General features: G+C 42.6%; 2 protein-coding genes across 3 annotated transcripts; both read left to right on the top strand.

Annotated features, from left to right (window-relative positions):
* Positions 1-51,839: 51,839 nt before the first annotated feature.
* LOC142158809 (regulator of G-protein signaling 9-binding protein B-like) lies at positions 51,840-71,135 on the top strand. Its single transcript, XM_075213097.1, has 3 exons — positions 51,840-52,173; positions 53,501-53,810; positions 69,908-71,135. The coding sequence occupies exons 1-3, from the start codon at positions 52,078-52,080 to the stop codon at positions 70,249-70,251; spliced, it is 750 nt and encodes a 249-aa protein (XP_075069198.1). The 5' UTR covers positions 51,840-52,077; the 3' UTR covers positions 70,252-71,135.
* Positions 71,136-77,707: 6,572 nt separating this feature from the next.
* On the top strand, positions 77,708-100,103 carry MCUR1 (mitochondrial calcium uniporter regulator 1). Of its 2 annotated transcripts, XM_075213096.1 has the most exons (10): positions 78,198-78,274; positions 80,642-80,758; positions 82,297-82,422; positions 83,060-83,163; positions 88,068-88,169; positions 88,801-88,842; positions 89,698-89,769; positions 91,565-91,618; positions 98,861-98,975; positions 99,782-100,103. In XM_075213096.1, exons 3-10 carry the CDS (start codon positions 82,383-82,385, stop codon positions 99,835-99,837), a joined length of 585 nt encoding a protein of 194 aa, XP_075069197.1. In that variant the 5' UTR covers positions 78,198-78,274; positions 80,642-80,758; positions 82,297-82,382; the 3' UTR covers positions 99,838-100,103. The 2 variants fall into 2 exon arrangements, with proteins under 2 accessions (XP_075069196.1, XP_075069197.1); XM_075213095.1 differs by lacking the exons at positions 78,198-78,274; positions 82,297-82,422 and adding an exon at positions 77,708-78,095.
* The last annotated feature ends 44,076 nt before the right edge of the window (positions 100,104-144,179 follow it).

Raw genomic sequence — 144,179 nt, 5'->3', positions numbered from 1 at the left:
AGTTGCTCATATTGTCCTACTTACTATGTATTAGTCAAAGTGTACCCATCACTCGTACACAGAGAAGGCAGCCATTATGTGGGTGAACCAATAATCATACCACCCAACTGTCCTGATTTTAGTGGGACAGTCCTGATTTAGGGTTCTGTCCCGCCCAGGGACATGTTTGTCCCATGGGTGGGAATGTTGGATGAAGGGTGCTATGTAAAGGGGAGTCTAGCACTTTACAGGCCTCTGGTGGCATAGTCGACTTTGTACTAATCCCGCCTCCTTTTGTGCTTGCCCCGCCTACAGTTGATATGGTCCCGCCCACATGAGGCCACTTTCAGAAATTTTTCCAGGGCCACTTTAAGTTCCCAATCCGCCCCTGCTTCTGTCCCATTCACAGAAGAAACAGCAGAATTTAGGGTACACAAGTTCTAAACCAAGCACTAAAGGAATGACCTTCAAATCCCCACAGATATTCCAGTTATATTTTTTTATACTGGATTTTTTTCTAACAGTAAATCCATATTTTCATAAGTCTCTTTCATATCAGCAGCATGCGCTACAGTTATTGATAGGAGTTTATTGCCGTTATGCAAAAGCACAGCCTTCAACTAGAGATGTTCATTAACCCCTGTGTTTTGGTTTTGGATCTGTATTAAGTTCATGTTTTGGTTTTAGTTTTGGCAAAATCGCCCTCACGTGTTTTGGTTTGGTTTTGGTTCTGTATTTTTTAGAAAAATTGCTAAAATATGCTAAAATCACATAATGTTGCTCTTTTTTTTGTTCCTACATTATTATTTACCTTAATAACACTAATTTCCAGTCATTTCCAGTCAATTTTGACCACCTCACAGGTCAAAATATTATTTCATACACTTTCGGACAAAGATTGCAGAAAGCTGGCTGGATGCTAAGCGACAGAGCAACGATACAAACATGCGGCAGTTCATAGCACATCTAGGAAACATTGCCACACAGCACTGGCTGGATAAAAAGAAAAGTGGTGCAAGATGAAATACTTCTTGGGCCCTCACACCTACCCTTATTTAAGGTATTGAAAAGGACATGTACAGTTTAACAAACCAAGCATTTCAGCGACAAGGAGTGCCACTTTTGTGGCTGAAGTGCTTGGCTTGTTTGGGCCCTCACAAAACAAGCAACCAATAGCTTAGCTGCCTTAAGCACAACAGTGCTGTCAATGAACTCTACATTATTAAACCATGTCTGCATCTTTAATCTTCTTCTCCTCCTGGGGATACTCCCTCATCCCTGAAGAACTGCCAAACTTATGTTGACACAGGAATGGATATTACAACTGGAGTGACATTAGATCTTCTTTAGACAGACTGCTAGACATGGAATATGTGGGAAGCATGGAATCCTTCATGTTTTAATACGCTGCATTGAACAGAGATTTAAACCAATACATAGATGCAGTTGAGGTAACCATACTTAAGTTAAAACGTGACCAACCGGGTGAGATCTCGGATTTAAGAGGTCCTGTACACAAGAGATACACTGTGCTTCAGAAGTCTAATACAGAGGAGGCCCTGACGCAGAACTATGAATATGTCCAGTATAAAGAACAGCAAAGAGACCTGAGAAAAAAAAATGGGTGTGTCACTGGCCCCTGCAGATGAAGCTTCTGAAGATGAATACAAGGAGATCAAAGTCACCCAGAGCACTGTGAATTTCACTTGTCCTATAACACAGTTGGAGATGGTGAACCCAGTGAGAAACAAAGTATGTGGTCACACATACGAGAGAGAAGCAATTGAAAGGATGACTGAAAACAAACTTCAGAAGCATAATTCTGCCAGGTGTCCAAAAATCGGCTGTGATCACTCTGACATGAGTATATCGGATCTTGTTCCAGACAATGCACTAAAAAGAGCCATTGACATTCACATCAAAACTGAGCTTCGAATCGGCCCCAATCCCAAAAAAATTAAAATATAACTAGGTACCTTTGACGTAAAGTGCAAATAACAAACACTTTGTGCAATACAGATGATACAGCAGCAAAGTGGAAGGTTTGAGTAATACATGTGCACATCTATTTAGACATCCATGCTTACATTACTTCTGCAAGCAACTTTGTTCTTTGTTAATAAAACTGTTGTCTTATACCATTAAAGAAAAATAATAATAATCCTCCACCATTCTTTGGATGTTGATAGTAGGATCAGGTGGAGTTACGGCAGCGGTGTCACGAATTTTGATCAAGTATTTTAGAGTAGACCAGACCAAATGTCAAAATGTTGTGCTGAGTCATCTGCATTATCAATGGGTGTCTTGGAAAAGCTAAGTTTTGCAAAGCACACAACAGTTTACAGCACATCTAGGTAACATTGGCACACAGCGGTTGCTGAAATGAAAAGTGGTGCAAGATCGAAATGTCCTTGGGCCCTCCAACCCACCCTTATAATGGATCTTAAAAAGGAGATCCACATTTTAACAAACCATGCACTTCAGCGACAAGGAGTACAACTTTTTTGGCTGAAGTGCCTGGTTTGTTTAGGCCCACACAAAACAAGCTAACAATGGCCTTAAGACACCTAAGCTAACAGTCTTGTTAATAAACTCTACAGTGGCAAGACGTTGTCATCATCCTCAGCCTCATTCTCACACTCATCAGTGTGTACATCATCCTCACATAATATTAATTCATTCCCGCTGAAATCCACCATTACAGAAGTCTATGTACTTTGATGGAATTGCCGGTAAAGGCCTTCCTTATGGCATTTGTAGTTAATTTTGATGAACATCATCTTTTTCATATTTTTAAGAAATAGCCCTCACCCCGATCACTTACAAGGCTCCCGGCTATGCTAAAACCACTTTGGGGTATATTTACTATACTGCGGGTTTGAAAAAGTGGTGATGTTGCCTATAGCAACCAATCAGATTCTATATGTCATTTTGTAGAATGTACTAAATAAATGATAACTAGAATCTGATTGGTTGCTATAGGCAACATCTCCACTTTTTCAAACCCGCAGTTTAGTAAATATACCCCTTTGAGTACACACTGGAGGATGGACAGGTAATGCAAAGTGAGTTTGTACATGGGTCTCCAAATTGCATTTTTTTCCTCGCAGTATGTAAAGGGACTGTCTGAAATGTCTATTTCAATGCTGTCATTAAAATAATCCTCCACCATCCTTTGAATGTTAATAGTAGGATCAGGTGGAGTTACGGCAGAGGTGTCACGGATTTTGGTCAGTTCTTTTAGACCAGACCAGATGTCAAAATGTTGTGCTGATTCATCTGCATCATCCCTGGGTCTCTTGGAAAAGCTAAGCTTTTTCCTAGTATCAGTTGCCTGAGAAACTGAAGGAGGACACACTGTCCTGTCACGTACCACTTGAGCTGTCAACTTGCTCACCAGGAACTTCTTGCATCTCTTCAGATCTAGATCAGTTGGAAGCAAAGAGAAGACATACCTCTTAAACATAGGATCAAGCAAAATCGACGAAATGTAGTGATTTGAGTTCAAGATTTTGATAACTCTTGGATCCTGAAGAAACAAATAAAGTACTTGATCTACAAGTCCAACATACTTAGCGTAATTGCTTTGTTTCATCTCCTCCTTCAGTTTCTCAAGCTGCTGTTCCAAAAGTCTAATTAAGGGCATCACTTGGCTCGAGCTAGCAGTGTCTGAACTCACTTCACAGGTGACTACTTTGATTGGTTTCAGCACCTTGCACAATATGGAAGCATTCTCCAGTACGCTGGACTAAAATAAATTCCCCCTCCTTTACCATGTCATGGCTTGTGGAGTAAGCGTGGATGGCTTTTTGCTGCTCCTCCATCCTCAGAAGCATATAAAGGGTGGAATTCAACCTTGTCACCACCTCTTGCTTCAGTTAGTGGCAGGACAAATTAAATTGTTCTTGTAGCTGCTGCAATCTCCTACATGCTGCTGCAGAATGCCGGAAATGTCCCGAAATTTTACGGGCAACAGACAGCATCTCCTGCACGTCCCTGTCATTCTTCAAAAAGCTATGCAAAACCAAGTTGATTGTGTGAGCAAAACAGGGAATGTGATAGAATTCACCCAGCTGTAATGCTCTCACAATAATGGTGGTGTTATCAGAAATGGCATATCTTGAGGAGAGTCCAAGTGGGATAAGCCATGTAGCAATGACATCCCTTAGTTTTTGTAACAGATTGTCAGCTGTATGCCTCTTAGTGAAGCCGGTGATACACAGAGTAGCCTGCCTCGTATAAATCTGATGTAGTTGCTACATGCTGCTGCAGTTACTGCTTGTGAAGGGAAATCACCAACCCAGTGGGCTGTCACAGTCATAAAATCTTTAGTTTGCCCAGTTCCGCTTGTCCACATATCTGTGGTTAAGTGTACAGTGGGTAGAATGGTATTTTGTGTCCAATAATTAAATTTTTATGAACCTTCTGGTAGAGGTGAGGAATAGCTTTTCTAGTATAATGGTGTTGTGATGGAATTCAATAACGGGGACACAAGACCTGAATTAACTGTCTAAAACCAGCTGCATAAATAGTGAATATTGGACGCAGATCTAATACTAGTAAAGTTGCCATGGCGTCTGTGATTCGATTTGCGTCTGAATGACAGCTTTCATACTTGCTTCCTCTTGCAAAGGATTGTTTAACAGTCAATTGTTGTAAACTACTATGTCACTCACCGGACGGTTAGTGCCTCTGGTTTGGGACATGGGTATCTCTCTCTCTTGCCGGCATCTGTTCTGCGCTGCGGCCGTCCGCCATCTTGACCAAGGATTGCGCATGTGCAGAAACCACGGACTGTTAAAACCTTGCTCATAGTCTCATTGGTCAATCAATCACCTCTCACTACTTAAGACACCTGTTACTCTATTACTATTGCCTGTTCTTGGTTCTCATTCCCTTGTGACTCCGAGGTGTTTCCGGTTTCTACTCGTGCTCTCTGTTTGCTGTGGAACATACCTGCGCCTGGACAAGCCTTCTCTCCATATCGTGGTACAACTTGCCAGCCGCAGACCACTCCACGCTACCTTGTTACATACCTGCGCCTGGAAAAGCCTTCTCTCCATATCGTGGTACAACTTGTTAGCCCCAGACCACTCCACGCTACCTTGTTACATACCTGCACCTGGACAAGCCTTCTCTCCATATCGTGGTACAACTTGCCAGCCGCAGACCACTCCACGCTACCTTGTTACATACCTGCACCTGGACAAGCCTTCTCTCCATATCGTGGTACAACTTGCTAGTCGCAGACCACTCTACGCTACCTGGTAACATACCTGCACCTGGACAAGTCATCTCTCCATATCAGTGGTACAACTTGCTAGTAGCAGACCACTCTACGCTACCTGGTAACATACCTGCACCTGGACAAGTCGTCTCTCCATATCAGTGGTACAACTTGCTAGTCGCAGACCACTCTACGCTACCTGGTAGCATACCTGCACCTGGACAAGTTGTCTCTCCATATCAGTGGCACAACTTGCTAGCCACAGACCACTTCACGCTACCTTGTAACATACCTGCACCCGGACAAGTCTTCTCTCCACATCAGTGGTGAGACTTACCGGTCACAGACCGCTCCACACTATCTAGTATTATACCAGCATCTGCACAAGTCTTTACATTTACCAGCGGGAACATATGTCAGGAGCAGCTTACCCTATTATTTTGCATGGTACCTGTTATTAGGACTAAAACCTATAGTGCCTCTGAAGTATAGCTGCGAGTCGCTGACTCTCCTGCTGCATTATTGATTGGTCCTTCCATAGACTTTATCCAGTTGTCATATATTGGTCTGCTGTATGCTACCTGTGTGCTAATGCACTTTGGAATTTTCTCCTCCTTTTATTACTGCTCTTCAGTCTACCGTGTTACCATTGTTTCCATTGTTCAGAGACTCTGCATTTATATCATTGACATTCTCTTTCCTATTCAGTTGTACTGTTCCGTATATTCAAAACACTTCCCAGAGGGCCGCGACCTGCACAGTGGCAGCCGCTAAAACCATACTCCCTTGTGGGAGTTCTTGGAGAAGACCAGCCACTGTGCTAGACTCCGTGCCTCTGGTAAAGTGAAATTCCACCTGGTGAATTCTGGGTAAAACTCCTAGTGCCAGTGACATACTAGTAGTCTTCTTCTTGGTTTGCTTCTGGATGATTCAACCCCAGCAGCAGCAGCAGTATGAGCACTGTAGGGAAATGAGGTATTAATATCACCTCAACCTGTCTGTACCTCTATTCTCACAAATTGGGGACTATATAAACATATAATTTTTCTAGCCCTCTGGTTCCTCATATTTGTCAGTCATATTTAAGCTTGTATATATTCTATTTTGAAAGTAGTTAAAATGTCTGCCGGCAAGGTTTGTTATCTTGCAGACTAGTCCATTGTTCCAGCCTTGGAAAAAGGATTATTGTCCACAAGCCGTGTATGAATGTACATCAAACCAGAGGGTCTCTTGTCTTTGTTTAGCTGTGCACTCTATGTTTAATTACAGAGGACTGCATTGTGCATTTAAATGTAAATGTGTCTGGATTGTGATCTCTCCTGTTTAAACAAACTCTGCTGTATAGCCACAGAACAATACCTGTCCCTACTTAAATCAGGAGTGACTCATCTGCTATCCCCTTGTCTGCATGTTTACCTGTAAAAAGGTAAACACAGAAAAGGACCGATCAGGCATGTCCTTAAACTCCTAAGGAGGTAAATTTTTCCTTTTAAAACCAGCTCTAGAGAACTGCAAATTGGCATTCACTACCAAGTGATAGCTGAAGTCAGGCTGGCCTTGAGCTATAGATTTCTGCCTCTGACAGGAAAAGGATAACTGGTCCCTGGAGTACTGCCGTTGCCCTGATCTACCTCTATAGGTCTTGGTGAGCTGTGTGTCCATCAAAAGCGGAGTGACAGTGACTCAAGGCCGCTACCATTGCTAGTAGCCTTAAAGGAGAGAGGGGGAGAAGCTTGGATTGATAGACAGCAGTCCCTGAAAGTGACAAGGATACTGATGAGGTGTTTTCATTATACCCTGTATGTTGTCTGTGCCAGACTGTAGTGTTATTTGTTGCAAGTTATTATTTAAATATGTTTATTGCTGTTTTGTGCTACCATTTTGTTAAACCTACTTGTATTATTTTGGATATTTGCCTGGGTGATTTTGAAACTTCTGTAGGTATTGGGTAAGCCAGCTGGGCAGCGCAGAAGGTTACGTTAAACCCGGTATCCTCACATTTGGCAGCAAGCAGTGGGATCACTCAGTCCCGGTTAGGCAAGCCGGGTAGAACTGCAGGGGATCACACACGAGGTGTGGTCCAGGGCAGGGCCATCTTATCAACATTTTGGGCCCCCGGGCAAAGCAGTGCACCAGGGCCCCTATATATACATATATATATATATATACACATATATATATGGGGGCCCGTCGGAGGCAGCAGAAAAAAAAAAAACCTGAAGAAAAAGAAGAAAATACTTATCTTGCGGTCAGCTGGCGATCCGGCTCCCTCCATGGTCTCCTCCTCCGTCGCGCTCCGCAATGGATGTCGGGCGGGCTTGGTGACGTTACGCCGACATGCACTGCAAAGCGAATCACAGATGCCATGGCACAGTGAACGTAGTTTAATATCTGATACTAATATTTCTGCACTGCAGGAACAGTGAACGTAGTTTAATATCTGATACTAATATTTCTGCACTGCAGGAACAGTGAACGTAGTTTAATATCTGATACTAATATTTCTGCACTACAGGAACAGTGAATGTAGTTTAATATCTGATACTAATATTTCTGCACTGCAGGAACAGTGAACGTAGTTTAATCTCTGTTACTAATATTTCTGGACTGCCTAGTGAAGTGGAATCTCGACGGGATTTGGTACCGGGGACACAATACCTCCATCAACCGTCTAAATCCCACTCCACTGATGGCGGACACCGGACGCACGTCTAACACCAACATAGCTGTTACGGCCGCAGTTATCCGCTTTGAGATAGGATGACTACTGTCGTACTTCGTGCTCATGGCAAACGACTGTTGGACGGTCAACTGTTTGGTGAAAGACGTAGCGTTCTTAAGACTTCCCCTCTGGGAAGATGACCGACTATCAGCAGCAACAGCAGCAGCGGCAGTAGTAGACGTACCGCTGCAGGATTTCCCGGAAGAATCCCGGATTGAAGAGGACTCAGTCATGCCGGTGACATGGCCTGCAGGACTATCTCTGATGGAGATCGTGGAGGAAGTTGACGAGGAGGGTATTGGTGGTGTGTAAACAACAGGACCAAGGGATTTAGGTGTCCCTGGACTGCTGACGGTCCTAGCCACAGGTCCTGAACTAAACACTGAATTATGAAGGTTCTTCAGGTGACGTATAAGGGAGGATGTCCCTAGGTGGCCAAGATCCTTACCCCTGCTTATTTGAGCTTTACATAAGGTACATATGGCCATACATTTGTTGTCCGGATTGGGATAAAAATAACTCCAGACCGAAGAGGTGGATTTTTTGGTCTTCTGCCCAGGCATGATGATGGGCTTTTTCATCCCATAGACAACAACTGTTTCCCCCTCTGGTGCCTCATTTAAGATAACCACATCAGCATCCTCCTCGTCAAGTTACTCCTCAGCACCAGCTACATCAATATCCTCCTCCTGGTGTACAACATTCACACCTTCATTAGCCAAATCTGTAACTGGACTGTGGGTGATCCTTCCAGCATATGTAGAGGCCATGCTGCAAATGGTGGAAGGAGCCACCTCTTCCCGTACAGTGATGGGAAGGTCAGGCTTCGCAACCACCAACACCCTTGGTCTCGCCTTGGGGATTTGTGATGCCATCTCTTTAGAAGGCAGAGTTGTTTGCTGTGTTGTTGATGACAGCTTTAGTCTCTTACATTTTTTAGAGGGGGGGAGGAGGAGGGCTTAGATCCTTGGGTGAAGCTGAACCACTAGTCATGAACACGGGCCAGGGCCTAAGCCGTTCCTTGCCACTCCGTGTCATAAATGGCATGTTGGCAAGTTTACGTTTCTCCTCAGATGATTTTAATTTTCTTTATTTGCTAATTTTAGTGAACTTTGGCTTTTTGGATTTTACATACCTTCTACTAGGAGATTGGGCATCGCCCTTGGCAGACGACGTTGATGGCATTTCATTGTCTATGTCAGTGGTTCCCAAACTTTTGCAGTTCGCGGCACCCTTAGAGTCTCCAAATTTTTTCAAGACGCCCCTCCAAAATAATTATTGAGCAGTCCTGTTTTAGAAGTAGTTGGGTCAAAAAATTGTAATAAGTATTTAGGTCAGGACAGAAATACTTATTTAGTTGTATGCAAAAATGCCCCCTCTGCATCCAGACACTCTGCCCTCAGGCACTCTGTCCCCTCTGCATCCAGACACACTGCCTCCTCTGCATCCAGACACACTGCCCCCTCTGCATCCAGACACACTGCCCTCTCTCACACTGCCCCCTCTGCCCTCTGTCACGCTGTCCCCCTCCTCTGCCCTCTCTCACGATGTCCCCCCTCCTCTGCCCTCTCTCATGATGTCCCCCCTCCTCTGCCCTCTCTCACGATGTCCCCCCTCCTCTGCCCTCTCTCACGCTGTCCCCCTCCTCTGCCCCTGTTACACTCCTATGCCCCCTGTTACACTCCTCTGCCCCGTTGTGCCCCAGCTGTCACCCTTCTCTGCCCCGTTACTCTCCTATGCCCCCTGTTACTCTCCTCTGCCCCGTTGTGCCCCAGCTGTCACCCTCCTTTGCCCCCTGTTACACTCCTCTGCCCCCTGTTACACTCCTCTTCCCCGTTGTGCCCCAGCTGTCACCCTCCTCTGCCCCCTGTTACTCTCCTCTGCCCCCTGTTACTCTCCTCTGCCCCTGTGACACTCCTCTGCCCCTGTGACACTCCTCTGCCCTGTTGTGCCCCAGCTGTCACCCTCTCTGCCCCTGTTACACTCCTCTGCCCTGTTCTGCCCCAGATGTCACCCTCTCTGCCCCTGTTACACTCCTCTGCCCCGTTGTGCCCCAGCTGTCACCCTCTCTGCCCTGCTGTCACCCTCTCTTCCCTGCTGTCACCCTCTCTGCCCCAGCTGTCACCCTCTCTTCCCCGCTGTCATCCTCTCTGCCCCAGCTGTCACCCTCTCTGCCCCAGCTGTCACCCTCTCTGCCCCAGCTGTCACCCTCTCTTCCCCACTGTCACCCTCTCTGCCCCAGCTGTCACGCTCTCTGCCCCAGCTGTCACCCTCTCTTCCCCGCTGTCACGCTCTCTCCCCCAGCTGTCACCCTCTCTTCCCCGCTGTCACCCTCACTGCCCCAGCTGTCACCCTCTCTTCCCCGCTGTCACGCTCTCTGCCCCAGCTGTCACGCTCTTTGCCCCAGCTGTCACGCTCTCTGCCCCAGCTGTCACCCTCTCTTCCCCGCTGTCATGCTCTCTGCCCCAGCTGTCACCCTCTCTTCCCCGCTGTCATGCTCCCTCTCACTCCTCTGCCGCGCGCCAGCCATAGAAAAATAAGAAAGAGCACAGAAACTTACCAATCCGTCGGGCGCTGGGACCCAGCAGCCTCCTCTCTCCCGCAGCAGCTTGTTACTGACGTCGATATTCAGTGACAGCTGCGGGAGAGAGGAGTCTTCTGGGTCCCGGCGCCCGGCAGATTGGTAAGTTTCTGTGCTTTTTCTTTTTTTCAATGCTTGGCCCACGGCACCCCAGTGACAGCGCCGCGGCACCCCTGGGAGCCGCGGCGCACAGTTTGGGAACCGCCAGTCTATGTCATGACTAGTGTCACTCACCAGACTGTGAGTGCTTCTTCCCGTATGTTTAGGAACCGTGGCCGTCCACCATCCTGAGGGTCTGCGCATGTGCAGCCCTTTCAAACCTTCAGTACATGTTCCTTTTAGTTAATTGGCTGATCAGGCAACACTCCCTATTTAAAGCACCTGCTGTCTATACCTCGTGGCCTGATCTTGGAGTCTCATTCCCCATGAGCCTCTGAAAAGGTGTTCCTGTGTTTCCTCGTGTATTCAGCCCAGCTGATTCCTGTGGTTCCCAGACCACTTCAACTCCCCTGTGGTTTCCAGACCACTTCAACTCTCCTGTGGTTTCCAGACCACTTCAACTCTCCTGTGTTTCATCGAGACTGCACCAGCTGATTCCTATCCGCTGCCTCCGTGCACTACAGTTATCAGCTCACTTCAACTCTCCCGTGTTTCATCGTGACTGCTCTAGCTGATTCCTATCCGCTGCCTCCGTGCACTACAGTTATCAGCCCACTTCAACTCTCCCGTGTTTCATCGTGACTACTCCAGCTGATTCCTATTCGCTGCCTCCGTGCACTACATTTAACAGCTCACTTCAACTCTCCCGTGTTTCATCGAGACTGCACCAGCTGATTCCTATCCGCTATCTCCATGCTCAACAGTTCCAGCTTACCTCAACTCTCTCGTGTTTCATCGTGACTGCACCTGCTGATTTCTTTCCGCTACCTCCGTGTATCTGCAGTGTCCTGCTTATCGCTACCCTCCAGTACTCCTCGTGTCTGCAGCCAGCTGATCCGCTCTCCGTGCTTCTACAGTGTTCCTGCCTGTGTCAACTCGCCTGTCTGCATTGGATCAACGCTCCGCTGCTGTCTTCTCTGCCATACCACTTCTACTCTTCAGTGATCTCCAGGTGACCAGTCCTATATACTACTGCTTCCTGAGTATTGTTTCCATCGTTGCTGGTCTACCTACCTGTGCGCTGCACCTACTTGGATACCGCTTCCATTTTCCTGGGACTTCGCATCCTGCCGGCCTCCTGCCGCTCAGGTATCCCTGCACTCCTTTCTGACAGCCTGCTCTTCTGAACCACGGTATGCATACTTATCATTGACTGTGCTCGTGTATTGCATACCTTGCTGGACTGAGTTGTTCTTCTCTGGAGTTGCCTATCCACTGAGACTTTTGCCATCATTTGACTGTGTTACCTTGTAGTCTGGATAGTTCCTGTGACTTTGTATATTTGTGCAGTGCTGCTCAGTTATTAATAGGGATGAGCGCACTCGGATTTCTGAAATCCGAGCCCACCCGAACGTTGCGGATCCGAGTCGGATCCGAGACAGATCCGGGTATTGGCGCCAAATTCAAAAGTGAAACTGAGGCTCTGACTCATAATCCCGTTGTCGGATCTCGCGATACTCGGATCCTATAAATTCCCCGCTAGTCGCCGCCATCTTCACTCGGGCATTGATCAGGGTAGAGGGAGGGTGTGTTAGGTGGTCCTCTGTGCTGTTTAGTTCTGTGCTGTTTAGTTCTGTGCTGTTTAGTGCTGTGCTGTTTAGTGCTGTGCTGTTTAGTGCTGTGCTGTGCTGTGCTGTTTAGTGCTGTGCTGTGCTGTGCTGTGCTGTGCTGTGTTCTGCAGTATCAGTCCAGTGGTGCTGTGTGCTGTGCTCTGTCCTTCTGAGGTCAGTGGTGCTGCTGGGTCCTGTGCTGTGTCCTGTTCAGTCCAGTGGTGCTGTGTCCTGTGCTCTGTGCTTCTAAGGGCATAGTTATTTCCCCAATATTCCCCTGTGTTTAAAAAAATAAAAAAAAGTTTTTTTAAAAAATACCAAAAACTACTTTAATATTTTTTAATTACCACAAAATTTTCACAACCAATCCTGCAGTATAAGCCCATTGGTACTGCAATATTACCAAGTTCACACATTCAGCAGTAAAAGTCCAGTGGTACTGCAATATTACAAAGTTTACACATTCTGCAGTATCAGTCCAGTGGTGCTGTGTCCTGTGCTCTGTCCTGCTGAGTTCCGTAGTGCTGCTGGGTCCTGTGCCGTGTCCTGTTCAGTCCAGTGGTGCTGTGTCCTGTGCTCTGTGCTTCTAAGGGCATAGTTATTTCCCCATTATTCCCAAGTTTTTAAAAAATAAAAAAAAAGTAAAAAAAAAAAAAAAATTAAAAAAAAAAAAAATATATAATAATTATAACCAAATTTGCAAAACCAATCCAGCATTATAAGTCCATTGGTACTGCAATATTACCAAGTTCACACATTCTGCAGTATCAGTCCAGTGGTGCTGTGTCCTGTGCTCTGTCCTGCTGAGTTCCGTAGTGCTGCTGGGTCCTGTGCCGTGTCCTGTTCAGTCCAGTGGTGCTGTGTCCTGTGCTCTGTGCTTCTAAGGGCATAGTTATTTCCCCACTATTCCCAAGTTTTTTAAAAATAAGAAAAAAGTAAAAAAAAATAAAAAATTTAAAAAAAAAAATAAAAAATAATAATTATAACCAAATTTGCAAAACCAATCCAGCATTATAAGTCCATTGGTACTGCAATATTACCAAGTTCACACATTCTGCAGTATCAGTCCAGTGGTGCTGTGTCCTGTGCTCTGTCCTGCTGAGTTCCGTAGTGCTGCTGGGTCCTGTGCCGTGTCCTGTTCAGTCCAGTGGTGCTGTGTCCTGTGCTCTGTGCTTCTAAGGGCATAGTTATTTCCCCACTATTCCCAAGTTTTTTAAAAATAAGAAAAAAGTAAAAAAAAATAAAAAATTTAAAAAAAAAATAAAAAATAATAATTATAACCAAATTTGCAAAACCAATCCAGCAGTATAAGTCCATTGGTACTGCAATATTACCAAGTTCACACATTCTGCAGTATCTTGTGCTACATATAATGGAGACCAAAAATTTGGAGGATAAAGTAGGGAAAGATCAAGACCCACTTCCTCCTAATGCTGAAGCTGCTGCCACTAGTCATGACATAGACGATGAAATGCCATCAACGTCGTCTTCCAAGCCCGATGCCCAATCTCGTAGTACCGGGCATGTAAAATCCAAAAAGCCCAAGTTAAGAAAAAGTAGCAAAAAGAGAAACTTAAAATCATCTGAGGAGAAACGTAAAGTTGCCAATATGCCATTTACGACACGGAGTGGCAAGGAACGGCTTAGGCCCTGGCCCGTGTTCATGACTAGTGGTTCAGCTTCACCCACGGATCTTAGCCCTCCTCCTCCTCCCCCCCCCTACAAAAAATTGAAGAGAGTTATGCTGTCAGCAACAAAACAGCAAACAACTCTGCCTTCTAAAGAAAAATTATCACAAATCCACAAGGCGAGTCCAAGGATGTTGGTGGTTGTCAAGCCTGACCTTCCCATCACTGTACGGGAAGAGGTGGCTCGGGAGGAGGCTATTGATGATGTAGCTGGCGCTGTGGAGGAACTTGATGATGAGGATGGTGATGTGGTTATTGTAAATGAGGCACCAGGGGGGGAAACAGCTGATGTCCATGGGATGAAAAAGCCCATCGTCATGCCTGGTCAGAAGACCAAAAAATGCACCTCTTCGGTCTGGAGTTATTTTTATCCAAATCCAGACAACCAATGTATGGCCATATGTAGCTTATGTAAAGCTCAAATAAGCAGGGGTAAGGATCTTGCCCACCTAGGAACATCCTCCCTTATACGTCACCTGAATAACCTTCATAGTTCAGTGGTTAGTTTAGGAACTGGGGCTAGGACCCTCATCGGTGCAGGGACACCTAAATCCCGTGGTCCAGTTGGATACACACCAGCAACACCCTCCTCGTCAACTTCCTCCACAATCTCCATCAGATTCAGTCCTGCAGCCCAAGTCAGCAGCCAGACTGAGTCCTCCTCAATACGGGATTCATCCGAGGAATCCTGCAGCGGTACGCCTACTACTGCCACTGCTGCTGTTGCTGCTGTTAGTCGGTCATCTTCCCAGAGGGGAAGTCGTAAGACCGCTAAGTCTTTCACCAAACAATTGACCGTCCAACAGTCGTTTGCCATGACCACCAAATACGATAGTAGTCACCCTATTGCAAAGCGTATAACTGCGGCTGTAACTGCAATGTTGGTGTTAGACGTGCGCCCGGTGTCCGCCATCAGTGGAGTGGGATTTAGAGGGTTGATGGAGGTATTGTGTCCCCGGTACCAAATCCCCTCGAGATTCCACTTCACTAGGCAGGCGATACCAAAAATGTACAGAGAAGTACGATCAAGTGTCCTCAGTGCTCTTAAAAATGCGGTTGTACCCACTGTCCACTTAACCACGGACATGTGGACAAGTGGTTCTGGGCAAACGAAGGACTATATGACTGTGACAGCCCACTGGGTAGATGCATCCCCTTCCGCAGCAACAGCAACAGCTGCATCAGTAGCAGCATCTACAAAATGGCTGCTCATGCAAAGGCAGGCAACATTGTGCATTACAGGCTTTAATAAGAGGCACAACGCTGACAACATATTAGAGAAAATGAGGGAAATTATCTCCCAGTGGCTTACCCCACTTAGACTCTCATGGGGATTTGTGGTGTCAGACAATGCCAGTAACATTGTGCGGGCATTAAATATGGGCAATTTCCAGCACGTCCCATGTTTTGCCCACACCATTAATTTGGTGGTGCAGCATTACCTCAAGAGTGACAGGGGTGTGCAGGAGATGCTTGCGGTGGCCCGCAAAATTGCTGGACACTTTCGGCATTCAGCCAGTGCCTACCGCAGACTAGAGGCACATCAAAAAAGCTTGAACCTGCCCTGCCATCACCTCAAACAAGAGGTTGTGACGCGCTGGAACTCCACCCTCTATATGCTGCAGAGGATGGAGGAGCAGCAAAAGGCCATTCAGGCCTACACAGCCACCTACGACATAGGCAAAGGAGTGGGGATGCGCCTGAGTCAAGCGCAGTGGAGACTGATTTCCGTGTTGTGCAAGGTTCTGCAGCCATTTGAACTTGCCACACGAGAAGTCAGTTCCGACACTGCCAGCTTGAGTCAGGTCATTCCCCTGATCAGGCTTTTGCAGAAGCAGCTGGAGAAAGTGAGGGAGGAGCTGGTACACCATTGCGATTCCACCAAGCATGTAGCTCTTGTGGATGAAGCCCTTCGTACGCTTTGCCAGGATCCGAGGGTGGTCACTCTTTTAAAGTCAGAGGAATACATTCTGGCCACCGTGCTCGATCCTCGGTTTAAAGCGTATGTTGTGTCTCTGTTTCCGGCGGACACAAGTCTACAGCGGTGCAAAGACCTGCTGGTCAGGAGATTGTCCTCTGAAGAGGACCGTGACATGCCAACAGCTCCACCCTCATTTTCTTCCACATCTATGGCTGCGAGGAAAAAGCTCAGTTTTCCCAAAAGAGGCACTGGCGGGGATGCTGATAACATCTGGTCCGGACTGAAGGACCTGCCAACCATTGCAGACATGTCTACTCTCGCTGCATTGGATGCTGTGACAATAGAAAAAATTGTGGATGATTACTTTGCTGACACCATCCAAGTAGACATGTCAGACAGTCCATATTGTTACTGGCAGGAAAAAAAGGCAGTTTGGAAGCACCTGTACAAACTGGCTCTATTTTACCTGAGTTGTCCCCCCTCCAGTGTGTACTCGGAAAGAGTTTTTAGTGCAGCGGGGAACCTGGTCAGTGAGCGGCGAAGGAGGTTGCTTCCTCACAACGTTGAAAAAATGATGTTTATAAAAATGAATAATCAATTCCTCAATGAAGTACAGCACTGCCCTCCAGATACTACAGAGGGACCTGTGGTTGTGGAGTCCAGCGGGGACGAATTGATAATGTGTGATGAGGAGGAAGTAGACACTGTAGGGGGAGAGGAATCAGAGGTTGAGGATGAGGACGACATCTTGCCTCAGTAGAGCCTGTTTAGTCTGTACAGGGAGAGATGAATAGCTTTTTTGGTGTGGGGGCCCAAACAAACCAATCATTTCAGTCAAAGTTGTTTGGTAGGCCCTGTCGCTGAAATGATTGGTTTGTTAAAGTGTGCATGTCCTATTTCAACAACATACCTCTCAACTGCAGCTCATCCCTCCTCTGCGGGGATAATGTCTCCTGTGCTCTGACACGTCACTCTGTGTACTCTCAGCCTCAGGATCTGACACTACAGCTACCATGCCTCTTGTAGCAGCCCTCACTCCAGGGCCTCTTCCATGTGCAGTGTCCCCCTCTCTCTTGGGTTCACTATAGTGGCATGGAGTTCTCCCCCTCATCCAGGGCACACATTCCTTGCCCTGGCTCAGTCACCACGCTCAGACTTCCAGGCAATGCTGGGGGAGCCTGGGAGCTTCCACCCCAGGTCCCCAGCTACAACTCTCCTCTCCTGTGTCTTCTCTCTCTTTCTGACACTTTAAAGATCGTGCCTTTAAATGAAAAAGTCAGTCTTCATTGCACGACTATGTGCAAGTGCAACAGGGACATTTTTTTGGGTTTACAAAGTCAAACAATAACACTTCGACCCTGTCTGTCTGGGGTCTCTCAATGACGAATTGTCTGTAGCATGTTTGGAGGAGGTATTGTGGCCCCGGTACCAAATTGTGTACCGGGGCCACCACACTACGCAGTCAAGATACTTGTTTGGTGGAATTCAGACCAGTTGAGGGTTTTATTATTATATTGTGTGGACCACTCTATCTATACCACACTACAACTCTATACCACTCTATTTCCTACTTTAATTCTATTTAATTCTATTTCCTACTTTAATTCTATTACTAATTAATTACCATAAAGAGGAACAAAATAAACCAATTTTACCAAAAGTATAATATGACTTAGACTTACAAACACTACACTTTAAAGATCGTGCCTTTAAATGAAAAAGTCAGTCTTCATTGCACGACTATGTGCAACAGGGACATTTTTTTGGGTTTACAAAGTCAAACAATAACACTTCGACCCTGTCTGTCTGGGGTCTCTCAATGACGAATTGTCTGTAGCATGTTTGGAGGAGGTATTGTGGCCCCGGTATCAAATTGGGTACCGGGGCCACCCCACTATGCAGTCCAGATACTTGTTTGGTGGAATTCCGACACGTGGAGGGTTTTTTAATTATATTGTGGCCTCGGTACCAAATTGTGTACCGGGGCCACCACACTACGCAGTCAAGATAGATAGATGCGTATTGCGTATCATAGATAAAGTACATTCAGTGGTGTGGGGCAAATTGAAAAATATTCCAAATGCACTGACATTATCAAAAACAAGAGGTTGTCACACGCTAAAACTCCAACATGTATATGATGGAGAGGATGGAGGAGCAGCCGTATGTGTAGTGTAATGCAGATCTGTTGAAGGTTTTTTATATATTTTATTGTGGTGCCCAGTGCCCACTCCTCTACGCAGTCCAGGTACATTTATTGGTGCGAATCATAAAAGTTCAGGGTTTTTAAGATATTGTGGTGACCCACTCCTCTACGCAGTCCAGGTACAATTATTGGTGCGAATCATAAAAGTTCAGGGTTTTTAAGATATTGTGGTGACCCACTCCTCTACGCAGTCCAGGTACAATTATTGGTGCGAATCATAAAAGTTCAGGGTTTTTAAGATATTGTGGTGACCCACTCCTCTACGCAGTCCAGGTACAATTATTGGTGCGAATCATAAAAGTTCAGGGTTTTTAAGATATTGTGGTGACCCACTCCTCTACGCAGTCCAGGTACAATTATTGGTGCGAATCATAAAAGTTCAGGGTTTTTAAGATATTGTGGTGACCCACTCCTCTACGCAGTCCAGGTACAATTATTGGTGCGAATCATAAAAGTTCAGGGTTTTTAAGATATTGTGGTGACCCACTCCTCTACGCAGTCCAGGTACAATTATTGGTGCGAATCATAAAAGTTCAGGGTTTTTAATATATTGTGGTGACCCACTCCTCTACGCAGTCCAGGTACAATTATTGGTGCGAATCATAAAAGTTCAGGGTTTTTAATATATATTGTGGTGACCCACTCCTCTACGCAGTCCAGAAAGATACCTTCTTGCAACGTTTTGGACTAATAACTATATTGTGAGGTGTTCAGAATACACTGTAAATTAGTGGAAATGCTTGTTATTGAATGTTATTGAGGTTAATAATAGCCTAGGAGTGAAAATAAGCCCAAAAACTTGATTTTTAAACTTTTTATGTTTTTTTCAAAAAAAATCCGAATCCAATACCTTAAATCCGAACCGAGACCTTTCGTCAAGTGTTTTGCGAGACAAATCCGAACCTCAAAAATAACGAAAATCCGGATCCAAAACACAAAACACGAGACCTCAAAAGTCGCCGGTGCACATCCCTAGTTATTAATACTTTGTGCATATCATCGTGGGATCAAGTTCAGTGTGCCCGTGTATACTCTGCATTACATTTATCTCCCCGTGCTCCTCCTCACATATATATTTCAGTGGTACAACTTGCTAGTGGCAGACCACTGATTCCTGTTCCCTGTGTCACCTGTTTCCAGTATCCTTCCACATAGCAGTGGTACAACTTGCTAACGCAGACCACTAACTTCCTGGATTCCGTTCCCTCACCTAGACAGCGGTACAACTTGCTAACGCAGACCGCTGACTTTCATCACCTCCTCCTTACTTCTGGACATTCCTTCTCACTATAGCAGTGGTACAACTTGCTATCCGCAGACCACTGACTACCCTCACGTTTCCTTTGTCCATTCAGTTCCTCGTGTACTATTACCTATATATTACCAGTGCTGCTAGTCATAGACTTTCCACGAGCATTCTCTACCATCTGCTGTCTCCTGTTCCGTGATCACCCCGCTACCAGAGTACCATATTACCACCTATATTGCTCTGGTAAGTCCATCACCTGGTGATCCCTGGGTAAAGACTCCTAGTACCCGTGACAGTAAGATCAGGCCATGACAGACCCAGATTCGGAACCTACAGCTAAAGAGATGCTGCAGCATCTGGTTACCCGTGTGGAGCAACAGGATGCTCGCCAACAGCTGTTACTACAATGTTACCAGGCGTTAGCCTCCCAAGGAACATCTGGACAGAATATCACAGCTAATGTTGAAGCTCCTGTGCTTTCCTCCGTTTCCCCAGTGCCATCCCAGGTGTCTACGGCTTCCACGCTTCACCTGCCTACTCCGTCAAAGTATGATGGAGACCCCAAAACTTGTAGGGGTTTTCTCAACCAATGCTCAGTTCATTTTGAGCTCCAACCTCAAAATTTCTCTACTCATCGTTCCAGAGTGGCCTATCTTATTTCATTGTTTTCTGGACAAGCTCTGGCATGGGCTTCCCCTCTGTGGGAGAGGAACGATCCAGTATTACAGGATAGTGCCAAATTTATTTCTATGTTCCGAAGTGTATTCGATGAACCAGGTCGTGTAATCTCCGCTGCTTCCAGCATTCTCCGTTTACGTCAGGGTTCTTGTACAGTAGGCCAGTACGTCATTCAATTTAGGATATTAGCCTCTGAACTTCAGTGGAACACTGAAGCGTTAATTGCCGCCTTCTAGCAGGGGCTCTCCGATAAAATTAAAGATGCACTGACTACCCAAGAGCTACCTACGTCATTAGAAGATTTGATTTCCCTCTGCCATCGTGTAGACATGAGGTTTCGTGAAAGGGAATCTGAAAAAACAACTTCAGTTAAAGCACCTCTTCGCTCAACCCCTCAACTTCGTCCAGCTTTATCTCCTGTGATCCCCATGGAGATAGGACGTTCCAAATTAACTTCTGAGGAGAGGAACCGAAGAGTAAAGAATAGACTTTGTATCTATTGTGCTGATTCCACACATTTGCTCAATTCATGCCCTAAGAAATCGGGAAATGCCAGGCCCTAACTAGTTCTGGAGAGGTGAAGTTAGGGTCCCTGGAGTCCTCTCCATGTTCTACGAAATTAAAAGTCTGCGCTTTTGATGTTACGATTTCTTTTGCTACCAAGTCCTTTGAGTCCCAAGCACTTATTGATTCTGGAGCAGCGGGAAATTTCATTTCTAAATCCCTAGTGAATCAATGGTCCCTACCAGTGATTACTCTGAAGACACCGATTACTGTGACTGCTATCGACGGATCACGTCTTATCAATGGTCTCATCACCCAGAGTACGTCTCCAGTAACGCTTCAGATTGGTGTTTTACACCAAGAAGAAATTTCGTTTTTAATTCTTCCTGTTACTACAAGTCCGATTGTTTTAGGCCTTCCATGGCTTCAATGTCATTCTCCCCAGATTGACTGGCACACTCCTCAAGTTACGTCTTGGGGAGCTGAATGTCATCATCGTTGTCTCTCCCAAGTCATTCCTCTTAAAATACAGCAATCTTCCATTTCACCTTCCTCACCGGGACTTCCTCCTCAGTATGCTTCATTTGCCGATGTATTTGATAAAACTCAGTTTGAACGTCTTCCTCCTCATCGTTCATGGGATTGTCCGATCGATCTTCTACCTGGCAAGACTCCTCCTAGGGGTCGTGTGTATCCACTTTCTTTACCTGAAACTCAAGCTACCTCTGAATACATCCAAGAGAATCTCCAGCGAGGATTCATTCGACCTTCCACTTCTCCCGCTGGAGCCGGGTTCTTCTTTGTAAAAAAGAAGGATGGATCACTACGCCCCTGCATAGATTTTCGTGGACTTAACGCCATTACTATTAAAAATCGGTATCCCATTCCTCTGATTACTGAGTTATTTGATCGCATTAAGGGAGCTTGGATCTTTACCAAGTTGGATCTTCGTGGTGCCTATAATTTAATTAGAATCCGGTCCGGTGACGAATGGAAGACAGCTTTCAACACCAGAGATGGGCATTATGAATATTTAGTAATGCCTTTCGGGTTATGTAATGCCCCCGCTGTTTTCCAGGGCTTCATTAATGAGATCTTTCGGGACTTGTTACATGTATGTGTCGTTGTCTACCTGGACGACATATTGATCTTTTCACAGGACCTGCCGTCTCATCACCAACATGTGGCAGAAGTTCTTTCCAGACTCCGGAGAAATTCATTATTCTGCAAACTAGAAAAATGTTCATTCGAGTTGCCCCAGATTCCATTTTTGGGTTATATTGTCTCCGGAGTTGGTCTGCAAATGGATCCAGAAAAGGTGAATGCTGTGTTACATTGGCCTCAGCCAACTACTCTTCGTGCCATTCAGCGTTTTTTAGGTTTTGCCAATTACTATAGACGCTTCATTCAAGATTTCTCTTCAATTGCATCTCCTATCGTGGCCCTGACTCGTAAAGGGGCCAATACTAAGCAATGGTCATCTGAGGCTCTCCAAGCCTTTCAATTTCTTAAAGAGTCCTTCTCCTCTGCTCCCATTCTTCGACAGCCTGATGTGACGCTTCCCTTCTTCCTAGAAGTAGATGCCTCTAATGTTGGCTTAGGAGCCATTCTCTCCCAAAGATCGGAGCAACAAAAATTCCATCCTTGTGCCTTTTACTCTCGGGGTCTCCTGCCTGCGGAGAAGAATTACACCATCGGGGACAAGGAGTTGCTGGCTATTAAAGTAGCATTAGAGGAGTGGAGATACTTGTTGGAGGGAGCTCGTCATCCTGTGACAATTTTCACGGATCATAAGAACTTGTCATATCTACAGTCTGCCCAATGCTTGAATCCTCGTCAAGCAAGATGGTCTCTTTTCTTTTCTCGTTTTGAATTAATCATAACCTTCAAACCAGCTGCAAAGAACAAGAAAGCTGACGCTCTATCCCGAGCCTTTGTGACATCCTCTGACGTTGAAGAGGTTTCCAACCACTCTATACTAGACCCCAAATGTATTTCGCTGGCTGCTTCTTCCACTAAAGTGCTACCATTTGGGAAGACCCTCGTGCCTCCTACTCTTAGGAGAAAAATCCTTTCGTGGTTCCACTCTTCTCGTTTTTCTGGACACTCTGGTGAACGCAAGACTTTTGAGATTCTCTCTCGAAGTTACTGGTGGCCTTCTATGAGGAGAGATGTCAAAGAGTTTGTAGCCGCTTGTGAATTGTGTTCTCAGTTTAAGACCTCCCGCAGAACTCCAGCGGGTTTGCTTCAACCACTACCCATTCCGTCCAAGCCCTGCACCCATATTAGTATGGACTTTGTTACTGATCTTCCTCCTAGTAAAAACTGTAATACTATTTGGGTAGTGGTGGACAGATTTTCGAAGATGGCTCATTTCGTCCCTTTGTCTGGTTTGCCTTCCTCTTCTACTCTGGCTGAGCATTTCGTCAAAGAAATCTTTCGTATTCATGGATGTCCGTCTGAGATTGTGTCAGATAGGAGGAGTACAATTCGTTTCCAGATTCTGGCAGGCCCTTTGTAAGACCTTGGGCATACGATTAGCACTCTCATCTTCCTACCATCCTCAATCAAACGGACAAACTGAAAGGGTCAATCAAGATCTTGAGACCTTTATAAGGATGTTCTCATCAGCCAATCAAGACAACTGGGTAGAATTGCTTCCTTGGGCTGAATTCGCTCATAACAACATGTACCATGAGTCATCTTCCAAAACTCCATTCTTTGTGGTTTACGGTCACCATCCGTCTTTTCCGGAATTTCCTGCCCTCCCTCCCACCCAAGTTCCTGCTGTAGAGACTGTTTGTTAGACCTTAAAAAATATTTGGTCCCAGGACAAAACCTGTTTAAAGAAGATATCTGCCAAATATAAGTCTTTTGCAGATAAAAAGAGGCGGGCTATTCCACCATTGAAAATTGGAGATCGTGTCTGGTTATCCACCAAAAATATTCGTTTGAAGGTCCCATCTATGAAATTCGCTCCTCGTTTTATTGGTCCGTATAGGATCATTCAAGTGATAAATCCAGTTTGTTTCAAACTTCTACTTCCTAAGAATCTTCGTATTTCCAACGCCTTCCATGTGTCCTTGCTCAAACCTCTCATCATCAACCGTTTCTCGGTCCCTCCTTCAGCACCTCAGCCAGTTCAAGTTCATCAGGAGGAAGACTTTGAGATTACTCATATATTGGACGCAAAAATTTCGCGAGGAGTTCTTCGTTTCCTCGTTCATTGGAAGGGCTTTGGTCCTGAGGAGCGTTCATGGATCAAAGCTGAAGATCTCAACGCTCCAGCTCTTCTTAAGAAGTTTTATTCCAAATTTCTGGACAAGCCCGGTTCCAGGTGTTCTGTGCCCACCTTTAAAAGGGGGGGTACTGTCACTCACCAGACTGTGAGTGCTTCTTCCCGTATGTTTAGGAACCGTGGCCGTCCACCATCCTGAGGGTCTGCGCATGTGCAACCCTTTCAAACCTTCAGTACATGTTCCTTTTAGTTAATTGGCTGAACAGGCAACACTCCCTATTTAAAGCACCTGCTGTCTATACCTCGTGGCCTGATCTTGGAGTCTCATTCCCCATGAGCCTCTGAAGGTGTTCCTGTGTTTCCTCGTGTATTCAGCCCAGCTGATTCCTGTGGTTCCCAGACCACTTCAACTCCCCTGTGGTTTCCAGACCACTTCAATTCTCCTGTGGTTTCCAGACCACTTCAGCTCTCCTGTGTTTCATCGAGACTGCACCAGCTGATTCCTATCCGCTGCCTCCGTGCACTACAGTTATCAGCTCACTTCAACTCTCCCGTGTTTCATCGTGACTGCTCTAGCTGATTCCTATCCGCTGCCTCCGTGCACTACAGTTATCAGCCCACTTCAACTCTCCCGTGTTTCATCGTGACTACTCCAGCTGATTCCTATTCGCTGCCTCCGTGCACTACAGTTACCAGCTTACTTCAACTCTCCCGTGTTTCATCGAGACTGCACCAGCTGATTCCTATCCGCTGTCTCCATGCTCAACAGTTCCAGCTTACCTCAACTCTCTCGTGTTTCATCGTGACTGCACCTGCTGATTTCTTTCCGCTACCTCCGTGTATCTGCAGTGTCCTGCTTATCGCTACCCTCCAGTACTCCTCGTGTCTGCAGCCAGCTGATCCGCTCTCCGTGCTTCTACAGTGTTCCTGCCTGTGTCAACTCGCCTGTCTGCATTGGATCAACGCTCCGCTGCTGTCTTCTCTGCCATACCACTTCTACTCTTCAGTGATCTCCAGGTGACCAGTCCTATATACTACTGCTTCCTGAGTATTGTTTCCATCGTTGCTGGTCTACCTACCTGTGCGCTGCACCTACTTGGATACCGCTTCCATTTCCCTGGAACTTCGCATCCTGCCGGCCTCCTGCCGCTCAGGTATCCCTGCACTCCTTTCTGACAGCCTGCTCTTCTGAACCACGGTATGCATACTTATCATTGACTGTGCTCGTGTATTGCATACCTTGCTGGACTGAGTTGTTCTTCTCTGGAGTTGCCTATCCACTGAGACTATTGCCATCATTTGACTGTGTTACCTTGTAGTCTGGATAGTTCCTGTGACTTTGTATATTTGTGCAGTGCTGCTCAGTTATTAATACTTTGTGCATATCACCGTGGGATCAAGTTCAGTGTGCCCGTGTATACTCTGCATTACATTTATCTCCCCGTGCTCCTCCTCACATATATATTTCAGTGGTACAACTTGCTAGTGGCAGACCACTGATTCCTGTTCCCTGTGTCACCTGTTTCCAGTATCCTTCCACATAGCAGTGGTACAACTTGCTAACGCAGACCACTGACTTCCTGGATTCCGTTCCCTCACCTAGACAGCGGTACAACTTGCTAACGCAGACCGCTGACTTTCATCACCTCCTCCTTACTTCTGGACATTCCTCCTCACTATAGCAGTGGTACAACTTGCTATCCGCAGACCACTGACTACCCTCACGTTTCCTTTGTCCATTCAGTTCCTCGTGTACTATTACCTATATATTACCAGTGCTGCTAGTCATAGACTTTCCACGAACATTCTATACCATCTGCTGTCTCCTGTTCCGTGATCACCCCGCTACCAGAGTACCATATTACCACCTATATTGCTCTGGTAAGTCCATCACCTGGTGATCCCTGGGTAAAGACTCCTAGTGCCCGTGACAACTAGTGGCAGCAGCTTCAGCATTAGGAGGAAGTGGTTCTTCATCTTTCCCTACTTTATCCTCCAAATTTTGGTACTCCATTATATGCAGCACAAGAGAGCGTACCCCTAAACCACACACACTCGGCAAAGCCTTTACAAATTATCTGCGGCACAGGAGAGTACCACTGGACTGGAGTTATACAGCAGTACCTATTTTTTGGTACAGCAGCAACAGTGAACGTAGTTTGACTTTGAAATAGCAGTACCTATTTTTTGGTACAGCAGCAACAGTGAACGTAGTTTGACTTTGAAATAGCAGTACCTATTTTTTGGTACAGCAGCAACAGTGAACGTAGTTTGACTTTGAAATAGCAGTACCTATTTTTTGGTAGAGCAGCAACAGTGAATGTAGTTTATATAAACTATATAACGTATTTTTATATATTGCAGTACTAATATTTCTTGACTGCAGGAACAGTGAACCTATTCATATATTGCAGTAGAAATTTTTAGAGACTTTTTTTATAATTTTTTTATTTTATTTTTTTAATATTTTTGTATACGTTTTTTTTTTTTTTTAAATCCAGTATTTTTATTGAAATTTTTTAAGATATAAACATACTAAACAACAAAAAGAAAAGAAAAACAATCGCATACATATCGGAATTAAATGACGGAATTTACAAGATTACATTAAAGCATAATAATAATAAATGTGCTATATTCATTCAGGATCATACATCGTAAATGCTTATACATAAGTATGTTACACATGCAGGGTTTATTACATGGACTAAGATACTTATTATAAGAACTGTGGTAGCCATACATTTAAGTAGATAGAGCATCTGTACTAGATGACATAGGATAGAATGGGGACTCTAACCATCTGTACCATATATTCTCAAATTCCTTCAGAGCTTGTCTGCTAGTATAAACAAATCTCTCGTGCCTTATGGTGGTATTGACCAGTGCCTTCCAATTTTTAACCGTGGGACTCGTCGAGGCCAACCACAGCCTCCTTATACAGACCTTAGCCAACATCAATAACTGTGAAATGTACATTTTTGTCAGTTTATTAACTTTCCCCTTCAATCGGAGCCCAAAGAGACAAGTGGCCGGTGAACTAAGAGACACTTCAATTCCAGTTACCTGAATACATCTCCTGATCCTTCGCCAGAAGATTTGTATACATGAACACTCCCATAGAAGGTGCCAAAAGTTAGCATTGATCGAATTGCATTTCGGACAGTTAGGGGTAGCATCCGGGCGAAATTTTGCTAATCTAATAGGGGTAAAGTAGGCCCTGTGTAAGATAAACACCTGTATTTGTTGAAATTTTAATGATGAAGTATAACCTTTAGTACTGTCTGTAACCATTTCCCACTCCTTGTCTGATAAAGGGCCAATATCTATTTCCCACTGATTCCTCAAACCATCCAAATCATCTGCAGTGGATTCATACAGAAGACATGAATACATTCGAGAGATCAGACCTCTATAACCCAAGGCCTGTAATTGTTTCCTCAGTGGATCCACCCCAAACACCAAAGTCTCCCCTTTAAATTGTGTGTTTAGGGCGTGTCGTAACTGAAGGTAAGAATAAAACATTGTTCTGGGTACAGAGAATTCCCCAACCAACTGTTCGAAGGATTTAAGTACATTTGTATCATAAAGCTGACCTACCGACACCACACCCAACCGAGACCACTCCCTGGCCCTCTTCACTGTATTCAACTTCTCAAATTTCTTTGCCCCCCAGATAGGAGTATATGGATCAATGTCAGTTTGTTTCATTATTTTATTACAGATTGTCCAAATCTTAACTGCCTGAATCAGGAGCGGAGGAGCCCGCATACCAAGCCGCCTCGCCAGCAGTGACTGTAAGGGAGTGTGATTAGAATTAAATTGGTGTACCAACACCCAATGTAGCTTATGGTAATCGGGGTCCGAAACCCATGCCTTAAGGTGGACCAATTGAGAGGCAAAATAATATAATTTCAAGTTAGGAAGTGCAAATCCACAGAAGATCTGGATCTATACAGCGAGCTGAGCTTGACCTTAGCCCTTCCCCCTCTCCAAACCAATGAAATCAAATAGCTATCAATGCATCGGAAAATGGAGGGTGGAATATATACAGGTGACTGCTGGAGTATATATAAAAACTTTGGCTGCACCATCATCTTAATTAAATTTATACTACCGGAGACAGAAAGTGGGAGCTTCTTCCATACATGAGTTTTTTCTTTAATGTATTTGATCTGGGGCCGCAAATTAAGTTCTACATATTCAGCGGGGGTATTAGAGATCCATATTCCCAAGTATTTGAATTTCGATGCCCATTTTAACTGTAAGCCTTCTGGCATTGTCACGGGACACTCCCATCCCAGAGGGAACACGCTAGATTTATCCCAATTAATTTTTAGGCCGGAAAAAAAACCAAATCCATCAACCACCCACAGCAAATGTTTTAGGGAAGTGTCGTGATCTGAAAGGAACAACAGCATATCATCTGCATATAATGCCACCTTATCCTCTCTGTGCTCTGATCTAAGTCCCACAATTTCTCTATCATGCCGGATCTTACAGGCTAGCGGCTCTATTGCTAATTCAAACAGGGCTGGAGACAACGGGCATCTCTGTCTAGTACCCCGCTCTAATTGAAATTGTTGAGAAAGATGCCCATTGACACAGACCCGCGCCACTGGATGTGAATACAAAAGTTTAACCCATTTTATAAATTCCGGGCCCACTCCAAATCGGGACAATACCTCCCACAGGTATGGCCACTCCACCGAGTCAAACGCCTTGGCTGCGTCCAAAGACACCACAACTTCGCTCTCAGAAGAGGGTGACCGCACCTGCAGGAGAGTATACAGCCTTCTAAGATTGATAGACGTGGACTTGCCCGGCATAAATCCCATCTAATCCGGATGAATTAATTCCAGCACCACTCTACTTAACCTCAAAGCCAGTAATTTTGCTAGAATCTTAACATCATTTGACAAAAGTGAAATCGGGCGGTAGGACTCAGGGTACAACAAATCACCACCACTATTGCCTCTGCCATTGAAGGGGAAAGAGCGCCAATCTCACCCAGTTCGCTGAATGTATCCAAAAACCTAGACACAAAAAAGGGCCGGTGTTTTTTATATAATTCAATTGGGATTCCATCTACTCCAGGGGCTTTACCATTAGAGAATGACATAATAGCTATATCAATCTCTTCAAGAGTAAAGGGTGAGTCCAAAAACTCCCTACTATCATCGGAGAGGACAGGAAGGGAGATACCATTCAAATACTGCTGTAACGTATCCATGTCATATCTGACCTGTGACTTATATGTATTTGTGTAATATTTATGAAATACCTCAACAATATCAGGCATCAGATACTTCTTAACCCCACTGTCATCACAGATAACCGGTACTGCTGCATCTGCCCTCTCCGCCCTTGTCAGATAAGCCAGGAAGCTACCATTTCTATCGTCCTCTACATATCGTACATGCTTAGAAAACAGAAATTTACGTTTGGATTTCTCAAATACATACTCTACCCACTCTCTCTGGGCCAACTGCCATGTTCCCCTTGCAACCTCACTTTTGTCCGCAATGTATTGTGCTTCTAAGGATTTACACTTTTTCTCTAATATCTGTTCTTTTTGTCTGGACGACTTTTTAATTTCAGCTATGCCAGCAATTAATGTCCCCCTTAGGAAAGCCTTAAAAGCATCCCAAACTATAGGTGGCCTTGCTGTTACCAGATTATCTAAAAAGAAGCCTTCCCAGTGTGTCACCAAGGTCGCTCCTGTACCCATCAAGGAAAGCCAGAAGGGATTTAATTTCCAAAAGCACTGGCCTCTATCAATTGCAAAATCAATAGATAGGCAGAGGGGCGAGTGGTCAGAGATCCCCCTAGCCCTATATTCCACGCTCCTCACCAGCGGTACCAGAGAGTGTGACAGCAGAGCCAGATCAATTCTTGAAAATGCATTATGTGATGTAGAAAAGCAGGAGAATTGGACCTCCTCTGGGTGCCTCAAACGCCATACATCTACTAACCTCATTTCCTCAACCAGAGCAGAAAAAGCCAACTTAGAGTTGCCAACTACAGCATTTTTCTCTCGCCATCTGTCCACCTCTCCATTTATCACATTATTAAAATCCCCTATACAAATGGCTGGAACATCTGGGAACAATGCCATGAATTCTCCACATTTCCTTAACACCTCACCATTATACGGTGGGGGTATATATACAGCTAACAGAATCACTGGAACCCAATTAATGACAGCCTTCATCAGTACAAACCTTCCCCCTGCATCCACTTGAATTTTTTCCAAGGAGAAGCAGAGACGTTTATGTACCAATATAGAGACCCCTCGAGAATTAGTCGTGTACGTAGAGTGGTATGCCCTACCTACCCATGCTTTTTTAAGGGCGAGTATTCCATCACCGTGTAAGTGAGTCTCCAATAGACAAACAATATCAGGATCATTTTTTCTAATTTGTCTTAGTACAAGAGAACATTTCACAGCATTATTTAGGCCCCGCACATTCCAGGAGAGAATTTTCAGCTCCTTATCAGATGTACCGGAATACATATAATAGTAGTCCCTCTTATCTCACTACCCCACATCCCTACAGAGCATACATTGACATACTTATAAGCATACTTGCCAACTTTTTCTTGTTGGCTTCAGGGAGATCCCGGGGGAGAGGGGCATGAGAGGGCGGGGCTTGACGAATCACATAATTTTGGCCAATTACAGCAGGGGGCGGGGCTAAAATGATGCAATATTTGCGTCATTAAGTCCCGCCCCCGCCACTTATCTATTGCGGGGCGAGAACCGGGAGGTCTCCCAGAAATGCGTGAGTCTCCCAGACATTCCGGGAAAGTAGGCAACTATGCGTTAAAGAAAAGCAGCTAATGAATCTCTACAGACTGAAGTGTCTTTTACATTTCTGTCTCCTTTACTGAAGTCATGTTGTCTTACCTGTCAGATTTTGATTAAATCTTGGTCTCCATGAAAATGGCCACCTCCAAAGGCATCAATAAATGGACATAGGACACAATTTATGAACTGTGTCATCATGCCACAGATGGCGAAGACAACCACGTCTTGTACTGGCTCAGCATCAGGGAGAATGCCAGACTCTTCAGGGAGTGAGGGAGATCACCCCTATTTCAGGGAGTCTCCCTGACATTCAGGGAGAGTTGGCAAGTATGCTTATAAGCACATATAATCCTTGTCTATATATTTGCGATAACATTAAAACTACCCACAACTTAAATAACTTTAATACTAAACCCATACCCCCACCCTGTGTACTCCACCCAACTTAAGTATACCTTAAACCCTAACTAAAATTACCTTAAGATATTCAGCAGGCCAGCACACTACCAAAAAAGGTCACCCGCCAACCCGCAATATACCAGAAGATAGAGGAAGGAAGAGGAAAGAAAAAGGAAGGAAGGAAAAGGGGCGAATTGAGACAAGAGAGGAAAAGAACGGCCTTAAAGCCATGGGCTCTCAAGCCCATTACATATTTTTTTTTTTTTTACAGTGGACCTTTCAATATTAGTTTGAAAATCACAGACCCCACCTGAGCGAAATACATTTTTTTTTATTATTTTTTTTGTACCACAGAAGAGAAATTACATTATGTATAGCAAATACCATGCATAATATCAATGACAAATCAGCAATGTCCAAAGGACTAGCAGGAGAGACATAAAAAAGTACTCATCCAGCATCAGCGTCCAGCAGCAGCTAGGCGGTCCAACCAAATTGCAGCCTCTCGGGGAGTATCAAAAAAGAATGTACGGCCCTCCGAAACCACTCTCAACCGGGCAGGGAAAATCATGGCATATGGGATCTGTAAATCTCTCAATCTTCTCTTCACCGGAATGAATTCAGCCCTGTTCTTTTGTACATCCAGAGCGAAATCAGGATACATTGCTACTCGCTGACCATTGTATTCCACTGAACCTTTCTGCCTAGCCAAGTGTAGAAAAGGTATCTCGGTCACGATAGTGCAACAATTTGGCTATGAAGGTGCGTGGGGGGGCTCCAGGAGGGTGTGCTTGAGTTGGAATACGGTGGGCCCGCTACACTGCGAATTGGGCTGTAAATGAATCTGTACCAAACAGTTGGATTAACCACTTTTCCAAGAAGGATTCTGGGGAGACACCTTCTGCTTTCTCGGGCAATCCAACCAACCGAATGTTGCTGCGACGCAAACGCCCCTCCATATCCGTAAGCTTTTGTTTAAACAGAGAGGCTTGCGACTCCAGAATCTCCAACCGGCCCGCAACTGGTGCAGAAGTGTCCTCCAATATAGACACACGTGTCTCCACTTCACCCACTCTCTCCATGATTTTTTGCACGTCTTGCCAGAGAAGAGAGAGGTCCACCTGCACCTCTCCTATTTTATCCGTAACACGCTTTTCAGATGCCCCAATGGCCTGCAGGACCTGCTGTAATGTAACTTCAGGGTCCGCCAGTGGAGCCGACAAAGGGGGGGTAACGGGATGTGATGCATCTCCTGAACCAGAGGCTGTAGTGGAGGAGCGAGCAAAGCGGTCCAATTTTCCCGCTGCGGTGGACTGGTTATGTTTGCCCATAATTTCACAGGAAAGATGGGATGATATTTATCCTATAATTTTATATGCAACCCTGTAACCTGTATAGCGTTAATTACATATAGGTGTACAGCTCAGTGTCACTCACCGGACCGTGAGTGCCTCTTCCCGGACATTTAGGAACCGTGGCCGTCCTCCATCCTGAGGGTCTGCGCATGCGCAGCCCTTTTCTACCCTTCAGTGTATGTCCCTTTAACTTAATTGGCAGATCAGGCAACACTCCCTATATTAAGCACCTGTGGTCACCACCACGTTGCCTGATCTTGGAGTCTCATTCCCCATGAGTCTCTGAAGGTGTTTCCTCGTTTATTCTGCGCTGCTGATTCCTGTGGTTTCCAAACCACTTCTACCTCTGTGGTTTCCATACCACTTCTACTACTGTGGTTCCCATACCACTTCTACCATCAAGTTCATCATCAAGACTGTGAGCTGATTTCTATCCGCTGCCTCCGTGCACTACAGTCTTCTATACCACTTCAACTCTATCTCATATCATTGTGACTGTGAGCTGATTCCTATCCGCTGCCTCCGTGCACTTCAGCCACTCTCCACATCTACTCACCTGTTCATCATCAAGACTGTAAGCTGATTCCTATCCGCTGCCTCCGTGCACTACAGACTCCAGCTTGCAACTCGTCTGTGTTTCAACATCGTGACTGTTAGCTGATTCCTATCCGCTGCCTCCGTGCACTATAGACTCCAGCTTGCAACTCGTCTGTGTTTCAACATCGTGACTGTTAGCTGATTCCTACCCGCTGCCTCCGTGCACTACAGACTCCAGCTTGCAACTCGTCTGTGTTTCAACATCGTGACGGTGAGCTGATTCCTATCCGCTACCTCTGTGCGCTGCAGTCTTCATCTCATCTCTCCCGTGTTTCCTCGAGACTGCTGCTATTATTGCCATTTGCTACTCCCGTGATCAACAGCTCCTGGTCTACTCTGCTCACCCGTGTTCCATCGCTATTTGCACCTGCTGGTTGCTACTGGTTACCGCCGTGTGTCCGCAGAGTCCTGCTCCTGCTGCCAGCGCTAATCGTCCATCTGTTGCTGATCCGCTCTCCACACCTTCCTGTGTCCCACTGGTCTCTACCCGCCTGTCAGCATTGGATTCGTGTCTCATCTGCTATCCTGCTGCTAGATCATCACCCTTCTCCTGGGTCCGCCAAGAGTCCAGTTCCGTGTTCTACCGATTCCTGTGGATTCGTGTCCCTGTTGGTTTACTTACCTGTGCGCTGCACCTACTAGACCTCTGCTTCATCCATCCAGGGACTTCTCATCCTTCCGGCCTCCTGCCGCTCAGGTATCGCTGCACTCCTGTCTGACTGCCTGCTTCTGAACCACGGTATGCATACTTCTCATTGACTGTGCTGGTGTATTGCATATCTTGCTGGACTGTGTTGGTTCTCCTCTGGAGTCTGCTATCCGCTGAGTCTGTTGCCATCATTGACTGTACTATCTTGTTCCGGATTACTTCAAGAGACTTTCCATATTTGCAGTGCTGTTCAGTCATTCATATATCTATATTGTGCATATTACTGTGGATCGTGTTAAGGTGCCGTGTTTACCCTGTGTTGCAGTCTCTCCCCGTGCACCTCCTCACATATATATTCAGTGGTACAACTTGCTAGTAGCAGACCACTGATCCCTGTTTCCAGTTTCACCTGTTCCAGTATCCTCTCACATAGCAGTGGTACAACTTGCTATCGCAGACCACTGACTCCCCGGATACCTCCACTTGGATTCCATTCCTTCACTCAGACAGCGGTACAACTTGCTATCCGCAGACCGCTGACTCTCATCACCTCCTCGTTTCTGTTGGACATTCCTCCTCACTATAGCAGTGGTACAACTTGCTACCGCAGACCACTGACTACCTTCACGTGTCCTTGTCCATACAGTGCCTCGTGTACTACTACCTCCATATTGCCAGTGCTGCTAGTCATAGACTTTCCTGAGCATCTCATCATCTGCTATTTACTGTTCCGTGATCACCCTGCTACCAGAGTACCCTATTACCACCTACGTTGCTCTGGTAAGCCTACCACCTGGTGATCCCTGGGTAAAGACTCCTAGTGCCCGTGACACTCAGATTGTATTGCTAGCAGTGCATTGCAGCCAGTTATCTTCACAGAGAAAGGTATATCTCCTCCAACAACACTGATAATGATAATCAAATAAGTCCAGAGCCCAATTCAGTTACTCCTTACTTGTACAAGGATATAAATGTACCTGTATCAGATGGATATCACAGGCTGTGTTCACCTAGGCCAGTATGTGGTATTACAGAGGCGCTATGTCCCAGCAGTCATCAACTGCCACAAACTGCCACAGACTGCCTGTAGTATTCCTCTACCCAGATGCTCAACTCTTTGTCTCCCAGTCTCGGGTAAAATGGCAAGAGCACTATCAAAACAGGTACACTATGTACAGCAACTATTCGGATGCACAGTTTTTGGTCCAAAAGTTTCTTTATTCCACTATAACGGAGATCAACAGGATATCTGGGACGGAGAGCTCGTAACTGTGCTTGCTACTCCATGCTCGTCAAGGCCACGCCATGGTATACGTTTTTTTTTACTTTTTTTTAATTATTTTTGTATAAATTTTTTATAAATTTTTTTTTATTTTTTTATAACTTTTTAATAATTTTGAAATAACAATGCCCTTAGCAGGACAGAGCACAGGACAAAGCACCACTGGACTCAGCAGGACAGAGCACTGGACAAAGCACCACTAAACTGATCAGCAGGACAGAGCACAGGATCTCAAAGGAAACCACTGAAAAGCAGGACAGGAGCTCCCTAATTACAACCTCCCTCATGAGTGATCACAGCCAGAATGAAGATGGTGGCCGCGAGCGGTGAATTTATGACATCCGAGTCTCGCGAGATCCGACGCGAGACTTGGATGTCATAGCCTCGTTTTGGATTTATTTTGCGGGCGGAAATACCCAAACAGTGCTTGGATCCCGTCGGATCCGCACTGTTCGGGTGGGCTCGGATTAGCGAAATCCGAGCCCGCTCATCACTAATATATATATATATATATATATGTATATTTCATCATTTATCATGCTAATATCATGGTGATGTTATTAGTAGAGAGACCAACAAATAAACATTCATGTTATGCAGCATAGATGAGCCCCCAGTTTATATTGTGCCATAAAGTTGTGCCTCAAGTTTATATTATGCCTCATACTCACTCTCTGGAGACTCAGCACGGACATTCACGCATCATTTGTTCCACAAGGAAACCATGGAGCTGATTCATTAAAACAGCTGAAGATTATCAAAATGTAACTGTTGCATTTCAGCAATATTTGGTTGCTTTAATAAGGCAGCTGCAGAGCTCTGGAGTGCCAGAAACAAGTGGCCCAAATAGCACGTCTGGCACACATGCCGGGGATTGCCTACCCCTGCTTTAGCAGATGACATAGAGGGATTACTATCATCATGACTGATGCCAGCAGCTGCTTGATGCTCCTGGTCTTCTGTGGACTGATGTGAATCCATATCGATGGCACAGAGCAAAGTGACTGTAGACTTTTAAGAACACTGCCAGCCCTATTATTTCAGCACTGAACACTGCCACCTCTCCTGTTTCTGGGTGAGCTATGGCACAGTAGAATGTGACTGGAGACTTTCAAGAACACTGCCAGCCCTATTATTTTTATTTAAGCAGTAAACACTACCACCTCTCTTGTTTCTGGGTGAGCTAAGGCACAGTAAAATGTGACTGGAGACTTTTAAGAAGACTGCTAGCCCTCCTCTTTCTTTTTCATTAATCATCCCCAACTGCACTAGAGACTGCCAAGAACCCTGCTACTCCTTCTGTGTCTCTCTGTGAAATGGCGCCAGATCTCCATGGAGGGCGGTACTTATAGAATCCAAAAATTGTGAGATTCAATGACGCAACAATGACGTTTTGTCTCGTTTTCAGTTCTAAGGGCGCGTGATAGTACGCCTTCTGTGAAGTTCAGGTGGGCTCGGTTTAGCCCAAGCATCTCTACTTCAAACTAACTTTTGATGAGTCTATCAACAATTGCCACTCATCTGGCTATCGCTGATGTCCGAGAGCCTCCATATATTGTTTGCATGCCCCTGTGCATCGCTCTCTACGGCAAAGGCCTGGTTGCTATAGGTGAAAACGTCTCTCATGTCTTGTTCTAAGACTTCATCTAGATTTTCAGTGTAAGCTGTTACACATACTTGTGTTTATTACATAGTGAGGACCCATGTCTCGATAGTGCGTCATAGTAACACCCCTTTCCTATTACCTTCTCAATACCATAGATTGTAAGCTTGCGAGCTGGGCCTTCTCACCTCTTTGTCTGTTTTACCCAGTTTGTCTACTAGTTTACTATGTTTGTCCCCAATTGTAAAGCGCTACAGAATATGTTGGCGCTATATAAATAAATTATGATGATGATGATGATGATGAATATGAAAATCAAATAATGTGTAGAGGCTGTTGGTTACCAAAGTTATCACTTGAGATAATCAGTTATCACTTGACATAGTCAGCAACTGTGTATTGATTCAAATATTTTTAATTCTCATTACGGTTGTTATCCAATTCTTTACTTAGAGTTTCACAGCTAACCAGTTTGCCAGCCTTTCAGTGAAGATGGTTTGCCATGATGCATGTGACACAATCATGCTTTCCAGGCACCCTGAAGTCTGGATAAATTAAATACATTTTATCAGGTGAGTCTCCACAATTTTGATCTCCTCCCTATCCCAGTTCTTTCACTTCTTTACAACCTCAAAGAAAGCATAATTGTCCATTACAGATGAATCTGACAAACAAAGATAAAACAAAGTACTTTGAGTAATAAATTATTGTGCTACACCAACCTTTGACAACCTTGGTTGTGCTTTTGTCCTGCATTGCCGGATTCTTACATTGTCCCTCTTGTTTAAGAAATGTGTCAACAGAATGCATCATTGTCTTTCTGGTCTTGGGGGTCGCTCATCCTCTGACTCGTCACCCTGCAGCTGAACTGGTTCTGAAGAAATAAATAGATAGAAGATAGATAGATAGATAGATAGATAGATAGATAGATAGATAGATAGATATCAACCCACATCATCTAATAATCTGTAATTCATTAAACATCAAGTGTAATTAAAAGCAAATATTTTATTTCAGTGCCAAAAATTTTATAAAGACAATTACTATTAGGTTCGGTGGTAGTCATGTAATCAGCACTTTAAATGCGACACAGTTTACAACTACAAAAAAATACTTATTACCATAACAGTGACAAGTTAAAAATATCTACTTACCATATAACTGACAGGCACTATTTCTGGCAGGTGTAATTACCTCCACATATAAAATGAGACCTTCACAAACATCTACACTAACAAATCACATTACTTGTAATGGCCAGGCTGAAAACGGCATAGGGGGGTAGGTGGTGGCTAATTAATGGGTGTAATTTTGTTTGTGGGGTGAAGGTGGGTCAATTTAATAGTGGGGACTATTAATTTAAGATGGGGTGGTTTGGGGACTACTGAATGTGGGGGTGAGTTTGGGGAGAATGAGGTCTCTTTATTAAATGTGACTATGAATTATTTAATGGCAGTGATGGTTACGGGAAATAGGTATATTTCTAAAATGTAAATACTATTAATTTATTGCTGGGGCTGTTTGTAGGGAGGGAAATAGGTTTATTTATTAAATGTGAATACTATTATTTTAATGTTGGGGCTGGATCAAGGCCTAATTATTAATCGTGGGTGGTATTGATTTAACGCCGGGGCTGGCTGTAATTTTCTAAATGTACCCATTTTTTTTCAAAATAGGGCCCCCAACATTCCAGGATCCAGACAAGCCTAAAGAAACCTGCAGCCACAGGTGGTGAAAGCGAGAAGAACATATAGGAGAGAGCAGGAGAGTCTGTGAAATGTTGTGATTCTAGTGGGCCAATCCCAATTTTTGGTGACCGTTCAATGGTGTACACAACAATGCAGGTTTCTTTTCTCTAGGAGGGTGGCCTGGGCACGCCCAATGATGCATAGCCACGCCCCCAATTGTATGAACATAAGAATTAGATTTTTCTTTACATTCTCAACTATAAGGGGGGCCCCATGAAGTTGTTGTACCGGGGCCCTGAATCCCTCATGACAGCCCTTCTTGCTGCCAGCACTGACCTTTAGGCCAGTTTTGTGACGCTCCCTGCTCGCTACTAATCCACGACCTTTGGTCTGACTTTGAGAAAGTATTGGTAGTTACTGTAAAGGGAGTATCTTCATTTTGAACACAGGTCACACATGTAATATCAAAAATGTTAATACAGGTAACACAAGTCAATAGGCACAACAGGTAATGCTGGTAAGATATATTGCAGAACTCAAAATCAGACAGGCAGGGGTAATGCCTGGTAAAGTCTGGCACTAGTCTGATGGAAAGGGCAGACCTCAGTAGCATGTAGTGAGCAACCAGAATGTATTTGGCAGAATCAAGTTCAATACAAAGGCACACTGGGTAAAACAGGAACTAAAGACTAAGTGTCACGGCTAATGATATTTTATGGATCCCCTTGGCCACTACTTGGATGTTATTAGCAGTGGATGGTGGAGGTTGAACAAAACACAGAAGATGATAGTAGCGTTGCAATATAGTATATTGGTAGATGGTATAACAGCAACAGTGAAAGGTATGTACAACTCTGCAAGCTGAGTACTTGACAGTTCACAAAATACAATGAAACCAATAGCAACGGCATGAAGATTGAATGCACACAACTTGAATAACGGAACTGGCTACTAGCTTGGCAATATATTCTTAATAACAGTCCAGCAACTAATAATCAGCAGAGTAATAATAATAGCTGTGCCAAACATAGAATCACAGATGACAAGGTAACTTGATTGTAGTTCAGTAAAGAATACAGGCAGCCGAGCAGAGAGGTAGTTGAGCCAATCAATAAGAGTGCAGATGTAATAGGCAACTCACGAGACAGTTCAGTGTGCAAATGTAGAAGTCCAATACACAGGTAACAGCCATAGGAGATTCAGTAAGCAGTGTGGAACTACAAGTACCAGGTATGGTGGTGGTAGATGTAGAAGTCCAGCACACAGGTAACAGCAGTAGGAGATTCAGCCTAGACCAAGGTAGACTAAGTAACATGAAGATCAGGCAATGAGCCCATAACCTTGGGAGGTTTATATAGTGCTCCAGGACCAATGAGGTTTAGGGAGTGGTCCAGATCACAGTAGCTAGGAACACCTGTGAAAGTAATGTCTCTGAAAGAGAAGCAAGCAGAATCATGGTTCTTAAAGGGAAAGTCACAGAGCCGGGACCTGACTATAGGCGCGGCGTGTGACAGTACCCCCCCTATTAAAAGTGGCCACTGGACACTTAGCGATGACCTCAAAGCTTTATACGGTCCGATGAATCAAGGGGCGAACCTCCTAGAAGGGACTTAACGATGAATGTTCCGAGTGGACAACCAAACTCTGTCACTCACTTTAAGAGCAGGTACGGCTCTACGTCTCCTGTCAGCCGCTGACTTATATCGAATAGAAGTCTTCTTAAGCTGAGATATAACTGGATTCCAAGTATCTGAAAATTTCTGAACAAGTTCTGCAGCAGGAGAAGATGGAATAACCATCGTCATCTGTAGGCACTTAGGATCCAAATTGGAACGATTAGTAGGAGATTGTTGAGGAAGAAATACGGCCTCAGAGCAGACAGCACGGTGAGGAGCCGCAGAGCAGAAAGCACTGTGAGGAGCCGCAGAGCAGACAGCACTGTGAGGAGCCGCAGAGCAGACAGCACCAAGTGGTAACTCGGGCTGAACCGCATAGAGGGGCAACTCAGGCTGAACCGCATGGACTGGCAACTCGGGCTGAACCGCATGGACTGGCAACTCGGGCTGAACCGCCTGGGACAGAGCCCTCTCTGGAGCAGACTAGAGGGACAGGGCCCTCTCTGGGGCAGACTGGAGGGACAGGGACCTCTCTGGAGCAGATGATTGATATTGAGACGGTAATGCAGAAGGTTCCAAAGGTGCAGGGAGTCTAGGAGACTGGAGTGGTTTCCCCTTGGTCAGACATCCAGAATGGCAATGAGGACCCCAGGACAGAATCTCAGAAGTCTTACAATCCAGTTGTGGAGAATGTAATTGAAGCCATGAAAGGCCCAGGACAACTGGAAAAGCAGTATGAGGCAAAATCAGAATAGAAATACTTTCAGAATTTAAAGCACCAACATGAAGACGAAGAGGCTCGGTCCGGGCATGAACCACCCTTTGAGAAAGCTGGGATCCATCGATGGTTGTGATGACAACAGGATTCTCCAAAGGAACAGATGGAATTAACCATTCATTAACTAAAGTCTGTGAAATAAAGTTCTCAGCCGCACCAGAATCCACCAAAGCTTGAGTAGCATGACTTTTGGATTTGTACATCAAGGAAACAGAAAGGCTACAAGCCACAGGAGAAAAGGTTTCCCTAGGCTCCAATCTGACTCTCCCAAAGCAGATCGGGGTTTGACCTTTTCCCGGTCTTTTACCACAGGAATCTAGAAAGTGACCAGAGTCACCACAATAAATGCATAACTTGTCCCGACGTCTTCTGTCACGTTCCTCTGGGGTCAATCGAGATCTCCCAATTTGCATAGACTCATCAGGAATTGAAGAAAGTGACACAGAGTGCGGAACTGGCCTATAGATTGGGCGACGAGCTATTTCTTCCTCTATAGCTCTCTCTCTGAAACATAAATCCACTTTGTTACACATTGAGATGACCGCATCCAAATTCGTAGGAAGTTCATAAGAGGCTAAAGCATTTTTAACACGGTCAGATAACCCCTGCCAAAACGCGGCCACCAGTGCTTCATCGTTCCAAGATAATTCAGAGGATAATATGCGAAATTCAATGACATAGTGAGCCACTGACAGATTCCCTTGTCGCAAACGGAGTATAGCCATGGATACAGAGGAGAGTCGACCAGGTTCATCGAAGATGCGACGGAACATCAAAAGAAAAGATGCATAATCAGAGAGAAGTGGATCATTCCTTTCCCAGAGTGGGGATGTCCAGGCTAAGGCTTTGCCATTCAGTAGAGAAACCACATATGCCACTTTAGACCTATCAGTGGGAAAATTTTGTGATTGAAGCTCAAACTGGATTGAGCACTGATTGAGAAAACCACAACACATTTTAGGGTCCCCATCAAATTTGGCCGGAGTAGGTAACCTGAATGTAGAGGAAGTCACAAGGGGGGCCTGAAGTTCCAAAACTTGCTTAGGAGGGGAGGCTGGCATCTGTGGTTGATTTGTTGGCAACGCATCCAGACGACCAGTGAGTGCGTGAAGACATCGTAGCACCAGAGCCAGTTTGTCCTCCAATTTATCAGCTCAAAGAATTGAAAGCTGTAGCATATCCCTCGCAGATGGCTCCACCGGGGGATCAGACATTGTGGCCTGATCTTACTGTCACAGCTAAGGATGTTTTATGGATCCCTTTGGCCACTACTTGGATGTTATTAGCAGTGGATGGTGGAGGTTGAACAAAACACAGAAGATGATAGTAGCGTTGCAATATAGTATATTGGTAGATGGTATAACAGCAACAGTGAAAGATATGTACAACACAGCAAGCTGAGTACACGACAGTTCACAAAATACAATGAAATCACGAAAGAAGTTCAATTGGTAACCAATAGCAACGGCATGAAGATTGAATGCACACAACTTGAATAACGGAACTGGCTACTAGCTTGGCAATATATTCTTAATAACAGACCAGCAACTAATAATCAGCAGAGTAATAATAATAGTAGCTGTGCCAAACATAGAATCACAGATGACAAGGTAACTTGATTGTAGTTCAGTAAAGAATACAAGCAGCCGAGCAGAGAGGTAGTTGAGCCAATCAATAAGAGTGCAGATGTAATAGGCAACTCACGAGACAGTTCAGTGTGCAAATGTAGAAGTCCAATACACAGGTAACAGCCGTAGGAGATTCAGTAAGCAGTGTGGAACTACAAGTACCAGGTATGGTGGTGGTAGATGTAGAAGTCCAGCACACAGGTAACAGCAGTAGGAGATTCAGCCTAGACCAAGGTAGACTAAGTAACATGAAGATCAGGCAATGAGCCCATAACCTTGGGAGGTTCATATAGTGCTCCAGGACCAATGAGGTTTAGGGAGTGGTCCAGATCACAGTAGCTAGGAACACCTGTGAAAGTAATGTCTCTGAAAGAGAAGCAAGCAGAATCATGGTTCTTAAAGGGAAAGTCACAGAGCCGGGACCTGACTATAGGACAGGCGTGTGACACTAAGGTAATGCTGCTATCCGAGTATAACAGAGGGATTGCAGATACAAGGAGACTGGATTACCTGGTTTAGTCACTGGAGCAGGAGATACTGGAGTGAAGTGCAAATTCAGGTTACCAGTGTTATGCACATTTTGTCACTATCCAATAACGATTGTCGAATCTCAATTTGTGTTTCCAACGCACAAATATTTATTCTATAATTAGTAGAATAATTCAAGCGAAATAATAATAAGTATAGCCGTTACTTATCGCAGGCGCCCTGGATCCAGTGAACAGTCATTCAGGTCTGAAGTCTGTGGTCAAAGTAGACTGCTCACTAGATGAAGAGCTCCTGCTTATATGCAGTCAAAAATACAATGCAGATGATGTGGCTTGCTTCTATTGGTCCAGGTTTCAGGAGGGTCCAGGGTGTTGCAGATCATAGGCTAGTTCAAACCAAAATATCCAAAGGTGGGGGTCATCTCTCCAGGGGATGTGCTCCGACTTTCCCGCCAAGAATCCAGTCTCAACTAGTCTATTTGCATTTTATAGTCAGCATTACCTTAAACATTTATTCCCTAACATCGCTAACTAGAGTATGCAATGTGCGATCTCTTCGGCAAAGGAACCGGACAACTGCTAATGAATAGGGGATTAAAATGATACTAGACATGACACATTTCCTTTAACCTGAACCATATGTTTAACTAACATGCATATAACTTATAATATTAAACATGAATACTACTATATTTTGACATAAATAACTATGTGTTGCAACTACAATTAATGTGTACTATTTACACATGTGTGCGTTTGTGCGAATGTGTGTAAAAGTGTAAAAACTGTTGTTGCCACATGTTGCGGCTGGGTACGCCCTTCCACGCCGTAGCATGCTCTACGCATCTTTTCAAACAAAGACAACCAAGTTTGCTCGATATTAATTGAAATGACTTTATCCAATTTGCTGACTTCGACAGCAGATGAAGCAGGAAGCTTGAAGCACTGGGTGATCCACAGGAGAATCAGTCAAGAGGAAGGTCAAGCAAGCCTGGGATAGTAGCCAGAAGATTCAGAAACAATACCAGGGAGTAGACAGGAGCAAAGTCAAACAAAACCAGGGTCTAGGTGATAGGAAAAGGCACAATTCAAATGAGTACTAACAGGGATATAGGCAGCAAACAATTGATGAACAGCAAGGAGTAATGTTTGGGGTGGGTATATAATGCAGTGGAACTGGGGCAGAAGATGATCAGGGAAGAAGTTAACACCTGCAGACAAGGTGGAAATGTTCAATGGCAAAACAGCAGCACCTCTGGTAGTATAGAGGTAATGCAGGTCAGATACAAAGTAGGAGAGACCTAGGGGTAAATGTATCAAGCTCCGATTTTTTCAGAGATTAAAAAATGCTGCAAGTCACGGGTGATAACCAGCGATTTTATTCCCCAAGTCGCAAAAAATGTATTAAGCTGCATTTTTTACTCTGATCTTCAAAATCACTGGCCATCTCTTGTAATTTGCTGGGATTTCAAACACACCAGTGAAAACTCTTCCATGTTTAGGTTAAAATTGCCATAAACAACATGCTGCTTTCTAGCTGCGAGATTAGTAAACACATCACTATTATACTGCCTGTCTATAGAGCCACAGGTCCTGGCAGCTGTCAAAACTTAAAAAATAGATAAATGTTGAAAAAAAAATGCTTAGGGTCTCCCCGTCCGAGCACTAATAACCCTGGTGCTGCCAGCCTACTGCTGGTTGCGCAAAAACGGGGAAAAAATTGTGTGGGGTCCTTCCGATTTTCAAGCAACCAGCACTAGGTAAACCAGCCAGGGTGGTTGGCACTATAACAGGGGGTCACGCGGCAGGGGTCCCCCTGCCATAATGACATACCAACCCCAGGCTGTTCAGCACTGGGCTGGTTTCCCTAGGGAGTGGGGTTCGTAAAAAAAGAAAAACGTGTGCCCCCCCTCTAGGAATAACCAGCCCAATGCTGGAAGCACTAGGGCTCTTTCTACACCCCTGGGCGGTGGGTGTAGGGTAATAACAGTGATTAAAGTAAGGAAAAAAACAGACACCATTTTGTTTTGTGGAACTACAAGTCCCAGCCATGCCAGGGTGCCATAAACAGTCTGGGCAAATGCCAACATGGCCCGACACCCATGGCTGGCTGAGACCTGTAGGTCCACAAAACAAATATTTAAAAAAAAATCCAATCTCATTAATACCACACAAATTTAATACAAATAAAAAAATTATTGTAGTTTGCCCCCAAATGTGATGATGTGAAGAAGTTAATGGTAAAGTTCGAGTTTCATGTTTAAGTTTATGTGCAATGATTAACAACTGTACCACGCAAGAACTTATTTTTGTAGTTCATCAAGGATTAAGTTGGAACTCTTGTTACTGGGGTTTATATTATCCTTTTACCCAAAAGTCTCAAGATTTCCTTCAATATTACCATCCATGTACATGAACCTGAGATTGGCTGGATTATTGTATGATACATTCTGCAATGCCAATGAAATTTATCTCAGGCCACTGGAAAAATGTCTGTATAGTGACCCTGTCTGTTGCCTTCTGAATTCCAGTTTGGACAATATATTGTCCTTAAAAAGCAAATCAACCTGTGCTTCTAGGCACTGCTATCATTTTGCCAGTTTGGACTTAAAATGTTCTGATGAGTCAAAACACACCCTGGTCTGTAACACAGAAACATGATTGTGCTTCTGGGGAAGCTACTATAAGCTATCTACTTTGGATGCCTCACAAAAATGGGGTCATGAGTTTGATTTCTAACCATGGCCTTATCTGTGTAGAGTTTGTATGTCCTCCCTGTGTTTGTGTGGGTTTCCTCCAGGCACTCTGGTTTCCTCCCACACTCCAAAAACATACTAGTAGGTTAATTGGCTGCTAGTATGTGTATGTGTTAGGGAATTTAGACTGTAAGCTTTATTGGGGCAGGGACTGATGTGAGTGTGTTCTCTGTACAGCGCTGTGGAATTAGTGGCGCTATATATATAAATGATGATGATGTTTGGTCACCAGTCTACTTTCACAGACTGGTTGCTGTCTATCAGTATATAAATTCAGAGCGCCTGGGTAGAGAAGCACAACTGCCACCCCCTAGACCTCAATTTTAACCAAATTAATCATAAACTGCGCCCTTTTAAGCGTTGTACCCTGGGTGGTCGCCTCTCTTGCACAGCCCTTGTTATGCCCCTGTATTAATTACTGGTATTGGGGCATAATTAGAAATTTCTTGGCCCCATAGCAAAATTGTGATTGGACCCAATACACATCCTCATTATGTCATACCCACAACAATGCCTGCTCATATGGATTATGGCTATAATTACGCCTAAAATAAAATAGTTAATATAGATTCAGACAGATCATTAGTTATCACAAGATATGCCATAATAATTATTTAAAAAGAGAGTATAAGTTATCCAAAATTAATTTGTCAGGCTAGTAGTAGTTCTGTCTGGAACTATTTGTTAAAATGTATTCCTGGATGTAAAAAAAATAATCTGTTATGGGGATTTCTAGATATGCCCTGCTTCACACGACTCTGCTCAAAAATGGAGAGCTGTGTGCACCTAACAGAAGTGCACGCAGCATTGCCCGTGTATATGATGGGGATAGGAAGAGTTGGAGAGCAATCAAGCACTGTATACAATTATAGCCACACCCACATGCATGCTGATCACGCCTACTGGTGGCGTGGCATGGAAACCCCTCTCTACAAGTCCTGCGTTTGCCCCTGATTACCTCCAGGAAATTCCTCAGAAGATAGAGATCCTGATATGCAAATAGGAAAAGTGGTTCATTCTGTACCTGTTATGCTTCCACTCCTGTGAGTCACCATTTTTAGCACAAGAAGCACAAAGGTAAAGTACAGGAGGGAAGCAGTGCTTGAGAGTTTCAGCTAATCATTTTTTAGTCTCCTACTTGCCTGAGTTAACTGTCTCCAATGTCGCCTATATCCAACAAACCACTGTTTTCAATATTCCTTACCGGTGTAAAGCACTTCGAGTGGTGGACTATAGTAGTAAAGGTAGCACTGCAAAAATATAGTGCCAGGCCATATTTACTAATTGCATATGGGATGCTCTAACTTAGTGGGGATTTCCTGAATTTTTCATAATCAAGCACCATGAACATTAATGTAAATGTCAGGCGCTGTCCCCGCATCGCGATCAGGAACCTGGGATGGCCACCTGTCATTTCCGGCTAAGGGAGTTCTGTTGCTAGGCAACAGAGAAACAATCTCCCCCGGCTGCCAGAAGCGCCGCCTGAGCAGGCGCAATAGCGCGCCATATTGCTAGGCAATGGGACGCTACTTAATAGCCATGGTCGGCGGTCTATGACGCCCTGACCGCCGACCAATCATGTCTTGGGTCCCCCTATTTAAACCTGACTCTGACACCATTTGGGTGCCAGTGTATCAGGTCTATTTCCTGCCTCCAGCGTTTCTTGTATTTGTGCTTCAGTTCTCCTGTTTTGACCCGGCTTGTTTGACTACCCTCCTGGATCCTGTTTTGACTTGTGCACTCTCCTGGTTTGACCTCGACTTTCCTAACCATTCTCGTGAATCCCCCTCTTCACAGCATTGTCCTCATGGTTTGACCCAGCTAGCCCTGACTACCCTCTACGCTATTACACTGGTAACTGTCTTGGAGAACCATGACCTGCGCATCTCTAGCAGCGAAGTCCAAACCTCCTTGCGGAAGTCCCTGGTGAAAACAGGGGGTGCGTTAGACTACGCGCCTTCCTGTACAGCAGAGCTAATACCAGTTAGTAGCTATGTCCAGCTCACAGTGCTAACAGTATACTCTGGCCCTATGGATGGACACAGTGAACCGTCGGCAAAGGATTTTTTGCTGCACTTAGCCCAGGGTATGGAGAAACAAGAAGCTAACCAAGTCCAATTGCTTCAATGCATCCAGGGAGTGGTTTCCCACCTGGACTCTCTTCAAGGATCCCTGACCACTCAGAATCCTGTTCCAGCTATCACAGCACCAACCACATCTACTACTGCTGCTGCCGTCAATTCCTCTCCCGCTTCTGCGTATTCCTGCCCCAGAGAAATATGATGGTAATCCTAAGAACTGCAGAGGATTCCTCAATCAATGTTCCATTCAATTCGAACTATCACTAGGGAATTTTTCTTCCAAAAAAATCGAAAGTGGTTTATATCATTTACCTTCTTACTGGACAAGCGCTCGCCTGGGTCTCTCCTCTTTGGGAATGAGTTGATGTCTCTCTATTCTTCTGTCTTTATTGAGAATTTCAGGAAGTTATTTGATGAAATAGGTCGTGTTTTATCCGCTGCTTCTAGCCTGCTTGCTCTACGTCAGGGATCACTATCTGTCGGTCAATACGCCGTCCAGTTCCGGACCTTAGCCTCGAAGGTGAAATGAAACAATAAAGCTCTGGTAGCTCTTTTCTGGCAGCGCTTAGCTGATCGCATCAAGGATGACCTTGCATCCCGTGACTTTCCTGCCAGCTTGGATGATCTCATCTGTCTCAGCATTAAAGTAGACATCCTCCATCAGGAACGCTCCTTAGAGACAAGACTCACTGGGTCCTTCCATATCTGGCTCCTCATTTCCAAAACCCTGCTTCTCCCGCAAAGGAACCCATGCAGATTGACCGCTCCCGGCTGTCTCGTGAGGAACGGGAATGCTGCATTAATGTTATGGCCACCAGTGTGGCATAAACCCATAGAACAGGTAGAAGAGGTCTTCACCTTTAGCAGCCGCCTTTCCCATAGAGACTGGTTATGCTCACAGGTACTCGGATGCCCCCAGGTCTTATGCTCAGAGTAGTATGAGTTTATGCTAACACTGCAGCGCACAGGTACAGAAGGTAGCACACGGAGTAGCAGCAGGCCAGAGATCAGCGGACTGGACAGAGCACCAGAGAGTATGTCAGGTACAGACAGAAGGGTCAAGGTCACAGGCACAGGTTCAGGATCCAGGGACAGGCGATAGGTCAGGGTCAAGAGCAGAGGTTCAGAATCCAGGTACAGGCAATAGATCAGGGTCAGAAGCACAGGTTCAGAATCCAGGAACAGGCAAAGGTCATACATGGGTAATCAATCACAGGTTTCAACACCAAAGACAGGAACAGGAGCAGGCAGCAGTACTGGAACAGATTGCTATAACCGGCAGTGAGGCTCAGACCTCACTGCCTTAAATAGTACTAAGAGCCAATCAGGACAGATGAGGACAGTGCTGACAATCAGCCTCAGGAGGCAGCTAATTAATTACTAGCTAGAACTAGCATAGGTAATAACATAACCAGGAAGCATGTATAAAAATATAAATGAACCAGTTAAAATCACATGAGAGCTCCCCCTGGAGTTGGAGGATGTCCCTACACCCTCCTACATCTATGCCACAAGGATAATCCCAAAGAATAATAACAGAGCATAGAAACTAGAGCACGTGCCTGGCTGCTAGATCACGCCAGGATGCGGCGTACCGCCACGGCTCGTGACAATTGAGAATCATTTGTGCCTCTACTGTGAAGAATCTGGTCATTTACTCGCTTCCTACTGCAAGAAACCAGGAAACGCTCTCTCCTAGGCGATGAAAAGGGGGTCGTTCTAAGATCCAGATTCACACCCCCCTGTTCCCACAAGAATACTGATTTTCTATTACCCTCATTACTTCGGATGACTCCTTTTTCTGCTCTGCTTTCGTGAATTCTGGATCTGCAGGAAACTTCATTTCCGCTACTTTGGTATCTAAACTCCATCTACCTTACCATTCTTTGCGCAATCTCTGGTCCTCACTGCAGTGGATGGTAAGCATGTCAACAACGGTTCCATCTCCTGTATTACGAGTCCAGTCTGGTTCCAAGTAGGAGTTCTTCACACGGAGTGGATCAAGTTCCTTATTCTCCCGCATACCATCAATCCTATTATCTTGGGGTTACCTTGGCTAAGGACACATACTCCGCAGCTCGACTGGACTTGGGCCCAAGTAACCTCTTGGGGTACCTTCTGCAGGGAACATTGCCTGTCCAAAGTCCTTCCTTGTTTTGCTCAAGTTCCTTGTTTATCTGTATCTGCCCATTCGGCTTTTCCTGAATCCTATATGGAATTTCTGGATGTGTTCAGCAAAGCTACATCTAAAAGGATGCCGCCTCACCGTCCATGGGACTGTCCTATTGTTCTGATTCCCAGTAAGGCCATCCCCAAGGGACGGGTGTTTCCTTTATCTTTACCTGAGTCCAAAGCCATGTCCGGGTAAATATCCGAGAATCTTCAAAAAGGCTTCATAAGAAAATCCTCTTCTCCGACAGGAGCTGGTTTCTTTGTAAAAAAAAAAAAGGATGGGTCCTTGAGACAGTGCATCGATTATCATCGTCTCAATGCAATTACGGTTAAGAACCATTATCATCTCCCTTTAATTCCAGAATTATTTGATCAAATTCGTGGTGCCCGTATATTCTCCAAGCTAGACTTGAGAGGAGCCTATAATCTAAAACGGATCAGAAAGAAAGGCTTATCCTGGTCAGGCTGTTTGAGAACTGGAGTGGCGATAAAGGCTTCTTTGAGAGTCTTACAGGCTGTTACTTCATCAGAAGGCCAAACTTTACAAGAACCCCCTTTCCTAGTAAGGGTGGTAATGGGGGCAATAAATGTAGAGAATCCTTTGATAAACTGGCATTAGTAATTAGCAAACCCAATAAAGCGTTGAGTTGCCTTGAGGGCCACTGGGTTGAGGCCAGTTAAGAATCAACTCCACTTTTAGAGACCTGATCCAGATACCAGATAGCCAAAAAAACATACCCAAGAGAGTTCAAACAGGCATTTTTCAAGTTTGCAGTAAAGTGATTGGACCGTTGCAGGGAAAGGACCTCCTTGACTTGTTTGCGATGGATGATTAGGTCGGGAGAAGAAGTGAGAATATCATTTAAGTAGACTACCACAGAGTGGTAAAGTAGGTTACAAAATATTTCATTTACAAATTCCTGGAAAACCGCAGGGGTAATACAAAGCCCAAAACGCATCACCAGGTACTCGTAGTGCCCATCCTGAGTTTTAAAGGCAGTTTTCCATTCGTCGCCTTTGAGTTAAATATTAACAAAAAAAGTTCAGCAGTATCTGTTATTGTTAGTGAAACTATTAATAATATATTGAAATTTATTTTAATCCTTAAACTGTTGTGTGATTTGAACACCAAAAAGAGAATTGTAATATTTTATTGTGTCACTTGTAACTTTATACCATTTGCGTCAAGAATGTTGTGAATTTAGTTGTGGGATGGTTTAGATTTTTGTCACTGTCACAGTGCAACTGGAAGCATTATACTCTATATGCAGGGCTTTTTTTTTTTTCATAGAACGCACCAGAACTGATTTCCGGCACCTTTTTTCGATGGATTTGTCAAAAAGTAACTTTTGAACATTTGGGGGCATATTCAATTCCGATCCGATCCGCGGTAACGCGCGTTACCACGGAAAATGCGCACTACTGCCGGTAATATGGTATAGCTATAACGCAAATTTTCGTACGCAGCCCAATGGGCTGCGAACGAAAATCCACGTTATTGCGGTACCGCGGATTAGGTTCGCGGCCGTTCCGGTGCCATCCCGCGAATTGGGATCGGAATTGAATATGCCCCTTGATGTTTGCTCCATGTGGACTTGAATCGCCCTGTCGAGCGTAGCAGGTCGGCGGCAAAATCATTAAAACGGTGCATGCGGGCTGCTTGTGTGTCAAGTCTGATGCATGCGTACTTCGTCCACGCTGGTTGTGATGGCGCTGCTCAGCTTGTGATTGGTCATGTGGTCGCACGCTGAGTGCTTACCGCGGGCGGCTACCACTATGTTTCGTTACACAACTGTGTGTACATGTAAATCATTTTTTTAATAAAAGATTTTAATAAAAGATTAACCAGATGTGAGTTCCGGCACCTTTTCTCTTACAAAAAAAGCACTGAGTATATGTAATTATACTGATTGTAGCAAAGACTTGCAGTACTGCAATGTATAAATGTATAATTAGCTGCTCTGGTACTTGGAAAAACTGCTGAGTGTTTAGACATGTTATTAAAACTGGTGTCTTATCCAGCGTACTTTATCAGTCATATTAAAAAAAATACAACCTGGAGTTACAGAGACTTTGCCATAAAACAATCTGGATGTTTGGTGAACACTAGGACTCTGGAGCTAAGAGTCTGGGATAAAGAGATTACAAAGGCCCTGTCATTTCACCCTGGGTTGGGACCTCTTTTCATAATCCCCTAGATTACTTATCAGCACTCCTCCTGTTAGTGCTTTGCTGAACTGAATAAGGAAAATCTGCTTCTTCCATTTCATTTTTTTGTGTTTTGTTGGAGGGAAGATTTAAATATTTTTGTTTTCCTTTGACCTCAATCCCTTAATGGATTAAAGGACAACTATACAACTTCTTCAAGTGCTCAATACAGCATCTTCAAGATTTGTAGAAGAAGGACAATATGCAGCTTAAAAGGTCTCAAAGTGCTTAAAATTGGAGACTTCTCAGGAGCAGGAAGCAGCAATGCCGATGCAAAATAATAAGGTGGGCAATGAAGGGAGCGTGAACTGCCTGAAAGTGAGAGAGGAATGCATTGCTGTGGTGGAAGCGCTGAGCAAGGTATCATTTCTATTCTTATTTATTTTACTATACCTATAGAATAGGATTGAATCAGCAATGCTAAATACTAATTGTAAAAGGATACTGAGTTTTTATTTTTGCTCTTTTAATTAATATGACCAGAACAAGCACTAAGCTCCCTATCATAAATCAATGTTTATTGAAATGTAATTTCTAACGTGTTCTATGCAGTGCTGCTGACAAGTGCTCAATGTCAGTACAAGGATAAATGCTGCATATTGAATGGGAGCCACGTGATGAGAGAAGACAGATGACCAAAGCAGCGTAGCAGGACAAGAATAGATATAGTAGGATTATATGTGTAGGTGTAAAAGCTGAGCTTCACTGTGTATTGCAGAGGCATTAGGATGCCCTGACAGCTCTGATTTATAGTTACTTGTTTTGTTTTGATATCTTAATAAAGGACGAAACAACAATGCATTATTACAATACGTGAACTATGTTACATCAAATTTGGATTGTATATGGTCTTTAAGGATGCAGTAAAATGAATCATTCATGTTATTGAAAAGATGGCTGACCCCGGGGTAACAATAGTTCACTAGGTGTGTGCTTTTATATCGTCCACGTTTGCAATAGCTGCCTCACTTTTTGGCCACTTATGTGGATTCACAACTTGCCAGTCCTCTACTGTACGTTGCTTTTACATAATTTTGTTATATTCTATACTTATTTTATAATATTTTTTGTTTCAAACTACTTTCATCTTTTTTTGGAATGAATATGAATTTGTGCACAAATGTTGATGATTTCAAAACGGGAATTATAGAAGAATTCCACAGAAAACTGAACATTGAGTTTTTAATGAGATATTCTAAGTAAAATCCATACCCAAAAGATTAGTTTCCTGGGTCCAGCATTCAGGCTATCTGGGCGTCCCCACACATCTTGTACATGCTCATACCTGCTCTGGTTGCTCCTGAATGCTCCCACTAGCAGCATGTTGGCGGTGGAAAATACATTCACTTAAAAATGACTGGTCATTAAGAGCCATAAGAGTGTGGCAACCATCAATAGGCTCTCCATACTTCCACCAACTCACCCTTTTTACTGATAGGAAGCCTGCAGGAGCAAACAGAACTGTGGGGCACCTCATGTTAACCAGAGACAGACATAAGACAATAGGTAGAGGGGACCCTGCTCATGAGAGCTTACATTCTAGTTTTACTGCATTTTCCAGCCAAAGGTGTCCTTGTTTTCTGTTTCAAAATTACATAAGTTGATGTTTGATGTTTCTTACATTTACTTTACATATGAACAAATACTGTTATTCTTTCCACTCTTGTGTGTATGTATTATTGGGAAGGTGGTCGCTTGCTACAGACACCTGGCGCTCTCTGTCGGAGGCTCATCGGACAGTAAATGCCTGCGTGATGAATTGAGACGCACCCGAGAAAGGGCTCAAAAGCTAGCACTGAGCAACAGAAATAAACTGACCACAGCTCTTCGGGACAAGCAGCTAGACAAAGAACATCGTCAGGAGCTAGAACGCCTATGGGTACAGTTTTCCTGTTGCTTGGAGATTTTCCACACTGATATGTGCAAAGTGTTTGAGCTGGGTCTTGCTGTTCCCCTCTCTCCATCCCATCAGCCTGCAATACAGACCGGTGCTACAGGTAAGTAGTAGACTAAGGTCCATACATTAGCCGTGTTAGAGAATTACATTGTGTCGTAGAGGGATAAAAATATAATGTTCTTTACCGTGTTTAGCATTACAAGTCTAATCGCATAGTTAATAGCCTTAAACTCTTATTGGAAGAAATACAAGATTTAGACAATAGAAAGAAAAAGAAAAAAACTTACTAAAATCAACAAAAGGCAAAAACAATAAAAAAAATATGGCAGACTAGATACCTGTAGGTTCTTTTCTGCCATCCAAATCTATGTTTCTAAAAGGATATTATCAATCCATACAGAATCAGCATTTCTATAGATTATTTTTTTAACACAGAATACACAGTCAATCACATACAGATAGCTGTGTCTGTGTGACTATGTTTGCATTTTGTATTGAAGAAGTTAGATATTCTAATACCATGAGCATATTCATTGTATACTGGAGAAAGTCTTTACTTATAATTTAGATTAGGTCATTTCTATCCTCACCTCCATAGTCGTAACTAGATATTTTAGTGAGAACAAAGAACACTGGCACTCCAATCCCCTCTCCCTTCTGTTTTCCCCCGAAGCAATGTAATTACCTTGACTTCTTTATTCTTTGTTTCCCACTTCTCTACTTTGTCTTTGCCTTCTTCCTGGCTCCTCTCCACTGACAGTGTCATGATGTCATAACACTGCAGGGGGCTGGGTAACCTTTTATCTATTGTCAGGCAGTTGCCAAAATGCGGTTCACTCATACTGCCTACTTTATGGAAAAGGCATCCAAATGAAAATATAGGTTGATGCATACATCCCAATATGCAAGTCCCCAACAGTGAGACAGTGGGCGTGGTCATGTCTCAATGGGGGTGTGGCCACATCAGAATGGGGGCATGGCCACACCCTCAGAGGGCTGCCTAGTGCTGTAAATCACAATGCTGCTCATTAGCTATCTGCCTTCCCTCAACATTCCCACCTACGGGACAAACATGTCCACGGGCAGGACACCGGGACAGAGCCCTCAATTTGGGACTGTGCCACAGAAATTGGGACAGTTGGGAGGTATGCTGATGCCAGAACTCAGTCACCTCTAAGGAGGTTAAATAATTAGGTTGTCTTGCTGGGGAAAAAGGCTTTAGGACCACTGCTTCAGCATGAACATCTACCTAAATGTGGTATTTCCTCCACCAAAGCTCATTTAAATTAGAAATGAGCAGATCTCATTTGAGTTAAACTGGCACATCCGAGTTTTACATAAGTATAGACTTAAATAGCCCGAACTTCATAGATCTGAAAAAAGAGACAAAACATCATTTTCACATAACATGAGAACTATGCACATATAGGGCCTGAGTCATTAAGGCACGTATCTAGCTGTTTTGAGCATATTGTACGCAAAATCACTCTGCACATGCACAGAACCGGGACATGCGGCTATGCACGTAGCCGAGTCCGCGGTGTATGCGGATGCAAAGGACACTTGCTACAATCTATGATTTTTGGGAGTGAACAGGGCCAGAAAGGGGCATGTGGCCATAGTCAATTGACAGTGAAGGCGTGCTAAGCTCAAGCGCATGCAGCCACATCCGAATCAAGCCCTATGGCCACATGCCCCTTCCTGGCCCCATTCCCTCCCAGAAATCATACAGGACTAGTCTAAGTCCTGAGTCCTAGTGATGTCAGTATCATATGCATGCTATAACATGTGTAGGCAATCAGGAGCAAATGTAATATTGTCCGTTATGTACAGTAGACATTAAGGACAGGCTAATAAATGTTTTTCCAAGGGAAAAACAAAACAAAACATTTTTTAAAAAATTTCAGTTTATAATCATAAACGACTATATTATTGACAGGTAACATTAACTGCTTTTATTTTTTATGCATTCTTACAAGATTTTATATTCCACATAGGTAATGCACGTAAATCTACACCCGTAGTCAACACCACAGGTATCTTTAGATCCATTCCTTGTTGACTTCGGGAGTACGCAGAGCCAATTTATGTGCAGTTTATAACAAAGGCATGATGCACTCAGTATGCTGCCTTAATGACTCTGGCCCATAGCCATCATTTCATCCTCAAGGGTTGGTAGGCTATCATATCAAAGCACAAATGCAGCAATTTTTTTAATTAATCAGAAAACCTTGAACATTATTTATGCAATTAATGAATCAAAAACTAAATTTAAAAATGTATGTGATTATTATATGAGTACTTGAGGGCATATGATAAAGGTGTAGAGGGCTAAGATGCAGCAAATTAATAATTATCAAAAGGATATTGCTCAATTGATGTGAACTGGTGATTGATTAGATTTATTATAGATTTGTACTTGATAATAGATGGGAGAATAGAAGAAAAAGCTGCTGAGAAAAATGCAAAACTATTGTAATATTCTCAAAACGTGCTGAAAACAACATTGTCCATTAATGGCAGAGCCAGATAGACAATACAAACCAAATATATGGTCCCCTCACCCAAAAAAAGAAAAAAAGCGAGAGAGCTGCTGCGCATGCGCCCGCGCATCAGCTCCGTTTTGGCAGCACTGTACTAAACAGCAGCCGCAGCGCTGTCAAAGAAGAGTCCGCGGCGGTGCTGTATACAATACAGCACCGCCGCGGACGCTTCTTTGACAGCGCCGCGGCTGCTATATAGTACAGTGCCGCTATGTAGGGGCACTTCTTTGGCGGAGGGGAGGGGTTTCTGGAGACCCAGAAATCCCCCCCTGCGTGCGCCCCTGAGTACAAACCAAATATATACCTAATATTCTTTAAAAAATATATAATTTCCTTCCCTCCAAACAGCCCCAGCAATAAATTAAAAACCATTTATGTTTAATAAATACAACAATTTCCCACAACCATCCCAGGCATTAAATAATTCATAATCACAATTAATAAATAGACCTCATTTTCCACAAACAGCCCCACATTCAATTAATAGCCCTCAAATTAGCCCCCAGCCTGCTCTCCACCATTAAATTAATAGCCTACTTCCCACATTATATTAAGATCCCCCTTCCCTCACACATTATATTAATATACTGGCCCCCACACACAAACACACATATTATATTAATATACTGGCCCCCTCACACACACACACACACACACACAATATACTGGCACACACAATATATAAACTGGCACACACACACAATATATATACTGGCACACATGCACAATATATATACTGGCACACACACGAATCAATATATATAGTGGCCCCCTCTCACACACACACAATATATAGTGGCCCCCTCACACACACACACACAATATATATACTGGCACACACACACAATATATATACTGGCACACATGCACAATATATATACTGGCACACACACGAATCAATATATATAGTGGCCCCCTCTCACACACACACAATATATAGTGGCCCCCTCACACACACACACACACACACACAATATATAGTGGCCCCCTCACACACACACACAATATATAGTGGCCCCCTCACACACACACACACACACACAATATATAGTGGCCCCCTCACACACACAATATAAAGTGGCCCCCTCACACACACACACACACACACACTATACTAGCACACACAATATATATACTGGCACAAACACAAATCAATATATATAGTGGCCCCCTCTCACACACACACATTATATAGTGCCCCACACACACACAATATATAGTGGCCCCCTCACAATACACTGACACACACAATACACTGACACACAATACACTGATACACTGACACGCACAATACACTGACACACACAATACACTGATACACACACACACAAACAATGCACTGACACACACAATACACTGAAACCCACACACAATACACTGATATACCACCTCCCCATCCCCGCAGGCACTTACCTTGTTCCAGCCAAGCCGCGCGCTGTGCGGTGAAGTTCCTAGTCTTCACACGTGGGATGAGTCTATTTAACAAGCCCCACATGTATTCTAAACACCTGAAGAGTCAACGCCATCTATGGATGTTGTTAACTAGTTTTGTGCCTACTATTCAACCCAGCTGAAGAGGAGAATTAGTGAAGAGGTAAGCTCTTCCTGATTCCTCCACATCAGGTTGCATGCTCCTCAACTCCCTGACAATCTCCCTGTCATTCCTAAACCCCCTCCCCCTGGTCTGAGCAGCTGCTGTAACCTACAATAAATGACAACTTACATATAAAATCATGAATAAGATCTTCATGAGGTGCCACAGACACCATGACCAGCTCTGCCATCTGCCTTGTGCAGTGGCAGCTTGCAGTCCTTGTAGAACTGCTAGTTCTCAGGAGACTGAAAATAAGAGCTTTAGAAAAGACGCTCCAGGCCAGTGGTGGAGATGCTGTAAGCTCCCTGCAAGACATTCTCCACCGAGCTGGTTGTTGCCTTTATGTTGTTGATGCCCTGGTGCAACAGGAAGAGGATCTTGTGACTTTGGGCAGGAGACAGGAAGGTACCCCAATCTTTGGTGATGTTAATGTTACATAGGATCATATTTCCTCAATGCTAGAGCAAAGATTTTGAAGATGATGAGGAGCAAGGCAGTATGTTTTTCCCCCAGACATTGACACAGGGCTTGCCATGTCACTGATGACTGGCTCCATGCTCACAATAGGAAACTGATAGAAATGTTGGACCTGGTCAGTCTAAATTTAAATCCATCCTGGAATGCAATTCCAATGTTCACAGCAGCCCCACTTAAGCAAGAGTACCAACCGCTTCAGTGCAGCCCCTCCAGTTCAGTTCATCCAGTGCAGCACCGCAGTTTAGTCCATATAGTACATTGCCTAAGTACAATTTTCAATCTGCAGAGCCGGAAACAGAGGAAGTAATTAGTGCTTCGTTGTATTCAGGATCCAGAAAATTCTATAACCATCTGACAGATTATTGCTTTTTTTGAAAAAGACTTTCACCATTGCGGTAATCTAGCGGCAAAGGTTATCCTGTGAGGTCAGTTTTGCCTGGACAAATCTTTGCCTGCGCTGTCCCGCAACAACATAAAATTAGACTTATTGTTGAAATCCAGAGGACATTGATAAATAGAAATCTAAATTAGGTTCACTATTGGGAGGTCACTAAAGACAGACTGTAAATTATTATGAATAAATCTAAATGATACATATACTAATGTATGAATGTAGGATGGTAATCAGTTAAAATCCTAAAGAAGTTAAGAAAGTGGTTCAGGAATTTGAACAGCTTGTCTGAAGAGGTGAGTTTTCAGGGAACACTTGAAGGAAGCTAAAGGAAAGTCTTTTTGTAGAAGGGAGGAAAATCGACAGTGTGTGTAGACAGAAAAAAGTGCTGTAAATGGGAATGGGTAATGAGTGTGGGTGGATAAGATACATAAATCTTGAACAGAAAGGAGAGGTTGAGCTGGGGAAGCCCCAGTTACTACAGGATGAGAGATAATTTTTGTTTTAACAGTTTCAGATTCTCCTTAAAATAGTCCTAGGGCTAAAATTGACCACTATCAAGTTCTGATAGGGACTGCCAAAAACTAGACAACTACAATCAGCTAGTTTGTGTTTACATTGCTCAATGTACTAATAAATTCTCATGTGATACGTTTGCTGAGCCTAAGCACATGGCAAATTGGGCAAAGATTCATTCGCTTGGAGCACAGGTTAAGCAACCAAATTTGCTTATGTATGTGTAGCTTTAATTGCATTCTGTCACAAATGTTTAAAATATAACTACGTCATTTTTATACTCAGTAGCTCCTAAATGATACTGCTTCCCCCAATAAGTCAATAAGCACACAAATGGAAGAATACACATTATTAGAACATATTTCTATTTCTGCTAATTGTTTTGAAGAAAGAAAGGGCTCTGTGCAATGTGGTGTCAATGGGTTCTGTGTAATGTGCCTGTCAATCAGATTTTATAAAGTAGCTGAGAAAGGGCTCTGTGCGATGGGGCATGTACCAAGATTGTCAGTTGGTTTTGTTATGTATATTATAACAAACCTGGAAGGAAAGAAATATTTATTTTTTTTGTGGGGGAGGGTTCAGTACATCCTCCTGTTTCCCCTCACCAGAACCAAACATTGGGTTGCTTCAATATGGCTGTACATAGTCCATATGCTTGTACAATCAGTAATTTGCACGGAGAACTGAATGAGCATTTTCATTATAAACATTATAGAAGTCAGCAGGGGGAATGTGAGGTAACCGGGTAATGTTTATCCCTGCTCTCCTTTACAGCCAACTGGTTTGTCCATAATTATGGACAAAATAGTTATGCCTCTGTAACACTGTCCTCTCCTGGTTTTCCTCTTACCTCACCAACCGCTTCCGCTCCTTCTCAGTCTCTACACATGATTCCACATCCCCCCCTCTTCCCTTACCTGTTGGCATTCCTCAAGGTTCTGTACGTGGCCCCCTGCTTCTCTCCCTCTACAATATATTATATATCTAAATATTATAATATATATCTAAATATTATGAGACATTTAATCTACAGGAATCTTAATTAAGAATATGAAGAAACTCTATGCACCACCTTAAATAAACTCTTTATTTTTCTCTCAGCGTCATCACTTGCAATGAACTAGATACTAGCAAAAAAGTAGCTTGTATGCATTTTCTTTTATTCTTACACATAGGGAGCTTTTTTTTGCAACTCTATACAATATATCAGACCTAACTCTAAGGTTTTGTTCACTTTTGGTGAGTCAATCTGATATTAGCGTATCCCATTTTCTGCTTCTCCCAGCAACAGAAACTTGATCATATGTGAGTTTATCAATTCTGTGTTTATCCATTTTATTTTACAAGAAACCATTGTATTATATCTTTGTATGTGATTTGATTACCGGTAACTGTTTTATCTTAAGCATTGTGGGTTTATTTTCCATATTAAATTACATTTAATGGGCCTGAGTCATTAAGAAGAGCAAGGCAAAAAAGGAGTACATTTGATCCTGAACAAAATCATGTTACAATGCAAGGGATGCAAATTAGTTTATTATTTTGCACATAAAGAAAATACTGACTTTTTTGTCATGTAGCACACAAATACTTGATAACTTTATTTTTACACTGAAATTTTAAGTTGCTCTAGAACATGCCCTACCCCAACATGGCTTTGCCGATGTGCAAAGTTACTCCTTTTATTTGCTTTGCTCACCTTAATGACTCAGGCCTAATAAGTTCAAATCTGTGTTCTTACGAATTCACACAACAGTATGGTCAAAACACTATATAAAGGGGGGACCATTGTGGTTTATGGCAACTTTGATTAAAGTCAATTGTGATAGATTAGTTTTAATGGAGAACCTAAGGCTTCCTGAATAGAAAACCTTGGTGGTTGCATAATTGGTAAGGCAAAGCTAGTGTGTGGCATAGATAGGAAATGATTTAATAATTTTAGACAGACCAGGCGGTTGTTTTTGATTAACTCTTTGTCACACACACATCACGCAGGCTCAGGTGAGTGCTGATCGTGATAGTACACCTTACGGGTTTTTTTTTTACTTTTTAATGATTTTTAATTACCTTCTTTTGGTTCCTCTATTAATTCTCCAATTATAGGTCCATATTTTCTTCTTTTATATTCACTATCACTTATTCAATTTTATATTTCTGTGTTGCTGCGCAGCACACTTCATCACAGATTTTTTTTCCTTTAAATAGATGTCAAAGTTTTACTAATCATTCTAATCATTATTGTTATTATTAATTACTAACACTGTTTACTAACTAGTTTTACAAAGTTTTAATAACCCCTTTTAATACTCACTTTTTGTAATGTTCGATTCTCTTCAATTTTTGTTGCACCTTGTTCTTCAAAACTGACCACCTTTTAGTATCTGGAGCTTGCTTCTTTTTTTACCGAGTTTGTCACGTAGCATATTTATCAGCTTTAGCATGAATAATTCCTTTTGGTAATTAACTTTCTTGGTATTATTTCTTGTGACTGTAGTAGTCGTGCTTGTCCAGCAATCTCACAATCATCTCCATCTCCCTTGGACTCATTCGCTGGGCTCTTTTCACCTCCTCCAATTGCATCCCTACTTCCCCATCCCATTCCACTCCGCCATCACCTTTTTCTTTCACCAGCACATCAGCAATATTTTCACATACCGCTGGCAACCGACTGGCTCCTCTATAATTTTATAGATGCCTAAGTGGGTGTTCACAGTTTGTATGGACCAATCATGGCAGCTGTAGCTGCAGAATGGCACATTGTGGGTGAACGTTCATTCATTACTTCATCTCTATCCTTCGTCTGCGTACGCACATGCTGCTCTCTGAGGAATTTTGGCTGAAGTTTTCTTATTTTACAAGCGCAAGGTAAGTACTTTATAGCATGAGAGTTTGTTTCAATTGTTTTTTTGTGTATATTTAATTATTACAAGACCTGTTCTATTTTTAGGAAAATTTTTAAGAATGGCATCTGACAAAACCATAGAGCTCTTGAAGGACTTTATTAAGGCCTACAGGTCCCATCCCAGCTTGTGGCAATCAAAGTCAAAGGAGTACACCAACAGGCATGGCTTTTGATGACAAGGCGAGAGCGAGCCTCCCCCATTATCCAGAGGCCAGGGCCGCCGAGAGAAGGGGGGAGCAGTTACTATTTACCCAGGCCCGGACATGCCAGGGGGCCTGGGCCCTCACCCCCAATTTATTTTATTTTTTTAGTCCAATTACTTTTTACTGTTACTTTTTTTTTGGGGGGGGGGGTGTTGAGCACCGACTGGTTCGTTGGTGGGGGGGCGCTGGATAGTTTAAAAAAAGAAATATAAGAAAACATACTTACGTGATCGCAGCACCGGCGTCCCTCCTGTCTGCTCAGTTCACACTGAATGTTGGGCATGACGTCATCCAGCCACGCCCGACATTCAGTGTGAACTGAGCAGAGAGAACCAAGCAGGAAGAAAGAAGACAGAAGAGAGAAGAGATGAGATGAAAGAGGCTAATTTAAGGTAAGTAAAGGAGCAGAGCGGATAGGGACAGAGTGACAATGGGTGAGAGAGGCACAGAGTGACAAGGGGTGAGAGAGGCACAGAGTGATAAAAGAAAGGGGTGATAGAGAGGCACAGAGTGATAAAAGAAATGGGTGAGAGGCACAGAGTGATAAAAGAAAGGGAGGAAGCAGCATGGAGGGTGCAGTGTGATCATAAGGGGGCACAGCGTAGTTGTGATGAAGGGGCACAGTAATGTGTATGTGATGGCACAGGGGGCTTGTGGCAATGTAGTATTAAAGTAATTCTATCGTTCTCAAATAAGCATTGCATAGGCAATTGTATTGTGTTTCCAAGGCACAAAGGAATTTATTTTAGCAGATGTAAAAAGTTAACAGTTCAATACATGATTATAATATAATACAGCACAGTACAGCCAATACCAAAAGATACATACATACCGCTGCGTTCGCATACGCTCCCAAGGGTACCAGTGAACAGTAGTTCACTCTAGAATACTGTGGTCAGAGAATGACTGAAGCTAGTGGGAGCACAGCTATGATTATATACATTCAGTGTTACAGAGAGAACAATGCAGATGAAGTGGCTTGCTTCTATAGGTCCACACTTCAGGTGGGTCCAATGTAAACAGGTCATAGGCTAGTTCAAACAACCCCTTCAAAGGCTGAGGGTCAACATTCCAGATGATTCTCCCGCCCAGAAACCAGTTACAACTAGTCCATTAGCATTTTACAGTTTGGTATCACTCTGATTATTTATTCCCTAACATCAATAACTGAAGTATGCAATATGCGATTTCTTCGGTGAATGAACCGGACAGCTGTTGATGAATAGGGGATTAAAATGATATCAGACATGACACATTTCCTATAACCTGAACCTTAAATAACACTGAAGTGTACATATAATCATAATATATAAACTAATAATAAACTAAATACTATCTGCTCATAAATCACTGTATAACGGAACCACTATGAATTATATAAATAACTAAATGTTGTAATGCGAGTGTGTGCGTGCGTATTTTACCGTGCGATCGCAGTATGCCACGTGTAGCGTGGCATACTGAGTGCAATCGCACAATAAAACAATATTAACCCATATACTTTCGTTCATCCAATTATACAACTTCGACAGTTGTGTGTGTGAGGTAGGTGGTGGCTAATTAATGGGTGCTATTTTGTTTGTGGGGTGATGGTGGGGTAATTTAATAGTGGGGACTATTAATTTAAGGTGGGATGGTATGGGGGCTATTGAATGTGGTGGTGAGTTTGGGGAGAATGAGGTCTCTTTATTAAATGTGAGTATGAATTATTTAATGGCAGTGATGGTTGCAGAAAATAGGTATATTTCTGAAATGTAAATACTATTTATTGCTGGGGCTGTTTGCAGGGAGGGAAATAGGTTTATTTATTAAATGGGAATACTATTATTTTAATGGGGTTGGAGGAAGGCCTAATTATTACTCGTGGGTGCTATTGATTTAACGCTGGGGCTAGTTGCAATTTTCTAAATTTACCCGTTTTTTCCCCAAATAGGGCCCCCAACATTCCAGGATCCAGACAAGCCGCAACTGAAGAAAGCAGCAACCACAGGTGGTGAAAGTGAAAAGAACAGGTAGGACACTGTGTGAAATTTTGTAATTCTAGTAGGACAATCCCGATTTTTGGTGACTGTTCTGCCCAATCTAATGGGCAGGCCAAGACTGTGAACTGTTTATGTACACACTGCATTCTTTCTATACTACACTCTGGTGCTAGATGTCCTGAAAGTCAGAAGTGCTGGGACATATGTTACGCTCCGGCAAACGGGCACTGCACCCTTGTGTCAATGGTGTACACAACAATGCAGGGTGCTCCGCGACGGCACACATTTTTGGGGGGACCCATGAAGATGTTGTACCGAGGCCCTGAATTCCTCTTGGCAGCCCTGCCAGAGGCTACTGTAGAGTGGGCCAAAGGGAAGATCCAGAACATGAGGACTGTCTTTAAAAAGGAACTTAATAAATTGGAGGCCTCAAAAAGATCAGGGGCAGGGGCTGAAGATGTGTATGTGCCCAAGTTGTGGTACTTTGACCTCCTCCATTTCACATGTGACCAAAAAATAGCCAGACCATCTACTAGTAACATACCCCAGATGGAGAGTAGTTCCTACTTGACGTTCCGGAAACAGAACACATACCGGCAAGTGGTATAGTAAATAAACATACATTTTAATGGGTAAAATATTTATTTATATTTTTACCAATGTCCACGAATAGAAATTCATATTTGGCATCCACTATGGCCATCAGAAAAATGCTAAAGAATCCCTTGTAGTTGTAGAAATAGAATCCATTTTTGGAGGGTGACATAATTATTACATGTTTTCCATCTATAGCCCCGCCACAATTTGGGAAACTCCAGTGTTTCAAATTCTTTGGGGCAGCACGGTGGCTAAGTGGTTAGCACTTCTGCCTCACGGTGCTGGGGTCAGGAGTTCAATTCCCGATCATGGCCTTATCTGTGTGGAGTTTGTATGTTCTCCCTGTGTTTGCGTGGGTTTCCTCTGGGTGCTCCGGTTTCCTCCCACACTCCAAAAACATACTAGTAGGTTAATTGGCTGCTATCAAAATTGACCCTAATGTCTGTCTGTCTGAGTACGTATGTGTGTTGGGGAATTTAGACTGTAAGCTCCAATGGAGCAGGGACTGATGTGAATGAGTTCTCTGTACAGCGCTGCGGAATCAGTGGCGCTATATAAATAAATGGTGATGATGATGATGAAAAAGTTGCTATTCCTCAACCGTCGCTGGGAACTGCAAGAGAATAATTGATTTAATTTTAAATCAATATATGTATCTATTAGTGAAATTGATGCGCTGTACTTGAGATCAGCCGGTGTCCTGCTTGTGGCCAAAAATCGTGGGGTAGCACCAAGTCTCTGCTCTGCAGATATAGGTTTACTTAAATGGGTGACCTCTTTCTGGATGAGTGGGGTGAAAAGCTGGAGCAGATCCTAGAATGTGGGATCATTTATCCGCAGGAAATTCCTGAAGTCATCTGGATTGTTGTCACGTATCTCCTGTAGCAGGGGCATAGGTGAAAAGGAGTCTCTCCTCTGGAACCACTCCTTGGTCCAACAAGTACGATTCTTTCTTCTTCTTTCCCTCCGGTTGTGATTCCAGTGTTCTTGCCATAGTAAGAAGCAAAAAAACATGATATTTTTGTTGATTTATTGTGACCACTATATTAAAATAAATCGCAAGTGTGCAGATGCAAACAAAGTTGACGACCGTACACTATACACAGAGAATAAATGACAATTATGTATTTTCTTTTCCTGATTCTTTGTTTTTGGGTGTGGTGTGCGCTGTGGTTTAGCCCTTTATTTAAATTTATTTAGCATATTGCTGCTGGGATGGCATATAGAGGTACATTGTGTATGGAGTCACCATCTTTTGAGACAAATTGGTTATGCCAAACTAAAAATCACTGTTCGAATGGTAAATCGTGTAAAAATCGTATCAAACGTCTATAGTGTGTATGCATGAATCAGCATGATGATCAGAAATTCAGTCATTGCTAAAATCAATAACGATGTGTACCCAGTCTTACATTTAGACAATGGCAGACTGTCCTCTGAGATAGACATTGCCTCACCAAGCAGAGTGATGGAGTGCGGGGAATTGGGCAGCTAAGTGCACTGGATATTCCAGGAAGCATAAGAGTGAAGGAGAGTGAGTACTGTGGAGAAGGCTGAGGTATAGACCAAGAGGACAGTGTCATTACAGTGAGACTAAAGGTGATGAGAAGAGCTGCAAATCCCTGTCAATCTAACAGATTACTAGAGAGGAAAATAGATAGACATTTTCCTCTCTAGTAATCTGTTAGATTGACAGGGATTTGCAGCTCTTCTCACTCTTATGCTTCCTGGCATATCCAGTGCACTTAGCTGTCCTACTCCCCGCACTGCATCACTCTGCTTGGTGAGGCAATGGTCAACCCTACCTCTTCTTTGGTTGCACTCACATGGTTTGTCCTCTGGTACAAATCTCTCACTGGCAGGCTTTGATGTAATTTCTCCCACTTCTCAGGCATGCTGGGATGTGAAATTTCCAGTGCCTGTTGAAGGGTTGGACCCCGTCAGCGACTCCTCCTCCCCTGCATCTCATTAGCCAGGCCTCCCTAAATTAGTGAGCACTGGGTCCGGGTGTTAGAATTAAAATCATATGCTTTGTTTACTAGCTTTTTAAGTTGCCATACTGCAAAGCTTGTTCTGCATTCTATATATCTTTAGTCAGGAGAACTAAACCTAAAACCTATGATCGAAACAGTATTTGTGGTGTTCCAGTACACTGCCCTTTTCACCTTATTTATGTGGGTGTGTATCTTTAAAATGCAGGACCAGTTCCAGCAGCTCAGACTTGCTGAGTATGTCAAGCTGTTTATCATACTCTGCATTTATGTCTAATCTCCCTTCACCTTTATCATGACCCTACAAACAAAAGTATGGCATCCTCTAAGAGATTGTTATCCGATTTAAAAATGGTATGTTAGCCAAGTCATTGAAGAAAGATTTGACAGCTTTGTTGTCGTTTGCAGGTTATATACACTAACAATTACAATACTAACATGCAAATAAAAACCTTTATCATTCTGCAAAACTTTCTACCTTTGTAAGCTTGTAATTTTATTGGTCATATTTGTTAATGATTGCTGATTTCTGTTATTGACATACATATGTCAGAGACCCTTAGAAGGTGTTTTCAACAATAATATTTAATCACAATGTATAACAATGCGTTTTGGACATTTTGTACCAGTGATGAGCAACCTGAAACTTCTGGTGTGGCCCTCTAACCTTTAAAAGGGTCTCGCATTACCCTTAGGGGTAGATTTACCAAAGAGCGGTTTGGTGAAACTGTTTTTTGCCGATTTTTCCAACAGTTTTGAAACCGCCAGATTTACTAAAGCCCAAACCACTATTACAACAGGCAGAAGTGTCATTTTTCAAAACCACCACTTTAAAAATTAGCATTCCAATTTTAACAATGATGAACATATAAACCACCAGATTTACTAAACTGGGGTTTGCCAAACCGCCACAAAACTGCCAAAATAAAAGAGGTGGTTGTGTGTGGCAAGATTGCTCTAACTACATGCTGTTTGATCTACTTTGCCATTCAGAACATAAGATAAAGCACCATTGACATTTTAATTATATGGGAAATCATTATTTATTGATTAAGGGTAAAAATGTATTTAATATTGATTAATGGGGGATTTATTTTAAGGGAACATATTATATATTATAGGGGAAATGTGAATATATAATAATATTTACTGATTGTTAGTGGTGGATAATGGAAAAAAAAATTCCTCCATAAATTAATATTAAATTAATTTGGCCCATTAATCAATAAATAATGAATGCCCAAACAGTTATATGTCAATGGTGCTTTCTCTTATGTTCTGAATGGCAAAATAGCTCAAACAGCATGTTTGAGCTATCAAGCCATTCAGAAGCATTTATTAGTATACTATCCTGCCTTTTGGACGGTGGTTTTCATGGCGGTTTAGCTTTTTTAATCCACCATACATCGCCATCCATTTTAAAACGCAGCCCTTAATCTCAGTAATAAGTTAAAACAATACAGAAAGAAACACTTATCTATAATAACATATCAACAGGCATATTAAACCAGTGTTACGAGCTATAACAAACAAATCTGACAGTAAAATAGGAACAAGCTGTGAACCAAAGGTGAAGGCTCAGAGGGCTGCCTGTTGCCCATCACTGTTCTACACTCTTTGTGAGGTAATAATAATTGAACTGCACAGTAAAAGGTACATTTATATATGTGTTGTCATGCCATTCTTGGAGTAAAAGTGTTTACCATTTATTTTGTTTGGCACCAAATTTAGCAACAGGATTTGCATTATTTTATGACTTCTTGCACATCATCTATGTTTTGCCTTGCAACAAAGTAAGAATATAACACATGTAATTCTGTCACATTTCTAAGAAAAATAACAGTTTCATGAATGTACCTTTAAGTGTCTACCCTGAGCCAGTGAACAATATATTAAACATTTTGTTATTTTAGCCAGATGAGTAAAATTTTCCAAACTTGTTTCACATATGGCCACAAACTTTTGCACATTTCACTGGCAAAATTTGGCATTAAGTGTTCCCAGTCTTACCCCAACCACCACAACAGCAGAATTCATTGATTATTATTATCCGAGCTATTCATTCTACAAAATACAAATTTGAAATTAAATGCCACATTCAAGTCTGGATATACAATTGTTTGCAAATCGTAACTTACGTGATTTCACATTGTGCATGTCCAGAAACCAAACTTACACATCTGAACGCAAGTGAACATAATTCATGTCTGCACGAATCGGAATATATGTAGGAAACATTTTGGAGAGTCTGTCAGGGGTGCAGTACCACCTGTAATACAATTTGTAGGCTATTTTCTTAATTTGCGTGGAAATAGAGCTAGTGGCAATCCCTCCCTGACCTCCTCCCAACAGGACTCATCTGGGGGAGAGCCCCTTTGCCAGTCCCGCTCAAGACGGCCCTGGGGGTCAAAGGTAATATCAATCAACAAATTGTAGATTGAAGAGATCATACTCTTCGAGAGTGGGGAGTGTAAGCATAGTCATTCAAGAAAGTTAAGGGCCCGTCAGGTGCTATCTGCCTGGGTGGAGGGACGTGAGAAAGTGGCGGACCTGGAAAAATTAAAAAAGGGGGAGGCATAAAGAGGTATATTTTTGTTGTATATCCGAAAGGAAGGCCCAGGTATTGCCAGCAAATCAGGTCGTAAGCCACCCGAATCTACTTTGTGAAGTGAGGATATACTATAATACAAAATACAGTTATAACACAACTAGATGCAAATATCAAAATCTATAGTTGCTTGCAAGGGATACATTTTTTTTAAACATAGAATGCATGGGGAATATGACTTTTCATGAGCTAATATGACCAATATTCCAAAGGATATATTTGTTTGTTTTTAGACATCAGGAAAAATAAAATTGGTTATTCTTGAGTGTACTGTATGTTTCAGTCTACTTTACTACTAATAACACTACTCTTAAGATGTGCACTAGACATCCTAATTGACCAATTGAATTTTAAAAACAACTTTTGTGTTCTAAAGTGCTATTTCTGTTCCAGGCAGTACTTCAGCTATTGCCTCCAGGGCACTGAGTGTCCAGAACATAAACTACAACGAATCACCAGCTAACAAAGAGAAACTGGAGCACAGTGAGCTAGAAGATGAAATTGTGAAGGTGGATGAGATGATCAGTGACATGGAGCTGAAGGTTAATGTCTTACGATGGACTGTGGAAGCCACAGCAAATATGAATGATGAGCTTGAAAGCAATGATGTCTCTTCCACAGCTTTGCTCTCTGTGGATGAAGGAGATAGTCACCGTTGCTGCAATGGACAGTTTATTGTGTCTTTGATTTTATGTGGTGTAGGACTAATAGCAGTTACGCTTTCTTCTGTGCTGTAAAAGTGTTATAAATTGCTGGTTAGCATTGTTCAGTATTTATTAATCACTATTTATATAATTTCAGCTAATTCAAGGAAAGTATTTAATTACAATTGTTTGTGTGATCCATGATAAAGAGGTCACTTTCTAAAATGTTATTACTGTGGGCCAAGCACTAGACAATTAGTTTCTGCAGTACAAATACAAGATTGCATTTTTAAATAAGTCTAAAATAAAGCAAGTAGTATTTTTAATGTTTGTGCCCCCACTGTGACAGTCTGATTAATGGAACCATTATATATTTTATTTGCTCTCTGTTTACCTTCTCAACTTCCCTGTGCTTAGTTGCCATGGTTGCTACTATTCATTTCCAAATAAAATTAACTTTGAAATAATATAGTTAGAAATAGGGATTGGAAACGTTAAAGCTATCCCCAAAGCTAGTCATCTACTTGAAAATGAAAATCAGCTCCTATGCTAGTTAGGCAGATGGCTAGATGGCGGAACTTCATATCCAGTCTGAGGAATAGATTATCATAATACTAGACTTTAAGTGATTAAGATCAAGGTGTAAGCAGTTAGCAAAAGGCAAGGAATAATAAAATATGTTGCTGCAAAGTCTGAATTAGTAGCCTATATCTGTTGATTTGCCTAATGTAAATAAAGAGTCAAGATTTGCCTGTATAGTACACTACAAATGCCTATGGTAGTTAGTGCAAGGAATGAAAAGGGCTCCAATTTAGCTGGCTGAATATTTCTCACATCAAACTGGTCTTCTTAGAGGCTTTCAATGAAATATAATGGCTCACTCTTACTAACTAAGATGGAACCCTAGGGAAAAAAATAAAGGCTAGTTTGACACAATGAAAAAAAATAATTAAAATTTAATTTCTTTAGTTTGGGTATATCTGAATTTTTGACTAGTAAAAGAGCAACTTCTTGCTATTAAACTTCATGTCCACATGTCCCCAGTTTAAATTAAATAGGGACAACACAACCTGTAGCAAATCAGATGATTGGAATATTCACAGCACAAAATATGTCACAGGATGAGAAGTGTGTTGATCTAGTGGTATACAGTGATGTTGTAACTTGTATGATTTTTATTTTAGGTAAGGACAGGACTGCTTGTTGTGGAGACATGTCATAATGTAGGTTGGGATACGGAGGCAAACAGGAAGCCATAGACTGAATTTTACAGTGAAAGGAGCAGGGTTTTAATATTAAATTATTGTGTTTTGCAGAAAATGTACATTTCAAGCTATTTAGAAAGCATGCCCTAAAATTGTTTTATGATGGGTTGCCTAGCCAATCATCTGTATCTGACTCATACAGCACCCCGATCTTGAAGGTATACCTTTAATTTCATGTCATGTTTTAGTCACATGTTAAATAGTTAACAAAAATATATTTTTTTCCAAAAATTAGCTTTTAAATAATATTTTAGCTTTTTAGGTTTTACTTTACAATTTTACACACCAATGTCAATTGCTGGTATTACTATAGAAGTAATTAGCAAAGTTGATATAAACTTATTTGATATTTGTATAAAGAAAAAACATTAAAACCATACAATAAAGTTGTATACAATTCCTATAATGATGTGTTCTCAATGGGTTTCAGTCTATAATATTTTTTTCATCCTACAAAGCACCAAGTCATTTTTGTTATGCTTCAATTAGTGGTTGAGTTTTCTAGCCCTCACAATTACTAGTATTGTCTTTATCATTATCTTCTCTTCTTTCCATTGCTTCACCTAAAAACTATTTCTAAAAACTCGCTTTTACTAGCAACAGTTGAAAAGAACCTATTATTAAACTTTAACTGATATAGTATGAATGGTTTTCTATAAACCCATTTAAAAATATTTTTTAAGGGTCTATATATCTTATAGTCCCATAGTTAGAATTATAAGTAAGATTTTTATTGACACTTTACAATCTCCCTCCCCAAATTAGTAATTGAGACAAAAGCCAAATAAACTTGTGACCAATGCAGTGTATGACACTTCCATCCTCCGTGCTGTATGTGAATAATTCATCTGTTACACACATGGCTGGGATATTGAGGCGGATGGAACACGAGGAAAAACTGTGTCAGAAAGAATGTGCGTTCCACTGACAGGAAGTTCGGCAAATGGAATGCAAGTTTTGAAATGTCGAACTTTCTGTCAGTGGAAAGCACATGCATTCCACTCATTCCAATGTGATTGGAACAGGGAAAGTAAAAGGCTGAAGGTACAGAGGCAGGTAGCGGACGGCTGCTGCGCCCCCTTGGGTTTGCGCCCTGGGTGACGGCACCGCCCGCACCTGCCTATTTACGGCTCTGGGTTGCTCCGGTTTCCTCCCACACTCCAAAAACATACTGGTAGGTTAATTCAAATCAAATGGACCCTAGTCTCTCTCTCTTTGTGTGTGTTAGGGAATTTAGACTGTAAGCTCCAAGGGGCAGGGACTGATGTGAGTGAGCTCTCTGTGCAGCGCTGCGAAATTAGTGGTGCTATATAAATAGCTAATGATGAAGATGATGTTCAAGGGGTCCAAGTATTAAGAGTCATCATCAACAACATCAAGTCAAGGCAAAGTCTTTAACTTTTGCACTAATAATACTAAATGTGATTTATATACTTTACACATGGGGTCTCATTTACAGTAGGACACAATTTTACATCCCTCATGTAAATATAAAAATTTGGCATCAAAATTGTGTTCTTATGTGTGCATATTGAGTTAGCCATCATTCGAGATTTCAGAAATGACTGTGTACTGTCACGAGCCGCGGTGGCTCGGCAACGCCGCGACTCGCTCCGTCCCCCTGGCTGCGTGCCGGCCATCGTCATAACAACCAGGATGTCACTTCCGGTTCTCGTCCCGTCTGTCACCATGACAACGGCCGGGACGCTCTTCATTTCAACGCCGCGACCCAGCCAGCTAGGCAGCCGGGCATGTGCGCTATGTCAGTTAATTATATCTCTGCTGGGGATAATTCCCCCCCCTTTTGCCTCCGTTTCTTATTGGTCTTTCCATGTATTTAAGGCAGGGAGGGCTTTGCCTCCGTCGGTTATAGTGTCCGCTGCCTGTGTGTTGCTAACCTGCTTGTTTCCTGACTATCCTGATTGATTCTTCGCTGTGACCTTGCCTGTACTCTTGGACTTTGCTTGAGTGCCCTGACCATTTGCCTGGATTTTGGATATTGCTGCTTTGCCTGTGACCCTGACCTTTGCTTGAATTTTGAACCTGCTTGAATACTGCCAGCCCTGACTTTCGGCCCGTACTCTGACCCTTCTTCTAGCCACTGTTCCACTACCCAGGTCTGGCTCCGGCCTCCGTCTTCAGTTTTCCAGTTACCTTATTCTACACAGCGGTTATCCTGATAAGACTCTACTACAATAGAGATAAGTCCTGGGGGCATCCGAGTACCGCTGAACATGTATAGTTCTATGGGAAAGGCGGCTTCTATAGGTGAAGACCTCTACTAGCTCAGTTCTAAAGGCTTATTAGTAGCTGCGACCCTAACATTATAACCGGGCAGTAAAAACCATTGGAAGAACTGGCCTGATGGATGAGAGTGGGACTAATCCTACTCCAGCACAGGTGTTGGCTGATCAGATCCAGACTCTGTTCCAGATGGTTCAAGGATTGTCGCACCATTTATCCGCACAAGAGGAAGCCACCAGGGCTCCGGTGATTGAGCCTAAACTAAATCTGCCGGATCGCTTCTCTGGGGATAGAGCCTTGTTCTGCAATTTCAAGGAAAGTTGCAAATTATATTTTCGCCTGCAGCCATATTCCTCCGGCTCTGAGCAACAGAGAATGGGAATAGTAATTTTGCTTCTCCAGGGAGACCCTCAAACTTAGGACTTCGGCTTACCTTCCGATAGCCTCTCCTTACAGTCGGTAAATGCGTTCTTTAATGTATTAGGTCTCTTGTATGATGACCCGGACCGTGTGGCTTCTGCTTTATCCCACCTAAGATCTTTGAAGCAAGGCCAACGCTCCCCCGAAGAATACTCAACTGAGTTCCAGCTGTGGTCCACTGATAGTGTGTGGAATGACCCAGATTTAAGTAGCCTGTTCCACCTAGGCTTGTTCGATGAAATTAAGGACTTCTTGGTTCAATATCCTTCACCTACTTCCTTGGAAGGACTGATGCAGATGGCTATCAAGATTGATAGACGTATTAAGGAGAGAAGAGCTGAGAGAGAATTTCCATCATCCGATGCATATCTTTTCTCATTTTCTCCTACAATGGAACCTACGGAGCCTATACGATTAGGGGCTTATTGTCTATCTCAGGAGGAGAGAACAAGGAGACGAATCTTGGGCCTTTGTTTATATTGTGGCAACAAAGGTCACTTTCTCCGCTCCTGTCATAACAAGTCAAAAAAAGGGCAGACCTAGAGAACGAGGAAGAGGTTTGTCTAGGTCTGCAGGTCATTTCTTCCAAAAATGCTCTTTTGGTTCCAGCTTTCATTTCTTTGGTTGCGCGCTCTATCTCCATCTCTGACTTCCTGGACAGCGGTGCCGCTGAACTTTTTGGACATTGAATTTGCCAGCTCCATGGGAATTACTCCGGTGAAGATTGATCCAGTCATGACTGTATGCAGGCTTGATGGTGGTCCATTACCTGAAGGCAAGATTTGCTTTCAAAAGCCTCCTTTGCAACTCCTGCATTCTGAGTATTTGTCTTTCTATTTAATCAAGTGTCCTTCCTTTGATTCTGAGGCACCCCTGGCTCAAGCTTCATAACCCAGTCATTAATTGGAGCAAAGGAGAGATTGTCCAGTGGGCTTCTACTTGTTCATCATCCTGTTTGTCTCTGCCTGTTCGGTTGATCCAACTCTTCTTGGACCAGCTACCTTTTGCCATATCATGACTTCCAGGATGTATGCTCCAAAGGAGCTGCTGATACATTGCCTCCTCATCGCGATTACGATTGTGCCATAGATTTAGTACATCCCCACTTTTTCAAACCCGCAGCTTAGTAAATCTAGCCCTTGGACTTTGCCTGATTGCCTGTGACCCTGACCATTTGCTTACATTTTGGACCTGCTTGATTACTACTGCCAGCCCTGACCTTCAGCCCTCTGACCCTTCTGCTAGCCACTGTTCCGCTACCCAGGTCTGGCATCGGTATCTACCTCCAGTCCCCTTACCCTACACCGCGGTTATCCTGATAAGCCTCTACTACCATAGAGATAAGTCTTGGGGGCATCCGAGTACCAGTGAACGTGTATAGTTCTATGGGAAAGGCTGATGGTATAGGTGAAGACCTCTACTAAGTTGGTTCTAAAGGCTTATCAGTAGCTGCAACCCTAACATGTACAAACTTATTGCCTGACCTTATATGGGTGTGTGGGTCCAGCTGAAAATAGCTTTTTAAAAACAGGAACATTTACTAAAAAATAGCACTATGCCAAGACAAATGGCAAAAATAAACCAAAGATTTCATAGAAGTATTATACCCAACAAGATGTTTCAGTGGGGCAGCATGCAAGATGTCTCAAATGTTGTGCCTTGTGAGATGCCCCTCTAGTGTGCCAAGGAAAGTGGTAAATCTACAGTTACAAACTTCCGACAAGTAGGTAAGCCTTTTCTTTAATTGCCTAATTTAATGCACAAGTATCCCAGAACATATTCCATATCACATGAAGTGATGTGATGCTGACCCACTGGATGCCAGCAGTGACTTTAAGTGACCTTTGTGACCAGTACCGCCAACTCTCTCCCCACCATAAAAGTGGGAAAACAATTACATACATTAAGGAAATGGATGTCCGATAGTTGCCTGTGGAGAGCGTGGGGATATCAGGAGTGTTTTTATTACTTGTGTAATAGTGAAGAGGAGTTAGGACTGATTTACACCATGACTGTAGGTGTAGTGAGGTGCATTAGAGAGATAAGCTAGCCTGAGATCGAGAGGAAAGCTCTGGGTCTCAGTGAGCATTATGCAGAGCTGAGAGAAAACTGAGGGGTATATTTACTAAACTGCGGGTTTGAAAAGGTGGAGATGTTGCCTATAGCAACCAATCAGATTCTAGTTCTCATTTATTTAGTACATTCTACACGACAGCTAAAATCTGATTGGTTGCTATAGGCAACATCCAGTGGCAGATCCGGGGGGGGGGCGATCGGGGCAATAGCCCCTTCTAGCAGGGGCTTGCTGCCGACGGCTGTACACTATGTTCAGGTCGGTTCCGGCAGTGACAGTGTGCTGTCCGGCTGCTCTGATTGTGTTTTAAACACAATCAGAGCAGCCGGGCAGCACACTCTCCCTACCTGTCACTGCCGAGCGGACCTGCACATAGTGTGCAGCCGCCGGCAGCCTCAGAAGTCAGAAAGGGGTTGGGGCCTAAATCCCCGGGTACAACAATTTTCTAGACCCACCCCTGGCAACATCTCCACTTTTTCAAACCCGCAGTTTAGTAAATATACCCGAGAGTACTAGCAGGTATGCTGGGATAAAGTGGCCAAGTCAGTATGGTGAGGCTGACTTGCTCAGGGAGTGCAGAGACAGGTTGCCCAAATCAGGGGACAAGAGTCAAGGTACCAGTGGATTATGTTGCCCACTTGAACAGAGAAAGACAGCTTAGAGGTCTTGAGACAGAGGGACAACCCCCAAGGTAAGCAAATGTCAGCACTGATGTAAACCTGCGAACTGATGATCTTATTTATTATCCGCAACTAAGTGAAGTGCTGGAGGAGTAAATAAAGGACTGTAATCTAATCAAAAAATGATCTGGCACCCATTCTTTTAACATCTGTTCATCTTTTCTTTTAAATAAAATCATTATGCTTAGTAATTATTAACAAAATTATAAAAAAAGAAACGTAAAATATAAGCCCAATACCAAACCCTGACCACGATGACATTTTTAAAAGAGGAAACTCACATGAAGGAGACATTACAAATTGATGGGAATTTTAAAAACATGTGCGAAGATCTCCTGCTTAGTCTTTTACAGCTATTGACAAAACTGCCGGAATGTAGGATCCGGGAGCAGAAATAAGTTTAGTTTTGGGAGAAGTTATCACTGAAATAGTGATTTTCAAAAGCTTTTCCAGGGCCTTCCAAAAAGTGAACAAATAACACTATTGACATAAATTGTACCGATTTAAAATATGTTTTACAAATATGAAATTTGGGAAAGATATACATTTAAAACAGGAACGAAGGTTAAACACGGGAAAGTTGTTATCTATAATTCGATGTGCATTCTTATTGATATCTGTAAAAACATATTTCATCTGCTCCGGCCCATCACATGAGTACTTTATGGGAAATTGTTTACTTCCTGATTCTAAATAAAGTTTTAATAAAGTTGAATGAGTGAGAAAAAAATAGGCAAATTAACTAGAGGTTCATATAGAATGGTCCGTGGCCATATGTCCGTAGACTGATATTCGTGGGAGCATCGACAACTGTCTCAGACAAAATGGCTCCAGTTAAGCAGACAAAGCGGATACATGACTGTTTAACTGACACGCACAAATATTATCACGCCCATTTCCTCATATGCACGACAGGTTTGTGTAGTTATTAGTATAATCGACAGGAATGCTGAATACCCCACAGTAGACTCTCAACACCAACGATAAAAAATCAGGCTGATCCCACTGACATTCAAATACCGGGCTTGTTAATAGCGTTGGTAATACGTTTCTAATAGGAAAAACAGCACGCAAACTGTGAAGGACAACTGAAGAGTCAAGCCGTGCATGTGCCAGTTACGGTGTGCACCGTGTACTCGGGGCCGCGCCTCGGATTGGGGATGATGGAACCGCTGCTGCGCGCCCTCGCCTGCCGGGTGCGCGCTACACAATGGCCCGTGCACGCCGCAACGATACGAAGCACGTGCCGCAGAGGTGAGACTTCTGTTGTCACGTGATTATCCCTGACACATTAGGGGGAGGGGCATTTACTGGTGCCCTGTGTGTCCACCCCTGTCGTCAGCCCGACGATTAAAATGTAAAGAGAAAAACAACTATGTTGTGCTGTCGATTCCAGCTCTGTACAATAATTTGCATTTAATTTTTTGTGCAAGGTATTGTGATTTATAGACTTGCCAAAGCAGGATGAAACTACTGTTTGCTATGTATATTGCGTATAGTATTTCATACCTCCTAATGTTTTAAGTTAAGGCACTGGATCATCATCATCATCATTTATTTATATAGCGCCACTGATTCTGCAGTGCTGTACAGAGAACTCGTTCACATCAGTCCCTGCCTTATTGGAGCTTACAGTCTAAATTCCTTAACATACACACAGGCAGAGAGAGAGAGAGAGAGAGAATCTGTGGTCAATTTTTGTTAGCAGACAATTAACCTACTAGTATGTTTTTGGAGGGTGGGAGGAAACCGGAGCACTCAGAGAAAACTCACGCAAACACGGGGAGAACATACAAACTCCACACAGATAAGGCCATGGTCGGGAATTGAACTCATGATTCCAGTGCTGTGAGGCAGAAGTGCTAACCACTTAGCCACCTTGCTGCCCAAACTTTTTTAGTTTGAGGCACCCATAGGGTCTCCTTAAGTTTTTCAAGGCACCCCTAAGGCAAAATAGTCCCCCTGGCTTGCTTTACTCAGCTTACCAGTGGCCCAGCTGGGAACCGCTAAGTTAAGATATTGGGCAAGGTATGCATGCTGTAAGTAAGAATGGGTAGTGGTTACTCAACTTTGGAGAGTGTCATGCCCCCCAGGATGGTGCAGTGCTTCCGAATCACAGGGCAGCATGGAGCAATCCCATCAATGCCACACAAACACATCTCACTGGTACGTGCAGCATTGATGGGGCATCTGTAAGTGCGACATACCTCCTAACTGTCATGAAATTGGAACAAAATTCCAACCCTTGAAAATATTCATTAACAATGATTTTTATAATAATATATTGATGGACAATATTTTTTACACGTTAGATATAATTACAAATTGTTTAAAAAATAGGAAATAGTAGAATCTAAAGGAAAAACAAGGTCCAGGGATTGAACATCGAGGACTCGTATCACAATTCACAACCAAAACCACTTGCGTGTCTTATCAGAAATTTAGCACTGCCAAAGGTTGCCATATTTTGTTAGAGATATATATTTTTTTTTTATTAACTGATTGGCAAAAATATTAGACGCAGGATGACAACAAGTATATGAAGACCCCAAGGTTCTGTACCCTCGGCTTTGGGTTGTTACCAAGACAATTCTACAAAGACTGCAGTAGGAACATGCAGCATTATAAACAGGTGCAACTCCACAAAATATAGAGGAAAGGATATATAATGACTGATTGAGAAACATGGGCATTTTAATCTGGACAAATTAATTTATACATGTAATACTGTACTTAAAATGTTTTGTTTTTTTATTATATTTATAACAAATGTACCACCTATACCAGACTTTGTCATCCTGTGTCTCTCCAGATGTAATAAAACTACAAACCCTAGCATGCTTATCCAGCCAATGGCTATCGGGGTACGCTGGGACAGCCAGGCCTGCCCTATACTAATCATTTAAAAGCATTGTCTACTTTTACACAACCCCTTCTTAATCCATGTTGCTCCCCATGTATAGAGAATAAGGTGTAACCTTTATCGGAGGAGTTGATTTGCTACTTTTAATGCTAATTTTCACTGCAAAATGATCACACTGCAAGCCATCCATAGTTCTCCAGTAGAGCTTTAGGGAAAATCTTACTGATTAAAACAAACATTCCCATCTTCTGGGAGATGTATTTTGCAAAAAATATTATGCATTTTATTTGTAGATCATATACTGTTAAACCTTTCAGGTTCCATTGATGTTGGAGACAGGCACTGCACTGGAAATTTAATGGCACGCTGTGAGATTGCGGAGGGCTCACAGCATGCAGCACTTGAATGGACAGGTTCTATGGGCATTATAAAAGGTTTCACATTCAATACACAATACATCCTTGTAGCTAGAAAGGTTAGGTGTGGAGAAGACCAGTGCTGAAAAGCTGCAGTTCTTGTCTTCTAGCACGTAGCAGGCAATGGTGGATGTACCAAGGAGTGGGCCCTCATCAATCTACTTACTACACTGTGAAGAGGCCTTTAGCAAATACTGGTTGTTGTTTTTTTCCATTATAGTTTATAACATATAAAGTTAACCAATGTGCAAAGAGAACATTTGAAATCTGAATGCCACCTCATTTTATTTCCTTTTTCTTAACAGGTTACACTTACAATAATTTCATTTCTAGTATTGAACTTTTTTATTTGGTTATGAAACAAAATATTGTGTGCATCACAGTTAGGAAAACGTCAGTTTCTTTTACTAACCAAAAGCACCTATGTTTGTGTGTTGACTGTAGTGTATTTATTTAATTAAACACTTATACGTAAAACAAAATTGTTAATTCAGTTCATTTTGAATGCTTCTCATTTATAGATTACATAACATCCTTGTCAACAACAGGAGACTTGAATAAAAGGACTATATTTTCATTGGCGGGAAAGAAGTTCTTCTTTGACACTCATGCAGTTGTACAGGTCCTGGAAGCCAAAGGTAGTTGATTTTCTGTCTTATGTGTCCTAGTATTTATGTAGTGTTTGGTGATGGTTATTATTGCGTACTGTACAGAGCCGGATTTACTAGGGAACCTAGGCAATTGCCTAGGGCCCAGCCGTCCCCAGAGGGCCTGCCCAGGGTCAGCGGTGAGACCAACCTTTAAAAATGGGCCGCTACTTATGGACCAGTGCTATGTGCTTGCCCCCCCCCGGGCTAAAGTATGCCAGCCAGCCCCTGAATAGGGGTATATGTTATGCTAAAAACTATAGTGCTATGGAATTTTTCAGGGAGGGGGCCCCAAACCAGTATCTTGCCTAGGGCCCCATGAGGTCTAAATCTGGCACTGGTACTGTATAATATTCTACTTATTTACTGAGCATTTGATCTTGGCTGCATAGCTCATAGAGGTCAACAGTTAACTGCAGTATACATAGCATGCACTACTGCACACAATTCGTTTTTTGTTGTCTGGAATAGCATTCTAGTACATTGCTTCTTGCCTGACCTATGGCTGCATTAATTCAACTAGTTCTTTATACCTTTACTATCTGAACTAGATTGCTGGAATTAGGTGAGATTTTAATAATGTTTTGCCACATTGCAAATTTGGTCTTGTTTGTGACCATATTTCAGTGATCTTCCAATAGGCTTCAACCAAGTTCCTGTGAAGCTGTAACCTCAAATATTTTATTTTTTAAATTAAGTTTAGCTAATATTAATGGATATTAGCAAACTCGGGGAGATTTGGCTGCTTCTTAAGGTTAACTGTGCAGTGTGTCCAGAGGAAATCTTCATAAACCATCAGCGTCCTGATATGCAGCAATACACAGGTGACAGTGATTGGTCCTGGCAAGTACTGTATGTCATTCTATTTCCAACTATTGGCTTGTTTTAAGGAGTTATAAGTACAGTTTGGACACTTCAGCTTGCATATTTGAATTTCCAGACACGTGATTATCGTACGGTCCACCACATAACGAGTGATTTAGTTAGAGGGGGGCGAGCTGGCCACTGGACCCCTCCAGGTACTGTTTGAATTACTAACAATGTCCAAATAGGACTTGACATTAGTATATATAATATATTTGTGATTTTTACATTAGGTTTGATAACCTGATAATTATTGTTCTTACCATCCTGGGCAACCTCATCATCATATACATTTGTGTACATATTATATATGTTATATGAATGTTAAATAAGTTTGTAGATAATAGCAATATCGTTATATATATAATTTTATTGATTTTTATGTTAAATGTTTTTTAATGATTAGCAGGAATCTGAGTGTATTCTGCCATATTTGTTTAATTTTTATTTGTTATAAGCAGGGTGACTGGCCCTCCTTATTGTGGATTTTTTTTAGGATGAATAATATTGGAAGGAGTTGGCACCTCCATGCTCTCATTGTTTTTTTTTTTTTTTTTATTTTTATTTTAAACCCAGCGCCTAGGAGATTTTATTTTTGTTTGTCTGCTTCTTAGCCTGCTTTCTGTCATGTTTTTGGAACTGACACACATATCTTATGCCATTAGGTCACTTCTCCAAGCTTTTATATTGTGAAAGAATGTTCACAACTGAATAAGATTGACAAGTGAGTTCTGGAGAGAGAAAATGGTTAATGAGAAAGAGAAAAGAAACAATGGCTACTGTACTTAATGGTGAGCTTTGCAAACAGATTTATGCTTGCCACCAACATATCAAAGCGTGTCACCTGAAAATGACCACTATGCAGAATAATAATCTCATAGAAATGAATAGGCCCATTGGGCATGTGTGTAAATGCGAGCAGACGATGACAGCTACGGGCTTTTGTATACTGCATTAAAAGGCCTCACTAATGCCGCAAAATGATCCAGCCAAATGTCCACTTCTCACCCAATGTGGCCACACACATGTGTGTAAAATTATACACTGATCTTGTTGCTCAGGCCAAACAGCAGGATTGGTCTATGTGTGGTCATCCTTACTAGCACCATCATGTAAACTAGCTATAGTCAAAGGAAAAATAAAACAAATCTGACAAGCTATGTGTAAATGTTAGCAATAGGTATACTTAATGTATACCATTACATGATTAAAGGAAAAATTAGAGGTGAGATGAATCAAAGAAAATGAGGTACTCAATTATTTCATAATATTTTATTTATAATGTAGAATCTCTTTACGTTGTCACACTGGGAAAGATAGACTTCATCTTTACAGTTTGTGAACAGTGAAGAGCTCTCACGTTCTGTGTTCAATTCATTGTTCTCCAGTGCTGTATCTGGGAGTTTAGCTGTTTTTGTTCTTGCTCAGGATTCACAGCTCAGCAGTCGGAGACAATTGTATCAGCATTAGTGAAAATCATGAATACCAACATGGACCTCATATATCAGGACATGGTTTCCAAAGTGCAACAGGTTAGTTACAAGTAAAATGGGGACTGGGGGTGTCTATAGTTTTCCGTGCACAATGTAGGTTATTAATAAAGTGCAAATGTTATAAACCCAGCAACTAGTTCTTTAATCATTTCCTCCTTAAATTGTTTGCTATAGGGTTTGTCACACACACACCACACACACACACACATTAAATTGCCCACTTGCGATGCAATTTTTGCGAATCTGATTGACCATTCACTGCATCATGTTTGTTGTCTCAGAAACAATCGCAATACACAGGGACATTCTAATCCTATCTTCTTATTGAATTGGAATTTGTTAGACTAAACAATAATCCCCATTTCTGTTCAGAGCGCCATTGTTAGAGATAAAGCTTTCAATGACCATGCATAACATTGCGGTCTGGCTGTTTGGACAGGTACATGTAACACTGGACAGGTTTGGCCACGTCTGTTCAACACACTTCTGCCCTTAGAAGATTCATTGGAGACATTGTTCTCCCAGCAGGAATAAGATCTGCTCTCCCAATTAACCAGATCATTGAGGGATATTATATATCACTTGCAGGCTAAGACACTGACCTACACAATTCAACATTTATTTATTTAGCGCCAGCAGATTCCCTAGCGCATTACAATTGAGAACAAACAGTAATAAAACAATACTGAGTAATACATACATACATAGAGATAATAGGGCTCTGCTCGTAAGCTTTCAATCTATGGGACAATGGTTTGATACACAAGGGTAAGCGCTACATTATATTGCATATTTGTCCAGCTAGAATGCAAAGGTTAGAAAGTATTTAGTGGGCTGTATGCTCAGTCACACAACTATGTTGGTCAGAGGGTTGTAGTCTTGTTTTAGCTGTATAGAGAGTGGTAATAGGGTAACCTAGGGAGATTAAGAGGGTGGTAGAGGAATATGATAAGCTTGTCTGAAGAGGTGGGTTTTCAGAGAACGCTTGAAGGTTTGAAGACTAGAGGAAAGTCTTGTGGTGCGAAGGAGTGAATTCCATAAAATGGGTGCAGCCCGAAAAAAGTCCTGTAACCGAGAATGGGAGGAAGTGATGAGAGTGGAAGAGTGACGCAGATCTTGTGCAGAACGGAAGTATCGAGTTGGGAGATATTTTGAGAAAAGTGAGGAGATGTAAGTTGATGCAATTTTGTTGTTGGCCTTGTATGTTAGTAGAAGAATTTTAGATTCGATTCTTTTAAAAACAGATAACCAATGTAGAGACTGATAGAGTGACTCAGCAGACGAAAAACGATTTGCAAGGAAACTCAATCTAGCCGCTGTATGCAAAATAGATTGTAGGGGCTTGAGTCTGATTTTGGGAAGACCAGTAAGGAGTCAATTACATAAGTCGATGCGGGAAATGATGAGTGCATGAATTAAAGCTTTTGCAGTGTGTTGTGTTAGATATGTGCGTATTCAGGAAATGTTTTTTAGATGTATGCAGCATGATGTAAATATAGAGTTCATTTGGGGAACAAAGGATAGTTGCGAGTCAAGGATTACACCTAGGCAGCGAGCTTGCGGGGTGGGATTTATGGTCATTTTGTCAACAGAAATAGAAATGTCAGGCAAGAAGCTTTTTTTGTTGGGTGGGAATATTATTCATTCTGTTTTTGAAAGATTGAGTTTGAGTTGGCAAGAGGACATCGAAGATGAAATGGCAGAAAGACAGTCAGTAATGCGAGACAACACAGATGGTGAGAGTTCAGGAGAGGATAGATAAATTTGTGTATCATCCGCATAGAGGAGCTTATTAGTTTTCCAAGAGAAGTGGTGTAGATATAGAATAGCAGAGGACCTAGGACTGAGTCTTGTGGTACTCCAACTGATAATGGAAGCAGCAGAGTGATAGGTAGGATGAGAACCAGGATAAGACAGTGTCTTGAAGATCTAGGGATTGTAGCATCTATATGAGGAGAGAGTAGTCAACACTGTTGAATGCAGCAGAGAGATCCAGGTGAATTAGAAGAGAGTAATATCTTTTAGTTTTAGCTGTGATCAGATCATTGACAACCTTTGTAGAAAGGAAATGTGTGAGGCGAGTATAGGCAATTCTCTCAAGAAGCTTGGACGGGCATGGGAGCTGAGAGATGCGGTGGTAGTTTGAGAGAGAGTTTGGGTCAGAATTTTGTTTTTTTTTAGAATAGGAGAAATTACTGCATGATTGATTAGTGATGGAAAGATACCAGTAGAGAGAGAGATTACAGATTTTAGTTAGAGGTGGAATGAGCACACGGGACAAGGACCTACCAATTTGTGAGGGTGTGGGATCAAAAGGACAGAAGGTAAAGTAGGAAGATAAGAAGAGAGAGAAACTTCCTCTTCATTTGTGGGATCAAATGAAGAGAGGGTGTCAGAGGATGCTGGGAAAGAATTGGGCGGTTTGCTAGGCGAGGGAGATGATACCATTTCAAGTCTGATCTTATCAGTCTTGTCCTTGCACTGATGGAAGTCGGAGGGTTTGTGGTGGGAGGATTTAGAAGAGATTAAAATATGTTAAAAAGGCGTTTGGGGTTAGAAGTCTAAACATAGATGAGAGATTGGAAGTATGCTTTTCTAGCAGTGTCCAGAGCATTTCGATAGGACAGGTAGATAGCAGTATATGCTCTGAAATCATTAGAGGTACAAGATGATTTACGTCAGTGACGTTTAGCTTTACGAGAGAGTTTTTGTAGATTTCATGTTAGTTTAGTGTGGCACGGTTGCCAACAAAGTCTATGCGGAGTATGAAGAGACACTTGTTCAACGGCAGTTGCTAGGGTATGGTGAAAATTAGGAACTGCCTTATCAGGGGAGAAGAAGTTAGAAATTGGGGAGAGAAGGTGTTGGGGAGAGGTGGCAAACTGTTAAAATTCAGTAGAGTTAATATCCCTGCAGGTATGAGGAGGCTTGGAAGAGTTTGACAGCAGGGAGGTTAAAGAACTGGGAGTGAGCGAGTAACTAATAATGTGATGATCCAAGAGGGGGAAAAGAGTGTTAAGGAAATTAAAATCTGAGCATAGTCTAGAGAAAACAGGATCGGGACAGTGGCCATCTTGATGAGTAGCGGATTCAATCCACTGAGAGAGGTCAAGTGAGGAGGTTAGAGAGGGCAGTTTTGAAGCAGCATTGGAATGTGGATTAGCAATAGGAATGTGAAATCACCCATGATGATGGTGGGGATGTCAGAAGATAAGAAGTGAGGGAACCATGCAGAGAAATGTTCAAGAAATTGTTGGTGGGGTACAGGGGGGCGATATTTAACAGCGATATGCATAGAGAATGGGTTAAAAATCCTAACAGTATGTACTTCAAAAGATGTGAACGTGAGTGATGGGACATTTGGTAGAACTGTGACTGTGCACTCTGGAGAGAGAAGTTAGCCAATCCCACCTCCTTGTCTGCCTCCAGGTCTGGGGGTGTGGGTGAAAAGGAGGCCAGGTTGAGTTTGTTTGAGAAGAAGAGGTCGTGTATGGAGGTAAGTTTATTACAAACAGAGCGTGCTTTCCAAAGGGCACATTTACAGTACTTTAGAAGAGAGGAGAGACAGGTGATGCGTTTGAGGTTTGCTGGATTTCGGTAGCGTTCAGATATATGTGTGTGGGTGATGTGGTGGGGACGTGGATTAGGTGATACATCACCAGCTAATAGAAGCAGGGAGGAAGAAAGATAGGAATAAAGTTTGTAAGGTATGTGTCCTTTTAATTTCTGGCAACAGGATGAGGTTGTTGTAACTATTGAATTTCAAAAGGACAACAGTTCATGAGTGTTAAGTAGAGGTGAGTGAAGTAATGAAGGAGCAGTGTGGGCAGAGGTGTGTGTTACAGGAAAGGTGAAGGATGATATTGTTCTAAAGATAATGCCATGAAAATATTTTTGCAAAAATTGGGATTTAAAAGGAAAATGGCAACAAATGCGGGAATTAAAAGAATTACCTAGTTGTAATGTCGTGTGCAATCAGAAGTATCAGAGTAAGGCTGCAGTAGATGTCTAGATGTTTCTAGATGTCTCCAATTGTTGTTCACTGTTTGTTCAGCTCTCTTGTTTAACTGTATTTTCTAAATTCTTTGTGAGAAAAATACATAGGCCTGAGTCATAAGGAAAGTAAGGCAAAAAAATGAGTAAATGTTCTCTGGGACAAACCATGTTACAATGCAAGGGGTGCAAATTAGTTTGTTATTTTGTAGATAAGTTAAATACTGTTTTTTCATGTAGCACACAAATACTTGATAGCTTTATTTTTACACTGGCATTTAAAGTTGATCTAGGACATGCCCTATCCCAAATATAAATCTGTCCCCATATTTTGAATTTACCTCCCCCTCCAATGCAACATGGTTGTTTTACCCAGGTGCAAAGTTACTCTTTTTTAATGCTTTGCTCTCCTTAATGACTCGGGCCCTTAGTGTAGAAAACACACGTCTGGCCCCCACAATCGTCTCCTCCCAGACTAAATGGTAAGTTATAGTAAGGCTGATTTCAAAATAAGTTACATCTGTGCTAATTGGGCAGCTGATCAGAGATTCCAAGAGGTAAAATATGACCAGTTTGATCTCATGGTTGTGTACAATACTTTTGTATTCTATTGGTGCATCCTAACTGTGAAAACTACATTTTGCAGAAGTAATCATAACAGGCCTCTGATCTTTCTTATCATAGCCTTAATACATAGGAATGCCTTTAATGATACATAGGCATCATTACATTTTGATATCTGTTCAGTTTATTTTATTCTTGCTGCACTTAAATAACTCTAAACCTCACAGTATATTTGTTTCACTTTTAATATTATTTTAAAATAAATTTGTAAATTTATGAAGGGCTGCACCATACTAGTTTAATCGTTAAAAATAAACATATGTTTAGCTCTACTAATATGTCACTACTATCAAGCTAATGTAGAGCTTATGAATCTTTCATTACAGGAGATCACTCTTCAGCAGGTCATGTCACACATAGCCTCTGTGAAAAAGGACATGATCATTCTAGAGAAAAGTGAATTTTCTGCTCTTAGAACACAAAACGAGGTACTGGAAATAGAACAAGTAAATACCATTATTATGGCGCTGTAGTGTTTTTTAACAATTATGCATGATTTATTTAAATTGTAACTGTCAATGTATTTTGCAACGGTTATTAAATTATTTTAAAGATGTTCCTTAATATTTATCAATAAAGAATATATTTTTTTCAAAAATATTTTTATTGTGGCATTGAACACAGTATTCAATACATAAATAACGCCAACAGAGATGTAAGCAGTGTCAAATGGCATTTAAACTAATATATTGGTGTAGTAGACAAAGATACGATGGTAGAGTCTTCGTCTAGATATAATGTTGGTGTTTAAGCCAGCATCAAAAAGCAAAACCACTCAAAGATTAAAGTCTTTTTCTACAAATCCATGCAGATATAACCCCTACTTTAAACATCTCCAAATTATGTTGGCAATGATAAATCCCTTCACCTGATACATGTCTATGCAAGTGCTAAGCTCAATTAAATTATGTATGAATGTTTTAATTAAGTAATGTTGTTCATCTGCAACATCTGATTTACAAATTGACACATTATAACTAGATAGTAAAATGTACAATAACAGTAGTTACAAAATATGTTTTTTGAAGTATTTAACTGTTTTTCTTTTTTTCTTTAAAGAAAGTAAAGATTGAACTACAGCAACTGAAGAAACAATTGCTTGTGAGTATTCAAATCTACACTCCTCTGTACCTTTCTAAATTAATTCCATTCTTCAATGTATAAAATGGCTTCACATATGTTTATATAGTGACATTTACATTACTTCTTTTAATAATAACTGTGTGTGTATTGTATATGATGTTATGGCTACATAAACTAATACACAAGATGTGCCCTATAAATTATGATTTGAATCAGTATTATATTTTTTTCCTCCTTTGTTGGATTTGCACTGCAATGTGAACTTATGACTTATTGGTCTTCTCCCATACACTATAATAAATGTAATACTAATTAAGAACTATTACATTCACTTCAACAATTGGTATTCTACTGTCCTCCTGCAACACATGTATACTTACTGGAGTGGAATGGGTAGAGAATATACTGCATGTGGTCATTGTCAGGATAAGCCAATTGAAAAGAGATTGACAGCTACTCACTAGTTATCTTTCACTTCATGACCTCAGTGTTCCAGTCTTAATAGCAGATAGCTCCAGTAGGAATTGATACAATTTTGTTGTGGTATTGAAGAAAACCGTTTGCAGTGGGAATGGTTTACTATTAACTACATTTTCTCAGCAACCCGATACCCACAGGTAATCAATACTGTAAGATGTATTGGTTGCAAGTTAAATTCTAAATAGGTTTGCCTAAACTCAGCCACAGATGATAACCCTATTGATGTGATAGTGATTGCACACTGTATAAACTATAACAAAAGCAGCCTTTCTCTGTAGAACTAGCATTAGATATGCACATTCTTTCTATCTGACCATGAGCTATGTCAGCACAGATTTAAATGCAATAATCAGGAAAGTGATAAAGGTGTTGACCTTTATTCTTTTCTTTTAGGATGAAATTGTCAAAGTCCGTTCAAGTAACAAATTAGACTTTAATTTGGAGAAAAGCAGAGTTAAAGAAATGGTATGTATTTTCCTCTTTGGTATATTGGTGTTTTCTCCTTTTGGTATGTTTGCTCTTATGTACAATATTCATGATGACTTTGAAGTACCCACATTCTAGTTATAAAAAAAAGATTGATTTTATACTCAAAAATACAATCCTTAGAACATGAAATTCTTTCATGCGTAAAGTGTGGGTTTTAATAAACATTTTGGAGGAGGTTATTTTAGACTGTTTTAATATTTATGCCAAACAAATTAAACTTTTTGCCTCACCTGTCCACATTACGCTCTTAAAATATTCTTCTGGGTCTTCCAGTTAGTGTTTGACAAATGTAGTAGGGCAGCATTGTGAACGCAAACCCTGGCATAAGTGTTAAGACTCTTAGCTGCTCTCTGCAGGCCTGTGAGTGTTGTTGGATGACCACTCATATAGTAATAATTGTGTTGACTTTCTACATGTGTATGTTGTCTGCCTGACCAATCTCTTTAGCAGTCGTTTTATAGCATGTCCAACCTCATGAGCGTTTTCCCTCTTAAAGGCCATGGAAATTTGTTTCTGTTCACTTTCAAACCTGTATCATAAAGAACAGACTGTGTTGATTATATCTAAAATTTGTGGGGTTTTGAGGGTGGCGGGTTGTTTATGTTTTTTAGGAAATCTTACATACCTTTCTTTCAACAAGAACTGTGATTGTTTGATTGTTGTGTTCAGTAAAACATTATGAAGAATTATATTTTGTATGTTTTATTTGTTAAAGAAGGTATAGGAAAAGAAGATAATACGTTATTATTGCAACTCACATTATTGTAAGAATACATATACATAAAATTTAGGGTGGTGTCAGATAGCTGATTTTAACCATGGCTCTTTTCTAGCTGGAAAAGCCCCAGTGTTCAAAAGACCTGTCTGATACCATATTGCATGATAAATGTCTAGTTTTATGTAAGTCCTTGTGTGATGAAACAAGAGCATACATTTTTTATGTCATTAGTTATGCCTTTTTAATTGATTTATACAGGACTTTTATTTTCATTTTATTTTTTTCATCAATGAGGATTTTCTAAACAATAGGGGTATAGAAAGCAAACAGGCAGGGCAGGGGAGCAGAGTCACTCCCGGTGTCAATCAGGTAAGAGTCCTCTCTGTCCGTAACAAATTCATTTATTTGGAACCACTTCACCATAGGTGACGCTGTAGAGGTTGAAACATAGTTTCCAAGAGAAAGTTAAACTGGATTTTGGATACAATCTTAGCTAAACGTTACTTTTAACCACCATTTTGTTATTCTGTGATTAAAGATTTTGGGCCTAATTCATTAAGGAAGGGAAAGCAAAAAAAAAGGAGTCGCTTTTCACCTGGGCAAAACCATGTTGCATAGGAGTTGGGAGGTAAATTTAAAAAATAGATTTATTGTTGGGGTAGGGCATGTCCTAGCTCAACTTTAAAGTTCAGTGTACAAATAAAGCTATCAAGTGTATGTGTGCTACATGAAAAAACAGCAAGTATTTAACTTATGTGCAAAATAATAAACTAATTTGCACCCCTTGCATTGTAACTTGGATTGTACAGGAGAAAACTTACTCCTTCTTTGCCTTACATTCCTTAATGAATCAGACCATTTATCTCTAGTATTCCTATGTTAGGGATGTTGATCATGGGTCAAGTTGAGGGCCTCAAGAACAGTTCTAGAAAATGTTAATTGTTATTGATATAAGTAATGTTTCAATATATTGTTCCTTTATATTTCCTTTTATATTCTGTATTTTTTTGGGTGACATACATTTACTGTATATTATTTATTTCCCTCAAATAGTATGCTGATAATGACCGGAAGATTTTGGAATTTAGAACAGAGGTCGTAGAAATGGTAAGAATTTCATTTGAGTTATTCAGCATGAATAGTAGCATAGATCATTGCTTATTTACATTTTCCTGAACAACAGTAGTAGCATAGTGAATCTCATTCAGCACATCTTTTGTGCATTTTCCAAGTTTTCATCTGCCATTTAGATGAGAAAACATTTTAGTTGGACTGTGTCACTTGTGGTGAGAACGATAGTTGTCCCCAAGGTGGACATCTTCTTACAGTACATCCCATAGATTAGTACTCTTGTGCCGATACAAAACGGCTCATACTAGCTGTCATTCTCACTGACAAATAGTTATGTCTTTTTGTTGTTTTCTTACAAGATAACTCCAGCAAGAATGTCCTTTTTGGTGTAATACACTTGGCTGAAATCAGTGTCGGACTGGGGCATGAAGGGCCCACCCGAGGACTGCAATGCTAGTGGCCCACCAGAAGGGGTGTGGCCAGCCATCATAGAGGTGACACCAGACACTAGAGGGGGAGTGGTCAGCCCACGAAGGACAGCTAGCACCATAGTGTAGTATATAAAGAATGCAGTGTGTATATAAAGAGTACACAGTATTGACCTTCCCCTTAGATTGGGCAGAACAGTCACCAAAAATCGGGATTGTCCCACTAGACTCAGAACATTTGACAGACTGTTCTACCTGTTCTTGTAATTTTCACCACCTGTGACTGCTTGTTTCTTTAGTTACTACTTGTCTGGATCCTGGAATGTTGGGGGCTCTATTTGGAAAATTCCAACTAGCCCCAGCGTTAAATCAATAGGACCCACAATTAATACTTAGGCCTTCCTCCAGCCCCAACATATGAAATTAAATTACCCCACAAACAAAATGGCACCCATTAGTTAGCCACCACCTACCACACACACATTACATTGTCACGAGCCCGCTGTGCCATCACACACCCATTACTGTGCCCCTTCATCAGCATGCTGTGCCTCCTTATCATCTGCGCCCTCAATGCTGCTTTGGTCCCCCTTCACACTCTGCCATGTTGCTTTGTCCCCCTTCACACTATGTCATGCTGCTTTGACCCCCCCTTCACACTCTGCCATGCTGCTTTGGCCCCCCTTCACACTATGTCATGCTGCTTTGACCCCCCCTTGACACTCTGCCATGCTGCTTTGGCCCCCCTTGTCACTCTGCCATGCTGCTTTGGCCCCCCTTGTCACTCTACCATGCTGCTTTTACCCCCCTTCACTTTCTGCCATGCTGTCTGTGCTCCCCCCTTCACTTTCTGCCATGCTGTCTGTGCTCCCCCCTTCACTCTCTGCCATGCTGTCTGTGCTCCCCCCTTCACTCTCTGCCATGCTGTCTGTGCTCCCCCCTTCACTCTCTGCCATGCTGTCTGTGCTCCCCCCTTCACTCTCTGCCATGCTGTCTGTGCTCCCCCCTTCACTCTCTGCCATGCTGTCTGTGCTCCGCCCTTCACTCTCTGCCATGCTGCCTGTGCTCCGCCCTTCACTCTCTGCCATGCTGTCTGTGCCCCCCCTTCACTCTCTGCTATGCTGCCTTTACTCCCCCTTGCTTCCGTTCCTTCACTTACCTTTTCTATCGGCTTCATTCTTCTCTTCTGTCTTCTTGCCGACTCCTCTGTCATCACGCCCGACGTTCAGTGCGAGAGAAGTGGCGCCGGCGCCGTGGTCACGTATTTTCTTTTTTTAACATTTTTTCTTTTATATTACCCGCTCCCCCCACCAATGAAGAGGGGAGTGATCAGGGTCGGGGACTACCGGGGGATACCCCAGCCCCCGGGCGACCCAGTTCGACCCTGGCTGAAATAAAATACAAAGTTCTGCTTAACCTTTTTTTTATATTACCCAAATCTAGCTGGTTTCCACGAATGCTCCAGTAGTCCAGCAATGCAATCCTGTCTCCCACTAGAGTGGGCCTTTATGTAAATTCATAGTTTGCATGAATGAGAAGCTCATAGAGAGGGGTTGTTGACAACACTACAGCTCTTTGAATCAGAAAAGTAGTAGTATAAGGTATGATTGCAATGCTGAACTGCTGGAGCTTTAAGGAACAGAGGTATGGACCGTAGGTATGTAGAAATTTGTATTATATATTACGTAGGTTAACTTCACCAAAAAATTAATTTTGTTCTGCTGTTCTAGTGCTTCCGTAACCTAATATGTTACTTGATGTTTACAGGATGAGTACGGTGGTAAGTCACTGTGGTGTTTTTTATCAATCCTGCATATCATTATATTCACACTTTAGTAAATCCTGTTCCTTAGGCTGGTAACATACTACAGAAAATGTCTCCCGACGCCATATTAGTAAATATTTTACCAACGACTAAAATATATGTATTATTTAAAATGAAAAAAAAAGTTCAGATTAGCATGCCAATTCATGTGTACACACTATTTGGTGGGTATTCAATTGTTAGCGAGATCCCCGGAAAAAACGAGCGTTCGAAAAATATTACCGTTAATACGGTAATATGCGCGTAAATACCGTTAATACGGTAATTTACTCGCTGGATTTCATCTCGCAGCTCAGGGAGCTGCGAGATGAAATTCAGCGAGTAATTACCGTATTAACGCTAATTTTTTTTGAGCGCTCGTTTTCCGGGGATCTCGCTAACAATTGAATACCCCCCTATGTGTTTTAAAAGGTTTACCCTCAAATCTGTGCTCTTCATCTGTCATAACCATCTGCTGAAAAGAGCATGACTCTAAACTCTATGGAGATCCTGATCGTGAGTGCATACACACTGCAGAATTGGTAGGACATCGTTTCATCGTTGAACGATATTTTTAGTCCGCTTAGTAACGACTATCGTTTCAGTGTACACACTAATGCAATATCGGGCCAAACTGTTGTTTATCGTGTGATTGACGTGATAATTGGCTGAAAAGCCTGTAGTGCGTACCCAGCCTTAGTTACAACCATCTGCAGTTGTGTGCTAGTATTGTTTTGGTTTTTTTAGAATTGTGATTGGTGGTGTTCAACAGAGCATATCACATTATAAATGCTTTCAGTAAAGCCCTGAAATGACAATTTTCTATATAAACCATTTTAGTACAAAAATGAAACAAAACTACTCCAGCCCAATGAATCACAATGCTAAATGAGATATCAATGTGTCATGCAAATGATTATTACCACACCCTGGAATGTGATCGAAGATGCTTTTCCTGTTTAGTGAAAAGTGTAATATGCTGTGGTAGCAGCCTCATGAAGCACTATAATAAAGTGAGTTCTAGAGGCTTCATTCTTGTTTACGTTCCACTATGTAAAATGAAGAGATACATGCATTTTGAAGAGAACTGCAAGTTTGAAGGGCTGTCCACCCAAATTAACAATTGTCTGTCTCTCTACATTCACTTATAATCCAATTCCCTTTATAATTCTAATTATTTTACTATTTGTACTTGCCTAGCTGGCATTTGTGCTGATTCAGTGCTGTAGAGTCCCTGCACACCACTTCGCTTTCTCTCATCTGCATGGAAAATATTTGGCGATTTTGTGCTTTGCAGGCCTGCATTCACATGCAGCTCTCCTGACCTCCCCGTAGTAACGTAGTGGTCTGTATCACATTACAGTGGACCAGCAGAGCCGCATGTAAAACATATCTCTAATTCTGTCAGATTGTTTCCAAGCAGTATTGGAGCAGAAACACACAGAATGTAAAGTAACTTGTATGGTTGGTAATAAACAGGTGTAGGAGACAATCATCATCATCATCATCATCCGCTATTTATATCATCATCATCATCATCATCATTTATTTATATAGCGCCACTAATTCCGCAGCGCTGTACAGAGAACTCATTCACATCAGTCCCTGCCCCATTGGAGCTTACAGTCTAAATTCCCTAATATATACACACACTCACACAAAGACAGACAGAGAGGGAGACAGACAGAGACTAGGGTCAATTTTTGATTGCAGCCAATTAACCTACCAGTATGTTTTTGGAGTGTGGGAGGAAACCGGAGCACCCGGAGGAAACCCACGCAAACACAGGGAGAACATACAAACTCCACACAGATAAGGCCATGGTCGGGAATCGAACTCATGACCCCAGTGCTGTGAGGCAGACGTGCTAACCACTAGGCCACTGTGCTGCCCACTAATTCCACAGCACTGTACAGAGAACTAATTCACATCAGTCCCTGCCCCATTGGAGCTTACAGTCTAAATTCCCTAACATACACACACACTAGGGTCAATTTTGATAGCAGCCAATTAACCTATTAGTATGATTTTTGGAGTGTGGGAGGAACCCAGAGCACCCAGAAAAATCCACTCAAACACGGGGAAAACATACAAACTCCACACAGTGAACCCCAGTGCGTTGAGGCAGAAGTGCTAACTACTAAGCCACCATGTTGCCCGATTGTAGGTTTCACTACGCTAACTAGAAGGACAAATAGATATAATGTTCAGTTTGCTAATAGCATACCGAGCAGCTTTCGGTCCTTCTTCCTCCAGACTCCTTGGGCCGGGCTGTTAGTATGCTAATTGCTGAGCTATGCAGCTTATGTAAGGCAAACAGGAGTGGGAAATGCCTGTACTTAACAAATGAGGCTGTGGTAAATCCTTTTTACAACTGAAACAATGTCTGTTTTATGTATTTATTTATACTGGTAGAACTCAGGTGTTCTCACCATTCCCTTGATGTTGACTCTTGAATTTCAAATTATGCAAGTTTCAGCATATGAAGAATTCAGAAGTCATTAAAAAGCCTTTAACAAATGAACTAACCTGATAGAGCAAGTGCTGCAATACATCCACCAGTGTCCTGGGTGTTTTCACATGTACTTTCTTATGATGAAATCTAACTAGTGGCTATATTTCATCATAGCCTATCCATAGAGATTATAGTCCTTACTATTAGTTTATGCCTTCATATATTTAACCCCCTTAATAACCATGATCAGGGGCTTTTTGTACCACAAAGCAGCGGCGCACGGAGGATTGTCGGGGGGGGGGGTTTCCCCCCGCCGACCCCAAAAAAATAAAAAAAAAACCCCAGAGAGAGCTGCTGCCGTTTCGCCAGCGCTGTCCTATACAGCAGCCGCGGTGCTGTCTAAGAAGCGTCTGCGGCGGTGCTGTATACAATACAGCACCGCCGCGGACGCTTCTTTGACAGCGCCGCGGCTGCTGTATAGAACCGCGGCCACTTAGTTAGCGCAGGGGGGGTTTCTAGAGACTCAGAAACCCCCCTGCGTGCGCCACTGCAAAGCCCAGATTTATATTCCATATACGCACATATATTAAGTATAGGTACAGGAACACTTTTCAAGGTGCAAGAATAAAAATGGTTATCTGCAAAGGTTAATTTCATGCAAGAAGGGCAACCCCACAAATCTGTCACATATGTATACTTTTATGGAAGACGTAATACAATAATTAGATGAAAAACAAGTAACTCTTATTTTATTCTTTTTGGTATTTTTTTGTGTATTTTTTTAATTTCTTTAAAAAGGACAGACCTTGAAGTGTCATAGTATTTCCCCTACTTAGACCCCATTGTAAAGTGGGTCCATTAGTAACCGCCTAACAGTAAGCCACATGTTTCTTTTACAAAGTCAGCTACTCTGAAATGTTAATTTGCTTACAATAATGGTACAAACTTTATCTTGGCACAAGTCTCTCTATGTTCTAGTAATCTGTGTAGGTTGTTTACTCATTAGAAATCCTTTTGGCCTACACATCTGCAACCACATTCGGTCGTAGTATCCAGCCTTGCCATGTGATGTCTACACTATTACAAGGCGAAAGAGCAAATTTACACACAAGCAACACTAACTTCGTTTATCACTTTCAGGGGAAGTAAAGCTCATCATATTCCAAGTTTTAACTCACATGATCTTATATATGATTGAGATATATATATATATATATATATATATATATATATATAATCAATTTGTGTAAATATTGTACATTCTCTGGATATGTACACTTCTATACAAGAGCACACTTTAGGAGCTGCCATATTTGCCTGTAACAAATATAAGCCAGGATGAATATAAATGGTGATGATGATGATCCAGAGTTTAGATAAATCATTATAGCCTACTTTTTTCAGATCACACTTTGTTCATATTGTTTGTTCAGATACAATTCTTGCACACATATCACTATTTTAGCCTGGGGACATGCACAGTTTTGCAAAATACACACATGCATCAGACCAATACATGTGTGAGACCAAGAGCAGTCAAAGCTTCCCCAAAGTTAAAATGGAATTAGAAAATCTTTACATGAAATAAGCTTTATATTTTGTATCAACATACGTTCAAGGCTCACACTCCTGCCCGCTCCCTGCGCTCGGCCAATGACCGTCGCCTCTCCTCCACCCTGGTCACCTCTTCCCACTCCAGAATCCAGGACTTCTCCCGTGCAGCCCCCCTTCACTGGAACAACCTCCCTCGCTCCATCCGTCTCTCTCCCAATCTAAGCTTCTTCAAACGAGCACTTAAAACTCACCTCTTCCTTAAAGCCTACCATCCTTCCACCTAACCCATATTCCCCTCTCTCCTCCCGGTCCCTTCTCCCTCCCATATGCATCAACTGACTCCCTTTGTGCCTGAGTCTTGTTCACCCTCCCTTAGGATGTAAGCTCACTTGAGCAGGGCCCTCTTCCCTCCTGTATCCATACCTGTTCTTCTGCTCCGCCCTTACTGCATTAGCCTGCCTGGAGCCTCTGAAGTTTGGTATTTATTGTTTATTGTTCAGTAATGTCTTACCCTGTATAGTCTATTGTTTTGTACAGTGTACGGTGCTGCGGAACCCTTGTGGCGCCAAACAAATAAAGGATAGTAATAATAATAATAATAATAATAATAATAATCAACATATACTTAGGTACAATTTGAGAACTATACTTCAAAATTCTAAGGATCAACTTTACTATAATTTCTACTGTACTGGCAAATATATGGGCTTACCCACGATGTGGGCAAACCACCTTACTATTGCCCTAAAAATGAGGCTGACAATCGTTGTTTGTTCATATGAAAACATACATTATTGTCTGTCACTCTTGCAGCCATTCCCAACACAAAGTCATTGTTTTACTTGTTTTACAATAGCTCTGGGATTTTTTAAATATTCATTATTCATTATTGTTATTCCTTATTTATAAAGCACTAGCACATTACACAATATTTTTTTAGACAAAGCAAAAGTACAGCTATCCAGTACATATAAGTGAGACATATGGTCTTACTCACAATAGCACAAATCTAAAGGTATAACAAATCTTACTTTCAGCATGCCCAACAAGATAGAGCACTGACGCAAACTAAGAGGAAGATTGACACAGAGGTAGCAGGACTGAAAACTATGCAAGAATCCCATAAACTTGACACAATCAAATACCTTGCAGGTAAGTTACTTTTACTGTGCTGTATTGGAGACTGATTGGTCTCTTGATATATAGGCATGTGTATGGACAGCTGAACAAAGGAATATAGATTATTTTCAAAATATTTTTTATAAGGTTTATCCACCCAAAATACATAATTTTCCATCAGCTATTTTATAAAAATATGGTAATATATGGATTCCCTCCTCTAATCCTGCCTCCTGCAACATCCCTGTTTCGCTATTATTTTTGCGGCGGCTTCAAACTATTATATCCACCATATATAGAATACCGGGTTAATGACACCGGTGAATTTCATTTTTATCAAGGTACTTAGGGGGGGTATTCAATTGATGGTGGGATCGCCGCAAAGCCCGCGCTCGAAAAATATTACCGTTAATACGGTAATGTCTCGCTGGATTTCAGCTCGCGGCTCCCTGAGCCGCGAGCTGAAATCCAGCGAGTAAATTACTGTATTAGCGGTATTTACGCGCAATATTACCGTATTAACGGTAATATTTTTGAAGCGCGGGCTTTGCGGCGATCCCGCCGTCAATTGAATACCCCCCTATCTGTTTTATAGATTGGTAATTATAGAGGGTTAAAATCTGTTTGCATATTCATGTCTGTATGCATATTCATAGCTGTAATTACTTAGGTACACATAACTTGTGCAGGTCATAGTGGATAATATTCACTGACAAAAGCTAAATAAGTGATATTGATTCTGTACATTATAAATGAGAGCTTTATTGACTATAACGTTAATGCATTAAGACATTACTGTTCGTAACTTTAATTGATTTCTTTGTTTCTTCCCAATACAGGTTCTGTGTTTACATGTCTTACGATAGCTTTGGGATTTTATCGTTTGTGGATGTAACATTCATTGACCTGCACAATTTCTTATGTGTTATAGTCCTATCCTCATGTGTTATTTAAACAGACTTTAAATACAGATTCAACGGCATTTATATTTTTATTGTGATCATTGGCTCTATAACCAAAGAATGGAAAATAACCGCACCCACATGTAAAACACTTTTGTGTGGAGTGAATGTTAATGTTTTTCCGTCCACTCAAACAAAACAGTGTTCTGATTATGCTTGTAAGGAATGTAAAGCACTATAAAAATATTGTTTCTAATTAGCACATTCTGGTTTTTATCTTGTATGTACATAATATTTTCTTTCTATATTTAGCCTATTGTGTTCAGATGACACTTTCGGAGAAGAGATCAATCAAATTTTACACTAGTATATTGTAGAAAATTTTAAATTGCTGCAGCATTATATAGATATAGATACAAATGATCAGAATGGCAGTTATTTACCACCTGGCATGGACTATATGTGCTCTTCTCACTTCTTGTTTCAATTCACTTAAGATTGAAGTATTACATTTTACACTTGCATTCTGGCCTGTATTTTTGTAGGCAAACACAAAAAAGAAAAGTGACACTAATGTGCTACATTTTATTAGCTAAAGAAATGTATAGCAGGCTTTCAGGAGTGTATGGTCTCTGTCAAATAAACATCTTACATATGATGCAGAAAATACAAAGAATGTAACAAATGTAAACATAGGCTACTATTTCAATAATACAAAAAGTAAAGAAGGGAATGAGATGTGTGTCATAAAGTCAATATTCAAAAAAAGCTCTCATCAATGTCCAAACAGTAAGATATTCGTCTGTTTTATTCTTCAGACTTCCAAACTGGAAGGTGTAAATTCCACATACAAAAAAGAAAAGCAGATGACCACATATAGTGAAGTATGTCACAATCCTCCAATTTTTTATTCATTAAGTTCTCTCACCATGTGACCTCTTTACCATCACACTCCCAGTGTACACATCACACTTCTTTTCTATGCAATAGTGAAAAGACCTCCTTCCACCCCTAGTGGTAATGTGCTGGGGGTTGGTGTTTAGCATATAATCTTTATGACTGCTCCTCTTTCCTGTTCTCTGTATGTTTGTTCTTATATATACAGAACAAGCTTGAAAACAGAAGAGCCAGATCTAGGTGGATTTATTAATTAAAAAAACACATCAAAAACATATAACATATACATAAATCCCCAAAAATATCCTACTATTTTTACATTGATGAGAGCTTTTTTTGAATAATGACTTTATGACAGATTATAGTGTCTAAATGTCCATCAACTTTGTATAAAATGAATGTGGAATCGGTCTTCCCTTTTGCTGCTATAACAGCTTACACCTGTAGATCCCAAACCTTTTCAGTTCAAGGCACCCTTAGGGTTTACATAATATTTTCAAGGCACCCCTAAGCCAAAATAATTACCAAGTAGTCCCCCGCCTTGCTTATCACTGGCCCTGGCCGAGGCACCCCTGTGAGATCGCCAAAGCACCCCAGAGAGCCTAGGCGCACAGTTTGGGAACCACTGGCTTACACTCTGGGCTTTCCACTAGATATTGGAACATGGCTGCAGGGATTCTCATGCATTCAGCCACAAGTTCAGACTAGTCAAGTTCTTCCACACCAAACTCGCGAAACCAATTTATTTGATGGACCTTGATTTGTGCATGGGGGCATTATCATCCTGAAACAGGAAATGGCCTTCCCCAAACTGTTACCATAAAGTTGGAAACACAACATTCTCTAGAATGTCATTATATGCTGTAACATAAATTAACTTTATTGGAACTAAGGGGCCCAGGCCAAACATGAAAAACAACTGGCGGTAAGCATTTGGGATGAAGCGTTCATCTGACATCTGACAAACATAAATTCATCCAACTGCAAGTTGGTGAAGCGTCATTCGTCACTCCAGAAAACACCTTTTCCACTGCTCCAGAGTCCAATGCTAATGTGTTTTAGACCATTCCAGTCGACGTTTGGCATTGTGCATGATAATCTAAGGCTTGTGTGCTGGTGCTAGGCCATGGAAACCCAATCCATGAAGCTCCTGACAAACTGTTCTTGTAGCTTCCTAAGACACTTCCGAACTCAGTAGTGAGTGTTGCAATAAAGGACAGATGATATTTACATTGTTAGGTTATCAGCAGAAATTAGAAAGTGTGTGACTTAAAATTACTTTTTTAACACAATTAAACAGCAAAAAACAGTATATGCAGGCAATCCAATGCACGATATCCAATGTAGACTATCAGGTTCAGAATCATATTGTCACGGGCACTAGGAGTCTTTGCCCAGATATCACCAGAGGATGTTCTTACCAGAGTAATATAGCTGGTACTATGGTCCTCTGGTAGCAGGGTGACAACGGAACAGGAGAAACAGCAGATGGTGAGAGAATACTCGAGGAAAGTCTATGACTAGCAGCAACTGGTAATGAGTAGATGAATGTACACGAGGAACCAGAAGGACAAGGAAACGTGAGGAAAGTCAGTGGTCTGCGTATAGCAAGTTGTACCACTGCTATAGTGAGGAGGAATGTCCAGGAGTAGCGAGGAGGTAGTGAGAGTCAGCGGTCTGCGTATAGCAAGTTGTACCGCTGTCTATAGTGAAGGAATGGAATCCAGGTGAAAGTAGGTAACGGGGAAGTCAGTGGTCTGCGTATAGCAAGTTGTACCACTGCTTATGTGAGAGGATACTTGAAGCTGGTGTCACAGGAAACAGGAGTCAGTGGTCTGCGTCAGCAAGTTGTACCACTGCTATATATATGTGAGGAGGGGCACGAGGAGATGAATGTAAAGCAGAGTATACACGGGGCACACAGAACTTGATCCCACGATGATATCCACAATACAACGATAACTGACAAGCACTGCTTGAAGTATACAAAGTCACAATAGCTATCCAGGCAATAGGAAACAAAGTCAATGGTAACAATAGCTTCAGTGGATAGAAGGCTCCGGAGGAGAACACAACTCAGTCCAGATGGATATGCAATACACAAGCAAAGTCAATGGAAAGTATGCATACCGCGGTTCAGGAGAGCAGGCTGTCAGAGAGACGTGCAGGGATACCTGAACGGCTGAAGGCCGGCAGGAGGAGAGACCACTGGAGGGTGGAAGCGGTAATCAGGTTGGTGCAGCGCACGGCAGGTAATCCAGAATCAACGAAGCAATACTCCGGAAGCAGTAGTAAGTGGAACTGGAAACATGAAGAACACAGGAGAGTTGAGGCTGTCTGGTATCCAGTAGTAGAGGTGGAGGCAGCGGAGAGCTGACACGATAAACCCAGGAGAGTTGAGACGATCAGGAACTCTGTAGTAGTAACGGAAGCAGCGGATAGGAATCAGCTGAGTGCAGGCACGATGAACACAGGAGAGTTGAAGTGAACAGGAACTCTGTAGTAGTAACGGAGGCAGCGGATAGGAATCAGCTGAGTGCAGGCACGATGAACACAGGAGAGTTGAAGTGAACAGGAACTCTGTAGTAGTAACGGAGGCAGCGGATAGGAATCAGCTGAGTGCAGGCACGAGGAACACAGAAGAGTTGAAGTGGTCTGGAAACCACAATAGCAGTAAACAGGAATCAGCAGGAGCTGAATACACGAGGAACACAGGAACACCTTCAGAGGCTCATGGGGAATGAGACTCCAAGATCAGGCCACTGTCACGAGCCGCGGCGGTACTCACAGCCGCCGCGGCTCGCTTCCTACCTGCTCCAGTGTCCCGGCCGTCACCATGACGACCGGGACGTCACTTCCCCTTCCTACCCGGCCGTTGCCAAGGCAACGGCCGGACGCCTGTTACATAGCGCTGCGTCCCGGCGCTGTTGGAAGCCGGGCGCATGCGCAAAAGTGGACACAGCCTGTGGGCTAATTAGGGGACTCGTTACAGGCATTAGCCTGCATCTGGGTGCACCTATCAGGGACTAGCCCTGATTGGTCTGGTGCCATGTTCTCATTAGTCTGCAGGGGTGCATGTTAGTTTTGATTGGGCCAACTATGTATTTAAGGCAATGAGGTCTGCTGCCTCATTGCCGGTTATAGCGTTCTGTCCTCAGTCCTGCTGCCTGCTTGTGCTATCCATTTAGGTTCCTGTTACCTTAGATTTGACCACCCGTGTTTGACCCCTACTTGTTATTGGACCTTTGACCCTTCTCTTCTGACCTTGACCTTTTGCCTGGAATTCGGGTTTCGCTTCTCTGCCTGTGAGTTTGACCCTTTGCTTGCCCTTGGATATTGCTTCTGTGCCTGTGACCTTTGGACCTTGGATTTCTCTTATACTACAGTCCACCAATCACTCCACTTCTGGTAAACTCCTTTAAGTCAGTATACGCTACTCGACCCTCAGTTGGCCCGCAGCCCAGTCTGTCCCCACCACTAGGGGCTCCAGCGAACACCTGGCCTTCTGAGTAGTTCCCGAGTTTCACTGTACTGACTTGGGAGTTCCTAACAGCCACCAGGTAATGATCACAGGTGGTTTAAATAGGGAGGGTTACCTGATCATCCAATCAATTAAAAGCAACAGGTACTGAAGGCTTGATAAGGGCTGCACATGCGCAGACCCTCAGAATGGCGGACGGCCACGGTTCCTGAACACACGGGAAATGGCACTCACAGTCCGGTGAGTGACACATATGCAGATTTATCAGGTACAGGATACAGAAAGCCCCAATATCAGAGCAGGAGATAAACCCAAATCAGCAGAAGTGGTATTGCGGAATGTGACAATGTACTTATTGGCAGTGTATAAAAAAGTCCAGAGAATCCAAAGTATTGACCCAGATTGACCCAGAATACCTCAGAACAGCTGGCCACAATAGCAGTACACTTGAAGCATTATAAAATTCAATGCAAAATTTTACCACTCTAATAAGTTTGAGTGTAACTGCATAACTGATGGTCAAGATGCAGGCCAGAATGTATTAGCTGAACACCAGAGAGATGCACCACAAGGCATCAGCAAACAGAACAGGTTGTTTAAAATGGTAATGGTACAACTGTTGCGGATTTCTCGAGACACTACCACCTCAGCCAGGAATGAAGTACTGAGTATTTGGCAGTCAGGCAGATAACAGGAACACAAACCCCCACACTTTGTGTATTCAGCTGTACACTCAGAATTTTGCCTACAGTGTCAAACACCTCAGTTTATTCCGGTGGGACAACCTTTCTTTGCATTGCATTCATACATCTGGTATGATCCCCCATAGAGACAAAATCCCAAGTTCTCACAGAATACTCAGGCCATAACTCCATCTGCAATGGATCTCCTGCAGGACCTCAATGGAAGGGTGGACAACCAAGCAAATCTGCAAAACCAAGTGCAGATAATGCTATATCTGTAGGATGTATTGCAATGCCTGGATAAATTCCTTTCCATATCCTCTTGGAATTTTCCAGTCCTTTCTGCCAGCCCTACACCTCTGGGGCCAAGGGCAGGGTCCATCCACCTACGGATTCCCAACAGTATATGTAGGGGACCCCAGCAGCTGCTGAGGATTCTTCCATCAGGTATCGATTCACTTTGAACTATGCCCCAACAATTTTTTGGGGGGGGAGGATCAGGGTATCCTACAGGAATTTGCTGCTTTCTCGTCAAGTACTGGCATGGACTTCTCATCCAGGACTTTACAGCGTTCATCAATGCCTGCCTGAGTATCTTTGATGAAGAGTCGCATCAGCAGCATCTTCCATCGTGCGACATCACCAAGTATTTCTCACAGTGGGAGAGTAAGTCGTCCAATTACGGACTCTGTTGACATGGAACGACGAAGCGCTCCTAGCCATCGTCTAGAAAGGATTAGCAGATCACATTAAGGACGTCCTAGCATCTAGAGACCTCCCGCCATCACTAAATTACATGATTGCTGCCTGCATTAAATGTGACATCCGGCTGACTGAAAGGACAACCAAGAGAAAAAGGGTCCCAGGACCTGTCACACAAACGGACTCCCCAGCACCAACCACCTAGATACCAATACGAGGAACCCATGCAGCTGGGCAGAGAACGGCTTCCTCCATAAGAGTGAGAATGCTGCATTAAGAATAAGCTGTGTTTGTCTGGATCACTTGCCATAGAAATGCCCCAAGAAATCTGGAAAAGGCAATGTCTAGTCAGGACCAGGGAAGCTGGAATAAACAGTTATTCAGTAAAAACCTTCCCTGAATCCAAACTTTATGGTACACACCACCCTCAGTATTCCCAGAGGCAAAACCAAAGCAGGGCAAGAGCAAGCATTTTTGTCGATTCTGGGGCAGCCGGCAAGTTAATTTCTGCTTACTTTGCCAACTTCTTAACCTACCCCACCCATTCTCTCTGATCTCCGTGGATAAGGGTAAGATCACACACATCTTCGTCACACAATGTACCACTGCTAGCTACATGCAAATATGAGTCCTTCACTCCAAAACTCATCTCCTTTCTGCTCCAATCACACGCTATCCACCCTATCATCTTGGGGCTACCATGGCTATGTCTGCACTCACCCACGCTGGACTGGACCTCTTCGGAGATCCAAGTATAGAGGATCAAATATCCACTACATTGTTTCACAAAAGTGGCCAAAGGAAGCCCCGTGACACTATGCCACGCTGAGGTCACATGAGCCTACCCTCCCACTACTCTCATACGCCTTAAACAAATGGAAAGCAAAGCGGATGCCACTCCACTGAGAGGGTGACTGCAGGATTGAACTGGTCCCAAGGAAATCTCCACCTTGGGGTTGGTTGTACCTACTCTCATTGCTGGAGACCCAGGCAATGTCAGAGTACATTTAGAAGAACCTAGCGAAGTGATTTATTTAAGTCCAAATCACCCAGCAGACTCAGGTTCTTCTTCTTAACCAAAAAGGATGGGTCACTCTGCTGCTGCATTGACTACAGGAGTCACAATGCCATAACCATTTTGAATGAGTATCCCATCCCACTCATCTCTGAACTATTTGACAGCCTGAATTGGGCCACTGTCTGTACCATACTGGACCTTAGGGGGGCCTACAACCTTATCCGGATTTGACAAGGAGATGAGTGGAAGACCCTGTTTTAACACAAGGGACGGCCACTTTGCAAAATTAGTGATGCTCTTCGGGCTCTGCAGTGCCCCTGCGGTCTTCCAAGGCTTCATGAATGATATATTCAGAGACCTCTACTCATGTGTCGTAATCTTCCTGGACGACATTTTAATGTTCTCATTTTGCCTCGCAAACCAAGCCGCAAGTGAAGGAGGTGCTCAAACAACTACGAGCCAACCAACTATACTGCAAATTGGATAAATGTCAGATTGGGCAGACCTTCCTACCTTTCCTAGGGTACATAATTTTGGGCACGGGGCTGGAAATTGATCCGATAAACTGTAGGTCATTAAAAATTAGCATGATGCATTTGCGTGTAGATCGTGAAAGATTATTGACAACGTAGATATATAATAATAATTTTACTGAAAATGTTTTCAGAATTTTCATGGGAAAGGAAATTTAAAGGTCACAGAGAACTGTAGCAAAAATAGGAGAAAAAAAGCTATCTAATTGTAGTTAGAAGGAGGAAAATGATACTGAAGAACTAGCTGGGGGAACTTGCAGAGAAATACTGGTATTGTTTACCATTGTGTTACCATGATTTTCTATACGAACTGGCACTGAGTATCACTTTTATTGTAATCAGGTCATTTACCATGGTATTTCTAATACATTCTTGTAAGAATGTAGTACTCCTACAAAACCAACTGTGATGTGATGTCTGCAAGTTCCCCAAAATTGGACATTGGTTATTGGGTAAAATTACTTTGTCATCAAATAATGTATTTTACAGATATGCAAATTATAATTACTAGGAAGAACCAGGGCTGCCAAGAAGAATTCAGGGCCCGGGTACAACAAATTCATGGGGCCCCCCTCATAGTGAAGTAAGCCCCAAAATTTTTTTGCGCCGCCTTACGGCGGCGCAAAAAAAATTAGGTGTGTGGTCATACATTCAGGGGCGTGGCTAGCCAAACGGCGGTGCAAAAATTTTGGGAGGTGTGGTCATGCATTTGGGGGCGTGGCAAACGTGCCATTGGGGCGTGGCTAACATAAAAACCACTAGGCTCTCAATTCGCCGGAGCATCACATATGTTCAAGCACTCCTGACTTTCAGGACATCTACCACCACAGGGTAGTATACAAACAATGCAGTGTGTACACAAACAGTTCAGTCTTGGCCTACACCTTACATTGGACACAACTATCACCAAAAATTGGTATTGTCCCTACTAGAATCACAACATTTCACACACTGTGCTGCTCTCTCCTACCTGTTCTTCTCACTTTCTCCACCTGTGGCTGCTGCTTTCTTTAGTTGTGGCTTGTCCGGATCCAGAAATGTTGAAGGACCTATTTTGAAAAAAAAATGGCTACATTTAGAAAATTACAGCCAGCCCCAGCGTTAATTCAATAGCACCCACGATTAATAATTAGGCCTTCCTCCAGCCCCAACATTAAAATAATACTATTCACATTTAATAAATAAACCTATTTCCCTTCCTGCAAACAGCCCCAGCAATACCTATTTCCCGCAACCATCACTGCCATTAAATAATTCATAGTCACATTTAATAAATAGACCTCATTCTCCCTAAACTCACCCCAAGATTCAATAGCCCCCAAACCACCCCATCTTAAATTAATAGTCCCTACTATTAAATTGCCTCACCATCACCCTACAAACAAAATAGCGCCCATTAATTAGCTGCCACCTACCTCACACACACTACATTGCAACAAGCCCCCTGTGCCATTACACACACAATACTGTGCCCCTTCATCACAACTACACTGTACCCCCTTATGCTCACACTGCGACCTCCATGCTGCTTTTCCCCCTTCTTTTTTACTTTGTGCCTCTCTCCCACTTTTTTTCCTCCTCTGTTCCTCTCTCCCACTTTTTTTTATTTCTCTGTGGCTCTCTCCTTTTTTTCCTCCTCTGTTCCTCTCTCCCACTTTTTTTTTTATTCCCCTGTGGTTCTCTCCTTTTTTTCCTCCTCTGTTTCTCTGTCCCCTTTCTTTATAGTACTGTCCCTCTCTGTTTTCCTCCCCTTGCCTCTCCGTTTCTTTACTTACCTTTTGTCAACTTCTTTCTTTTCTTTTCTGCTCTTCTGTCTCCTCTTCTGTCTTCTTTCTTCATGCTGGCTGCGGCGCTCCTCACTGACTGACAGGCGTCACGCCCGGCAGTCAGTGTGAATGGAGGAGAGGAGGGACACGGCGCCGCGCGATCACGTGAGTATTTTTTTTTTTAATTTATTCTTCCTCCCAGCTCCCAAGAAACCCAAGACCCCCCCCCCCCCCCGCGGGAAAAAAATATATAAAAAGTTAAAAAACATAGCGCAAGACAGAAACATTTTAAAAAAAAATAATTAATTAGCAGCGAGGGCCCGGCCCGGGCCCCCTGGCATGGCCGGGCCTGGGTAAACTGTACCCGCTCCCCCCCCCCCTCTCGGCGGCCCTGGGAAGAACAGTGATATTCTTGGTAAAGAGGACCACGGGTAAACTGTGCATTCCAGATTTATCATTTTCTTAGCTCTGCTTTTTGGGATATTTCTCCTAAAATAGACTCATTCGTGTTTTAAAATAATCTTGAAAATGAGGGGGCATCATGACTGTCTTTTACATATGTCACTTTTGATTTTTATTACATTGGTCAAAGCAATGCGCTGTTTCACAGAACTACAATTGGAAGGAGTAACATGCATCCCATCATAAGTATAAAGACAAGATCAAATCTCCAGGGCATTTGAGGTGGTGGAGAGTTGAAGGCCTTTTGTGGGAAGAAAAAAAGCTGTACACCCTCTTGCAAAGCGGAGACTTTTAAACAATTCCGCCCTAAAGAGCATGCTCCAGGTCTGGGTCCAGAATACCCCCCCTCCTCTCTCACTATTTAGATATAAACTTTTCCATGTGTTTCACATGGACTGTATTGAAACTCTATTAGAGAAAGAAACCAGAGTTAAACAGTTTTTCGATACTTGGAAACGTTTTATAGATATCTTCTCAGAAACCATTAAAACGCAAATATGGAAGTGCTTCTCCCATACAAGCTGGTATGAACTTCAGGAATGTGACGACAATCCACCAATTGTATTAATGTTGAATGGATGAGTGAGTGATGTAACTCCTTAGGTCAAGGCCCCCACATGTCTCCTTGCAAACTTGTTCTTTTTTTTTTATTCCTGTCTATTTGAGAGTTGAGATATTGCTAAATTATGTTCATTTTCTATTAGGTTACAATTTATTGCTGTAATAATGATTTTCAATAATCTTCTTGTTTATGTTGTATTATCTATTCAGCTTCAATAAAAAGTATATTAAAAAAGGAGCAAATTCTGCCCTATAGAATGAAATCTTGTTTCTTCACTTTCACAAGAACAGGTAAATCCATATACCTGAGCTGCACTTATCAAGAATTGTTCTAGATCCAAGCAACTCGTCCCATTAGCTGGCATAATCTTTTGTACCCCTACAGATGCCATCATGTTGGCTTTAAAATCAAGGCACTTAGGATAAGGAATCTATAGCAGTAGGTCAGGGGTGCTATAAAAAATCTTGTGGGCCCTTACAGCCTGGAAAACAGGGTTCCACCAATCCATTACTTCATCTCATGTAAGTAGTACATGTAAGTAGTACATGAGAAGATAGTAAGCCGTGCATTGGCGCTTTAACTGCAGTTGCGTTTTCAAGTGACGTCATGTTCAGCAGTCGGAAACAGAGAGGGTTGGGAAGTTACTGTGCCAGTGTAATGGTAAGTCGCTGTTTCTGTCCTGTCGGGGTGTCAGTTTTTGCATTTTAAATGTCAGTCTACTCAATGTCGGTGTGCTCAGTATCGGAAAAGTGAGTACCACCGTAAACTGGAGTATTACTATATGTGCTGGGTTTTGCAGCTAGGTTGAAATCCCCATGGTACCCATGTAAAAATTCCTAATGTCAGAAGAAAAAAAAATAAAACATGCAGTATTATGAAGTGTTAAGGATTTTTTCTGTGATTTTAGATTTAGTTATTCTATACTGAACCCATTACTCTCTGACAGCAGACATTGGTTTCTTTTCACTCTTTCACGCTGCTGGCAAGTGTCTGTTTCTTTGAACAATCCAAACCATAGGAGTGAACAATCATCCCACTGAGGCCTGGTGACACTGCTTTGTGTGTGTCTGTGCCAGCCCACTTCGGCATACACAATGCTGAGGATGAGGTACTGGCTCTTGCTTGCATTTTACAGTGCACATCAATTGTTATGGTGTGTATGACATAGACATCTTTGAGAGTGATAAGCAGCCTGATACACTGCATGGTCGATCAACTAACCTTCATTAGGGCTACATATTACCCTTAATCACAATAATAAGTTAAAACAGAATTTCACAAATCCAGTACTCTGGGAACCCTAACAATTCATGTTTTCCTCATCTCCTTGCTGAAGCACAGGTGTATTCATTACTTGCTGACACACTTTAAAAGATCCACAGTTGGTACTAAACATTTAATTTTAGATCTGGAAAACCTGCACTGTTAGAGCCTTCTTAGGCCTGGACTTGAGAAACACTGAGTTTTAATATTACATTTAATCAAAGAAAGAGACACCTATCTGCAATAACATTACAGGCATTTTAAACAACTGTTACAAGTTATAACACATAAATCTGACAATAAAGTAGGAAGGAGCTGGGAGCCGCAGGCGAAGGCTCAGAAGGCTGCCTGTGGCCCATCACTTGATTAGAGAAATTACATTTTTTTTTAATCACCCGTTTCTGGGAGCTGGTTAGTACATTGTATTAAGTAAAACACTATATATTTCAGAAGTCTTCATCGCTTTAAAAATATATTATTTAACATATGACTAAAACCAGTTTATTTATTTATTTTACAAAATCTTTCCTCTACCTTCTACTACCAGAGGGATGTGCAATGGACTTTGTTGGTCAAAGGACCTCAGTGGGCCCTATTTGCCAGGGTATGCTGGCACTTATGCTAGTGGAGGCTTTTCTTTAAGATCCTCCATTACTTTTCCTCGTTCTTCATATAAGTCTTGCAACGCATGCAACTTATTTCTCAAGGACTCAGAAACCGCTTCTGGGGCTTTTATATACTATTGCATTAATTTCCACACTTGTTCTACAAGACAGCGGTTTTCTTCTCTAAAAGTTTTCTCCAAGCAATCCTACGCTTTCCTGGTCACATAAATGATGCAGGTAACACCAAGTTTGTGCAGAGAACATGAGATTTTCCAACTTCGTCTCCGCTCTGCATACTCCCATGCAGGATTTCCAAATTTTCCTGCTGGGACAGAATTTCAGACACTGCTGCTTGCAAACTTTTTTTTGGGCATATTTTATTCCTTTCTCTTGCCCATCCTGTTTGAAACAAACACAATTTGCACTAGCAACAATTACTCTTATTCAATTGTAGCCTTTAAACACCAAAATTGATCTTTACAAATATCCAGCCCTTTCTACTCGCAACTCAGTGAATACCCAGGTGTGGCACTACAACAACCAGCATTTTTTTTAATTTTGCTTTCTTTGAAAAACAAATCCAGGTGCTGAACATTTAATTGTAATATAGTTCCTTTGTCTCTCCACAGACAAAATATTTGCTGCACTGCAACTGACAGTACTATAGCAGTTTGTTGTGTGATAGAGCTGGCAATATATTTCACTCACCTCCATTGCATCTGGCTGGCTGGGAGGACAAATGTGCTTTAACTGTTCTTTGCGATCCCATTTCTCACACCACTTGTGACCTGGGCACCCTTAGGTGATGAATACACAAACAACTTCTTTTATTGTTCCAGCACAATAAACAGCATACACTTTGTCAAGATGACACCAAGAAAGCTAACACTGACTAGACATACTTTTCCTGTCTTATTTTCAGCCATTGTTTGGCATCGGTCGCAATACACATTAGCACAATACAGGTTTTTATGCTTGAGACTCCTCCCACAGCCTTAGTTTGATGGACAGGTGACACTCCCATCTTGTCTTTAAAAAGGAGTTTTCTGCAGGTGTTCTGTAATTGCTTTTTACTGCAGACAAACCCAGTCAGCTTTGCTGTTAGCTGTGGAAAAGACACTTTCAAACCATTTCAAAGCATGAGAGTTATATCACACTTTATACATTTACTTTGGCACACATGTCCTACACCTGTATACCTTAACCTAGGTGCACTGGGTTACATGTGTGTAACCCTTTCTGCAGCCTTTACCTGCAGACTGTCAGTTGAACTCCTAATTCCTCTCTTAGAGGCCTGTGGCAAACCACTCCTTTGTCACAATATACCCTATATTGCCAAAAGTATTTGGTAGCTTACCATTATAACAACAGGGGCTGTAATGACATTGTATTCAAATACATATACTTTAATATGGAGTTGGTCCCCTTTTGCAGCGATAACAGCTTCCACTCTTCTTGGAAAGCTTTCCACAAGACGTTGGAGTGTTTCTGTGGGAATTTGTGCCCATTCATTCTGTAGAACGTCTTTGTGTCTTTGCTTTGTGCACTGGGGCACATCATGTTGGAATAGAAAAGGGCCTTCCCCAAACTCTTGCCACAAATTTGGAAAATATAGCATTGTGCAAAATGACTTGGTATGCTGAAGAATTAAGATTTCCCTTCACTGGAGAGAATGGGCCTAGCCCAAACCCTGAAAAACAGCCCCCTATCATTTTCCCTCCTCCACCAAACTTCACAGTTGGCATAATGCAGTCAGGCAGGTAACATTCTCCCGGCATCCGCTAAACCCAGACTCGCCCATCTGACTGCCAAACAGAGAAGCGTGATTCGTCACTCCACTGAACACGTTTCCACTACGCCATAGTTCAGTGTCTGTGTGCTTTACACCACTTCATCCGATGCTTGGCTTTGGTCTTTGTGATGTGAGGCTTGCATGCAGCTGCTCGTCCATGGAAATCCATTCCATTAAGCTGCCACCACACAGGTTTTGTGCTTGCATTAATGCCAGTGGAAGTTTGGAACTCTACAGCTATGGAATCAGCAGAGCGTTAACGACTTTTAGGCACCATGCTCCTTAGCATGCATTGACCCCACTCTGATTTACGTGGTCTTCCGCTTCGCGGCTAAGTTGTTTTTGTTTTTAAACGCTTCCACTTTCTAATATTATCTCTTACAGTAGACCGTGGTATATCCAGCAGGGATGAAATTTCACGAAATGTCTTATAGGTACCTATCACAGTACCACGCTTGAAGTCACTGAGCTCTTCAGAACGACCCATTTTGTATCACAAATGCTTGCAAATGGAGACTTCATGGCTAGATGTTTCATTTTACCTCTGGCAACAGATCTGATTAAAACCTAAATTCAATAATTAACAGGTGTGGGCAAATACTTTTTTTCCATATAGTGGATGTGTATATGTATAATATATATTATGTAATGCTGGTGTTTGTGACAAGTCGTGCATATACAGTGGAATATGGTGAAAACGCACCCTCAGAATGCATTAGAATAAGATCAGAGCCACAGAATCACGCAGAGGTTGTCAAGAATGGGAAGAATGGAGGAGACTGCCTGGAATGAGAAGGAAGGAGAAGTCCGAGAGAGCAGAGAGGAACAAGTGTGAGAGAGCTAGTGAGACAGGAAACGGAGCCATTGGGAGTAATGGCATTGCAGAGCTGGACATGTTGATTGGAGATCCAGAGAGAGAGAAGAGGAGATCTGAGGAGGTATTTACTAACGGGAATAGGAGACTGTTTGGAGAGGAGTGGATTAGGCTGTCTCGAAACAATAAGGAAGGTGCGCCAAAAATTAGAAAGACTCTTCAGAAATATGACGGAAATCATGTGCTTCTATATAGTAAAATTATATTTTACCAATAAAATAATTATTAAAAAACTTGATATAAACAGATATTGATATCTAAAAAACAACTTATAATAAACAACTAGATTTAAATACTAAAGAATGGATATACAAGAGTCAACAACCGGATTCAGAAAGTACAACATACTCATGCATGCACCTTTAACAATAAAATATATCTTAGTTGTCAAAACAAAAGTCTGTATCTCTATTAACGTGCTTTTCAAGAGAGTATAATCATAAAGAGTGGGTGGCCTTTCCACTTTTTTTCTTAAAAACAATTAATGTTCACTGTATGCATGTCCTTTCTAAAAACAATGACTGTATTCTGTATCGATGGGTGCTCCAACCTACTTGGATCTATACAAACAGCTATATTCACAGAATTGGTAGAGAAAAAACAAACTAAAAAAAATGATCTCACCGCATGTGGCTGTTAGGGAAAGGGAATCCCCTCTTCTCTTTTATAATACAGCCACAGATGTAATGAATCCAAAACGAAGGGTGTGATGATCCTCATGCAAGTCTAATAAATCCTGTTACACCGTCTCACATAGTAGCCAGAGCAGGCTTTGAACTCTGATACACTATTCTTTGGGTTGGTTACTCTGAGTGTTGAGCCACAGCCCAATCTATTATAATCAAGACTCCCATCGCTGAGCTGAGCCATGTTAAGAGCGGAAACTGGTGGGATAATTCCTGATTGATTACTGTATTATCTTTTTGCTGGACTGAAATTTGTGATACAGGTACTAAGACAGGGAGTTCATGGGGAGACCCAAGCATATAAACGTAATACCATTTTGCAGAACTGTGTTTTAGTTTTAAGGGTATTAGTGTAGAGAGAGATAGATAGATATCCCTGCCATTGTATCAAATACTGAAGTCTATTTCTAAATATTCGAGAATCTAGTATTTTCTCTACCAGAAACTCTTCATGTTCATCAATTTGAACAGGATTTGGAGGAGGCAAGGTACGACCAGGAAATGGATTTGAAACTACTGGCTTCAGTATGGAAACATGAAAGACAGGATGAACCTTCATAGATCCTGGGAGTTCAAGTCGAAAGGCAGATGAACTGACTTGGGCCAAAATTTTAAAAGGAACTTTATATTTCGGTCCTAATTTAGGACTAGGCACGCTTACTTTTAGGTTTCTTGTAGAAAGCCAAACATCGTCACCAACATTTAAAACTGGTGCAGCTTTACGATGTCTGTCTGCAATTCTCTTATAACTGTCCTGTGCATGTTGCAATGTCTCTCTTAATACTTCGAGTGTCACTCACCGGACCGTGAGTGCCTCTTCCCGGACATTTAGGAACCGTGGCCGTCCATCATCCTGAGGGTCTGCGCATGCGCAGCCCTTTTCTATACTTCAGTGTATACCCCTTTAACTTAATTGGCAGATCAGGCAACCTCCCTATATTAAGCACCTGTGGTCACTACCACGTTGCCTGATCTTGGAGTCTCATTCCTCATGAGTCTCTGAAGGTGTTCCTGTATTACTTGTGTATTCAGTGCTGCTGATTCCTGTGGTTTCCTAACCACTTCTACTACTGTGGTCCCATACCACTTCTACCATCAACTGTGTCATCATGACTGTTTGCTGATTCCTATCCGCTGCCTCCGTGCACTACAGTCTTCTACACCACTTCAACGTTATTTTATATCTATGTGACTGTTTACTCATTGCTATCCGCTGCCTCCGTGCACTCCAGCTTTTACCTCACTCACCTGCTTCTCATCAAGTCTGTTTGCTGACTGCTATCCGCTGCCTCTGTGCACTACAGTCTCCTGCTTGCAACTCGCCTGTGTTCAACATCGTGACTGCCAGCTGTCTACTATCTGCTGCCTCTGTGCACTACAGTCTCCTGCTTGCAACTCGCCTGTGTTCAACATCGTGACTGCCAGCTGATTACTATCCGCTGCCTCCGTGCACTACACTCTCATCTCATCTTTGCTGTGGCTTCCTCGAGACTGCCGCTTTTCATTACCATCTGCTACACTTCGTGATCTACAGCTCCTGCCCTGCGCTGCACTCCTGTTTCCCATCGCTGTTGGTTCCTGTGGTTGCTACTGGTTACCTCCGTGTGCCGCTGAGTCCTGCCGCTGTGGTCAGCGCTATCGTCCATCTCCTGCTGATCCACTCTCCACGCCTTCACGTGTTCCACTGGCCTCTACCCTCCTGTCAGCATTGGATTTGTATCTCTTCTACTACCCTCTGCTGGATCATCTCCATTCTCCTGGGTTTCCTATGAGTCCAGTTCCACGTGTTGCTGACTCCTGTGGATTCGTGTCCCTGTCGGTCTACTCACCTGTGCGCTGCACCTGCTAGACCGCTGCTTCTCCAGTCCAGGGACTTCCTATCCAGTCGGCCTCCAGCCGCTCAGGTACCGCTGCAATCCCATCTGACTGCTACTGCTGAACCACGGTATGCATACTTCTCATTGACTGTGCTGTGTATTGCATATCTTGCTGGACTGTGTTTGGTTCTCTCTGGAGTCTGCTATCCGCTGAGTCTATTGCCATCATTGACTGTGTTATCATTGTGCTGGACTACTTCAAGAGACTTTCTAGATTGCAGACCTGATCAGTCATTTACATATATATATACCTATATTGTGCATATTACTGTGGATCGTGTATAAGGTGCCTGTGTATATCCTGTGTGGCAGTCTTCCCCCGTGCACCTCCTCACATATATATGCAGTGGTACAACTTGCTGATGTCAGACCACTGATCCCTGTTTCCGGTATCACCTGTTCCATTATCCTCTCACATAGCAGTGGTACAACTTGCTACCGCAGACCACTGACTACCTGGATACCTCCACTTGGATTCCATTCCTTCACTCAGACAGCGGTACAACTTGCTACCCGCAGACCGCTGACTCTCATCACCTCCTTGTTTCTGTTGGACATTCCTCCTCACTATAGCAGTGGTACAACTTGCTATCGCAGACCACTGACTACCTTCACGTGTCCTTGTCCATACAGTTCCTTGTGTATCATTATCTCAGTATTACCAGTGTTGCTAGTCATAGACTTTCCTGAGCATCCCATCGGTCATCATTTCATGTTCCGTGATCACCCAGCTACCAGAGTACCCTATTACCATCTACATTGCTCTGGTAAGCCTACCATCTGGTGATCCCTGGGTAAAGACTCCTAGTGCCCGTGACAGTAAGATCAGGCCATGACAGACCCAGATGTGGAACCTACCGCCAAAGAGATGCTGCAACATCTGGTTAGCCGTGTGGAGCAACAGGATGCCCGCCAACAGCTGTTACTTCAGTGTTATCAGTCATTAACCTCCCAAGGAACATCTGGACAGACTGTGACAGCTACTACTGAAGCTCCTGTGCTTTCCTCCGTTTCCCCATTGCCATCCCAGGTGTCTATAGCTTCCACGCTTCACCTGCCTACTCCGTCAAAGTACGATGGAGACCCCAAAACTTGTAGGGGTTTCCTTAACCAATGTTCAGTCCATTTTGAGCTCCAACCTCAAAATTTTTCTACCCATCGTTCCAGAGTGGCCTATCTTATCTCTTTGTTTTCAGGACAAGCCCTGGCTTGGGCCTCCCCTCTGTGGGAGAGGAACGATCCAATATTACAAGATAGTGCCAAATTCATTTCTACATTCCGAAGTGTGTTCGATGAACCAGGTCGTGTGACCGCCGCTGCTTCCAGCATCCTCCGTCTGCGACAAGGATCTCATACTGTAGGCCAGTACGTCATTCAATTTAGGATCTTAGCCTCTGAACTTCAGTGGAACACTGAAGCCCTAGTTGCCGCCTTCTGGCAGGGGCTTTCCGATAAAATTAAAGATGCACTGACTACCCAAGAGCTTCCTTCGTCACTTGAAGATTTGATCTCTCTATGCCATCGTGTTGATATGAGATTTCGTGAAAGAGAGGCTGAGAAAACGACTTCTGCTAAAGCACCTTTTCGCTCTAACCCTCAATTTCGTCCAGTGTCACCCGCTGTGATTCCCATGGAGATTGGACGTTCCAAGTTATCTTCTGAGGAGAGGAGACGAAGAGTCAAGAATAGACTCTGTATCTATTGTGCTGATTCCACTCATGTCCTCAGCTCCTGCCCTAAGAGATCGGGAAATGCCAGGCCCTAACTAGTTCTGGAGAGGTGAAGTTAGGGTCCCTGGAGTCCTCTCCATCGTCTATGAAATCTAAAGTCTGCGCTTTTGATGTGACTATTTCCTTTGCTACCAAGACCTTTGAGTCACAGGCATTGATTGATTCCGGAGCAGCAGGAAATTTTATTTCCAAATCGTTAGTTAATCAATGGTCTCTACCAATGATTACCTTAAAAACTCCCATTACTGTGACGGCTATCGATGGATCACGTCTCATCAACGGTCTCATCACCCAGAGTACGTCTCCAGTAACCCTTCAGATTGGTGCTCTGCATCATGAAGAGATATCGTTTTTAATTCTTCCTGTTACGACAAGTCCGATTGTCCTAGGCCTTCCATGGCTTCAGTGTCACTCTCCCCAGATTGACTGGCGCACCCCTCAAGTCACGTCTTGGGGGTCTGAATGTCACCATCATTGCCTTTCCCAAGTCATTCCTCTCAAGGTACAGCAAGCTTCCATTTCAGCTATTTCACCGGGACTCCCTCCTCAATATGCTTCATTTACCGATGTTTTTGATAAAGCTCAGTCTGAACGTCTTCCTCCTCATCGTTCTTGGGATTGTCCGATTGATCTTCTTCCTGGCAAGACTCCTCCCAGAGGCCGGGTCTATCCACTCTCGTTACCTGAAACTCAAGCTACATCTGAATATATACGGGAGAACCTCCAGCGTGGGTTCATTCGACCTTCCACCTCGCCCGCTGGAGCTGGGTTCTTCTTTGTCAAAAAGAAGGATGGATCATTACGCCCTTGTATAGATTTTCGTGGACTCAATGCCATTACTATCAAGAACCGGTATCCCATTCCGTTGATCACTGAGCTATTTGACCGCATCAAGGGAGCCCGTATTTTTACTAAGTTGGATCTTCGTGGTGCTTACAATTTAATCAGAATCCGTTCCGGTGACGAATGGAAGACGGCGTTTAACACCAGAGACGGGCATTACGAATATCTGGTAATGCCTTTCGGGCTATGTAATGCCCCCGCTGTTTTTCAGGGCTTCATTAATGAGATTTTTCGGGACTTATTATATGTATGTGTCGTCGTCTACCTGGACGACATATTGATTTTTTCACAGGACCTGCCTTCTCACCACCAACATGTGGCAGAAGTCCTCTCCAGGCTACGGAAAAATTCATTGTTCTGTAAATTAGAAAAATGTTCATTCGAATTACCCCAGATTCCATTCTTGGGGTATATTGTTTCCGGAGTTGGTCTGAAGATGGATCCTGACAAAGTAAATGCTGTACTACATTGGCCCCAGCCAACTACTCTTCGTGCCATCCAGCGTTTTTTAGGTTTTGCCAATTACTATAGACGCTTCATTCAAGATTTTTCTTCCATTGCATCTCCTATTGTGGCCCTGACTCGTAAAGGGGCTAATCCTAAGCAATGGTCTACTGAGGCTATTCAAGCCTTTCAAACATTAAAAGAGTCCTTCTCTTCGGCTCCAATCCTTCGTCAGCCTGATGTGACACTCCCTTTTTTCCTAGAAGTAGATGCCTCTAATGTGGGCTTAGGAGCTATTCTCTCCCAACGCTCGGAACAGCAAAAATTCCACCCTTGTGCCTTCTATTCTCGGGGTCTCCTACCCGCAGAGAAGAATTATACCATCGGAGACAAGGAATTACTGGCTATCAAAGCCGCATTAGAGGAATGGAGATACTTGTTGGAGGGAGCTCGCCATCCGGTGACGATCTTCACGGATCATAAGAACTTGTCATATCTCCAGTCTGCCCAATGCTTGAACCCTCGTCAAGCAAGATGGTCTCTTTTCTTTTCCCGTTTTGAATTAATAATTACCTTCAAACCAGCTGCCAAGAACAAAAAAGCTGATGCCTTATCTAGAGCCTTTGCTACGTCCTCTGATATAGAAGAGGTTTCCAACCATACCATTCTAGACCCCAAATGTATCTCACTGGCTGCTTCATCCACCAAAACGCTACCATTTGGGAAGACCCTCGTGCCTTCTACTCTAAGGAGGAAAATCCTTTCGTGGTTCCATGCCTCTCGTTTTTCTGGACACGCCGGTGAACACAAGACTTTTGAGATCCTCTCTCGAAGTTACTGGTGGCCGTCAATGAGGAGAGACGTCAAAGAGTTCATTGCTTCCTGTGAATTATGTTCGCAATTCAAATCCTCCCGCAGAACCCCAGCAGGGTTGCTGCGACCACTACCCATTCCGTCCAAACCATGGACCCATATTAGTATGGATTTCGTTACTGACTTACCACCTAGTAAGAACCATAACACTATTTGGGTGGTAGTGGACAGATTTTCGAAGATGGCTCATTTCATCCCTCTGTCTGGTTTGCCTTCCTCGTCTATCCTGGCTGAACATTTCATTAAAGAGATCTTCCGTATCCATGGATGTCCATCTGAGATTGTGTCTGATAGAGGAGTACAATTCGTGTCCAGATTCTGGCGAGCCCTTTGTAAAACCTTGGGCATACGATTAGCACTCTCATCTTCTTACCATCCTCAATCCAATGGACAAACCGAACGTGTCAATCAAGATCTTGAGACTTTTATAAGGATATTTTCATCAGCCAATCAAGACAACTGGGTAGAGTTACTCCCTTGGGCTGAGTTCGCCCATAACAACATGTACCATGAGTCATCATCCAAAACTCCATTCTTTGTGGTTTACGGTCACCATCCGTCTTTTCCGGAATTTCCTGCCCTCCCGCCCACCCAAGTTCCTGCGGTGGAGACTGTTTGTCAGACCTTTAAAAATATCTGGTCTCAGGTTAGAACCTGTTTAAAGAAGACATCTGTCAAATATAAATCTTTCGCTGATAAGAAGAGGCGGGCTATTCCACCACTAAAAATTGGAGATCGTGTCTGGTTATCCACAAAAAATATTCGTTTGAAGGTTCCATCCATGAAATTCGCCCCTCGTTTTATTGGTCCATATAGGATCATTCAAGTTATCAATCCAGTATGTGTGAAACTCCTTCTTCCTAAGAGTCTTCGGATTTCTAATGCCTTCCATGTATCTTTGCTCAAACCTCTTATTATCAACCGTTTTTCAACTCCTCCCTCAGCTCCGCAGCCAGTTCAAGTCCATCAGGAGGAGGATTTTGAGATTACCGAGGTACTAGATGCAAAAATTTCGCGAGGAGTCCTCCACTTCCTCGTTCATTGGAAGGGCTTTGGTCCTGAGGAGCGCTCTTGGATCAAAGCTGAAGATCTTAATGCTCCTGCCCTTTTGAAGAAGTTTTACTCCAAAAATCCGGACAAGCCCGGTTCCAGGCGTTCTGTGCCCACCTTTAAAAGGGGGGGTACTGTCACTCACCGGACCGTGAGTGCCTCTTCCCGGACATTTAGGAACCGTGGCCGTCCATCATCCTGAGGGTCTGCGCATGCGCAGCCCTTTTCTATACTTCAGTGTATACCCCTTTAACTTAATTGGCAGATCAGGCAACCTCCCTATATTAAGCACCTGTGGTCACTACCACGTTGCCTGATCTTGGAGTCTCATTCCTCATGAGTCTCTGAAGGTGTTCCTGTATTACTTGTGTATTCAGTGCTGCTGATTCCTGTGGTTTCCTAACCACTTCTACTACTGTGGTCCCATACCACTTCTACCATCAACTGTGTCATCATGACTGTTTGCTGATTCCTATCCGCTGCCTCCGTGCACTACAGTCTTCTACACCACTTCAACGTTATTTTATATCTATGTGACTGTTTACTCATTGCTATCCGCTGCCTCCGTGCACTCCAGCTTTTACCTCACTCACCTGCTTCTCATCAAGTCTGTTTGCTGACTGCTATCCGCTGCCTCTGTGCACTACAGTCTCCTGCTTGCAACTCGCCTGTGTTCAACATCGTGACTGCCAGCTGTCTACTATCTGCTGCCTCTGTGCACTACAGTCTCCTGCTTGCAACTCGCCTGTGTTCAACATCGTGACTGCCAGCTGATTACTATCCGCTGCCTCCGTGCACTACACTCTCATCTCATCTTTGCTGTGGCTTCCTCGAGACTGCCGCTTTTCATTACCATCTGCTACACTTCGTGATCTACAGCTCCTGCCCTGCGCTGCACTCCTGTTTCCCATCGCTGTTGGTTCCTGTGGTTGCTACTGGTTACCTCCGTGTGCCGCTGAGTCCTGCCGCTGTGGTCAGCGCTATCGTCCATCTCCTGCTGATCCACTCTCCACGCCTTCACGTGTTCCACTGGCCTCTACCCTCCTGTCAGCATTGGATTTGTATCTCTTCTACTACCCTCTGCTGGATCATCTCCATTCTCCTGGGTTTCCTATGAGTCCAGTTCCACGTGTTGCTGACTCCTGTGGATTCGTGTCCCTGTCGGTCTACTCACCTGTGCGCTGCACCTGCTAGACCGCTGCTTCTCCAGTCCAGGGACTTCCTATCCAGTCGGCCTCCAGCCGCTCAGGTACCGCTGCAATCCCATCTGACTGCTACTGCTGAACCACGGTATGCATACTTCTCATTGACTGTGCTGTGTATTGCATATCTTGCTGGACTGTGTTTGGTTCTCTCTGGAGTCTGCTATCCGCTGAGTCTATTGCCATCATTGACTGTGTTATCATTGTGCTGGACTACTTCAAGAGACTTTCTAGATTGCAGACCTGATCAGTCATTTACATATATATATACCTATATTGTGCATATTACTGTGGATCGTGTATAAGGTGCCTGTGTATATCCTGTGTGGCAGTCTTCCCCCGTGCACCTCCTCACATATATATGCAGTGGTACAACTTGCTGATGTCAGACCACTGATCCCTGTTTCCGGTATCACCTGTTCCATTATCCTCTCACATAGCAGTGGTACAACTTGCTACCGCAGACCACTGACTACCTGGATACCTCCACTTGGATTCCATTCCTTCACTCAGACAGCGGTACAACTTGCTACCCGCAGACCGCTGACTCTCATCACCTCCTTGTTTCTGTTGGACATTCCTCCTCACTATAGCAGTGGTACAACTTGCTATCGCAGACCACTGACTACCTTCACGTGTCCTTGTCCATACAGTTCCTTGTGTATCATTATCTCAGTATTACCAGTGTTGCTAGTCATAGACTTTCCTGAGCATCCCATCGGTCATCATTTCATGTTCCGTGATCACCCAGCTACCAGAGTACCCTATTACCATCTACATTGCTCTGGTAAGCCTACCATCTGGTGATCCCTGGGTAAAGACTCCTAGTGCCCGTGACATCGAGATTACTCTGTAGTGACTCTAGTCTGGATGTGACAGCAGGTATGGAAGAATCATGTGGAAAATTGGGGAGTAGGCTTGGATGATACCCCAAATTGGCATAAAAAGGACTTTGTCTTGTGGATGAGTGTTGTGAGTTGTTATATGAGAACTCTGCCATTGGCAGAACGTTAATCCAGTCATCTTGCAGATGGCAAATGTAGCACGGTAGGTATTGTTCTAAAGTCTGATTGGTGCGTTCTGTCTGTCCATTGGATTGAGGATGGAAAGCAGTTGATAATTTGATATTAATATTAAGAGCACTACAAAACTGCTTCCAAAAACGTGAAGTAAATTGTACTCCTCGGTCAGAGACTACATCATCAGGGACTCCATGTAGACGAAACACTTCCTTGATTAGTAATTCTGCTGTTTCTTTTGCAGAAGGAAGTCCACGACAGGGCACAAAATGAGCCATTTTTGTGAGTCGATCTACAACCAGCAGAATTGTAGTCATACCCTTGGATGATGGTAAATCCACATTAAAATCCATGGAGATTGAACCCCGTGGACGAGAAGGAACTGGCAAAGGCTGTAGGAGTCCAAGTGGAGCAGTGCGGGGAGTCTTAAACCGGGCACAAGTATTGCAGGATGATACAAATGTTTTGACATCCTCCTTGTATTTCGGCTACCAGAAGTAACGAGATAATAATTCATGAGTCTTCCAAACACCTCTATGGCCTGCCAGTCTAGAGTCATGGACAAATTGCAGTACTCTTAACCGTTCTGCTTCTGGTACATACAAGCGATGTCCATACTTCCAAATGTTATCTCGATAGGTCAATTGTAAATCTGTAAGGGGTTCTGAAAGGATCGGATCAGTTCTATAACCCTTCTTGATGTCAGATAACAGCTCACCAGTGCCAATAGCTCCCAGGAAATTTGACTTAGAGAGGATTGTCCTCTTAGGATCAAGCTGTGGTGAGTCTTCCATGTATGCTCTGGATAGAGCATCAGCTTTCCCATTTCAGGATCCAGGTCTATAAGAGATAACAAAATCAAAACGATTTAGGAATAAACTCCATCTGGCTTGTCGCGGAGAAAGTCTTTTGGCAGACCGAACAAACTCTAGATTCCGGTGGTCAGTAAGCACGGTAATTTGATGTGCAGCACCTTCAAGCAAATGTCTCCATTCAGTAAATGCAGCCACAATGGCTAATAGTTCCTTATTTCCCACATCATAATTTCTTTCTGAAGCAGTCATTTGATGAGAGAAAAAAGCGCATAGATGTAATAACATCTTCTCTCCTATTCTCTGTGATAATATTGTGCCTACTGCTGAATCTGAAGCATCTGCCTCAAGGATGAAAGGAAGTTCTGGGTTGGGATATATTAATATGGGATCTGTAGTAAACTTTGTCTTAAGCAGAGAAAAAGCCCCTTCAGCTTCTGGAGACCAATGGAAAGACGATCCCTTCTTGGTTAGTTGAGTGATTAGCATCACAATATTCGAAAAGTCTTTAATGAAACGTCTATAGAAGTTGGCAAACCCTACAAACCTTTGTACCTCTTTTATGTTTCTTGGAGCTGGCCAATCTACTGGACCTTGCTAGGGTCTATTCTCAAACCTTGAGGTGAGATGATATAGCCCAAGAACTGAATCTGTGTTTGGTGGAATTCACACTTGTCCAAATTAATGTACAAACAGTATCTGTGAAGACATTCCAGTATGGTACGAACCTGTTGCTGATGCTCCTCTTGTGAATTTGAGAAAATTAGTATGTCATCAAGATAAATGACAACAAATTGGTCAATTAGATCTTTAAAGACATCATTCATGAAATGTTGGAATGTAGCAGGAGCATTGCACAGTCCAAAGGGCATCACCAGATGTTCAAAATGTCCATATTTACATAGAAAGGCAGTCTTCCATTCATCGCCAGATCGTATGCGAACTAAATTGTATGCCCCTCGTAGATCTAATTTTGTGAAAATTCTTGCTGAGCGAAGCCTCTCCAGTAATTCTGAAATAAGTGGGAGTGGATAGCGGTTCTTGATTGTCACTTTATTCAACACTCTATAGTCAATACATGGTCGTAACTATCCTTCTTTTTCACAATGAAAATAGGTGCACCTGCTGGAGACGTAGAAGGACGAATAAAACCTTTTTCCAAACTCTCATCCACATAATTCTTGAGGACCTTTAACTCTGGCTCAGCTAATGGATAAATACGTCCAAAGGGTATAGCAGCCCCAGGTAACAAATCCACAGGACAATCATAGGGTCTGTGAGGTGGTAATTTGTCAGCATTCCTCTTACTACAGACATCAGAAAAGTCCTTATATTGGGGAGGTAGTTGGTCCCAAACATGAGGAGAGGAATTATATAACTTGCTCACCTCTTCAACAGAGGATTCAGGTTTAGTCTCCGAAGCATATGTTTCTTGTGATTCCCAGGTAATGGATGGATTATTTGCAGCCAACCAAGGAATTCCCAGAATAATAGGAAACTGGGGAGAAGAGATCAGTAAGAATGTCAGAGTCTCATGATGGTTTGGCTCAATTACGAGGTCCAGGGGTTCGGTTTCATGAGTAACTGGACCAGAGTTCAAAGGAGAACCATCCACAGTTTCCATTAATACTGGTATCTGTTTCTCTCTAAATTCAATCTTATTTCTCTTAGCAAACATAATGTCCATAAAATTGCCGTTCGCACCAGAGTCCACCATTGCTGTACTGGAAATGCAGTGTGCACCGATCTGGAATCGAATTGAGACCTCTAGTGGTCGGTGGTGCAAGTGTCAAGGTAATTCCTTACAGGTATATTAGTGTGAATAGTATTGTCAGGGATATGGTAAGCTTTGAAAAAGAGATGGGCTTTTTAAAGAACGTCTAAAGATTTGAAGGCTGTGGGAAAGCCTGACTTAGAATGGTAGGAAATTCCATAAGTGGGGAGCAGCATTAGAGAAGTGTTGTAGGCGAGAGTGAGAGGTGCTTACCAAAGACAAGATAGACAAAAGGCGCAGGTCAGAGGTATGTGAAAGAGAATGGGAGGGAGAGTATTTTAATTTGAGATGTATGAAGGGGTAGTGTTGTTAAACGCTTTGTAGGCAAAGGTGAGTAATTTGAATTTGATTCTGGAGGACACAGTGAGCAGTGTAGTGATTTGCAAAGTGGTACAGTAGATGTGGAGCAGTGAGAGAGGGAGATCAGTCTTGCAGCAACATTTAGGGTGGATTGAAGTGTTGATTTATGGGTGTCGGGAATGCCAGATAGCAGGAGGTTGCAGTAGTCAAGACTTAAGTTAATGAGAGAATGGATAAGAGTTTTGGTAGCATGTTGAGTAAGAAAAGAGCGCATTCTGGCAAAGTTTTTAAGGTGGAACCAACAGGACTGGGAGAGATTCAGCATGTGACGAATAAAGCAGAGGGTGTGACACCAAGGCAGCAGGCTTGGGAAGCTAAGGAGATTGTGGTGTTATTAACAGTGAGTGGAGATTTGAGGGGAGCTGATGATCCTGGCAGGAGAAAAGATTATATGCTCTGTTTTGGATATGTTGAGCTTTAGGTAGCGTTGGGACATCCATGTGGAGATAGCAGAAAGACAGTTGGTTACACAAGATAGTATAGAAGGGGAGACGTCAGAGAAAGAGATATAGCTTTGGGTGTCTTCAGTGTAGAGGTGGTATTGGAGGCCGAACGAGCGAATTAGTGCCCCAAGAGAAGAGGTGTACAATGAAAAAAATAAATGGCGAAGAACAGAGCCTTGTCGGACCCCAACAGATAGTGGGAGTGTAGGGGAGGATGTACCAGAGGTGGAAACACTAAAGGAGCAGTTCGATAGGTAGGAAGTGAACTAGGAAAGAACTGTGTCATAAAGGCCACTGGAGTAAAGGTTGTGTAGGAGAAGAGGGTGATTAACAGTGTCAAAAGCAGCAAAGAGGTCCAGGAGAATGAGTATGGAGAAATGATCCTTAGACTTTGCAGTAAGTAGATCATCGATCAATTTTGAGGATCAGTTTAAGTGAAATTTTGGTAATTGAAGCCTGATTGTAGAGAGTCGAGAATGGAGTGAGAGGAGAGAAAGTGAGACAGGCATTAGTACACTAATCAGTCAAGTAGCTTGGAGGCAAAGGGGAGGAGAGAATATAGGGCAGTAGGAAAGAGAGGCTGGATCAAGAGATGGTTTCTTTAGAATTTGATTAGCACATTATGTATGTTTCCAGAAATCAAGAGTAGTCAGTTATCAAACATCGTGATAAGTGGGCCAGAGGTACCTCTTAGCATCATACGGAATAGACATTGGGTGAAGTATAGTGTTTTTCTGAAAGTACAGCCTTTGTTTATGTATATGTGCATATATTGCTGTTTTACTATTTTATTGCACTGATAAGTCCTATTTGAATACCTCAAATTGTCCTTCTTCGTTATGTATGTACTGCCAAATTAACCTTTCTACGGTGAAATATATTTTTTCTATAAAACAAATCAAAAGATTTTGGGGATCCACCACTTTGGCAATATATATATATATATATATATATATATATATATATATATATATATATATATAAAATCAGTAATCTATTGTAGAAACAATTAAAAAAAGCAAAATATCTTGCAAATATTATGCATGGTTTAGATCAGGACTTCTTATCCTCTGTATCAGAACCCAAAAAATGGTTCCCATACCATTTAGTAAGGGGCTCCTAACTAATATACAAATGAATGCACATTTTACACAACCACATAATGCACATTTTACACAACCACATATAGCTAAATAGCTGAAGCCAGGAAACTGGATTACACTGCAGCTGACAGCACTGGAGGGCTCAATCTGTCCATTCCTCTTCAATACTCTATTAAAGAGTTATGGCTGGATTTTTATTCTGTGCTGTGAGCTGCAACAGCACTGCAGAGACAAAGAGCTAATCTGTACCACAATCCAGCTCACAGCGTCAAGTAATCAGATTTTCCCTGCACAGGGTAAAAGCATATATTTAAGGAGGTTGTACAAAATTGGACAGCCGCTTTAATCACATATTAATATTATTTTGCACAAATATCTAATTTGTCAGCGGTTATATATAATGAACAAAAAAATAATACATTTATAAAGGGTTAATAAACCTGATACATTTCCTTACATAAAGAAACTATTAATAGTATCTTTCATAGATCTATGTAAAAGTTCCCATACCTTGCTGTGTACCTGAGCAGGGCTAGCTTTAAAGTTTATGCTGCCCTAAGCAAATATGAGTAATGATGTCCTCCAGCACTATTCAATAAAAATGGGATTGTGGTATTCAATGTTAAATTTCTTAAAATAAAAGCCTCTAACCCTGTTAGACACACCTTCCTCTCCACTTAGCTGACTAGGCAAGTTCATATTATGCTATATCTGATCTCACAAGAATCTTCTTGAATTCAGTATATATAATGGATAAATGTAGTCTTTGTGTGCCTTTTTTATACCAGGCTCGTGTTATCGTAAAGGGGGATGCATGGGGGACCTGGTTAAAAAACATACTTTCCCAATTTCTGAGACATCATAGTTTACTGCAAAGTATCCCAACAAAAATCAAACAAACCTACAGAAGGACCCTGCAGCTATAGTATATTTTTTTGTTGGGTTACTGTGCAGATGCAGCTGCAGAATCACTAATACGAAGAGAAGTCACATGCGACGGGAGGCAGAGACACTTAAGGTAATTATATTTTCTGCTACCCAAACACTAAATAGTAAGTTATGCATTTTGTATGTGTAACCTACTGTTTAATGGCAGATGTGTTGCAGGAGCCTCCCCTGTCACCTACCTCTACATCAGTCACTTTCAGGCCCTTACACACTCTGCTTTAGTAACATGTAAGTTGGTGAGCATGCTGCACCTGAGATCTTGGAATTAAGCTTGAACTCAGTGAGTTTTTCTGAAACTAACGAGTATATGTAATAAGGGGTGTGTGACCTGTTCTTCTGCTTGAGTGTGCAATGTCAAAGGCCCTGGCCCTGCCTTGGCTGGTGCCTCACTCCGTGTCACTCACACAGTGGTTTTATTGTCCCTGCGGTGCAGACTGCTACTCTACCATGTCAGTGTAAGGCTGGGAATGATGTGGAGAAGTGCTGCGGCGACGAGGTGGCCGAGAGGAAGGCGAAGGAAGAAACTACTCACCATTCCAGCGGTAAGTATTCCTTCCTTCCTGCAGGTCCCGGCGGAAGCAGGCAACTGAGCCAATCACGGCTCACTTCCCGCTGCTGGCCAATCAGTGGCCGGACCAGCCATTTGAACTACTGGCGCCGCCACGAGCCAATCAGGGCTCGCAGCGACGGCTGATACATCAGCTCGCTGGCAGCTTTATCAGCTGCTGGGCGCCGATACGGAGGCAGTCCGGCAGCGCCGAGGAGGATAGAGGACATCTGAAGACGTCCAGCGGTGGAAGCGGCAGGGAGCCCTTATAAGGGCTGTGAGCTACCGTGCCATCCGAAGACTTAAAGGAAGACGCCGGCGAGGAGATCGTTGGTGGGGAGCCCTTGTAAGGGCTAAGAGCATCCCCACCAAGAAGACTCCAGGAGCGCCGAAGAGGAGAAGAGGCGCCGGCGGCTGGAGAACCTGGAAGATCTGAAGACGGCGAGTCAAGCTGAGTTTCCTGCGCAGAGCAGGTGAGTATAAAATACTCCATTAGGTCGGGCACCAGGCCCGGGGGCACCCTTCAGGCACTAGGCCTATGGCACAGGTAGCAAGGCCCCATAGTGAGAAGGGTGCAAGGCCCTGGTAGCTTTAGGAGGTCGCAAGGCCCTGATAGCTTTAGGAGGGCAAGAGGCCCTGGTAGCTTTAGGAGGGCAAGAGGCCCTGATAGCTGTAGGAGGGCGCAAGGCCCTTTAGTGCAGAGAGGCACAGGCCTCTGGTTGAGGGGAGCGATAGGCTTCCGCAAGCATAGCAGGGCGGCTGCCCTGTAGCATAGCAGGGCTTTGGGTCCTTGCTGGTAGAGGGACATAAGGTCCCTGATGGTGAGCGGGCAGTAGGCCCTTAGTGGTGGAAGTGGGCATTCGGCCCAGATCTAGTAGGACGCGAGGTCCTGATGTAGAGTAGGGAACACTCGATTCCTAGGTAGTCATTAAGTAGAGTTCTGGAGCGGCTTATAGAACCCATCCATCCGTCCGGAAGGGCACCTAAATCCTGAGCCCCAGGACAAGGCAGGCTTAACGGCTGGGGCTCAGGCCGCGGGCGAAGGCCTGTGGGGTACAGCGTCTCAGGACGTGAAAGCGGTCCGTGTGAGGAGAAGTACGGTGTGGTGAGTTCCATAGCAGGCCGTCGTGATTGAGTAAGTATCAGGGGTGTGGGAAGGGATTGGCTTTGGGCTGTCTCTCTTGTCTTACAGGTGCTGGTCGGAAGACAAGGTACGCGGAAGGAACAGAGGGAGTCATCGCAGACTCGCGTACGTGAGTATAAGTATAGCCCGGACGGGGGCTGTTCCCTTGGGGCACTCACCTTGTGGAGCTGCCCCTCCCCATATTCTCCCTTTCCTCTTACAGCAAAACGAGTGCCCTGCACACGAAGTCAGGGGCCTTCCTCCCCTGCGGCATTTGGGTGCTTGGACATCCCCACCCCTCCCCCCGTGGAGACCTCACAATGACACAAGAACAGAGGATGCACCCCCACCCCTTCTCGCTTACTCCACACAAGGTAAGAATGGGAGCTTTGGCTAGGGGATTAGGGGATGAACACATGTAGAGTGGTGCTCGAGGAGGGGGTGTGCCTAAGGCACTTCCATCAACTCTGCACATACCTGTGCATCCAAAGGAGTGTTAACTACTGGTATGTCCTTGCAACTAGTTTAAAATCCTTTATGCTGCATTGCTCTACAACAAGATGCTGTTCAGTAAATCACAAGAAGAAATATTTTTTCAATACTCACATTACTTTGAAAAAAACTCAATGAGCAGCAATGAAGCATTAAAACAGTGTTGCAATAATGATCTACTATTTTGACATGGTGTCATAATCACCTTGCAAAACAAAGTCTTGGGGCATGGTTTAGTGGCAGGATATATATACAGTGGCACATCGCCCAACATTTAGACTCATAAAATCAGGACAAAATGCTACCCACTTTGGTTAAGCCCCACCTTTTGCAGCCTGCAAATCGAGATGTCCTACCGAAATTGGACCTTTAGGGAGGTATGACCAATGGTTGTTAAATATAGATTACATTGCTGCTCTATTTTGGATTTTGTACTACTGTAACTTTTTGACTGTTTAGCAAGGAATCCAATATTGTTGGCTGCTAGATCAGAATGTTCTGTTGTTTAATTATTAGCACGAAAAGATTCCTCTTTCCTTTATTTACTGATGTGTCATAATGACTAAACTTTGCATGCAGAGCTTATATTTTGCAGTCTTCTAGATTTAAAGGGGCCAATCCAAAGTGATGTGCAGACGGCTGTCACCGCATTGTCCGGCTGTGGTCATTTCCATGTACCCCAACATCATGAATTTTTATGCGCACCTATGTAGGGTGTGAGGAAATATCTGCAATGTTCCATCATCGCAGAGTGCGACCATTTCAGAGGCCCCAAAATTAAAGCAGTAAACTCCTCCTTCATGAAATTATATTCGTGTATGGGTTTTTAGTCCGGAGATTTTGGAATTAAGCCTCAGCTCAGGAAGTCTTTTGGGACTCATGAGAGCTGTAACAAGGGCCGTGTGCCCTGTCTGCTGCTTTACTCCGTGTCTGTTATTACAGCCTGAGTGGCTCTGAACCTCTCCTCGCTAGATTGTCTCCATAAAAGTTGTATCCACCTTGGCCAGCGTTAAATAAGAGTGAATCAGTGGCACACACCTCAAGTATGTACAGGGCTTATGTAATTAGGTATATTGTAGTTACCCATTTATCTGTGTCTACAATAGCTCATTAAATCTATTTTAAGTTGTAAACAACATTGGCTGCCTTACAAATCAATAGATATGATCTACTCACAGTACCGTCTTACTGAACTAATAAGTTTCTTGCATTACATGGGGGCCTTCATTAACATAAGTCTAGTTTGAGACAAAGAACTGATTGCTCACCATATACAGTCAAGTCCATAAATATTGGGACATCGACACAATTCTCATATTTTGGGCTCTATACACCACCACAATGGATTTGAAATGAAACTAACAAGATGTGCTTTAACTGCAGACTTTCAGCTTTAATTTGAGGGTATTTACATCAAATATCAGGTGAACGGTGTAGGAATTACAACGGTTTCTATATGTGCCTCACACTTTTTAAGGGACCAAAAGTAATGAGACAAACTAAACAATCCTGCATCAAACTTTCACTTTTTAATACTTTGTTGCAAATCCTTTGCAGACAATCACAGCCTGAAGTCTGGAAGGCATAGACATCACCAGACGCTGGGTTTCATACCTGGTGATGCTCTGCCAGGCCTCTACTGCAAATGTCTTCAGTTCCTGATTGTTCTTGGGGCATTTTCCCTTCAGTTTTGTGTTCATCAAGTGAAATGCATGCTTAATCGGATTCAGGTCAGGTGAATTTCACTTGATGAAAATAATCCTCCACCATCCTTTGGATGTTGATAGCAGAATCAGGTGGAGTTATGACAGAGGTGTGACGTTTTTGGTCAATTCTTTTAGACCAGACTAGATGTCAAAATGTTGTGCTGAGTCATCTGCATCATCCCTGGGTCTCTTGGGAAAGCTAAGTTTTTTTCCTAGCAGCAGTTGAGTGAGACACTGAAGGAGCTGAGGCCGTCCTGTCACGTATCACCTGAGCTGTCATTTTGCTCATTAGAAGCTCCTTGCATATCTTCAGATCTGTGTCAGTTAGAAACAAAGAGAAGACATAGCACTTAAACTGAAGATCAAGCAAAGTCGCCAAAATGTAGTGATCTGATTTCAAGATTTTGATAACTCTTGGATCCTGGCGAAGAGATTAAAGTACTTGATCTACAAGTCCAACATACTTAGCGTAATTGCTTTGTCTAATCTCCTCCTTTAGTTTCTCAAGCTGCTTTTCCAAAAGTCTACTTAAGGGAATCACTTGACTCAAGCTAGCAGTGTCTGAACTCACTTCACAGGTGACTACTTTGAATGGTTTCAGCACCTTGCACAACACGGAAAGTATTGTCCACTGTGCTTGAGTAAAATACATCTCCTCTCCTTTCCCAATGTCATGGCTTGGGGAGTAAGCGTGGATGGCTTTTTGCTGTTCCTCCATCTGCAGAAGCATATACAGGGTGGCATTCCACCTTGTCACCACCTCTTGCTTCAGTTGGTGGCAGGACAAATTAAATTGCTCTTGCAGCTGCTGCCATCTCCTACACGCTGTTGCCGAATGCCGGAAATGTCCAGGTATTTTACGGGCCACAGACAGTATCTCCTGCTCGTCCCTGTCTTTTTTTAAAAAGCTCTGCACCACCAAGTTTATTGTGTGAGCAAAACAGGGAACGTGATGGAATTCACCAAGCTGTAATGCTCTCACAATATTGGTGGCGTTATCAGAAATGACATATCCTGAGGAGAGTCCAAGAGGGATAAGCCATGTTGCAATGACATCCCTTAGTTTTTGTAACAGATTGCCAGCTATATGCCTCTTAGTGAAGCCGGTGATAAACCTAGTAGCCTGCCTCTGACAAATGTGACGTACTTGGGTACATACTGCTGCTGTTCCTGCTGGTGAAGGCGAATCACCAACCCAGTGGGCTGTCACAGTCATATAATCTTTAGTTTGCCCATTTTCGCTTGTCCACATATCTGTGGTAGAATGCCATTTTGTAGGCCAAAAAATTACATTTTTACGAACCTTCTGGTAGAGGTGAGGAATATCTTTTCTAGTAAAATGGTGTCGCAATGGAATTTGGTAACATGGACACAAGACCTCAAGTAATTGTCTGAAACCAGCTGCATTAATAGTGCATATTGGACGCAGATCTAATACTAGCATAGTCGCCATGGCGTCTGAGATCCGCTTTGCGACTGGGTGACAGCTTTCATACTTACTTCCTCTTGAAAATGATTGTTTAACAGTCAATTGTTGTAAACTACTAGTAGTCTTCTTCTTGGTCTGCTTCTGGGATGAAGATTCACCCCCAGCAGCAGCAGCAGCAGTTGGACTAACGCTCAAGAATTCTTCTGAGGAATCCAGGATAGTGAAGGAGTCTTCTACCCATAGCACCTTGGATGCAGGGCTAACTCTGATCGCTACTGAGGATATTGATGAGGATGGTGTTGTGGGTGTAGATGGCAGGTGTTGGGATCTAGCTGAGGGAAAGGACCTAGCTGATGATGGACTGCTTGTTGTTATTTTTTTAGCATAAGTTTCTTATTTTCCCAACAGCTTGCTATGAACTCACTTCAAATGGCGTAACATGAATGAGGTTCCTAGATGGTTAAGGTCCCTACCTCTACTGACTGTGGCTTTACAAACACTACAAATGGCTAGACAACTGTTTTCAGGATTTGGGTAAAAATAATTCCACACATAAGAGGTGGATTTTTTGGTCTTATGCCCAGGCATGACAATGGCCTTCCTCTTATCATGTGCAAGAACTGCTTCCACTGGGGCAGTACTTACACAAACAACATCATCTTCATCAACATCCTCATTAGCACCCTCCTAAGCTACACAAATATCCCTCACATCCTGTTGCAATTCCAAAGTGGCATCCTCAGTTTGTGTATCACCGGCTACACTTGGGCTGTTCATGCACACATATGCAGAAATGCTGAAAGGGGCCTTCTTTATGGGTACACTATCAGACAGGTCAGGATTACACATAGCACTCGTAGATAGACTCTCCTCAGGGATTTGTTTCCTTTCTGAATCTGAACATACATTTTCCTCTAATGCCTTACTGTTTTCTTCCAGCTCGGCTTTTACACGTAAAAGTATTTGGACACCACTTTTGGAGTATGAATGACGAGGTCTTGCTTTGTCATGACTGACCTTACAAGAAGATCCCTCAGTGACAGTTGCAGAATTAGCACTCATAGAGAAAGGCGAAGGCCTCATTCTTTCCTTGCCACTGCAAGGAAAAAATGGCATGTTGGCAATTTTTTTTTCTGCAGATAACTTTGCCTGGATTACAGGTCTTTTTTTTACCAAGGTAAAAGGTGTTTTTTTACATTTTCGTTTCCCTGACTTAAAAACACTATGCACTTTAACATAGGCTTTAGCAGATGACGCATCATCATGACTCGTGCCAGCAACTGCTTGGTGCTCCTGGTCTTCTGTGTACTGTTTTGAATCCATTTTAATAACACAGTACAATGTGACTGCATATTAAGAACAATAATGCCAATGCCCTATTATTTCTATTTCAGCAATGACAATTAGCAATGGAGCTCTCCTCTTTGTGTTTTACCTATATAACACAGTACAATGTGGCTGCAAATTTAGAAGACCAAGCCTGCCAGCCCTATTATTTCTATTTCAGCAATGGCAATTAGCAATAGAGCAATGGAACTCCCCTCTTTGTGTTTTACCTATATAACACAGTACAATGTGACTGCAGATTTAGAAGACCAAGCCTGCCAGCCCTATTATTTGTATTTCAGCAATGACAATTAGCAATGGAGCGATGGAGCTCTCCTCTTTGTAAGTTACTTTTATTACACAGTACAATGTGACTGCAGATTTAGAAGACCAAACCTGCCAGATCTACTATTTCTATTTCAGCAATGACAATTAGCAATGGAGCAATGGAACTCTCCTGAATGTCACTGGAGCCTTTGAAGAACACTGCTACCCCTCCTCTTTCTTTTCTACCTATGACACTGCCTAACTGCACTGTAGACTGCCAAGAACTGTGCTACCCCTTCTGTGTCCCTCTGTGAAATGGTGCTGGATCGCCGTGGAGGACTTATAGAATCCAAAACTCGCAAGATCCAAGATCCGACGACGTAACAATGATGTTTTGCCTCAATTTCAATTGCGAGGGCGCACGAAAGTACCGAACCGGCTCAGCTCGGTGCTCGGGTCTGCTAAGTTCGGGTGTGTTCGGTTATTGGGGAACCAAATAGGGTTGTCACCTAAAATCTCCAGAGTTTCAAATCAGGAATGTTAGGAGGTATAAAAACATAATTGTACAATAAGGCACTTTCATGAGAGCTGGAACTTCAGTTTTGCAAATCTTTATATTTTAGGAGTATGTGAGATCGGGAAGCAAGTCTCCAAGGTAATAGAATTGCTGTACACTGGGTTCAGTTTGACAGTTTATCAGATCCATTGATGGTAATAATCTAAAAATATGTGATATGTCATCATGTGTCTCTATTTCTCAATCCCAGTTTACCTTTTAAAATACTAGCAGTGGAAAGTCAGACCAACACTACAGAGCATTTTACCTACCTGCTTCCTGTATTGAAAAATCAATTGAGGAGATTAACACTTCTTTAATTAATAGTTTTAATTTTAAATGATGGGTATTTTTTCCTTGCAATCACTAAACGCAATTATCTTTGTTTTTATTATTTTATGTAAAATCTAATAATGTTAATTCTGCAATATTTATATGACCCTTGCTGCTTTGTTCTCCTCTCTCTCTACAAAGTTCCACTACTGTATCAAGATGATTAAAATTCTTGATAAGCTAGTTGAGTCAGTAACTTGGTGATGTATGTTTAAATTGATAATAACCAAGAGAGTATTCACATTTTTCTTTATTTCCCAAAGGTATTGGGGCAGCAAGCATGATTAGAGACATAGGGTTAGATTTACTAAGCTGCAAGTTTGAAAAAGTGGGGATGTTGCCTATAGCAACCAATCAGATTCTAGCTGTCATTTTGTAGAATGTACTAAATAAATGAAAGCTAGAATCTGATTGGTTGCTATAGGCAACATCCCCACTTTTTCAAACCCGCAGCTTAGTAAATCTAGCCCATAGTTTCCTTTGTTTGCTATTGCACGGTTGCTACTTGTAATAATGAAAATACTTAATGAATTGGAGGTCTTGGAATGGTAGCATAGACGGAGACTGGGAACACAGCTCTACATTCTATAATTCATCTCCCAGCATAGGCCATAATATTAACTTAGGATATATACAATGTATTATTTTGAGTCGGTAAAAGTAATAATAATAATGATGATTATATGGGTTTTAGAACAGCATCCCCTTGCTTAGACAGAGCTGAGGTAAGTGTTGTGGTAGCATACCCCAATGACTGTCCATATATATTTTGAAAGTATATATGTTTTTATAATTATTAACATTTATTTATATAACACCAGGATATTCCTAAGTGCTTTACAATTGGGAAGAACACAGTAATAAAACGAGACTGGGTATTACAGACAGACAAAAAGGTAAGAGGGCCCTGCTCGCAAGTTTACAAGCTATAGTATAATATGTGTTTGATACATGAGGTTAAGTGCTACATACTGCATATTGGCCCATCCAGATTTCAAGGGTAAAAGGTACTTAGTGGGCTGTATGATCCAGTCACACAGCAATGTTGAAGTTTGTTTGACTATAGAAAGGACATATGCAAGTCTTATGTGAACAGTATAGAGGATGGTAATAGCATCCCCTAGGAAGGTTAAGAGGATGGCTGAAAACCAACTTTTTCAGGCTGGCTTATGAAATTCCTCAGAAAACACTTGAATGCTCCCTCGCACAAGACTTTCCACTAGAATCTTATGCAAGGGAGGGAATTCCACAAATTGGGTGCAACCTGAAAAAAACGAGGATTGTATTACAATAGTCAGTGGGGGAGATGATGAGAGCATGAATTAAAGTTTTTGCAGTGTCTTGAGTTGGATATAAGTGTATTCTGGAAATGTTTTTTTAGATGTTTGTAACAGGATTTAGATATAGTTTCGATGTGGAGAACAAAGGATAGTTCTGAGTCAAGGATCACACCTAGGCAGCAAGTTTCAGGGGTAGAATTTATTGTCAAGTTGTCAACAGAAATAGAAATAGCAGGTATGTACTTTCTGTTGGCTGATGGGAATATTAATAGCTATGTTTTTGAAAGATTGAATTTGAGTGGGCAAGAAGATATTCAAGATGAAAAGGCAGAAAAGGCAGTCAGTAACGCTGGGCCGACACAGATGGTGAGAGATTCGGGGGTAAAGATAAAGTTGAGTATCATCCGCATAGAGATGACACTGAAATCCAAAGGAGCTTCTTAGTTTTCCAAGATAAGTGGTATATATAGAGAAGAGCAGAGGGCCTAGGGCTGTGCCTTATGGTACTTAAACTGATAAATTAAACGAAAAGACGGTGGATCCAGAGAACCGAACAATGCAAGAGCGTTTAGATAGGTAGGATGAGAACCAAGATTGGACAGTGTCCTGAAGACCTAGGGATTATATAGTTTGTAGTGAATAGTGGCATATACAGCACAGCAGAGCAATCTAAAACAATTAGAATGGGACTGCAACTTGAGAGAAATTTTGGGTTCGAAATTTGCTTTTTCAGAATAGGAGAGATCACTGAATGCTTGAATAATGACAGAGTGATATCTGTAGAGAGAGATTACAGATTTTAGTTAAGGTTGGAATGAGCACAGGAGAATTGAGAAGAACTTTGAAAGATATGGGAGACGGGTGATGTGTTTGAGGTTAGCTGGATTTTTGTAGTGTTCTAAATAAGATATACATATTTGTGACATGTGTGTGGGGGGGTTACAGTTAGTGAATACAAATAGGAAAAAATTTCATGAGTGTTAATTAGAAGGGAGCAGTCAGCGGACAATGGGGGCAGATGTGTGTGTTGCAGGGAGAGCGAAGGACGATAGAGTTTTAAAGATAATGCCAGAAAAGTATAGTAAAAAAAAAAGCAAACTGCAAAGCAAACTGTGGGAATGCTGAGAGAGAAAAAGAAAATGAATGAACAAAATAATACCTGGTTGCAATGTCTATTGCAGTTAGAGAAGTAGTGCAGAGTCAGGTTGTAGTAGATGTAGCTTATTTCTGTATGTCTTTAGATATTGTTGTCAGTTTGTATAACTGTGTTGTTTAATTGTGCATTTCCTAACACTTTGAGAGAAAACCCACTTAGTTTAGGAAACAACAACATGTTACACCCCAAACACGTTTTTCCTTATATGTGAATATAAAGGCAAAATTAATCTCAATGTGCACCTACCACTGTTTCAAGCAAAGTTTACTTCTAGAAGTCACACTCAAGAGGATATTGAGCTTTACCAGATGGAAGTTTACATTTTGAAGGGATTGGTGGAGAGGGACCAGAGGGTACAGAGGTTCATTCAGAAAGGTACAGGAAAGTACATTGCTTAGGGGAATAGGAAATTAAAGGCTTAACAATAATCAATGATAGAGGTGCCAGAACAGACAAAGCTAATAATAACATGAGAGCCAGGGGTCAAAGAGCAGAAGCATGTTGTCAGACAGAGCCAAAGGTCAGTGTCAAAGAAGCTTAGTAGGGGCAAAAAATAAACTAAAGGCTGGCTGTTGGTAGCAGTGTAGGTCTAGAGCAAGGCATACAAGCGCGATTATATGGTAGTAATTAACAGCTTAAGGAGCTTTCTTAACATAAACAAGGAACAAGACTAGGAAATATGTATTATCACCAAGCCAGGAACCCGAGACATGGAGACAGTGAGTATTTTAACATAAACAAAAATAAAATAGAAAAATAGGCGCTAATCCAATAACCAGCAATACAAAAAAAACTTCTATAATGGACTCGATCTTATCGTCCTTTACAGGGGCGGATCTAGAGAATACATCTACCCGGGGCGATTTAGGCCCCGCCCCCTTTTTGACATCTGAGGCTGCCGGCGACTGCACACTATGTGCAGATCCGTTCAGCAGTGACAGGTAGGGACAGTGTGCTGCCCGGATGCTCTAATTGTGTTTAAAACACAATCAGAGCGGCCGGGCAGCACACTGTCCCTGCCTGTCACTGCCGAATGGACCTGCACACAGTGTGCAGCCGCCGGCAGCAAGCCCCTGCCAGGGGAGGCCGATCGCCCCCCTCCCCCCCCCCCCTGGATCCGCCACTGGTCCTTTAGCAATATGTCAGTCCTATAAACCACAATACTACTCACGATGCTTGATGTCCAATCTAAAAAGTCACAGTGGAAATAGGATCTTCAAAGATAAGAAAAATATAAATGAAAACAGTAATCCATACACAGGTATAGTGAGATCCGTACCAGATGTAATATGATAAAAAGCATCCAATGTATAATTAACTCTTCTCCGGAAAAGAGACTGCCACACTTAGGACATATGGAACTCTCAGAATCCCTGTGAGGAAAATAACATCCTCCCCTTCCACCCACCGACGCATTTCAATTTGGTATGAGTCTTTCTAAAGGTAGTGGGGGGAAGGTGATTCTGACAGTATATATGTTCGAGAGTAACCAATCACGTTGGACCCTTACTTGCTGAAACATTTTCAAACAGTAATTAATCAAAAACAATTCCATAAAATACACTTCCAAATGTGACTTAAAAATATATAAATCTACATGATATAAAAAAAAAACTGACCGGTAGTGGCTTATATAAATAACACATACTGCCAATCACATGATACAAACAGTCACCAAATGAATACTAATGATAGCGCACTCTGAAACAATGTATAAACCTGATGTTAAATGGGACTAATATTAGTCATCCAGAACAGGCTTTGTAACCCAGTCACAAAATGTCAACATACAACATAAAAATATATACAAATATTGCTTATAAATATGCATGGTAGACATAGGCAAACAGAGGGGGTGTTTCCTAGTGCCTGGAAACCCCCCTCCAAGCCCGGGACACTGTATAATTGAGGTGGCTGGACCCTGCCCCCGCTTCACACAGCTCTGCTTGAAAAGGGAGAGCTGCATCTAACAGTAGTGCACGCAGCATTGCCCATGTATATTATGAGGGATAGGAAGAGTTGGAGAGCACCCACGAAATGTCTAAAATTATAGCAACGGCCCCATGCATGCTTGTCACGCCCACTGGCGGCATGGTGTGGAAACCCCCCTCTACAAATCCTGCGTTTGCCCCTGGTAGAGAAAGGTAACAGGTAGCAGCTCATAGGTATGAAATATACTCCCATATCTGAAAGATTAGGTGCGCCAAGAAGACCAAACATTTGATAAATAAAAGAATAGAAGAGAGATGGGTGGCTTCTTCTAAAATACAATGTAAATGTATTTATAATCGATTTAAGAGATAAAAAATAAAAATAAAATACACAGATCATATAAGGATAATATTAGCATAAATCACTTCAATAGTGAATATTAAAGACATCACATTCCACGTTAGTAATACTATGCATGTCTAGTAACAAACGACCAATCATAAAAATACAAGTTGTAAGACTCTGTAATAAATGTGCAAATATTTAAGGTAGATATAAACTGATTGTGGGGCCAGTCTGTATACTAATCTTAAAGTTCTTTAAAAGTCTTATAGTTTACCAAAATTACCAGCGATAAAAGTACTTAGGCCAATGAAAAAGAAAAGGGTGGTTCCTAGAGTCTCACCCCTCTCATGGCACCTGGCGTTTATAACGGTTAAGCGTTCAGATAAAGTTCCTCTGTATGGAGCATATAAAAGCAGGTATACACATTACGCCTCTTGAGGGTGTATCCGTAATTGTACACAATGTGGGCGTCCAGGTTGCTAGGGAAGAAGAGATCCCCCATATGGTTCAAACAACTGGGAAAAAAGTTTCAGTCTCCGTCTTGTGCGCTCCAGTGTAACAAGTATTAATGGATGATCAAGTTCCGTCTGGTGCACTCTGATATGTCAGGTGATATTAAGGCTGGTAGACTTAAATAAATGGAATCCTGGTAATATTCATGAGTACAAAATCAGGTCTATAGCTGAAGTGGGTGTGCAGTTACAGACATGCAACATTATTACCCAGCATTGTTTTATTACTGTGTTTGTTCCTAGTTGTAAAGCGCTACGGAATTTGCTGGCACTATATAAATAAATTCTAAAAATGATAATACTAATATTAAAATAAGGCATTCAGAAGCTGACCAGGGTCAAAACTATCAACAGGACCTCCAGCATTAGTGATAACGACATTGAGGCTAAGTCAGAGGCAAATAGATCCTCACCAAGTTTAATTGTACAGTAAAGCTGGGTACACACTACACTGTTTTCGTCCAATAATCGGTTCAAACAGCCGACATACGACTGTTCGTTCAAAAGTCGGGTCAGTGTGTACAGTGACACGATGGTCGAAAGTCTGCCCAAATGGACGATTATCGCCTCATTTGGTTGGTCGTACCGTTTGATATTTTCGTTCCAATCTCGTTTCGGCTGTGTAGTGTGTATAAACTTCCGACCGATCCACAACAATGAGTACGAAATTACAGTCATTGCTCACGACAACATGGCTGTAAAAAGTCGCTAAAGGGACATCCGCCCTTCCATTTATCGTCCTAAACTATGCAGTCCATGGACCGAGCGATCGGACCATCGGTTGCATGTAAAATTGCTCGACATAAAAAGTTGGTCGAAATTTCTGTAGTGTGTACCCAGCTTAAGGAACTGCAGTAGGCAAAGCTTAGGAAGAATTCATAATAAACTTTTATGACACAGCAAGAAAACTGAAAACCAGTGTTCAAAGTACTAAATCTGTGGTCCCAACACTGTCAGGACCTGATGAGACACAAACATAAGATCTTTGTATTTTCTTCCCTATCGTCTAGTTTTTAAGCTTCATGAGCTAGTTTTGTTGTTTGTTTCCCTTTCTGCCATGTATGCAGGATGGGCTTACTTTGTCACTCTATCTAAGGTAGTGATTTAGCAACCAAGCAGTCCACGATGTGAAGTGGAAGATAGAGGAGCAGTCTTTTCGTTTGCTGTGTTAGTGGAGAATAGCTCAGTTTTTCACGGATTAGAATACCGCCTCACATGGTCAACTAACGATGGGTGTATCGGAATGAGTGTATCAGACTGACGGAACCTAGATCCCTGCTCAGCCTCCCCAGGAAGTAGCACGCACATCAATGTTTTTGCATACCATCTATTGCGCCTGATCAATCATATACACACACACAAAATGTAGTTAACTGTTAAATAAATCACTCACACAATATAATTTTACAAAGGCCACATACTTTTTTTTTTTTACTATCATCTACATTCCCATGCTACTTGCCCTGTTTTGTGGGAGCCAGCTAAGGGTGTTATAATCGGTCACCATAGTGAACTCCTTTCCTTACAAG

Source organism: Mixophyes fleayi, chromosome 5, assembly GCF_038048845.1.
Source record: "Mixophyes fleayi isolate aMixFle1 chromosome 5, aMixFle1.hap1, whole genome shotgun sequence".
In the NCBI taxonomy this organism is placed as follows: Eukaryota; Metazoa; Chordata; class Amphibia; order Anura; family Limnodynastidae; genus Mixophyes; species Mixophyes fleayi.
This window is presented reverse-complemented; position numbering and strand designations above follow the sequence as displayed.

Bases quoted from the DNA above. Each gene is read 5' to 3' on its own strand.
- MCUR1 (XM_075213095.1), top strand. From the start codon at position 78,002: ATGATGGAACCGCTGCTGCGCGCCCTCGCCTGCCGGGTGCGCGCTACA. The intron at 88,170-88,800 runs GTACTGGAAATA...TTTTCTTTAAAG, and splicing joins CTCTTAGAACACAAAACGAG to AAAGTAAAGATTGAACTACA. The intron at 91,619-98,860 runs GTAAGAATTTCA...TCTTACTTTCAG, and splicing joins GAACAGAGGTCGTAGAAATG to CATGCCCAACAAGATAGAGC.
- LOC142158809 (XM_075213097.1), top strand. From the start codon at position 52,078: ATGCCGATGCAAAATAATAAGGTGGGCAATGAAGGGAGCGTGAACTGC. The intron at 52,174-53,500 runs GTATCATTTCTA...ATTATTGGGAAG, and splicing joins TGGTGGAAGCGCTGAGCAAG to GTGGTCGCTTGCTACAGACA. The intron at 53,811-69,907 runs GTAAGTAGTAGA...TTTCTGTTCCAG, and splicing joins AATACAGACCGGTGCTACAG to GCAGTACTTCAGCTATTGCC.